Below are 144179 nucleotides of genomic sequence, written 5' to 3'. Positions count from 1 at the left end.
TAGAGAGCCTGAGCATTTGTGACACTAATGCCAGAGGGCCAGATTGAATCTGAGCTGAGCTAGATTGAAGCCGAGCTAAAATATTTTCTAGGCTGAGGAAGTTTCAAGGTCTGTCATAGCCAAAGAGCAGTAGTCAGTAGTAGCAGTACTGGTGGTGGTAGCAGTAGTAGTAGTAGTGGTGGTGGTGGTGGTGGTAGTAGTAGTAGCAGTAGCAGCAGCAGTAGTAGTAATAATAGAATTAGTACTAGTCAAATGGCATTTAGGGATCCCAAACTACTAATGTAAGTACAGTTGGGGGAATGACCTCAGAGAGATTATTACAGTATGATATACAAAATATAATATGTACTTTGTAGGAAATTCTGACAAATGATTTTGTATATTTGCATATGACTTCTGTATTTTCTCTATTATATAAAACATGGATAGGTAATTCTATATGTTATATATCTGCATGTGACTTATGCTGTATGCTTTGTGATGCCATTTATGATATCATCTATATATTTTGCCTGTGCTTTTTTTTATATGCAAACTAGCAGTAGGCCTTGAGAGAGATTGAATCAAAGACAGCAGTGGTGGTTTCCAGACCTCTCAGCCCACAGATGGTGAGGGGGCTGGACAGCTGATCAGAAGCAGATTACAGAAGTCTCTTTGCTGGCATCAGGGGCAGGACTCTGTTGCACTGCCCATACTTGGATCTGTGTTACAGTCCTGAGTCTCAGTCCCATAGTGAGAAGGAGCACTAGCACACTACAGCTTGTGGCAGCAGTGGAGAGGGGACCCTCCTCACAGTTCCAGGATAGAAAAGAGTGCTTGTGGTCACTCACAGACCAGAGCACAGGTCGGAAGAGTAGTAAACACACTTCTCCATAGATCATACTACCTTGAAAGAACCAAAAATTTATAGGTCCCCAGAATTCTCTATGAAAACAGATAGCTGCACACACAAAAAAATGAGGCTTGAAACAGTGCCCCCTCTATTCCAGAAGCAGAGCTCTACTTTAGCATAAAGTTAAAAGTCAAGAAATAGACTGGAAAATGAGCAAACAGCAGAAAAAGATCTTGACTATAGAAAGTTAATATGATGACAAGGAAGATCCAAACTCAGAAGTAGGCCACAAAGGCAAAACTGCTACATCCAAAATCTCAAAGAAAAACACAACTTCCAACTGGAAATAGATCCAAAAGAGATAATTTAAGAATTATTGAGCTACCTGAAAGCCATGATAAAAAAAAGAGTCTAGGCATGATCTTTTAACAAATTATCCAGGGAAACTGACCTGATATTCAAGAGCCAGAGGGTAAAATAGAAATTGAAAGAATCCATTGATTACCTCCTCAAAGAGATCCCAAAATGAAAACCTCAGCCAAATTCCAGAGCTCCCAGGTTAAGGAGGAAATATTGCAAGCAGCCAGAAAGGAACCATTATTCTATAAAGTCACAGTTAGGATGACACAAGATTTATCAGCTTCTATTTGAAAGGAATGGGAGGCTTGGAACATGATATATCAAAAGACAAAAGAGGTAGGATTACAACCGAGAATCACCTACCTAGTAAAGCTAAGTATAATCCTTCAGGGGAAAAAAACAGATATTCAATGAAATTGAGGACTTTCAAGCATTCCTGATGAAAAGACCAGAGCTGAATAGGAAATTTGATTTTCAAATAAAAGACTCAAGAGAAGCATAAAAAGGTAAACAGGAAAGAAAAATCATAAGGGATTCAATATGGTAAAACTGTTTACTTTCCTAAGTGGGAAAATGACACTTGTGACTCCTAAAAACTTTCTCATTATTAGAGCAGTAAGAAGGAATATACATAGACAGAGGGCATGGGTATGACTTGACTATGATGGCATTATCTAAAAAAAATGACATTAAGGGATGAAAACAGGAATGCACTGGAAGAACAGGAAAGGGAGAGGTAAAATGGATAAATTATCTAACATAAAAGAGGTGTGAAAGAGCTTTTACAATGTAGGGGAAGATGAGGGAGCATGTGAACCTTTCTCTCACTGGGATTGAATCAAAGAGAGAATAATATACATACTCAGTTGGGGTATAGAGGTTCACCTTACCCTACAGGAAAGTAGGAAAAGAAGGGGATAAGAGAAGGAGAGAGAGACTGAGAGAAGGGAGGTTGGATTGGGGGGAGGAAAAAAATGTCATAAGGAAAACACTTTTGAGAATGGGCAGGGTGAAAGGAGAGAGAAAGAGAATAGGATAAATGGGGAAAATAGGATGGAGGGAAATACATAGTAATCATAACTGTGGAAAAAATTCACAGCAAGTTTTTCTGAGAAAGACCTCATTTCTCCATATATTTGAGAAATGAGTCAAATTTATAGAAATGAGCCATTCCTCAATTGACAAATGGTCAAAGGATATGAACAGCAGTTTTCAAATGAAGTAATCAAAGCTATCTATGGTCATATAAAAATTCTGTAAATCACCACTGACGAGAGAAATGCAAATTCTAACAGCTCTGAGGTACTACTTCATACCTATCAGATTGGCTAATATCACAGAAAAGGAAAATGACAAATGTGGAGGGGATGTGTGAAAATTGAGACACTAATGCATTGTTGGTGAAGTTATAAACCCATTCAACCATTTATAGAGCAATTTGGAGATATGCCCAAAGGGTAATAAAACTATGCATACCCTTTGACCACACAATACTGCTACTAGGTCTGTATCCCAAAGAGATTTAAAAAACAGAAAAAGGACCTATAAGCACAAACATATTTATAGCAGCTCTTCTAGTGGTGGCAAAGAATTGGAAATTGGGAAATGGTTGAACAAGTTGTTGTATATGATTGTGATGGAATACTATTGTGCTATAAGAAATGACAAGCAGGGTGCTCTCAGAAAAACCTGGCAAGGCTTACATGACCTGATGCAAAGTGAAATAAGCAGAACCATGAGAACATTGTGTACAGTAAAAGCAATATTGTATGATGATCAACTGTGAATAACTTAGCTATTCTTAGCAATACAGTGATCCAAAACAATTGTGAAGGACTTTTATGAAAAATACTATCCATGTCGAGAGAAAGAATTGGTGGAGTCTGACTGCAGATTGAAGCATAGTTTTTCTTACTTTCTTTTTCTTGTTTTTTTTGTCTATGTTTTCTTTCACAACATGACTAATGTGGAAATATGTTTCACATGAACGCATACACATAACCCATATTAGATTGCTTTCCTTTTCAATAAGGGAGGGAGGGGAATGAGGGAGAGAGAGAATTTGGAACTCAAAAATTTTTAATAATGAATGTTAAAAATTGTTTTTACATGTAATTGGTGAAAAATAAAATATTAAATAAAAAAGGATGAACCTGATAGTTCTCAGAACTGAATTTCCTATGATTCTATGTGATCACAGGGCAGGACAACTGGATCATGACAGAAGGACACTAATTGGTGTGGGGAGACTTCTTTTTTTAAAATTTAGTATTTTTAGTTTTCAGCATTGATTTTCACAAGAGTTTGAATTACAGATTTTCTCCCCAGTTCTACCCTCCCCCCACTCCAAGATGGCATATATTCTGGTTGGCCCATTCCCCAGTCAGCCCTCCCTTCTATTACCCTATTCCCTTCCCTCCCCACCCCATCCCCTTTTCCCTTACTTTCTTGTAAGGCAAGATAAATTTCTATGCCCCATTGCCCATGTATCGTATTTCCTAGTTGCATGCAAAATATATATTTTTTGAACATCTGCTTTTAAAACTTTGAGTTCCAAATTCTCTCCCCACTTCCCTCCCCACCTACCCTCCTTAAGAAGGCAAGCAATTCAACATAGGCCACATGTGTATCATTATGTAAAACCCTTCCACAATACTCATGTTGTGAAAGACTAACTATATTTTGCTCCTTTCTATCCTATCCCCCTTTACCCAATTTTTTTCCTTTGACCCTGTCCCTTTTTGAAAGTGTTTGCTTTTGATTACCTCCTCCCTTTATCTCCCTTCCCTTCTATCATCCCCCTTTTTTTATCTCCTTCCTCCTTCTTTCGTGTGGGGTAAGATACCCAATTGAGTGTGTATGTTATTCCCTCCTCAGACTGAATCTGATGAGACCAAGATTCATTCATTTCCCCTTCACCTGCCCCCTCTTCCCTTCCTACAGAACTGCTTTTTCTTGCCACTTTTATGTGAGATAATTTACCCCATTCTATCTCTCCCTTTCTCCCTCTCTCAGTATATTCCTCTCATCCCTTAATTTGATTTTCTTTTTTTTAGATATCATCCCTTCATATTCAACTCACCCTGTGCCCTCTGTCTATATATATATATATATATATATATATATATATATGTATATATATATGTGTGTGTGTGTGTGTGTGTGTTCCCTTCAGCTACCCTAATACTGAGGTCTCATGAATTATACACATCATCTTTCCATGTAGGAATGTAAACAAAACAGTTCCACTTTAGTAAGTCCCTTATGATTTCTTTTTTTTGTTTACCTTTTCATGCTTCTCTTGATTCTTGTGTTTGAAAGTCTAGTTTTCTATTCGGCTCTGGTCTTTTCACTGAGATAGCTTGAAAGTCCTCTATTTTGTTGAAAGTCTATATTTTGCCTTGGAGCATGATACTCAGTTTTGCTGGGTAGGTGATTCTTGGTTTTAATGCTAGCTCATTGACCTCCAGAATATCATATCCAAGCCCTTTGATCCCTTAATGTGGAAGCTGCTAGATCTTGTATTATCCTGACTGTGTTTCCACAATACTCAAATTGTTTCTTTCTGGCTGCTTGCAGTATTTTCTCCTTGACCTGGAAACTCTGGAATTTGGCAACAATATTCCTAGGAGTTTTCTTTTTGGGATCTTTTTGAGGAGGCGTTCAGTGGATTCTTTCAATTTCTATTTTACCTCTCTGGCTCTAGAATATCAGGGCAATTCATCTTGATAATTTCTTGAAAGGTGATATCCAGGCTCTCTTTTTGATCATGGCTTTCATGTAGTCCAACAATTTTTAAATTATCTCTCCTGGATCTATTTTTCAGGTCAGTGGTTTTTCCAATGAGACATTTCACATCGTCTTCCATTTTTTCATTCTTTAGTTCCGTTTTATAATATCTTGATTTCTTATCAAGTCACTAGCTTCCACTTGCTCCAATCTAATTCTCAAGGTGGTATTTTCTTCAGTGATCTTTTGGACCTCCTCTTCCACTCGGCCAATTCTGCCTTTCAAGGCATTCTTCTCCTCATTGGCTCATGGGGGCTCTTTTGCCATTTGAGTTAGTCTATTTTTCAAGGTGTTATTTTCTTCAGTTTTTTTTGGGTCTCCTTTAGCCAGTCATTGACTTGTTTTTCATGGTTTTCTTGCATCACTCTCATTTCTCTTACCAATTTTTCTTCTACTTCTCTAACTTGCTTTTCCAAATCCTTTTTGAGCTCTTCCATAGCCTGAGACCAGTTCATGTTTTTCTTGGAGCCTTTTGATGTAGGCTCTTGTACTTTGTTGACTTCTTCTGGCTGTATTTTTTGGTCTTCTTTGTCACCAAAGAAAGATTCCAAAGTCTGAGTCTGAATCTGAGTCTGTTTCTGCTGCCTGGCCATGTTCCTAGCCAACTTACTTGACCCTTGAGTTTTTCTTCAGGGTATGACTGCTTGTAGAGTATGGAGTACTTTGTCCCAAGCTTGAGAGGCTGCGCTGTTGTTTTCAGAGTTATTTCTACACAGCAAGCTCTGCCACACCAGCACTCCTCCTCCCCCAAGAACTGCCAACCCAGACCATGACTCAGATCTAAGCTGGCTCTGCACTCCCGCTCTGATCCGCCACTTAATTCCTGGCCTGAGGCCAGAAGCAACTACAGCTGTAGTTCAGTAAGCAACCTCAGAGCTGCATCACCTCTGCTGGCCCCGGGGCAATGGCCGAAAAGAGAACTCCTTTCACTCTGTCCCAGCAGCTTTTCCCACTAACCTTCTCTATTGTCTTTGGTGTTTGTGGGTTGAGAAGTCTGGTAACTGCCACAGCTCACTGATTCAGGGCCTGTTCCACCTGGCTCCTGGTCTGGTTGGTCGTGGCGCGGCTCACGCTGGGCTCTGTTCCGCTCTGCTCCCAGTTCTGTGAGATAGACTTTACCCCGTGACCTTCTAGGCTGTCCTGGGCTGGAGCCCTGCTTCCCTCTGCTATTTTGTGGGTTCTGCAGTTCTAGAATTTGTTCAGAGCCATTTTTATAGGTTTTTGGAGGGACCTGGGGTGGAGCTCACACAAGTCCCTGCTTTCCAGCCACCATCTTGGCTCCACCTTGGGGAGACTTCTGAGAAGAAAAATGGGAGCCAGGTGGAGATGCAATCATGGAGGTACTGGGATATAGCAAAAGTGATAGCAGCAGTGCATCTGGCTTGTCAGTTGCTGAGAATAATAAGGTGAACTAAAGGAGTGTGGGGGAGGGGAGGGAAAGAGGGGAGTGTGGGTATGGGTGTATGTGTGTGTCAGAATCTTCCACTGTGACTGAGGTTGTGGAAAATAGCAGATGCTGTAAGCTTTTTGGGGAGGTGGGGTATGGGGATGGGAGAAGCATATATTTAGATGACGTGGGAGTGAGGCTTTCCTTTGATATGATCACCCGAGAGACATTTATTATTCCCTTACCCACAACTGGACAGGAGCCTCAAAGCAATTTTTTAACCACACTAATAATTTAGGAATGCAATCCTAATTTTGTGAATGTGCATGTATATATTGTTTTGCTGATGTTTTAGACTCAATTAGGTATTTTATTTTTAATGTAAACTCCTTGTCTGGCCAGTTATTTTGTTTCTAAATTGAGCTTATGCAATTTTTGGAGAGTTTTAGCTGAGTTGGGATGGGATTTATGGGGTTTAGACTGTGGGAATCACCTTGGACCCCAAAAGAATTTGGGTCCTATTTGTTTGAGAGGGGAATGATGAGGGCGCAGTCTCTGGGAACCCTCTTGAACCTGGAGTACAGTCTCTGGGAACCCCCTTGAACTCTCCTTGAATCTTCCCACTTGATCCTACCTTGGCCTAAGGCTACAACCTTACATTATCATTAGGCCCAAATCTCTACCTAGCCTTGCCCTTTATTGTCCAGCTACTTCCCACCTTTGATACTATCAATATCCATGCCTTCAGCTACTTCCCACCCTTAATCCCATTCTCTTGGTTCCTGGAGTCTGACCTCATCCTGGTCCCATCAAGCTCCTCCTTAGATTCCTCCTCAAGACCCTCCCTAAACCCCTCCTCTAGTCACCCCAGACCACCCCTCAATCCCTCCCACAATCTTTGTGTATATAAGTCTCACCTTGCCTTCATGAAGGTGCTCAGATTCAATGTAGCTCAGTAGATTGAATCTGGCCTGCTTATGAAAACAAGTGTCACAAAGGTTAAGATTTCTTAAGATAACCCATTATGACAACCCCTTAATAAACTTTATCTTTTTCCTTGACTGAGAAGGCTTGAGTCAAATTCTTTCAGCAGGACCTGGCATGTAGGTATTTTGGGGTCTCAAGCACCCCTAGAAACCTATGGTTCCCTACCATCATCATTTTTCTTTAACCTCTTCAGGATCACAAACCAAATGAAGTATTCTTATTATACAAATGTCTGATATTGAACCCATTAATCCATGTGAATTCAAAGTTGAATAATATGCAAGAGTATGTTATAAAAGAGACTCGACTCATAGATTTTTAAGCCTATGAATATATATGTATATACATATATTCTATATATATATATGTGGTAATTTGTCTATCCCACAAATGATTTTATGATGTAATGGGGAGGGAGAGTTACAAAAAATGATGGATGATTTATGATATATGGAAGAGATACATTCCTAAAATTTAGCTGTGGAGGGAATTTCAATATTAACACATCTTATTTGTCTCTTGATTTTCATTATAAAATTGGAATAAATGGAACTTTCCTTAAAATGATAAGTAGATAATGCTTGCTGATGGTTTTAGATAGATATTACTTATTATTTTAAGGAAAGCTCCATTTAGTTCCTATGCTTTCTAGTGTTTTTAATGGGAATGGGTGCTGTATTTTTTTCAAGTATTTTTGAGGCCACATGTAGGCTTCTAGGTCTTTTAGTACATCCCTTTGACTGAATCTGAATGTCATAGGACAAATCCCCTTAATAAAAGAATTTATTCTGTAAAACTTGGACTCAGTCAAAAGGCCACACTCAAGGACCTAGAAGGCCGTCTGTAGCCTCCAGGCTGCAGGTTCCCCACCTCTGGTAGATAATGGTGTCTTTCTCCCAAGAAGTTAGGAAGTCCAAGGATCACACAGGACTATGAGTCACAGTTGCCTTAGAGGATCTCGGGGAGACAATGGTTTCTTGGGCATGGACATCATGGCACACTAGTTACCTAATTCCTACCCTTAATTACATTACATTGCATTACATTTCCTTCTCCATTTTGAGGCCCACATCCTTGAGATGGCTGTCTATAATAGGTGCCTCCACTTCTTTTTTCTCACTCTGTTCTTAACTTTTGCAATCTTGATTCCAAACTTCAACTGAAACAGCTCTCTCTAAAGTTACTTATGATCTTTAAACTGTCAAATCTAATGGGCTTTTATAAAATTTCAGTCTTCTTGACCTCAGTACAACATTTAATAACCCTTCTCTCCTTGTTACTCTCTTCTCTCTTGGTTTTCGTGACATTGGTTTTTCCTGGTTCACCTCCTACCTGTCTGACCACTTCCTCTCTACCTCCTTTGCTCGACCTGCATCCATGCCTATTAAGTATGGAAAAATCGCCTTTTATACTATTTCAGTTGGTGATCTCATCAGTTTCCATGGTTTGAACAATCATCTCTATGTAGAGGATTCTCAGATTTATTTAACTAACTATAACCTCTCGGCTGACCTCCAGTCTTGCATCTCCAATTGATTTTAGATTGAATTGGATATCTTACAGAAATCTTAAGCTTGCCATGTCCAAAACTGAACTTGTTACTTTTCTCTTCAAACCTTCCCCTCTTCCTAATTTTCCTATAACTGTCAAAGACCATTATCCTCCCAGTCTTCTGGGCTAGCAATCTAAGTATAATCCTTGATTTCTCACTCTTATATATCTTCTCACCTTCTACATCCATTCTCTTGCTAAGGTCTCTTGTTTTTACCCTTTTAACATCTCTCGTATACAACCACTCCTCTCCTTGGACACTGCAACCACCTTGGTGCACCCTTATCACCTCGTACCTAGAATATTGTAATGTCCTACTGCTTGGTCTCCCTACCTCAATTCTTTCCCTGCTCCATTCCATTCTCCACTCAACTATCAACTTGATCTTCCTAAAACATGTAGGAGCACATCACCTCTTCATTCAATAAACTCCAATAATTCCCCTTTACCTACAGGATGAAATGTAAAATCCTCTGTTTGGCTTTGAAAGCCCTTTATTACCTGGCTTCTTCCTATATTTCTAGTCTTAAACTTTACACCATTCCCTGAACTCTGTAATCCACTGACACTGGCATCTTGTTCTTTTTCACACACAGTCTATCTCCTGAAAGCATTTTTATTGGCTGTCCTTCATGCCTAGAGCTCTCTCCCTCTTCATTTTTTGCTTCCTAGTTTTCCTGGGTTCCTTCAAGTCTCAGTCAAAGTGAAGTCTTTTGTAAGAAGCCTTTGCCAGGTCTTTTTCATCTTAGAAACTTCCCTCTAATATTACCCCCAGTTTATCACACACGTGTGCGCGTACACACACACACACACACACCCCCCCCCTTAATTTTTTTGTATGTCATTTTCCCCCTTTGTCTGTGAGTTCCTCTAGAGTGGGGAATTTTTTGTTTTTAAAAAAAAGTTTTTTTTCTGCTTTTCTTGGTATACCCAGCAGTGAGCACAGTGCCTGGCACTGAGCAGAAGTTTAATAAATGCTTATTCACTTAGTTTCACTCTATACAGAAGAAGAGGCAAGTGAGATTTTGTTTTACCATTTTAGGTTTTTATTGTTGTTTCTGAGAATTTTAATTCTCTTTATTTCTTCTTGCTTTGATGTGTTACAAAAAATATTTTGTGTTTGTCTCCTTTTCATCTATAAAATGAGCCATCAAAATCCTCTGGCCCAAAAATGTTGTTGTAATACGTTAACAATTCCCAGACCTTTTAAAGTTGCCCAACCCTTTTTACAATTGTTCATTTTCAGTGATCTCTCCCCACCTAGTAAAAGTTCTACTTAGTATGTATTTAGTGTTTAATATAAGGTGAATTTAAATTGTATTTTAGAATTCCAAGGTGGGGTAGGATGGATTTCATGGAGTCTTTTAATAATAGGAGACACCCTGGGGTGTCAGAAAACAGGGCCTGAGAAGTACTGCAATATTCTATTTTAAGCCTTCTGTATCTTAGGCTGTTCTTTCGGAAAGTGAATGCTAGGGCCCCAAAGAGACAGACCAATAGATCTGTTTCTTTCAGATATTGTCTGGAGCTTTAGAGGCGGAGAACTTCATATCATTTTATAATTAACTGTGAACCTCTTGCCCATCTGGTTTCTGTCAGAATCTAAGCAAGGAGAGAGGCTACAGAGATAAGGCAAATGTGTTACCCTCTCCTCCACATCATACCACATAGGACCTCTTGATTTTATTTATCCCTGGGGGTGTATCTTAGTCCCAACCAGAATTATGGCAAGTTACAGACCTTGACCTGCCTGTTGCCTTGTTCTTTGGCTGCCATCCATCCTTCCACCTGGATTCGTCTTCTCTGTCCTGTCACCCGTCTATTCTCTGCCTCTGTTTTGGTGGCTCTCATCAATAGCCTGTTGCTTGGTCTCCCTGTCTCATCATCTACTCCCTCCTCCACTCAGTTATCAAAGCGACTTTCTTAAATTGCAAGATTTCCATGTCACACTCCTACCCCCATTCAATCAACTCCAAGATTGACTATTGCCTCCAAGATCAAATATAAACCCCTCTGGTTGGCTTTTAAAGCCCTTCATAACACGGCCCCTTCCTACCTTTCCAGCCTTCTTACTAACACTACAGCCCTCCCCACCACAGACTCTGATCCAGTGGCACTGGCCTCCTGACTTTGCACGTATGACACTCTTGAAGAGGTCAGGGAACTATATGAAGAGGTCAGGGAACTACATGTTCTTAGAGGTGCTCGAGACTCCAAAATACCAACATGCTGGGTCCTGCTCAAAAGAATTCAACTCAAGCCTTCTCATAGCCTAAGAGAGACAAGTTTATTACAGATTCGCCACATTCAGTTGTCTTAAGAAATCTCACCCTTTGTGACGCTCGTTTTCACAAGCAGGCCAGATCCCATCTAAGGTAGATGGAATCTGAGCACCTTCATGGAGGCAAGATGAAACTTATATACATAAAGATTGTGGGAGGGATCTAGGGTGGTCCCAGGATGATGGGAGGAGGGGTTTAGGGAAGGTCTTGAGGAGGAGTCTAAGGAGGAACTTGATGGGACTGGGATGAGGTCAGATTCCAGGAACCAAGAGAATGAGATTAAGGGTGGGAAGTAGCTGGTGGCTACCTGGAGAGAACAGACAATATAGGGCTAGGTTAGTTTAAGGGTAACAGATTTAGGCATAGACACTTTGATAGGCTCAAGGGTGGAAACTAGCCAGACGATGGAAGGCTAGGCTAGGTTAAGAGTAACCCAACCTAGAGATTTGGTCCTAGCAATAATGAAAGGCTTATGGCCTCAGGCAAACACCTCATCTAGTGGGAAGATTCAAGGGGAGTTCAAGAGGATTCCCACAGTCTAAACCTCATCACTCTGGGCATATTCATGTGAGGCTGCCCCTCATGTCTAGAACTCTCTACCTCCTTGTCTTTATCTCCAGGCTTCCTGCAAGTCTCTGCCAAAGTCCCACCTTATGCAAGAAGCCTTTGCCAGTTTTTCTTAATCTTGTGCCTCTCCTCTGATATTATTCCCAATTTGCCCCGAAAACATGCTGTTTGTACAGGATGTACATCCATGTTTGAATGTTGTCTCTCCCCTTAGACTACAAGCTCCTTGAGAATAGGGACCGGGTTTTTGGTCTTTCTTTGTTTCCCTAGCACTTACCTTCAGTACAGTGTCTGGCACAGAGTAGGAACCTAATAAATCCTAGCTGACTGACTGACTCTTCACTTAGATCTGTTTAGAAAGAGATATAAGTTTAAGTTTCTACCCCTTTATTGCTATCTTGGACTCTATAGGGACTCTTCCCATCCTTATGGCTTAATTTTTTCATCTGTAAAATAAAGGAGTTGTAAATAAGGGGGATGATAGCTAAGGTCCTATTTCTATTCTATGATCCTAAGGTTTAAAAGCCATTTTTTAAAGGGACTGGCAGGAACAATTTAACAATTTTTGACCGATATTTATTAAGTGTATACTAAGGTAGCTAGCTGGCTCAGTGGATAGAGTGAAGTTCCTATAATTAAGAAAAGCTGAGTTCAAATCTGGCCTCAGACACTTACTATGACTGTGAGTAAGTCGCTTAACCTCCTGTCTGCCTCACTTTCATCAGCTATAAGACGGAGATAATAGTACCACACATCCCCCAGGGTAGTTGTAAGCTTAAGATGAGACAGTATTTGTAAAGTGCTTAGCACAGAGCCTGGCACATAGTGATGGTGTACAGTCTCTGGGAACCCCCTTGAACCCACCTTGAATCTTCCCACTTGATGAGGCATTTGCCTGAGGCCATAAGCCTTCCATTATCACTAGGCCCAAATCTCTAGGTTACTCTTAAGCTAGCCTAGAGCTCCAAAGTCTGGCTACTTTCCACCCTTGATCCTATCAAAATGTCTATGCCCAAATCTGTTACCCTTAAACTAGCCTAACCTTCTGTTGTCTGTTATCTCCAGGTAGCCTTCAGCTACTTCCCACCCTTAATTCCATTCGCTTGGTTCTTGGATTCTGATCTCACTCCAGTCCCATGGAGGTCCTCCTTAGACTCCTCCTCAAGACCCTCCTTAAACCCCTCCTCCCATCACCCTGGGACCACCCTAGATCCCTCCCACAGTCTTTCTGTATATAAGATCCATCTTGCCTCCATGAAAGTGCTCAGATTCAATCTAGCTCAACAGATTGAATCTCACCTGCTTGTGAAAACCAGTGTTACAAATGGTGAGATTTCTCAAGACTACCCAATATGGTGAATCTTTAATAAACTTTGTTTTTCTCTTTGGCTGTGAGAAGGCTTGAGTCGAATTCATGTGAGCAGGACCTGGTGTGTCAGTATTTTGGGGTCCTGAGCACCCCTAACCTCATCATATGGTTCCATGACCTCAAAATAGTAGGTGCTTAATAAATGCTTATTTTCTTACCATGTGCTTACCATGTGCCAGGTACTGTGCTGGGTGCTGATAGTGCAAATAGAAAAGAGGAAGCCTACATTCTAACTGGGGGAGACATCACACAGGGGACCTCAGCTGCAGGGTAGATGGGAATGCCCCATGGTCCCTAGATACACTGTTGGGAAGGGGAAATCGTGGTGGGATCTAGGCAGACAGGGTTTGGGGCCAGGTGCTGGGGGAATCAGGGAGTCCCAGGGTGGTCTGGTGGGGTCCATGTTCTGCTACTCTTTAGTGGTCTCTGGGCCCAGGGATGGGGATGGGGAAGTTTCTAATGGTTTCTGAGCTAGTGGTGTTTTGGGGCGGGGCAGTTGGAGGACTTCTGTAGGGTCCCTCAGTGGCCCAGTAGGCTCTGACCTCGTGCTACATATTATTATCGTCTCTGGGCAGAGTTGGAGTGGGATGTTTGTCAGACACACAGATATCTAAGGTACATAATACATGATAAATGCACTAAAGAGGTACAAAACAAGGCTCTATATGATGTCTGGGAGCTGAGAGGAAATTCTCTTATCAGCCTCCGAGAAACACCATTAGAAAAAGTCTCCAAATCCTAAAAGGAAGAGAAGATTTGGGTTGTCAGTGATGAGTAAGTGCTATCAGAGCTGCTGGTTGTAGCCCTTTTCATTAATCTATGTCTTGGTTTCATTCTAATATCCAAAGTGAGGCCACAATTTCCTTGGTGGCCCTCCGAAGCCCTTTGGATCATCTGCCTTACCAATTTTAAATTCACAGTGCTTTTTTAAAAAAAAGTACTTACGCAAGAGACTTTTCTCTCAGGTTTCAGGCTTTTCCTCCCAAGCTTCCAAATATCATTCACCTGTCACTGTCTCCCACTCTTGGTTCTAATAACAGCCCTCTTGGCCTGTAAATTCTGATGGAAGAGAAGTTGAGCAAATCTGGCCAATCTTATTCAGTATATGGTTGGGTAAAGACTTAAGGGGAGGGGAGAAATCAGAGGTTTTAGGACTGGAGAGGACCTTAAAGACCATCTAGTTCAGTCCTCTCATTTTACAGCCTGATGATCTAGCCCATCCCCCGCCTCTGTTCCCAGTGTCACAGAGGTAGTCAGAAACAATAATAGTCAGTCAACATTTATTATGTACCTACTGTGTGCCAGGTACTCTGCTAAGCCTGGAGACACAAAAAGCAGTAAAAGCCAGACTCTGCCCTCAAGGTGCTTACAATCTAATAGTGGAGACAACATACAAACAAATATATACAAAGCAAGTTGTCATTTGTCCTTTGTTCTTTGAGAAGTCCATTATACCAGGAAGATATCATAACTTGCAAGTGAATTGGATTTAAGTGAGGGAGGGCTGTGCAAGGTACTAACCTCACTTTCTCCTCTGCAGCCATCTGGGTCCAGTGGCAAGATATAGATCAGGACCACAGGACTGCCTGGATGCAGTGGGAGACCTTGGACTTTTTAAGCTAAGGTATTTCAAATTCTCACTTTGACTGAGGCAACCCCCACTCAGTGATTAAGTCTAGTTAAGAAATGAGTCCAGGAATGGTCCCTTTTACCTAATAAAAAAAAATCAATCTGGAAGGGGAAAACCCTCTGGGTTTCTGGCCAAAACCGGAAACAATTAATATTTACATTCACTCTGAGCCATCAGGGCCCAAACAATGACCACTAAGTGATGCTTGGGCTGGACAAAGCAAGTATAAGGGATAAATAGGAAATAATTAACAGGGGAAACACTAGAATTAAGAGGGGCTGGGGAAGGCTTCCTGTAAAAGGAGATACTTAAAGGAAGCCAAGGAGGTCAGTAGGTGGGGAAGGAGAGCCTTATAGGTGGGGGACAGTCAGAGAAAATGTCCAGAGTCAAGAGATGAAGTGTCTTATTCATGGAACAACCACTGGATTGAAGAATATGAGTGAGGAAGGAAGGTAGAAGACTGGAAAGGTAGGAGGGGGGTATGTTGTGAAAGGCTTTGAAAGCGGAGCAGAGCATTATGTATTTGATATTGGAGGCAATATGAAGCCACTGGAATTTGCTGATGGGGTAAGAGGGTGACATCATAAGACCGGTGCTTCAGGAAAATTACATCAGTATCTGAATGGAGGATGGTTGGAGTGGGGAGAGACTTGAGGCAGGCAGACCTACCAGCAGGCTGTTGCAATAATATAGGCATGAGGTTATGAGGGCCTGTTCTGGAGATGTGGCAGTGTCAGAGAAGAGAAGGTTGAGAGATGGAGAAATCATCAGATCTTGGTAATAAATAGACTGGATGTGGCAGGTGAGAGAGAGTGAGAAGACCAGGAAGACTCCTAGATTGCCAACCCAAGGGACTGTTGAGGATGGTATTGCCCTCTACAGTGATAGCCAGGCCAGGATTTAAACCCATGGTCTTCTGATTTGAAATCTACTGTTTCATCCCACTATAACAAAATGTATAGATATCCTAAATCACTGAAAGATGTGAGCATTAAAACTAAAAGTTTCAGCAGCCAGTTAGAAGAACATGTAGGTCAAACCACAGCTCCCCTCAATTCCAAACCTACTCTTGGCTCCACCATCAACCTTCCCCCTGACCTGAAAGGAACATTTATTTGGGGAAAATAACATTTATAGGCACTGTGTAAATAATAAATGAGATGACAGCATTTGATAAAGTGGGTATGTCCATTCCTGATTATCTTTTGTAAGCTTTTATAAGTATCATAAAATCTTACTATTCTGGCTTATGGTCTGTAATAAGGGAACATAAAAGCAAGACAAATATTTGTCTTCCTTCCTTGGCATTCATAGGTCTCTCTTTTATTCTTTCCTGTCTCCCCTGTATAGATATGAAAGGAAACCAGCCAGGGATGTGCTGGAGCCGGCTGGTTAAATTTTCAGCATAAGCATTTACATCTCAGAAATGAGCGAACTAAAAATCAAGGCTTGACATATTGTTTGGCTGATTTTCTAGACTTTAGAAAGTGATGGGAAAAATGTTAATAATGCAGATTAAAATTAAAAGTGTATAAGGTGTTCATCTCCACTGCCCCACCCCCCACCAGCCTCTGTTAAACATTTACCAGCATACTCTTGAAACTAGCTCTGTACATCTGTGTGAAAAGTACCTAATTTAATTCAATTCAATAAACATTTATTGGTAAGGAACTATGCTAAGACTAAAGATACATAGACCAAAACAGCCCCTGCCTCGATCAGTTTATATTACTGGAAAGATAACATGTGGCACAGTGGATAGAGCGCTGGGCCTTGAGGTAGGAAGACTCATCTTCCTGAGTTCAAATCTGGCCTCAGACACTTACTAACTGGGTGACCCTGGGGAAGCCACTTAACTCCGTTTGCCTCAGTTTCCTCATCTGTAAAATGAGCTGGAGAAGGAAATGGCAAATCATTCCAGTATCTTTGCCAAGAAAATCCCAAATGGTGTCACAGAGAATCGGACAGGACTGAAAAATGGCCGAACAACAACAAAGTATGCACAAGGCAAATGCAGGTTATTTCAGAATAGACAGAAAACTAAAAATGGGGAGTTAAGGAAAGGCCCAATGTAGAAGGTGACCCTTGCTTTAAAAGCCTGGAAAGAAGCTGGGGATTCTAGGAGACAGAAGAGAAGGAGTGCATTCCAGGTGTGGGAGACCATCCCCACAAGGGAAGAGGTGAAAGTATGTCCTATAGACTGGAAAGCCAATTTGCCTACACTATAGATTTCCTAAAAAATAGTTACATGAAATAAGATTGGAAAGGTAGGTGGGAACCAGTTTGTGGCTGGCTTTAAATGTCAGGCTGAAGAGGATGTATTTCATCCAATAGGTGGTTGGGAGCCACTGAAGATTATTGAAGAGGGGAGTGACGTGACTAGATCTGTGTTTTTGAAATATTACTTTGATGACTGCATGGAGAATATATTGGAACCAATGAAATCTAGTTTCCACTGGAGCATTTATATTCCTTTCTATAAACATTCTGTTTAACTAGCTGTCCATTCTGGAAATTGTTTTAGCCATGTATGATGACATCATGGCAGATGTTTCAAATCCTACTATTGTTCGAAGCTGAATGAAAAGTGAATGAGAGAAAAGAAGGAAATTTCTGAATGACTCATTTAGAAAACATCTTATTTTAGTCTCAAATCTAAGATTCTCACATACAGTTAATGTCTTACCCTATTTAGCTCCTCAGAAACTTCTTCAAAAGTTGAATCTACGTGTAATTTTTCACTGAAGGATTCATGTTACTTGGTTTTGCTTTGCTCTCCAGCTCAGAAGTCTGTATCTCTGTATTAATTTTTCCCCCATGATGGTTTAAAATGTTTAGCACTGTATTGCATATGAGATAGGGCATGGAACTTGGAGTCAGGAAACCCTGGGTTTAAATCCCACCTCAGATACCTTCTTGCTATGTGATCCTGGTGAAAATAATGATGACGATGATGATGATGATGAGAAGCAGCAGTTAAATAGCACCTTAAGGTTTACGAAGCACTTTATAAACATTATCTAATTTGATTACAATTGATTAAAGTATGAGCTAATTTGATCACAATCTCTAATTTGATCACAGTAGCCCCAGGATGTAGGTGCTGTTATAATTTCCATTTTACACATAAGGAAACTGAGGCAGGAAGAGATTTAAGTGACTTGCCCAGAATAACACAGCTAGTAAGTATTTTAGGTTGAATTTGAACTTAGTGTTCCTGACTTTCCATCCAGGGCTTTGTCCACTGTTGTTGTTTAGTCTTTTCAGTCATGTCTGACTCTCTGTGATGCCACCTGGGGTTTTCTCGGCAAAGATAATGGAGTGATTTGCCATTTCCTTCTCCAACGCATTTTACAGAAGCAGAACTGAGGCAAACAGGGTTAAGTGACTTGCCCAGGGTCACACAGCTAGTAAGTGTCTGAGGCCAGATTTGAACTCAGGAAGATGTCTTCCTGATTCCAAGCCCAGTGCTCTATCCACTGCACCACCTAGCTGCCTAATGTACAATTAGAGTTGGACCTGATGACATCTAAAGTACTTTCCAGTTCTAAATCTGAGATCCTATGAGCAAAGAGACCTCCCTTCAGATCCCTGGTTTTATGATAATTCACATTTTGCTAACTTACTGATCAGTTAAGAATCACAATAGATTGAGTATTGGACCTGAAGTTAGGAAGACCTGAGTCTGAATGATATAATTTTATATTGTCCCAGGACCTTTTTCTGGACATAACCCTGGGTTTTCAAAGGTTATGCCGGTGGAGTACAAGCCCTGACATGTCCTTCCCAGCTGGAAAGATGTTTGAGTATGGGGTTGGTCCAAAGATCAGCCCAGTCAAGTTCACTATTTCATCACCAGGGCTGTTGAAGGGTGATGGATATTTCGGTCACAGCAACTCTTTACCAGGACAATTCCAGTTGGTTGTAACAGGATTGTGATTTTGAACCAATGGAAGTACACATTAAAAGCTACATGCATGACATAACACTTGGAATTATTGAAGGAAATATGTAGAATGTAGATAAAAGTTGGCTACTTCTATTGATAGCACCGCTATTTTTTATTTTAAAAATGTCAATATGAATAAAACAAAATGAATGATCTAGTCTTTACCATGTTTTAGGAAAATTTGTTAATTGCTTAACTGCTTCCTTTTTAACAAAATCAGATATTTTAGATGGTCCCTCATTTTTGAGTAAACTTTTCTGTAACCATTCTGGGACATATAAATGATCCTTTGCTAATTAAATGTGTGGCTGTGTAATGAAGGAGATAGGGGAGTTTCCATTCTGAAGGGTCATTTAAATATTCAAAAACTTGTGTGGTTAATGATAAAAAGTTGACTTAAAATAGAACATTACTTCCCTTGGTATCCAAATGTATAGAGTGTTAATTGAAAAAAGAAAGGAACATGAAGAGGCTGTTTCATGTCCACCTTGATTCTCCATTCTAGGCAGCCAGCAACACTTCCTGTCTCTGGATCTCAGTTTTTCATCTGTAAAATGAGGGTGTTGAACTAAATATTCTCAAAGTTCCCTTGTAGATCCAAATATGCAATTATGTATCACAAATGGCATTATTATGGTATTATTATTACATATAGTATTATTATTATATATTAATATTATAATATTGTAAAGAGTTAGTGAGGACTTATTTTTTAGAAGGCACAGTGCTGCATGTGGTAGAAGAGTATAAGTGTTAGGAAGCAAGTGCAGTACTGATCCTCTCCCACTGTTTGCTTTTATCACAGAAAACAGAAAATAAGAGATAAGCCTCTCTGCCTCTCTCCTCCCTCCCCACCTCCAGGGCCTTACAAAACACCCAGCAGCCCTATAGAGAAGCTCAATCTTAATCTAACACCATTAATAATAGCTCATATTTATACAGCACTTTAAGATTTACCTCAGGTTCTATCCCAAAATCATAAGAATATTTTTTTCCCTTCAGAAGAACTCTTAGAAAACATTTAGAAAAAAAATTATTTTCCCCTCAGAGAAATATTTAAGGCTTCTTAAAATGTAAAATTCTAAAGGGAAAGAAAAAAAGTCATTTTGTTACAATAAAAGCATTGTTATTATTTTATTTATTGGTGACTTTTCAATCCATATACCTTTTTATTTCTATTACAAAAATATTTCTTTACTGTGATTGAGAAGTAAATAGTATATTTATTTTCATTTTAAAGATGAGGGGATTGAGGCTCAGAAAATGAAGGGGCCTGTCCATCCAAGGTCTTACTGATAGGGAATACCAGAGGGAAGATTTAAACCCGTGCTCTTCTGAAACAAGTCTAATGCTCTCTCTACTATATCAAGCTACATCAGCCTACTCTGCTTCTTTTAATTAGGGTCATAGGATTTAGAGGTAGAAGGACATTGGATTAGATGATTTCTTATTTTTTCCCAGTAAGGCAAATGGAGGCCAAGAAGGTTGTGAGACTTGCCCAGGGTCACACAACTTGTAGTAGTAGTAGTAGTAGTAGTAGTAGTAGTAGTAGTAGTAGTAGCAGTAGCAGTAGCAGTAGTAGTAGTAGTAGTAGTAGTAGTAGAAGAAGAAGAAGAAGAAGAAGAAGAAGAAGAAGAAGAAGAAGAAGAAGAAGAAGAAGCAACAGCAGCAGCAGCAGCAGCAGCAGGAGAAGAAGAAGAAGAAGAAGAAGAAGAAGAAGAAGAAGAAGAAGAAGAAGAAGAAGAAGAAGAAGAAGAAGAAGAAGAAGAAGAAGAAGAAGAAGAAGAAGAAAGTGGAGCAGGGGGAGGAAAGGAAAAGGAGGAGAGAGAGAGGAGGGGGAGAATCAGGATTCAAACTCAGGATGTCTGGTTCCAAATTCAATATTTTTCTATTCCTACCAGTTCCAAATCTTTTCTAATACAGATAGACCTTAGACTTTAATGGTATCACAAAATTGGTAACTCATTTGGTATTTGTGGTTTGATCCCTGTGGGATAAAAATATTCTTACCTTATTTTTTTCCCTTCTTGCTACCCTCACCCCACATTAATAATGGTTTTCAGAATGGTGCTCAAGTTGGTATCACCTGGTTGTAGTCTCTAATACAGTTAGTGATAAACTATCTAAAAACAGCAGCTGGGAAAGAAGCTAAAACTTCGTTGCCAGTTGCAGAGGCTGTTGGGTTTGGTTTATTTTTTTAAAGAGATAGTATAGTGTAAAGATATCCCAGTTTTCTGATGGGCACTTCAATTCTCAAATAGGCATAACACTGTCTGTCACTTCACCAGAATTACCACAATGTCTAGCTTGCTAGAGGTGTGACATTCTCTTTATCTTTTCCTCACTAAAAGCTTTTGACTCAGTCCATCATTTTTTTTTGTAGGAACACATCTCCAATTTTATAACATGAGGTAATGGAAAATTGGCATATTATACACAAACAACTTTTTAGACAGAATTAACAAAATAAAGGGGGCAGCTAGGTGGGCCTGGAGTCAGGAAGACTCATCTTCTTGAGTTCAAATGTGATCTCAGACACTTACTAGCTGTGTGACCCTGAGCAAGTCACTTAATCTGTTTGCCTCAGTTTCCTCATCTGTAAAATCAGCAGGGGAAGGAAATGGCAAAGCATTCTAGTATCTTTGCTAAGAAAACCCAAAATGGGATCACAAAGAGTTGGACGTGACTGAAATGACTCAACAACTAAAACAAAATAAAACTATTTTGTGCACTGGTACTGAATCTACAGATGGGTTATTCTTAGGAAAGGTACATTAAAATTCCCTTATGAGTGCTTGGAAAATTCCCTTTGCCTTGGAAGAAAGGAACAAACATTTATTAAGTGCCTATTATATCCCAGGCACTGTACTAAGTGCTTTATAAATACGATCTTGTTTGATTTTCAAAATAATTCTGTGAGATAAGTGATGTTATTTCTATTTTACAGTTGAGGAAATGGAGGGGGGTAGGTGTTAAGTGACTTGCCTAGGGTCACACAGATAGTATCTGAGGCTGGATTTGAACTCACTTTTTCCTGACTCTAGGCCTTAGACTTTATCTACTGGGCCACTGATCTCAATTTTCTTTCTACAAAAGATTTAACTTAGGTAGGGGAATGCTTTGGATATAGCTAATTTGGTCATGGAGGACCATTCAGAACATTCTCAGCAAATGGTCAACCAGCTTCCGGGGATAAGGAATTCACTGCTTGCTTGAGGCAGAAGATTTTCCTTATGCTAAGCCAAATCATCTTGTTTTAGTTTACAGATAAGGAAGAAGAGTCCCAAGAGAGGATTGCTCCAAGTCACACAGTTAATAAGTAGATAGGATTCAAACTCAGGTACTCTGATCAAAATGCTCCTTCTATCACATCATAGTGCTGAGTTAGGACACTTTTCTGGAGGTCAACATCTACTTGTCACAAAGAATGTGTCTTTTTCAATTTGCTGTCTAGGAAGTCCCCCAAATGAAAAGCCTCAAATCTCTTAAAACTTTATTAATATATAATGAATTCTGCCTTCACTTGGATAGCATAATAAGACCTTGCTAATTCAGACCAATTTCATGGAAAGACTTGTCTCAAAGAAAAATTTTTCTTACAGAAAAACTTGAGTTCTAGGAATTAAATAGTTGTATTTCTTTAAAATTCGTTCTATAGCCAGAAGTAATTCCCTCGAATAGATTTTTAGGGGAAATGCTTTAACAAGCATGTAACAAGTGTAATTAGATCCTTCTAACATAGTGAGGGTTTTAGAAAACAGTACAAGTTATTCCAAAATTGCCAATGAATGAAATGTTATACAAATGAATTTTCTATGTAATTGAAGTTTGTCCCTTTAAGCACTGAAATGTATTTTATTCTGGTAATTTCTGATTGAGAGGAATTGATTTAACAGTTGTTAATCACTTAAGTGCAAATCGCAGGCATGGATGGAACTTTCAAATAGGGTGTGTGACCTCAGATTTATTTGAATATCTGAATATGCACTGAAGCACTGGGCTATACACTAGGGGAGATGCAAAAGTAGCTAAAAAACCGGTTTTTTGGGATGTAATTCATGTTAACTTGGCTTAAAGAAGAGCTACTATGAATTAATTTATCCATCTCTGGATACCATTATTATGAACTTCATTTTTATAGCCGTGATATCTTTTGAGATGTGTAGACCTGTTTGCCATAATACTAAATGACCCAGGACTACAGATTTAAAAAAAAAACCCATTACTTTCCAGCAAAGCTCTCTCCCCTTCATCCCGCCCCCCCCCCAATAAATCTTCCATTGTAACAAAGAAAAACAATTAATATCAACAAATGACTGTGTCAAAGGCATTCTGCAGCCATTGTCTTCCATCTCTCTAGCAAGAGGAGGGAAGTATCTTTCATCATCTCTCCTCTGGGACTAAGATTGGTCATTTAATCTGAACTAGGCTACTTCTTAGAGTTGCTTTTGTTTGCATCATTGTTATTTTCTATAATGGTTCTTGTTCTGCTTACTTCACCCTGAATCAATTCATTCAGCTCTTCCCATGTTTCTCTGAATTCCTCATATCCATCACTTCACATAATATTCCATTAGATTCCTATACCACAATGTATTCAGCCATTCTTCAACTCATGGACGCCCACTTGGTTCCCAATTTTTTGCTATCACAAAAGGGCTACTATTAATATTATATATATATTAATACATACACACATTTGTGTATAAATGACCCACTTTTTTGTCTTTGACTTCCTTGGAATATATGTTAAATAATAGAAAGACTGGAAAAGATGAAACATTTAGTGACTTTTCCTGCATAATTCCAGATCATTTTCCAGACTGGCTGGATCGATTCACAGCTCTATTAAGGCTGAGCTTTTTCAGTAATATTGGTGTTCATATTTTATCTGTCTCCTTCACATTGGCTTTCTCTTTAGATATTGTACGTTGTGCACCTCATCAACTTTGCTCATCTTTATTCTTTTTATTCTGCTATCAGTAATAACTTAGGAAAAACAAGGAAGTTGCCACAGGACACCATGTAACTAAAGTTGTTTAATTCATCCAACGTGTATTGAATTCCTCAGAGCTTCAAAATTGGTGTGGAAATCATAGGGAAGCTCAAATGGCCTATTTCCCCAAGGACCTCGTAGGAATGGATCAGAACCACCTTGGAGATAAAGGTGGGGATAAGGAGCTCAAAACTGCTTCCTTTATCCAATGTTTTTCAGAATTATGATTCTGAAGACCCCATCTACCCATGAAATACTGTTGAGTGACATCACCACTAGGTGGTTACCTTAAAAATGTATTTAGGGCCAGTTCTTACACTTATACAACGCTTTATACTTTTCAACTTCTAGTACAGTCTTTCTCTAATGCCTCAGTCCCTATGGGTTTGAGACAGTGATTCTCAGTTCTTGATGGCCATGTCAGGGGACTGAAATGTCCCATTGAACTGGAAAGGTTTCAAATACACAGAAACAGACTGATGATTATTATCTGAGGACTACCCCTAGCTAAATTGAGAAATTTGTCACACCAACAAAACTCATTGTTTACAGCTTAGAACATAAGTCAATAAAGGTTTATTTCATATGTTGTTACATGCCAAAGCAGGGAGAAAGCACAAGTTGGCACCTAGACAAAGTGTGTCTCTATGGGACAAGTGGGCTTCAGAATATGTCACTTCACACAGATATTTATAGGAAACAGAAAACATTCAGTCATACTGGTTAACAATTGATCTGTCATTAGCTTGGGGAAAGCTGGTAGTGTTTCAGAGGAGACAGAGACTTTCTAATCTGCTAGTCTGTCATTGGCCTCCAGTAGTGAGAGGGTATCATTTTGTTGGACTTGCACAAAAACAGAGTGAGGGAGAGAGGGGTAAAAGGAGGCAAAACTAGGGGTAAGATGTAACTGTTTATTTATGGAGGCTTTTTACAAGATGACACTGCTCATGTCAAGAAAGGGACAATACTGTATCTCCCTTCTCTGCCACCACAGACTCATCACTAAGTTGACTTTAAGGGGGTGGATTTCTCAGTCACAATTTCCAAAGAACATTTAGGGCAGTGGTGTTCCCAAACTTTTTCTCTTTGGTATTATTCTTGGCAGTGAGGAAGTGGGAACACTATGGAAGTGTCAGGAGACTGGTACATGTCTATGTGATTGCAAGTGTAAGTGCCACACAATTCATGGCATGCTTAGTCATAGCTTAAAGCACATTAGCATACTGTAGCATAGCTTTTAAGATCCATTGATCTAGGGGCCGGTAATAGCACTGGTACGGGGAATACCTGTGCCAATGAAATCATAGAATCTTTAAACTCTGGACGGGTGTAACAATATTATGTACTGAAATAATAAACTTTAAAAAGAATTTTCATGTTCATATATGGAGCAAGCAGTTTGAGTGGAATGATAAAATTGGAAGTCAGATTGTAAGGCATTAAGAAGAGAACAAGAGAAAAGATAGTGGAGGCACCTATTTGTAGACTACCTTTTTGAGGAAGTTAGATAGGAAGGGCAGAAGAGATATAGGATAACTAGCAGGGATGGAAGGGTCAAGAGAGGATCTTTTCTAGAGAGGGGAGATGTAGACATGTTCGTAGGCAGTAGGAAATGAACCAGTAGAGCGAGAGGGATTGAAAGTAAATGATGAGTGGGGATGACAGAGAAGACCAGTCTGTTGGAGGAGATGGGAAAGAATGAGATTACTTGAACAAGTAGAGGGGTTAGCCTTGGTAAGGAGTAAGGCCACCTCATCATGTGAGACGGGGTGAAGAAGGAGATAGTGGCAGAAGGCATATGACTGATATGAGATGAGGATGAAGAAAGGAGAGGGAGCTCACAATGAATAGCCTCATTTTTTTTTCTGTAAAATATGAGGCAAGGTTCTCAACTGAGGATATGAAGAGAGTGAACCATGAGACATTTGAAGAGGGGTGAAAATTCTTGGAAGAGCTGCTGAGGAGAGTGAGAAAATGATTTGAAAAGGCAAGATCAGAAGGACTGCCTAGCAGCAGTGAGGGCCCAGTTGAGGTTCTGTATCATAAATTTGTAATGGACCCGATCAGAATGGTCACATGATTTTTTCCACCTTTGTTCTATAGCACATGAATAAGAACAAAGGTGGTGAATGGTGGGAATGGTCCAAGGCTAAAGCTTGGCAGGACAGAGTTGGTAATATGATAAGAGGCTGGGAACTCAAGAGAAGAAGACAGTATAGAGTTGAACTGTACACAAAGGGCCAAGATAGGAAAAAAAGAGACACTAGCTAGTATAGAAGTGATGGCCTAGAAGAGAACTGAAGGGTTGAAGGATTGAAGGTCATGGTGTGAATGAAGAGCAGGATTTGCTAAGAAAAGGCAGTGGGAGAGTTGTAAAGCCAATAGATTGTCAGATTAGGGGATTTTAGAATTCTTGAGCAGGGAGGTGGTACACTTGTGGGTGTTGGCAAGATCAAGGGTATCTTCATATGTGGCTGAGGTGAGATGGAGGAGTAGGTCGTGGGAAGTGAATAGGTTGAGGAACTGAGTGGTTAGGATGTTAAAGGGAGAGTCAATACATATGCTGAAGATCCCAAGCATGAGGGCAGGAGTTGAGGAGGGAAAAATTGTGAGCCAGGTATCAAACTCATTAAGGAAGGAAGGAGAGTGGCCTGGATAGCCGTAGATAACAGCTACCAGGATTTTGATTGGGTAATAGATATGCACTGCACGAAACTGGAAAGGAGAAGTTACTGAGTGATGGAGGCAGGGATAGAACCTGGAAGTGGTGATGAGGAGCAAATATTCCAATTCCCCCATCTAAACCTGTGAGCTGAGGGGAATGTGTGAAGGTGTAGCTAGTACTAGAAAGGGTGGCTAGGGAGGCTGTGTCATCAGAGTTGAGCCAGGTTTCAACAACTGGTAGAAGATAGAAGGACTCAGAGAGTTTGGATGGAGGGAAGTTACCTATGCAGCAGGCAATCTAGAGGGCACAGTGGATGGGGCAGGTGGCATTTGGTTGGAACTTTGGAGTGGGAAGTTTGGAGGAGATGGGAACAAGGATTTGGGCAGTAGAGGACGGGGAAAGGGATTTGGTTGATGACCTACAGGGGTTCAGGATCACTGGGATATGTAGGGTATGATTAGAATCATGATTAAGTGGAAGGCACCTCTCCTCTTAGGGGATGCTGGAGCTCATGCTGGAGACTATCTATCTATCTATGTATGCATATATATGTATGAGTATAGAGATGTCTATACAATACATTCATATGGATATATACACATATACCTATTAGAATACAGCAATCTTGCCCCTCTTTTCCAGGCTAAACACCCCCAGTAATTTCAGTGGCCTTAGGATATAACATAAATTCTTCTGCTTAATTTCTGAAGTTCTTCACAATCTGGCTCCAGCCTATCTTTCCAGGGTTATTACACATTATTCCTTTTTATACACTCTACATTCCAGGTAAACTGGTATAACTTATACATCTTGTACAAAACATTCCATTTCCTCCCTGCCTGTGCCTGGCTTCTTCCCCATGCCTTGAATGCATGCCCCTCTTCAATCTGCCTCTAAGAATCCCTGGCTTCCCTCAAAACTCATTTCAGTGCCACCTCCTATATTTGGCCTTTCCTGATCTTTCTAGCTGATAGTATCTCTGCTGAAATTACTGTATTTACTGTGTGTATATGTATGTATATAGATAGACAGATAAATAGATATTAACTCTATATTTATTTATTTGTGTGCATGATTTTTTTCTTTTGATATGAAGTAAGCTCCTTGAGGGAAAAGATTATTTCATATTTGTCCCTGTATCCTCAGTGCTCAGAACTATCTGATTAATAAATTCTTGTTGAGTTCTAATTATAACTCATCGAACTCAAAGTCCTACTTTGTTGCTTCATGGTGTAGGGGAGGGATTCTTGAAAGCTATGTCAACCAATTGCCAATAGGGGAAAGTTCTAGCTTACAGCATTTTCCCAGTGAGTCTGAATCTGTTGTCTAATGATTAGACCAACTAAGTCAAGTACAGAGTGGCTGATTACCAGTAAGTTGGCCATTAAATGAGAAATTCTTTGCCCAGGGAAATTTACAAAACAAAGGAAAATAAAAAATGAAAAGGGAGATTGAGGGTGCCAAAAATGACACAGTTTTCGAGTGTCTATAAATGTTTACTGTTGACACTCTAAATATGAGACTTGTTCAATGGCAAACTTTTTGGAAGTATTAAAAGTCATAATGCATTCTAATATAAATCAAACTAGAAGACAAGAAATTTTCAGCTAAATGGAAAGATAGCTTCAGGTTTTCCTTGGAAAGGCAAAAAAGAGGTGGCGATTTCATCAAGTGCCAAGAGGCAATAAAAAACAGTATTTCATGAGATGATTGGTCTTTTCATATTGTAGTACTAATGATGATCACAACCAAAAGGAGTACAGTGAAGATAACTGCAGCTTATGCATCAATATCTGTTACAGAGGAGGAAGGGAGAAATACTACCATGAATCTAACAAGATTCTCTAAACCATGTTATTTGAGACTTAGTGAATTCAATGCAAAGATGGATAATAAGATGATAAAATGTTAGAAAATGTACATTAGGATTGAGAAATGAAAGATGTCAAAGTCTTATAGACTACCCAGAAACCTCATGCCTATATATTAGTATCTCTTTCAACAAGAAGAGTTAGAAGGCACTGGGCATGGCAAGCAGCAAACAACATTACAAAAAAGGAAAACATTCTATCCTGATAAATAATGACTCACTATTCACTACTCACGTGGAAGTCTTAGCAGTCAAACTGTGTGCAGTCAAACCAAGGATTAGTTAAAGACCAAAATCAACATCAAATTAGCAGTAATGATGAGAAGACATTGCCCACAAAGTGCAACAACTTCAACCTAGTCTATTCGAATAAGGTATTAATGCTGAAAAATGAATAGTGGAAAGAAAGGCAAAGACCTCAATTGTTACCAATTACTGAAAAAGTTTAACAAATGTAAATGATGCCAAGAGAAGGAGACCAAAAGAGCTCAGAAACCATTTTAACCAGCAAACTCCAAACTTTTTATCAATTGCACAGAGATGGTAGCCAAGGGCAATGCCAACTTAGAATACAAACTTACTTAGTACACAAATACTTCATCACTGAAGAGGATGAAGGCAGAATCATATCATAGAAACAGTGAAAGCAAAAACAAGGTGACAGAGATCTTGGCATGAGACCTAAGCCACATCCTTTAAAGAATTCATGGATGGTATTGGCAGGAAGACAATAGATGAAAAAAATGGAACAGATTTATGTTTCCATAATGAACTATTTTCATTATCAATGTCAGCAGAGCCACTCTATTTGAACCTTAAAATTCAGTTGAAGATGTGGTTTACAAGGAAGTTGAAATGGTACTTATGAAAAAAAGTTAGGAAGAATGGCTGGAGCAGGTCAAATACAGACCCAGGAAATATGTATTGAAGACAATATAAATCTTGAAGGCATTAAGGCAGGGGTTCTTCACTTTTGTATGCATCATAGATACCTTTGGCTGTATTAGGAAGTCTATTTTTGGCTCACAATAATATTTTTAAGTAACTGAAATGCTAAATTTCAGTTAGAGGTTAGTAAAAATAAAGATGTAATTATTTCACCATCCAAGTACCTGGAGCCTCTGAAACCTGTCCATGGACTCCTTGCTGGGGTGGTAGTCTGTGAAGTCTAGAGTTAAGAACCTCTGCATTAAGTGAACATTTTTAAGAGCTATCTCCATGGAAATAGAGTAGAGGAAGAGACTAATAGAATAGAAAAATAACAGAAAATATCACTACCCCTCCAAAAAAATACTTGAGAGGTTATCGATAATTATCAAGGCATATATCTGCCTTCTTATTTTTATAAAATCTTTGGGAATGATCTGTACATGTAGTGAGGGTGCCCACAATGAAAATATGAAAACAAGTACTTTATCAAACAATTTCATATAGCCAATCACATATTTTTAATTGTACAACTGACTGGAAGTTTCAGATATGATACAAGATCCTGCTTTATTTCACTGAAAAATTTTAAAAAACATTTGACTTGTTAAAGCAAAACAGCCTCAAACACTCTTTTCCAACAAGACTGCTTGATAAATGCAACCACAGAGATAATTATTGAGCCACCCCCTGATCATTAATATCAAGTAAGGCTGATAGGGAGATGTATCAGAGATGTGCACTACTCTTGTGGAAGATGTCTTGCTCGGAATACAAATAGAAGGAATCCCTAGAGGCAGTTGGGTCCTCCACATACTCCTGTGTTGCTTATATAAGTTCATTAAGCCCCAGAACATTAGAGGGCATCTACAATGAGTTCTAAGATTTAAAAGATAGAACTCTGATAATTAACATAAGAAAAATCTAAATGGTTGAAAAAAGCCCATTTTCCAAATGTTGTAGTTAGAAGGCGAGAAATATATTTAGTAGTAGTACTGTAGACAGTAAGTTGGGTCCATAGTTGGAAGGGTATAGGTTAGATTACATAGGGGAAATTTCCAATTCTTTTAATAATCCCAAGCCCTAACCAGCATAACTGTTCTCCTGGGGTTGCGTTATGGTTGTGAATTGTGGAATACTACAATCTTCAGTAGCATCAAAGTTATAAGCGACTCAAAGACCAATGGACTGGAGTATGGTGGACACCAAGAGACTGCAACATATTTGCAATGATAGTCTGTGAGAAGTGGTATAAAGGATATAATTCAAGAATATATGATTTGGGGAGGGCTGCCACATAGCAAGAGTAGGAGATCACAGAGGAATGTTGGACTGGTACCCATGAAGTGGTACAAGACCTAGAGTAAGGCCTATAGAATGTTGGAAAATCCTCCTTGGAAGCTCTCAGGTGGAATATGAGAATCTCATAGGATAAAGTATACAAGATCCCACGTTTTGAAGTTTGTATGGAGGGAATACTTCTGAAGTACCATAACTCATTTCTGTAGTGCTTTTAGGGTATACAAAGTACTTTTCTCCCTCAATGTGGTGTTTATTCAAAATAATATTCAGTCATGGCCAACTCTTCATTGACCCCACCTGGGGTTTTCTTGGCAAAGATACTGGAGTGATTTGCTATTTCCTTCTCCAGCTCATTTTACAGATGAGGAACTGAGACAAACAGGGTTAAGCGACTTTCCTAAAGTCGTATAGCTAGTAAATATTTGAGGCCGTATTTGGACTCATGAAGATGCATCTTCGTGACTCCAGACCTAATGCTCTATCCACTGAGCCACCCACCTGCCCCATTCAAAATACTAGCTGATATTTTAGTGCTTCGATTGCAAAGTGCTTTACCTTCTCTCATTTGAATCCTGTGAGGTGAGTGTTCTTACTATTCTTATTTGGAGCAGAGAGCTCGGCATTATCTGAAGGAGGATTCAAAATTATGTCTTCCTGACTCTAAATCTAGCTCTCTAGTAAATATATTGTGACATCTTTCCAAGTGAATTTAGATTGGATTATAATTTGAGTGTATGTTTTTTACCCACTGGATATTTAACAGATTGTGATAACTTGTGTGAATAGCTAAAATTAAAATGCTTTAGGTGATGACCACAGACATCTTTGAACCAGAATTCTAGACACTGAATTTTGCACTAAAATTTATGTTTTGATATGAAATACTTTCTCTTAACTGGAGATGTAAGCAAAGCTCAAAAGGCAAAGAAACTGGCAGTGAGATAGTGTAGTGGAGAGAGTGCTAGGCCTGAAGTCAGAAAGACTTAAGTTCAAACATGGTCTGACGAATTCTGCCTCAGACACTAACTAGCTCTATGACCCTGGGCAAGTCACTTAACCCATTTGCTTCAGTCCTCATCTGCTAAAGGGGGATAATAACAGCACCTGCCTCCCAGGGTTGTTGTGAGGATCCAATGAGATAATAATTGTACAGCGCCTGGCACAGTGTCTGGCACATATCAAGTGCTATATAAACGTTAGTTGTTATTAGTTAAAAATTTGCACATCTGCTGAATGACCCTTAAGGCTTTGTCTGCTCATGAAATGAGGTGTGAAAATGAGACATTTGAAAAAAACTCAGCCCAAATAGGACTCCATTGAAATACTCAAGTGTAGCTATTTCAGGAGCATTGTGACCTGCGATCTCTCTCCCTTCAAATGTGCTGCTTTGAGAACCCAAAGATACGTTCTCCATAAAACCAATGGATTTGTGCAAACTCACTTTATCAAGAGCCAATGACATAACTTAAAAAATAATTCACCTTTATGTAGCACTTTTAAAGCTTACAAAATGCTTTCCTCAAGACAATCCTGGGAGGTAGAGAGAACAAATATTATCACATTTTGCAGATGAAGTTGGTTAAGTGATTTGTCCAAGGTCACACATCTAGTATAAGTCAGTTTTACAGTTTGTTATTCCTTGAGAAGCTTTTATGGATATGATGTATTAAAGAAAAAGTCCATAAAGAGAACCTCTTAATCTGAACTGCTTGAATTTCTGTCATTTCTGCTCTCTAATTTCTGTCTGCCTCGATTTCTGCTCTCCAATTAGTGTTCTTCTAGCTTATACTTTTAGAGTTTACACTGATGCTTGTTGTCCAGCCACCACTCAGAGCTGTTTCAGTCCTTCATTTGCCAGCTTGCTTGTGGGGACAGTTGAGTTCACTCTCCAAAGAAGGCATATGGCCTGAATTTTGTTAAGCCTCTAATGGTGCACACAGAAAAGAGCTTTTTCTTTTTCTTTTCTGACTTTAAGTGGCAAAAAGATAGCATCTGTCCACCTATTCAGTCTTGTGTCTTGCTTTACAGAGACGGGGTTGTGAATGGAGGATCCTTGTGTGTTTCACTCTCTGTCCTCTTTGCTCTTCCTCCCAGTTCTGGGTTTGGATTAAGGATAGTTCAACTTAAGATACCATAAAAGAAAACTGATCGCTGACCCTTGCTTCCTGCTGACACAGCAAGACCAAGTTTACTCACTGGAAAACAACTTTCTTATAGAAACTACTTCTGTCTCTCAGGACTACAGCATAAACATTCAATTAATTTTCAACAAAGAATAATTTGTTTTTACTCGGTGGAGACACACTTTTAATCACAGGGTGGTTTTTCTTTAGTGTTCACTAAAACCCCCTATTCTTGCCCTGCTATGAGGATTGTTTCAGGAAATTAACTATACTGTTAACCTGAGGAAAAACAATAGGAAGACAGATTTTTCCTCAAAGTCTATAAATGCTTTTTGGATAGCCATACTAGCATTATGCTGTAAGAATGCAGAGAGTTGGGTTTTGACTTAATTTCTGTTGCATAAGTACAAACCAGGCTATTATTGCAATTTTAAAACCTAAACAAATGGCTAAATTAAAAAAAAAACCAACCTTGTCTACTGATAGTGGGGGATGATCACCTAGAAGAACTCTAGCTGTAACATCCTTCCTAAAATCCAGATACTACTTCATAGTTCACTGCCATTTTGGAACACTTCATCATGGGAACTGTGTTTTTAGATTCTTTCCTTAATTTTTATTTTATCATGTCTAAATCATGCATATGTTTTTTAAGAAAATCACCCAATTATGGCATATAAAACCTCTTTTTATTGTAACTAGATTATTCAGCCTTAAAAAATGAATTTGTTTTGATACCAACAGTTACATAAGTGCTTTAAAAGGGTCAATTCCTCTTCAGCAGACAGGTAAAGTATGCATGACCAAGTTATGGAAGGTAGAAATCATGTAGTGAGTTTTCCAGGGTCTCAGAGCATTATATAATTGTGAAGTTCTACAACAAATAGGTACCAAAGTCCTTTTGATGGCTGCTGAGGATTGCTCAGACCTGAAGGTCTTTTACTTTCCCCCATGGAACAATTAAAAGGCTTCTTAATAACTGGCCCATCTGCTCCTGTCTTACCTACCACTGCAGGATCTTGATTAACCTTTGTCATTAGTGTAATCAGAATCCCTTGTAGATGGAGAAATTAAACACTCTAAGCCATGGGTTCTTAACCCAGGGTCTGTGAACTTTATGTATTTTGATAGCTATTTCAACATCTTAGTTTCCTTTGTAATCCTATGTATTTTCTTTTGTGTATTGAAATATATTATTCTCAGGAGTCCATAGGCTTCATTAGACTGCCAAAGAGGTATATGGCCCACAAAAATGTTAAGAACCCCTGCTCTAATCAAAAGTGAGTGACCCACTGGACTTCATGTTGTTTCCTGAAGGAGTAAGGCTATGACACTGAGCTATTATTTCTTTAGAACAAAAATTTAATTACTGAAGGACAGTTTTTCAACATAGAGCCTAGGTCACATAAGCGGCTGGGTGCTATAGTGAATGGAATATTGAACTTTAAGTTAGGGAAACTGGGTTTGAATCCTCCAAGCTCAGACACTTACTAATTATGTAACCCATGGCAGTCAATTAACCTTTTCAGCCTCAGTTTCCTCATCTGTAAAATGGAAATAATAATAGACCTACCTCCCAGAGTTATTGCTATCTATCTATCTAATCATTTTGCAAACACTGAAGTGCTTTATCAGTGTGTTAGTTGTTATTATTATTGGCATTATCGATGATATAAAGTGAGATTCTGTAAGAGGATTTCTAGTTTAGCAAAGGCTGGCTAGGAGTGGGGCCGCTTGGGATACAAAACATATCTGTACTTGTCATTGGACTATTACTATACAAGCACTTAGGATTGAACTCTTTCTCCACATACTGTATCTTTACTTCCCTACATTTCTATTGTTCCTTCTTCAAATTTTTCCTTAAAAATTCACTCACTCTCTCTCTCTCTCTCTCTCTCTCTCTCTCTCTCTCTCTCACACACACACACACACAAACACTACACTGCCTTGTTCACCCACCCTGGCACCTCACATGATGTGTATGACACATATCAATCACCCAGAGTTTTCTTTCTGAACTATGTATAATGTACGTACCCTATGTTCCTTGCTCCATTTATTTGGCTCCCAAAATTTCCTGCCCCTGCCCTCCTTTACTCCAGAGGTTACTGGATATTCCCAGACCAACATTTATTGATTATGACAATATAGTATTATCAAGGACAAAATTGTTCTGTGTAGAAACTAGTTGGGGAAATTGCTACTTGAGGGAGGAAATGGTTGGATGCTCTAAGAAGCATATACTTCAGCTGCAACTCTCCATAAATGAAACCAAAACATAAATATGTCATTTTGTTCAGCAGTGAACACCCAAGGGTGCAGAGGGATCCTGTAGAAAAGAGATCAAAGAAGACAATATTTTATTAAGTGTAAATGAATCTGAGACATTTAGATAAGAGTTCCTTGAAATTACATAAACAAAGTACAAGGAAAACTGTTCTGGCTCAAATATGTTTCGTGCTAGGGAAACTATGCCAGGCATGGAAGAACAGCCTGAGACCCTGAGCCTTAAATACGACTAGCTTCATGTATCCCTACTACAGAGCTTGGGGGTGGGGAGGGAAAGCTGAAAGGGGAAACTGTCAAGAATGAGATTTCTTACTAGCAATAGCCCTCAGCTAATTTGACTGTATGTCTATATTCCCAATGTGAACAGGATAATCATTACAAATAGAGACAGCTGGAAGAAATGATAAACCAGGGAATAGATTCACTTTTACTGTACACTTTTGGTTGCCCCTGTGTTCCCCTCCCAACATTGTGACTGCACTGTTTCTATAGCAACCACAAAATAAAAAGAAAGGCAGAATGACCTCATGCAACCTGGCAAACATATGCCCAAGACATCACACTTAAGGGTGCGAAGTGGCATGAAGTATTGACAGTGTTCTGAAAATGTACAGGTCTGCTCCTGAGGGACCTAATGCAGAGCTACGAATGTGAATGGTTTGGACAAATGGAGAGTAAATCATAGTGTGACATCATTACACAAAGATTTATGTGAATCCTTTTTATTATCAATCCCCAAATACATAACAAGTAATTGTTTGAAGCAATGAATACTGGGGGGACCTTAAGGGGATATAATCCATATCTTCTCAGATACAAGATATGACTAAAAGAAAAAAATACATTTTAATCTTAGATGGCTAGATGTCATAAGCCAAAAGTACTATGAGCTTTCTGGTCTGATATCTAATATGCTGTTTGTTCTCATGTTCCATGTTCCTCTTCACCTATCATGCCCAGGAAAGTATACCCCACGTCTTTCTGCACATATAATCCCTTCTTAAACATTCTAGATCATGGCTTTATAAAGGCAGTTATCCAAATGGATAGAGATATAAGGTCTTCTCCTTAGGCTAAGAAGACCAATGCCCTTATGCAAGCCACCTAGACATTAGCAATAGGCATATATACCCTTTATTTTTAATCTCTGAACTTCTGAAAGGAGCCAAAGGTTAGCAGGTGAGACAGCATAGTTTCAATCAGACTGCACAATTTAGAAAATAATTATCTTATCTGGACTTGTCACTCATGAGATCTACTCAATTTTGCAAGTCTTAGGGATGAGAATAATTTGAGTGATGATGAACTGTCAGTTGGTTAAAAAAATCCCAACTAAATGCCTTCATATATCACCTACAGATACTGGAAAGGCAGAGTAACTAAAGCAATGCTGAGTGTCCACTTTCAAGAGAATGTGTCCTGAAGTAGACAGCCTGTCTGGATTACAGACTCATGATTTCCTTTCACAATGTGCTTTTGGAAAAATGCGTCTGCATAAACAGTAGGAATTGCAGATCTACCACCTTGTGGGGCAAAAACAATGGAAATAAGTGGTTTTCAGGCACTCTGTGCCAAAATAAAGACTAGACTGGCTTTGCTTTTGACAATTGCTTTTCCTCTTGGCTGCTTGGTTAATAAACTTTAGCCTGACCAACACCCCTCTCTCCTGCTTTGAGAAGTTGATATACCAAAGTCATAAGAAATTATTCTTCTTGAAAAAGAACCACCTTCTTGCTAGTTGCTGACTTCGTCTCCTATGTGATGAAGGCTGGGCATGGCTCACTGGGGTATCCTATTGTTCACTAGATTTGAATTTCCTCCTCCTGGATAAAAATAAAATTGTTAATGCATGGTGAAATATAACTTGGAGAGCATGGTGAAATCACTAGCAGGGAAATCAAAAGTTCTCTTCTAAACCTTAATTGCTATCACAGTATGGGGATGGTAGATAGTGGGCTGTTCTTAGAATTAGGAAAACCTGTATTCAAGTCCTGCTGCTCCCATATACTAGCCAGGTGACTCTGGGAAAGTCACATGCTCTCCGTGACCAATGCAACTCTAAAACAATAGGTCACAGAAGACCTGCTGATTTGTGTGGGTGAAAGCAATTCCACACTGTGAGTTCCTCACGTCAGTGCTATGACAGGTTTGGAAATGTTAAGTGAAACCAGGATTTTTGTAAAACACATAACTGTCAGTCCTAGGAATGTGGGTTTTTGAATATGATCATGGGAAAGGGTTATGAAGCTTGATTCTTGTGCCTCAACTTTGCCTAGAGGAAATGAGAGAAAGAGGGCTCTTCACTTTTCATTATGAATTTCATTTTACGGGAGTCTGTTTTCTAGGGAGGGACAGAATCTCTGTCTAGCTATTTTTAAATAACAAGCAATAGATGTTGTGTGATATATGTGATATATGATATGGATGTGTGATATTTGATTTTGGATATATATGGCAGGGAATGATTTGGCAGCCAAAAGACTTTCGGGCCATTTCTAAATAACCATGCCATCTAATTCTTTATTGACTACTGCATAGGTTTTCTTTTTTAAGCAGATATTTATCATTTTCCTTAGATATCTGACCTATGCCAATAATCAAAAAGAAAGTGGGAACTGCATTTACAAACCCAAGTAGGGACAGACCTTTCAGTGTACGATGATGATTCTGTGGAAATTTCTATTAATGGGAAGACTGTTTGTCAACATATGCTTGTGCTCTTGGATTTCTACTATGGAGAATTCAAAGAAGGGGCACAGAATAATACTGAATTGACTAGTGTAAGAGGAACTGGTGAAAATTTTGCAAGCATGCGTTTTTCTGATGCTATTACATTTGTAAATTGACGCATGCAGGGCATTTAAGCTATTACTGTCCTCCATGCCATCACCACTCCCTTCTTTCCCCATCCAAGGAAAGACGGGTATATTCAGAGGCAGTGAGGGGACACATGAAGAGGCCTGCATTGAAAGCCTTCTCCTAACTTACCTCCTTTCTACTCATCTGTGATACAGCAACGTGAGGAGCATGGAGATAAAGGAATAGGGTATTAGCTGAAATTGGAAGGAAGGACAGTTTAGGAGTACAAAGCATGCATAGAAATCAACAGGATAGTTTTATGAACAACAGATATGAAAGCTGAGGAGAAGAAGAGAAAGGGGGAAGAGGAAATGGAAAGACTAAGTAATGAGGCAATGAAAACTGGTACAGAATTTGAGACTGGAGACTAAACCAAATAAAGTCTCCCTTTTAGTACTTAGTTTATGCTTTGATTTGCACAAATAACCCTTTAACAAAAATCCAAATGGAAAGATTTTTTTAAAAAGAGTTCTTATAGAATTGAGAAGCTGTTTTTTTCTTGGCTAAGGAACTCTCAAAGGAAAAAAAAAAGAGAGAGATAGACATAAATAGGTACTTGTCTGTAAAGAACAGAACTAGAGTTGTGTCTGACTCTATGTGACCCCATTGACTTCTGTCCATGAGATTTTCTTGGCAATGATACTTTGCCATTTCCTTCTCCAGTGTGCCCCCATTTTACAGATGAGGAACTAAGGCAAATGGGGATTAAGTAACTTTCCCAGGGTCACATGGCTAGTAAATGCTTGAGGCCCGATTTGTACTCAGATCTTTCTGACTTAAAGCTTGGTGCTCTATCCACTGCACCACCTAGCTGCCCCACAATAAGTTATAGGCTCTGTTATATTTAAAATCTATAAATGATCTGCCGAAGCAATTGTACTTTGAAATCCAAGTTTGCACATGGTACTCTCAGGGTCCCATAATATCTGACTGCAGAGGTCCTATAACTTTTGCTACAAGTAAGCCCAAGAGAATATGGGTATACAAGATGTTTTTAGTTTTCAAACAGAGTTTTTGACACTGCGACCCAAAGTCATCACTATCCAGCACTATTGATAGCATTTAACAATGTAGTCTAAGTATATAGCATACACCTTGATTCGGGTCCTTGTACTCCTCACGTGGATAATTTAAATAGCCTCCTTATTGGTCTCTTTACCTTTAATCTATCCTAAACACTGTTGCTAGAGTAATCTTTCTAAAGCACAAAACTATTCTTATTATGCTTCTGATCAAAAACCTTCAACTGCTCCCTGATGCATATGGGATAAAATAAAAATTCCTTTCAAGGCCCTCCAAAATTGGACTCCAGCCTCTTTTCATCCTTATTAACACCAATTAATACCTTATACATGTACATATTGTAACCAATGTAGAATACTTAAAAAAACAAAAATCTGAACTCACCTTGCATTTTCCTACCTCTATGATCTTCCCTGTGTGTGTAAGGTAGCTTGCCCTGTTTGGGGCCAGATTGTCTAATAGGTAGCAGGGTACCCTACTTCCCTGTGTTCCCTTACCATGTGTATGGGGGGAGTAGTCTCCACTTAGTAGCTGTGTATCCAGGACAGGCTACATCTTTAAAAACTGCCAGACTGGGGCAGTCTGTCTTCTTCAAGTTCTTCCCTGCTGAGCCCAGAAGGTAAAGATCACACAATCCACCCACAGTTTGATGTGTGAACTGCAACAGAAGTGGGGAATACCTTCCCCTTCTTTTGTCTCAGCTCCAAGAAATGGACCCAGGGGTGTTTTTGTTCTGTGTCATTTGTCTCCAGTTTCAGGCACTGACAGCAATTCCCACGAGGCCTAGGAGTTTGAGTCATTGCAACCCTTGGCAGCTGGATTCCAGGTTGGACCTTGTAATCAGCTAGCTTAGCATGGAAGCCCTGAGAAGCCAGGGTACCTGGGACTCAAACCCAAGGGGGACTTTGGACTTGGAACTTGAGACTGAACTCTATGGGAACCAAGCTAAGCTATAAACCTAGTCCCCATTCTCTTTTTCAATAATTGAGGTCATTGGAGGGAAGGCAGGAAGGAGATTAAGGCCTATATTTAGGAAGTAAGTTTGTACATTATTTTTGTTGTTCAGTTGTTTAGTTGTGTATTACTCTTCGTGGTCCCATGGATCATAGCACTCCAGGCCCTTCTATCCTCCACTGTCTCTCAAAGTCTGCCCAGGTTCATGTTCATTGTTTCTGCGATACTGTCTATCCATCTCATCCTCTGCTGTCCCTTTTTACTTTTCCCTTCAATTTTTCCCACATCAGGATCTTTTCCAAGGAGTCCCATTTTCTCATTATGTGGCCAAAGTATTTCAACTTCTGCTTTAGTATTTGATCTTCCAGTGAATAGCCTGAATTAATTTCTTTTAAGTATTGACTGATTTGATCTCCCTGCTGTCCAAGGGACGCTCGAAAATCTTCTGCAGCACCACAATTCAAAAGCATTGATTCTGTGGTACTCAGCTTTACTTATAGTCCAGATCTGACAGCCATGCATTGCTACTGGAAAAACCGTGGCTTTGACTATTACAGACCTTTGTCAGCAGGGTGATGTCTCTGTTTTTTAGTATGCTGTGCAATTTCTCCATAGCTTTCCTTCCAAGAAGAAAGCATCTTTTAATTTCATGGTTGGAGTCACAGCTAATTGAATTGTAAATGGGTAAATGAACACAGGATACAGGGGACCCATCCCCTGTAATTGGGGAAACATCATCAGTGGGGGCTGGAGCCATTGGCAGAGTGTGTAAACATGGTCAATCCCCTTATGGGTACCAGAGAGCCCTAAGGAAGAGGCAAGATCTAACACACCTATTCTTCAGGCAGAAGGGGTCATGATAGTTAACGTTACACTTAGAATGCCCTGACCCTGTATATGTCTGTTAACATCCTATTCATCCTTTAGCTTCATCTGAAACCCCTCCCCCCCCATTGATGAGTCCTTCCCTAATCAACCTAACCATAAGGAATTTCACCCTTCTCCATGCTGCCATAACATTTGACAATTTACTTCTTCTATTATAATGATCACATTCTGCCTTGTGTTACAGTTATTGTCTTCTTATCTTCCTCATTACTAGACTGGAACATAATGCAGTATGTGGAGGGGAGTATTATGAAAAATATCTGGAAATGTAGATAAGCACCAAATGATGGATGACCCTGAATGATAGGCAAAGGCATGTGGATTTTATTTACTAGGCAAGAAGGAACCACTCAAGGTTTCTGAGCAAAGGAGTAAGTCCAGAGCTATGCACAAGAAATATTTTTCTGGCAGAAGTATGAAGGACAAATCAGAAGGTGAGAGGAGAGGTGAGAAAACCTGTTAAGAGACTACTCCAATAGTCATCTGTACAGATAAAGAGGAGGTCTCATATATTGGAAAAAGCACTAGACTTGGAGTCAGGAGAGACTCGGATTTGAAGCCTGTCTCTGATGCTTAAATAATTTAAACTTACTGAGCTACAGTTTCTTCATATGTCGGACTGGGATACTAATATTCAATGTAGCCACTTCACAGGGTTGTTCTGAGAATCAAATGAGATAATGTATATAAAAGTCTTTGAAAACCTTCAAGTGCTATATAAATGTCAGCAGGCACATAGTAAGTGCTTAATAAATGCTTGCTGATTTATTTACTGATTATTAAAGGTGGCAGTTGAAGTTGTAGGAGTGGAAAAGATTGCCAAAGGATAAGAGTATAATACAGATATAATAGGGCCAAGAATAGATCCTTGAGGAACACACATATATAGAGGGTCAGGTAATGGATGAGGTTTGTAATAGTACCAGGGCTTCCTTTCTCCTTCAACAGGGATTAATTTTCCCCCAAAAGCATCAAAGCTGGTCCCCAGGATCTGATTAGCTCTGGCTTCCTGGTCATCTAAGGGCATAAAGAATCCCATCTACATGGAGCTGAGGCCGCCCCACTTGATGAATGTCTGATGACCACTTGAGCTGCCATTCCCTATTGATTAGACACTTTCATGAAAAAGGGGTTGTGGACTGAAGGGGATCTTTTTTGCATACCCTTGCCTCCCACTCACATGGAGAGATGAGCTCATTGAGTTCTGGAGAAGGTGCCTGGGAGGCTAAAGAAAGTGCCACGTTCAACATTCATTCCTTTTGCTGCTGACCATCTTGCAGAATTTGGACTGCCAGCATAATAAAGCTGGAAGTGAACTAGTTCCATATATTCAGCAACTAGAGACTGAGATTTTGGCTTCTAAGAACTGTGCAATGAAACTGAGGGGCTAGTGACACGGAAGTGAAGTAATCTTTTCTGATGGAGATGGAGACTAATAGGTTGAAACCAAGAACCTACTGCATTGTCTCTGACCCAGAAGTTCTAGTTCCAGAGGTTCCAGTTGCATTGTATCCTGCTGAGATTGGAACCATGACACAGGAAAATGAGAGCAGAAGTAGGGAAGAGACTTGGAAATTCATACCATTGGTAAAAAAAAGTCCCAGAATTATTTTTGCTCTAGGGAGGACAATGATTCCCACCTGTGTGGGAGCAGGGAGTGAATTGAGCAGGTTGCAGAAGTTCAAACAGAAGCATGATGAATCACTGAAGCGATGGCTGCTGAGGTTATGGTCTAAAGTGGCCAATGCTGAGGTGCCCTTTGCAGTTGAGTTCCACAATCTCGGGAGCTCTCTGAGGATTTGTCATCACAGCCAGCTAAATTGATTTGAGCCTCCATAAGGGGAGATTTTGTCCTTTTTTTAGGTCACTGAGATGGAAGCTTGTTAGCAGTTGGCTAACAAGATGAATTCCTATTGTACTTGTAGCAGGCTGCCCAACTAGGATCTGCAAGGGGATGTGAAGTTCCCAAAGGAAATGAGCTTGAGTGATTGCATCATTTTGCCATTCCACAGCCTACCACACTCTAACCCCGCTACCTTAGACAGAGTTAGAGCCTGCCTTCTGGATGGAGCCCAATCAGAGTGGCTTCATTTAGCTCTGGGATAGTTGTGGCTTGGGCAAATACTGCTATCAGTGTGAAGAGATGCTCTGGGAATGGGGGAGGAGTTACAAAAGCTGATGCCCTGCTAGATGGGCAGAGGAATAGACACATCCTGAAGGGAACCTTTGGTGTGGTTCTTAAAACATGAAGTTGATAAGAAGTAATTGATGGCCAGCCCATGAGGATGCTAGTAAAACTGCTCAGGGAAATTCAGCACCAGCTATTCCTCAACACAGAGAATCTTCTAAGGCCTCTCCCCCATTGGATCATTCAGGGGAGGCTACAAAGGGCAGTGGTATTATGAATTCTGACTAGCCAGTACCTTCGAGGGCCCTGCACCACTTTTAAGAAGCAACGGATCACCTGTTATGAGACCTTACTATTGAACAGATGACTCAGGGTCATACAATCACCCTTTGTCTGGTGCTACTTATACCTTGGGTGATTCAAGATGGCTCCTTTAACATGATGGATAGAGCACAGGAGGCTACTATTGTTAAATGGAAATGGCACATTAAAAATCACACTTAGCCGGGTCCCTCTGGTGTTAATTTCTATCACAAATATATAGCAACTATACCAGAGATTGGGATTTCCAGGGCAATTCCTGGAACCTTACCTCCTCTGCTAACCCAATGGTCCTCTACCTCTAAGGGCCTAGCTCCTGAGGAATGCCATTTTTCTAGTTTTCTGATGGTGCCATCAGCTATGAGAGGCATGTATATAATTGGACTTAAGCAGCCACTAATTAGGTAACAGAGATATTTGTTACCATAACACTAGTAACTTCCTTCCATTGTGTTCCTGGTACCCTCTCCAGCCACCTACAATTCCAGAGCAGTTGCCTTGTGCCTGCCATTGTGAGCAGCCATTCCAATTAACCTGCTCATTTCCTATGCCCTATTGCTTCACCCCACCACAACTACAGACAAAGATAGTCATACTTTGCTGTCACATGCAAGTGTTCCATTTCCATATTCATGAAATCTGAAAACACTTTATCTGATCATCATCTGTGGTCATCTCACCTCTCCCTCTGCCTTGGAACTCCAGACTCTGGTTTTGGTCTTCACCACATCATCTAATCCTTCCACCCATCAGTTCTTTCCCAGGCCATCAACCCTATATTGGCTATGCTTGCTTCCCTTCCTCTTCTTTTTTCCTTAGTAGACCAGTTCCAGATACATTATAACTCTTCGGCTTATAAACTGGCGATTAAGGTGGAACAGTCATCTGTAAAATTATGATGGTGAAGATAAAGTGAACAAATATTTGATCTCCAAATGTTAAAATGATCAGACCAGAATTCCAAACCATCTGGATAGAGGTATGAATGGTAGCTATAAAGCTACTAAGTGATGTTGGAATAATCTGAACCTTGGGGCTGCTTTTGGCAACTAACCACTATGCTGTTTGGACATAGGTCTGATATAGCATGACGCTTTCTATGTTTTTACCTTGTAAGAGCAGATATGGCCAAAGAGGCAACAAGAGATGAAAAAGTGGGAAATAGATCTAAAGTCTGAAGATGATGCCAACATATATCTGTATGACATCTTAGCTTCTCAAAACAGGCTCACGACTATTATAATATTTACACATGATGAAATTAGGATCTATAAAGTTTTTTTAAGAAGCTTTAGGATATGTGACTAGTTTGTGGTAGAGCTGAGATGAGAACCTAGCTCTGTTGACTTTTAGAATGATGTTCTTTTCCAGAATGCTCAACTACCTCCTCATTATTAGAAACACTACCTTGAGAAGGAGCCATCATGGGAAGTTGCACCCATGATGGGAAGTTCCAGATTTGGTTGCTTTAGGGTCCAGAGGAAGAGTCCTTGAGGAGTACAGGGGCCTGAACAAGCCTAAGTTGTATACCCTCGTCCACTGAGTAACAAATAGGTGTGGATCCAGGACATGCTCAAAAGATTAAAATACTTATTAAGCACTTCCTGTATGTAAGGCAGGGTAGCTAGGTGACATGGTAGCTAGAATGCTGGGCCTGGAGTCAGGAAGACTCCTCTTTCTGAGTTCAAATCTGGCCTCAGAGAGTTACTAACTTTGTGACCCTGGACAAGTCACTGTTTCCCTTAGTTTCCTCATCTGTAAAATGAGCTGGAGAAGGAAATGGCAAAACACTCCAGTATCTTTGCCAAGAAAACCCCAGATGGGGTCGTGAAGAGTTGGACAGGACTGAAATGACTGAACAACAAAAGTATGTAAGTCTCTTCTTGGAAACCCTCCTCTGATGTTTCATTATCATTATATGGGGATGTGCGAGTGATTAAATTCCTGATTGCTATGCCAAGTTGTTGCAACAATCTGCTAGCAGCTGCTGAAGGGTGTAAGACCCACCAACAACCAGCACACAGAAAGCTGCCAGCACAGGTTCTTTTGATCTGCTTTACTAAGGAAAGCAATGTTAAGGGGTTAACAATCTTATTTCAATCCAACATATAGATATCATTCGCTTAGTTCAGGGGAAAAAGCCAACACGCTGAGATGCAGAGCAAACACAGATTACAAACATCAACAGACAGATCTTGTCTGATTCAAATCTCAATTTATAGTCACCAGAGTTTAATAAAGTCCCAACATCCGGGTTTACAAGCTGGAGGGCTCTTAAGTACAGCCGCCCAGAATCTCCACATCAGTACACCACTAAGAGTGACAGCCCTAAGCAAATAGCTCTGTTCTCTCTTTTTATACACTCTTTAGCCATCATTAAACCATCATCTGAGTGATCAGAACTTAAGCTCTTACTTTTGGCTCTGGTCCTAGCAGCTCCCCTTAGGACCCTGAGGGCTTCACGCCCACACAGGCTTAGTACCTAATAGATAGGGGTTTGGGCCTGGGGTTTAGCACCTAGTAAGACTCAATCAAAGACACCCAACTTAATTGATATTATACAAGTCCTACCATGTTAGGAAAGTATTGGAGTGCTAGCTCTGTGTATATCTGCTGTACAAGAACCAAATGAGCCTCTCCGTATTTTGATAGGCTGGTGTCTCTCTCTCTCTCTCTGTGTCTCTCTCTTCCTCTGTGTGTGTGTATGTGTGTATATGTATGTGTATATATATATATATATGTATATATTTATACATACACACATACTCACACATATATATACACACATACATACATACACACACATACACATATATATATATATATACATACACACACTCACACACATATATACATGTACATACATACACACTTGGTATGCAACACCTCCCCCTACATATACTTATAGGTATATAAATTTGTATTTGTTTGTATATATATATATATATACACGTATAATGTAAATATGTATCTAAATACACATATAAACAATCCTTCTGGCAAGGCTTGTACTGGCTGCTTTGTAGAGGGGTTTAAGTCATCAAAGACCCTGGGAGTTCTGTTTCTTCCCAACTGGATCAGGCCTGTCTTGTGCAAAGGGTGTTTAAAAAGTCTCTTTGGAGAGAGAGAGACAGGGGAGAAGGCTTGGCATTAGCAGATGCTGCCTTTTCCTTTTCCTGACTAGCTGGGTTTAAGAGAATCTAACAGAGAATGACAGAATTCTGGCTTCTCTGAGAAACTGCTAGAACAACAAATAGTGAGTGTACTCCACTCTCCTACTGCCTCATGCAATGGGAGATAAGGTTCGTTACTAAGGTTTTTTTTTTCTATTTGAAAGTTTTACTTAACTGATAATTTATATTTTAAACAATGGTTTGCTAGAGAAAAAAGATAATTTTAAAATTATTTTTCAGTTTTTGTTTTTGCTTTTGATAGTGAGAGGGAAGGGTAATTTGTGGATAACTGATTATGCTCAATTCAGCTGGCTGGGAGATCACCCTGTTCATCTGGCAAGCAACCAACTGCCTGGGGGCTCAGAACATTTTACCAGTTATTTGCAGTTTGTTATTTAAAGTTCTTTTTTTAGTTTTTAAATCATCACAAGCTAATCTCATTATCTATAAGCAAACAGGTCTTAGCTCCACTCACTGAAGGAAATGAGAAGAGAGTGGCAGAGACCTAGCAGAGACCTCTAGAGAAGGTCCCACTTTGAGCCAGTCAAGGTGACCTTTCCTGGTATGTGTGTGTGTGTGTGTGTGTGTGTGTGTGTGTGTGTGTGTGTGTGAGTGAATGTGGTAGCAAATATATGGACATTTTTTTCTTTCTTTAAATCCTTAACCAGGAAGACCTGGGTTCAAGGATGGATATATATGAGAGGTCAGGAAGATTTGGCTCAAGTCCCATCCCTGACTCATATATTAGTTTTGTGTGATTTAAGAAAAGTCATTTAATCTCTCAGTGCCTGAGGAAATTTTCTCAGACTATAACTTGTAAAGCAGGTACTGATATGTATTAGTAGAGAGAATATAGTAAGAGCCAACATTTCCTCATCAGGAGTTTCCTATGTCAACGAAATTATAGGTTTGGTCCAAATATACGTGTATATGTATATCTATCTCTATTTGCTACTGCAACTTATTAAACATCTGCTAAGGTGTGAAAAGACTGTTATTCATATTGGTAAAAGGAGACCTATATGGATGAAATCACAAATTCTTGAAGTATTTGTATGTGTCAAGGCTTAGACTCTTCCTCTGGGAAGAAGAGTAGAATCTTCCATTCAATTAAAAACTTACTTATATCTGGCTATGCATACCCTACACATCTCAATGATTCAGAAGCCCTATAGGGCATCATCTAAATCCCGTTCCTAACTCCCTCCACTTGATTCCTTATTCTCATCACCCTCAAACCTTCTACTCCAACGTCCCAACCAAATGCTATCCGGATCTTCCACTATGCCCTCTGGAATGCCTGTTGCATAAGTAACAAGCCTGCCTTCAAAACATCTTTTATCATTCTATTCCATCCGTCTTCTAGCAGCCACCAAGAACTGGCTCCCTGCTGATGGCACAGCCTCTGTGGCCACCCTTTCCAGTACTGGCTGTACCTTCACTCATTCTCTCAGCTCACTGGTCAAGACAAGTTAGTCTACATTGCCACTTCTAGGTTCTTCCCCTACTCTTATCACACAGTAACCTCTTCTCCTTAGAGGTCCACCCACCATCTTCCACCCAATCAAAATATCCTTGATCTTGCAGCATTCCACAAATTCATCATCTTCATGTTCCAGAATTCTGGAATCTCTTTATCCGACCATAGTCTAATAGCTTCTCTCTTCTTGCTCTGCTTTCCCTTACTAAACCTTGCTCTTCCTCTGTATCATGACCTTTGATCCCTTGGCGCTCAGTTTTCTTTCAGGCCGTCACCCCTGCACTATCTATTCTCTTCTCTTTTCCCCTTCTTGACCCCTTGGTGAACCAGTTCAACTCTACACTGTTCTCTCCTCTAGAATCTCTGGCCTCCTTTTCACATCACTTATTTCGCCATTTCCAAGGCTCAACCTTGGATCATTCCTTTCACTCCTATGTAAGTACTGCTGAATAAAGATAAAGAAAATCATGCAACTATACTGTTTGAGTCTACTACAATTTTATGTTATACAACCTGAACTGGGCCTTCACTGTTGCTAGACAGTCTTCTATTATTAACTCACTCTCCCATTTTCCACAGCAGTTCTTCTAAACCTTTTTACCCTGCCTCAAACTCCCCCCGCCCCACCAACTCAGAGGAGAAAAAATTAAGGCCCTTTACCATGAGTCCCTCTTCTCTCTTCTTCCTCATCTCATATTATTCATATGTTTTTTGCCACTATCTCCTCCTTCATTCTTGTCTCACACAAAGAGGCAGCCCTACTCCATACTAAGGCTAACCCCTCTACCTTTATAAGCAATATTGTATTTCATTCCATCTCCACCAACAGATTACCTCCTCTGTCATTCCTACTCTATTACTTGTCTTCAATCTCTTGTCTATTGGCTCCTTTCCTCTTGCCTACAAAAATGCCCATGTCTTCTCCATCCCCCCAAAAAAACCTTCACTTGATCCTTCTATCCCTGCTATCATATTATATCTCTTCTGCTCTTTGTGGCTAAAATCCTTGAGAAGAACATCTACAATAGGTGCCTTACACTTCCTCTCCTCATACTTTCTTCTTAACCCCCTAAATCCATCTTCCAATCTCATCATTCTACTGAAACTATTCTATCCAATATCAGTAATGATTTCCTTAATTGTCAAATCCAATTACCTTTTCTTAATCCTCATTCTTCTTGAATTTGCTTCAGTATTTGACATTGTTGGATCACCCTCTTTTCTTAAAATGTTCAAGACTCCACTCTCCCCTGGTTCTCCTGCCTATCAAACTGCTCCTTCTCTGTCTCCTTTGCTGAATCATCATCTGGGTCATACCCCGCTACCACTGGTATCTCACAGGGTTCTTACCTGAACCTTCTTTTCTTCCCCCTATATACTACTCCACTTGGCCATCTCATCAGTTCTCACAGATTTAATTATCATCTATGTGCTGATGATTCTGATCTACCTAGCTTGCCTTAACTTTTTTGCTGATTTCCAATATCGTATTTCTATTTGCCATTCAGACATCTCAAATTGGATGTCCCATAGACATCTTAAACTCAGAAAGTTCAAAATTAAACTCATTATCTTTCCCTCTAATCCCTCTCCTCTACCTAGTACTGATAAGAACAACATAATCTTCCAGTCCCTCAGGCTCACAACTGAGGTGTCCTCCTTAACCCTTCAGTATCTCTCACTTGCCATATCCAAACCGTTGCCAAGGCCTATCGATTTCACCTTTGCAACATCTCTTTAACGTGCCCCATTCTTTCCTATGATACTGCTATCACCCTGGTGCAAGCCCTCATCATTTCATGCTTGGGTGAATGCAATGGCCTACTGGTTGGTCTGCCTGCCATAAGTCTCTCCTCACTTAATTCAGTCACCAAAGTGATTTTTCCTAAAGTGAAGGTCTGATACCTACTCAATAAACTCTAGTGGCTCCCTATCACCTCCAAGATCAAATACAAAATCTTATGTTTGGTGTTCAAAGTCCTTCATAAGCCCCCTCACCTACCTTTCTAGTCTTCTTACACCTCTCTCTCTCCATATACTCTTCTTTCCACTGGCATCCTGGCTCTTCTATGAATGAGACATTTGGCTCTCGGCATTTTCTCTGGCTGTTCCTCATGACTGGAACATTCTCCCTCCTCATCTTCACTGCCTGGTTTCCCACTAGTCCCAAATAAAATCTCATCTTCTAAAGGCAATCTTTCCCAACCCCTCATAATTCTAATGCCTTCCCTCTTTTAATTATTTCCTATTTATCCTGTATGTAGCTTGTTTGTGCCTATTTGTTTGTTGTCTTCTCCAGTTGATTGTAAACTCCTTGACGGCAAGGACTGTCTCTTGTCTCTTTTTGTATTCCCAGTACTTAGCACAGTGTCTGACACACAGTAGGTACTTCATAAATGCTTATTAACTGACTGAAGCTCTAAATATATGGTTGAAATTTTGGAAGAAGTATTCTAGCCCAGCTCTTTTGCCTACATAGACTACTGATGATTCATAAAATCAGTTCTGAAGATGTTACATATTATAGCTTCTCATTTCATTTTTCTTTGTCCATGTCCTTCCAGTCTTTTCTAGGATATTTGCTACCACATGTTGTGTGAGTTTGCCAAGTGGAAAAATAACCTATCCCCCTCCAAAATTCCTTAATTATCCTCTGCTGCTCTTACTGTTATGTGAACTTTTGAGAAAGTTGTATGTGCAGCTGTTTTCATTTTTGCTGCATCATCACACGTATGCTATCCATTAGTCTCCCAACAAACTCCCCCATACCCATTGAAAGGCAAGGGGATCTGGAAGTTGTTGTACTGGGAGTAGAGCACATTTTTAACTACTGCACAGGAATGTGACTCATAGTCAAAGGACCTTGAATGCTGCACATTGCTTTCATTTTGTTTGTTCCAAACTATTATTGTTAAATTTGTGATTTTGGAAATAGGCCCTCAGTTTACTTTGCAGAAAATATCAGCATTAAGATTTTTAGACTTTTTAATCTTCCATTAGTGAAAGCAAAACATCCTTCACTGTCTATTAAAAAGATCAAGCCATTAAGTGGAGCTTGGGCAGGGACCTATGGTAGGAAGGAAGGAAGGAAAGAAGGAAGGAAGGAAGGAAGGAAGGAAGGAAGGAAGGAAGGAAGGAAGGAAGAAATTTAGCAAGGAAACCCCAAGTTAAGTGGGCAGCTTCTGGCCATCAAAATTTAGCTTCCTTTGGAGAGGGAGAGGGAAAGGTAGAGGAAGAGGTAGGAGAGGGAGACAACGAGCTGAGTGACACAACTAGCTGGGTCCCCTTTCAGGCAGCTCAATCTACTCACAGGTTGTCTTTGTCCTTCATTGGCCCTCCTGGCTTAGAGCGAATGTTAATGGTAACTGCTTTTCTTTGGAACTGCAATCCTGAGGGTCTTCTCCCCCCACCTTGATTTTTTTTTTCTAATTAAAGGGGCCATCCCTTGACTCACTTCTTAAAGAGGCCTGTTCACTGAATGGGCATTACGTCATTCCAAGTAAGTACATGAAAAGGCCTGAGCCTAAAAGGGCCAGGGTCTCCCATTGCATGCTGGGTCATCTCCAGTCATCCTGATCAATATCTGGTCACTGGATCCAGATGGCTCTGGAGGAGAAAGTGAGGCTGGTGACCTTGCACAGCACTTCCTCACTCAAATCCAAGTCAACTGCAAGTCATGTCATCATTTCTCTGAGGTCATGGTCCTCTTCAAAAATGAAGGACAAACACAAAAAGATCAAGCAGAGCTAGTGATTATGAATGTTATCATTAGGACAAAAGGGAAAACCAAAAATCCAAACACTTCCTTACTTGTATTGCCTTCAGTCCCTAACTTATCACTAAGGAATGTTTATGAATCTAGTGTGTATTAATGAGAGCTGAAAGATGCCTTCGTTTCAGAGAAGCACTATAACATAATTACTGAAATGCTAAACTGTTAGGACATGTACACTTCAGACTAATATTCTTAGGAAAGAAATTGTTATTTAGCTAACAGGAACTTCTTCATTCTCCACCCCCCCCCCCAAAAAAAAATCCCAAATAGCTCTTGTTTCAAGAAAATATCCTAGGATACAAAAATGGCCAGACCTAAGGACACCACCAGATGGTGGTGGAGGCTGTGAAAGATGGAGCTAAGATATCTTCAGGGGATTAGAACTTTGCAGAGTAGGATACTTGGGGCCTGCTTGGGGGAAAGAGGATTTAAATTTACCAATGTTACCAAAGTGAAGAGGATCAACTCAAAAAAATTATGGCCATTTTCCTAGTGAGTTCTATTAATAACAATGGAGATCATAAGAAATAGAGGGTTTTGGTGCTTAATGACCAAGGAGAATACTTGACAATCATTTTTTTTTTCCTTTTCTTTTCTTTTATTTTGTGCTAATCTCATGTCACTTCCTTGCCTTGGCATGTAGTAAACCATACCAAAACCTCTTATTCCTAAAATTAATGTCATTTAAGAATATTTCCAGTCGTATTGAACCAGGAAACAGAAGTACAGTTGAACTATGGATATGAAAATGTTTTCTCTGATGATACGATACTCCAGGGGGATAGGGACTGGGAAAGTCACTAACTTCCCAAGGCTGGTTGTGGATACCTATTATGGGATGTTGAAGGTGCTGGATGGTAAGTGGTGATTAGTGGCAGTTGTTGTTAAGTCATTTCAGTTGTTTCCAACTCTTCGTGACCCAATTTGGCATTTTCTTGGTAAAGATACTGTAGTGGTTTGCTATTTCCTTCTACAATTCATTTTACAGATGAGGAAACTGAGGCAAATACGACTTGCCCAGGGTCACACAGATAATGTGTCTGAGGCTAGATCTACACTCAGGAAGAAGAGTTTTCCTGACTTCAGGCTTGGCACTCTATCCACTGACTCACCCAGTTGCCCTGGTGGTAGGTAAAGTATAAAAGACTTGGAGGCTACGCTAGAAAAAGAAAGAAGAGAGCTACTGAAAAACCCAGGAGTAGGCTATTAAGATTGATAATCAATCTAGAATAATGAGCCCACTAGAAAGGCATCAGAATCAAGAATATGTGAAGATGATCAAAGGACACAGCTAAGAAAAGTTATAAAAAGTAGTCTGCAGTTCTTAAACAAAGAGGATCTAGTTCAGGAAATTTCTATAGTTAAAGTCTTAGACATACTGTGAAGCTGGGGATTAGGTGGTTTTGTTTTTGACCTGAAGTCAAGGGATGGATCTGAATTCCAATCAGAAAAAGACCTTGATGATTCAGAGATCAAGGGAACTGAGAAAAATACCTCAGACTAAGGATAACTTAAAAAAGCATAGTGACCAAAAATTAACTAGATCAGCTGGGGAAATGCTGAGAAGAGACTGTATAACTACTTTAAACTGCCTCAAAATACTAATATATGGTCCTTGAACTTGTAACCTACCTATAGACATTTGTTTCTCCAGCTTTCCTAGTACTGTAAGATACTCACTTAAAAACAGCTGCCAATTTGTGGCATAATGGAGTGAGCACTCTGGGGAAGAGATAATAAAGATTAATCCATGAATTCCAGGGATATTGTCCTTAGAAGAAAAAAAAACAGTTTTGATCTTCTGAATAGGGCAGAAGAAAATTATTCAAATAAATAATGATGCAAATTGGCCAGGTAACCTGATGTTCGTAAGCATTAGGTCTTGTGCCATAGTGAAAGAATAATGTACTGAGAACCAGAAGGCTGGGGTTCTTGACCTGCCCATATCACTAACTAGCTATGGGATATTAGGCAAATTGCACATTAGATGCTAGTCCTAATGTTCAATGAAATGGCAATGTTTAACATCCAAGTTTTCATTTTCTAAATGCCAAACATGTTGGCATATTAACATTTTATGTAACAACAGAGCAATCAAAGATACCTTCATGGTTTTAAGTATTTCCTAATGAATATGCAGATATAGATAGATAGTGCTTCATGTGAGGTAGGCAGGTCTCTTCATAGGCTGAAGCACAAAATATCTTTTTCAGTGTCAACTGTAATAAATTTGTAATCCTGGAGCACATACTGGTGTTATTACCAAATATAGTGTAATTTACAAAGGCCTTAGATACACATTCCAGGAAGACCATGGTCAACCTCCCTCTTTCTCTCCAAATAATAAATGCCTAAGAAGGATCCTTAGAGCCAAATCTCATTTTCAAAATATCTTTAGTCTTTCTCCACCCCACAGGCCTCTAGTTTAATTTTAAGAAACAATAATACATTTGATCCTCAAGGCAACTTTGGTGGTGTAAATATTATTCTCCATTTTACAGATAAAGACACTGAGTCTTGTCCTTGCAGCTAGAAAGTAGCAAAGCAAAGACCCGAACCTAGGTCTTCTGACATCATATCTAGTAATCTTTCCATTGTCCTCAGACGTGCCTACAATCCCATCTGATCCAACATAACATTTTCATAACAAATTATTCCAATCCCATGCCTACTGTAAACTTATAGTACTGAATGGACACCATCAGTAGGTAAGCAATTTGATGGAAAGGGCTCAACATAGAACTTTAGGGATAGGTGAAGGCCATTTGTGATTACCTCTTCTCATTGTAGTTAGGTATTGGGATTTCTGAGTAGGTAAAACAAAACAAAACAAAAGGAATAAAACAAACCCCAACCCTACCTCCAAAAACAACAACAACAACAAACAAACCAAATCACTGAAGTAATTCATCATGATACAAGCTTAAAAAACCATTTCATGGTTGAAGCAAGAGTTTCTAATGGAAAGATACCACAAAAAAGAAACATTTTGTATAAAAATGGACCTACCATCTCTTTCACCTAAATAATTTCAGCTAATATTATGTTAATCATAAGGGTTCAAAAAACACTGCTAGTGGAACTGCAATGTACTTTAAAACTATTTTTCCAGGTTCTTCTAGAGAAGTTTTATGGTTTATGCAGTACTAGGCACTGCGGGATATAGTGTAAAAGTGAAGCTTGTTTCCTACCTTCTTAGACCTTGTCAGCTAAGAAGGAAAACAAAATAAATGTAGATAGATCATCCAATTTTTATGGGAAACTAATAACCTGAGGCTATTACAGAATGTCCAGTTCCACAATAGGTTTTTTTTTTTATAGTACATATATTAGAACATTTATTTACTCTTTTTCAGGGTAGGAGGAACTATACAATGTTAGAGTTTGAAGGCATATTTGATATAATCTAGCTCAGTGGTATCAAACTCCAATAGAAACAGTGGCCTCTAAACCACACATAAGGCTCCCTGCTGGCCACACGGTGACTTAGAAAATCACATATTAACATTATCTATTAGTTCTATTGTATTTTGACTTATTTTGTTAAATATTTCCTAATTACATTTTAACTTGATTCCTGTAGAACTTGGGAGTGTGGCTGGTGGGGGAGGGGCAAAGACACTTCTGATCTCATTTATTTTATAGATGAGGTCCAAAGATTTGGTGGGTGACTTGCTCAGGGTCACATGACTAGTGTAGAGCTAAAGGGGTAAGGGTGGGGTCTCCTAGGGTTGTTGTGAGGATCAAATGAGACAATGCTTGTAAAGCACTTAGCACAGTGCCTGGCACTTGGTAGCTAATATCATTTGGGGCAGTTAGGTGGCACAATGGACAGGGCACCAGGCCTCAGGTCAGGAAGACCCGAGTTCAAACGCAGCCTCAGACACCTAGTAGCTAAGTGACCCTGGGTAAGCATTAACAGCAAGCACTCTGGCGTACCCAGGATGGCCTGCTAGCACAGGTCCTTTGGTCTGCTTTTAAAGGGGTTAACAATCTTCTTTAATTACATTCACTGGTCCAGGGGAAAAGTCAGCACCCTTTGTCACATTTATATTCTAGGGGAGGCAGTGCGATACAGTAATGAGAGAGCTAGACTGAGTCACGAAGACCTGGGTTTGAATCTTGCCTCAGATACTTCCCAGCTGTTACTTCGGGCATACCATTTAACATTTCTGCTCCTCAGTTTCTTCATCTTGGTCCCACTTGCATCCTAGGAGAGGGGCTGTGCTATATAGTCATTCCTGAAAAGTGTGGTATAAGGAACAGAGCGCTTGGAACAGCAAAGACTGAGGTTCAAGTCCCATTTCTCGCAGCACAGGGACCTGGGCAAGTCACTTTCTCTCTCCCAGCCTCAGACTCTGGTTAAGTTTTGCAGATAAGGCCCGCATCGGGGGAGAGTTTCCTACCCAATTAAATCATCGGGTTTAATCTCCTCGTATCCCTGCACCATGAAAAGGCCGCGGGAAGGCCTCAGGGGCAGCTTTCAAGGCCCCACGGGAAATAGAGGGACAGGTGGCATTGCTTCGGACGACGTCTCAAGCTCAGGACGACAGGGGGCTGCCCTGGGTGACCAGGGCCTAACTCCTGCGGGGCCTGGCATTAGGGATTCTCGTCAGAGCCATGGGCCGGACGAGGAACAGGCCGCTCCCATCCCTATGGCTACCTAGAAGCGACCTGGGAAAAGAAGGGCCAGCCGGTGACCAGTAGAAGGAGGCCGTTCTCCACAATAGGTTTTAAAGAGGCTTCTAATGATAAGATTTTTTCCCCCTAAGATTAAAAAAAAATACACGCAGGGTTTACAACACTCTTACTCACCCCTGAAGATGGAGCTGATTTCCGACTGCTTTTGCGATTCAGGTGGCTTGTATTCATAGCTTTGTTTCTTCGGGTTCCAGCAGACAAAGAATAGGGGGCTAGGAAGGGAATATGGAATGTAGGAATCAAGTTGATGTTTCAAGATGAGATTTTTGTACTAAAACAAATTCTGTAATAAACTAAAACAACAATAAAGGATTTCCTTTTCATTTGCAAACCAAAGCTTTCAGAACAGCATTACATAGTGATTTGAGTAAGCTCTTAAATGCATTTTAAGTGACATGAAAGGAAATTTTTAATTATTATTAAGTTAAAGTTTTTAATAGACTGATTTTAAAAAGGAAGCAAATACAATATTTTAAGCCACAAATGATCACAGCTTGGGTAGGGGAGAGGCATGAATGATATCAGTCCTGAACGTGTATCCTTTATTATTATACAAACATTTTAGTTTGCAAATTAATTTTACCAGCCAGAAAATTTCCTCATAAATTTCATGCATTCATACATTTACTAAAGCCATAATGATTAATTATCTGGTAGGGTGGGTGCCAGGAGTCTACTGAAATATACTGCATCACAATTTCCTATTTTCCAAATTTTAAAAATATTATTTCGGGTTCTGCATTCATTTTCATTTCTTATCCTTAACTTTTGGTGCTTGGTCAAACTATGTTATTAATCTTAGAAACAAAATGAATATTATGAGTTTCGTATCATTTGAGCTTCTTCCACACATATAACAAGTACATTCAAAGTTGGTTGTTTGGTGATGGTTGTTGTCCTCTGTTCTCAAAGAGGATCAAAATAGCATCACTATGTTAAGAGTAAAGTTACAGTGTGTCTGACTATGGCTGCTCAGATCTCTATGAGCTCGGAATGTTCTACCACAGGTTGGGCACAAATAGTTCGTGTGAACATTCAGGGTGGACTCTCCAAATGTGTGCATCTCATGTTTATTTTGAGCTACTTCAATTCTGCTTTGCTCACATAGGACAATGCTTTGTTTGATGTGGGTACACCATGCTGAGCAGTCCTGTGCCAGTGTCTCCCATGTCACAGAATCAATTCCAAAGTTCTTCAGACAGAACTTCAGATGTCTTCTTATGACTGCCACGTGAGCGCTTGGTTTGAGTTCTCCATAGAACACTCTTTATGCAAGTGTACATCTGGCATTTGAACAATGTGGCCAGTCCATTGGAATTGTGCTTTCTACAGTAGAGTTTGAACACTTGGCAGTTTAGTTCAAGAAAGGACCTCAGTGTCCAGTACCTTATCCTGCCAGGTGATCTCCAGAATCTTAAGACAATTCAAAAGGAAGCAACTCAGTTTCCTGCCATGACGCTAGTATACTGTCCAGGTTTCACAGGTATACAGCAATGAGGTCAGCATAATGGCTCTGTAGATCTTCAGTCTGGTGGCCAGTCTGATACCTCTTCTCTCCGAGACCTTTGGAGCCTCCCAAACACTGAGCTAGATCTGGCAATGCATGTGTCAACCTCATTATCAATGTGTGTATCCCTGGAAAGTATACTGCCAAGGTAAGTGAACTTATCCACAGTATTCAAAACTTCTCCATTTGCTGTAACTGATGGTTCTACACATGGATGGTGTGGTGCTGGCTGGTGGAGCACCTGTGTCTTCTTGGTGTTGTTAGGCCAAAATTGGCACAAATGCAAAGTAATTTTCAAAGAAATGATGAGTTTCAAAGGAGTCAGAGTGATTATATGGGTGATATTTTTTATGAACATTCAAAGGCATCTCACACAGATAATCATTGTCCACTGTTTGCTTCAATTTGGAAAGTTGAAGAATCTTAAAAGTACACTGAGGATTTCCTTGGAGGAGATGAGAGGAAGAGAGAGAAGAGGAGTGGAGAAGTTAGATTAAATAGTAATTGATAAGAACTAAAGTTTAATATAAAACCTGTAATTATTGTGTTATTTAAAGTTTTAATTTTGTTCTGTAGTGTTTCACTTGCTTTTTTTTTTTAGCAATAGAGGTTGATTAACTATTGATGCTATCATTTTAATACTTTAAGGGTCCCATTTTGATTGCTACAAGTTTTCCTCTACTAAATGCTCAGTAGATAGTTGCCAACCTTTTGGTGATTACCTCCTCTGTGCTTAGTCTGGTCCTCATGTGACAGATATTTAAGTCTGTGTCTGTTTCTTCACTTGAAAACATGCAGGTATTAGGGAAGTCCAGTGGCAAAGTTGCAGATACAGTGTCACAGAATTACAAAGTTGGAAGTGGCCTCATTAACCATATAATACAATCCATATCTGAAAAGGACTCCTCACTACTACTTATTGATAAGTAGTTATCCAGCCTCTGCTCTGAGACCTCCAATGATGGTAAACCCACTATCTCATGAATATTCTGCTTTTATAAAAGTCTAATTCTTAGGAAGTTTTTCTAGACATCAAATCTTAATTTACCTTTTGGTAACTTTTCCCTTTTTCTCCTGGTTCTGATTTTGCTGCCAAAAAGGAACAAATATAAGTCCTCTTCCACATGGCAGCCCCTCAAATGCTTAAACACAGCTATCACATATTATCTGAGTTCTCTCTTATCTAGGCTAAACATTTCAAATACCTTCTACTGATGGTGACATGCACTCACCATATTGGTTGCTCCCTAATTTATCAGTGTCCTGTCCAAATGTTGTCTGAGCATGGCAGAGTACAGAGAGATTGTCATCTACTTATTCCTAAAAGTTATGCTTCTCTTAATGTAGCTCAAGGCTGAATTAGCTTTTTGTTGTTGTTGTTGTCACATTACATTGCTGAAAACAACAGCATGAAAAACCCAAACTTTGGTATCGTGCTCCCTCCACCTTGGGAGCAGATCCAACTTAAAATTAAAAATCAAGAAATAGGCTGGAAAATGGGCAAACAGCAGAAAAGGAACTTGACCACAGAAAGTTATTATCGTGACAGAGATCAAAAGAGAAACTCAGAAGAAAACAACAAATTCAAAACAGTGACATACAAAGACTTAAAGAAAAATGTGAGGGGGCGGAGCCAAGATGGCCGCATGAAGGCAGCATCTTACCAGAGCTCTCTCACAAGGTTTGTCAGATTCCCATAAAAAAGTGAATTTGAGCAGATTTGAGAGAATCAGAAATCGCGAGCAGTCTGTGTGGGGCAAATTTCTGAGCTGGGAGAGTCTGAAAGGCCGAAGGCATGAATCTGTAGGCTCGGAGAGGGCTCAGCATGGGGCGTGTGGAACTGCTCCAGACCAAAGCGGAGGCGGCTGGCCGGGAAATTCACGTGGGAGACAGGCTGGGAGAAAGCTGGGTGCCCGAAACCAGTGGAGATCCCCAGGCCACCCAACCCAGGATGGCAGTCTGTGGAAGTGAGGAGAGGCAGCGCAATGCCACCGGCTGTGAAATACCAACTCCTGACTCTTGCAGCCCAGAAACTCGGCTTCTCGAACTTCCGGGAGACATAATGGCCAGGTAAACAACTATAATCCCTCCCCCCCTCACCCAGAGAATTCCTCGGGAAAAATTAAAAAAAAAAAGAATGCTGGAACAGAGGAGAAAGAAGTGGGGCTTCTGTGGTCACATAGTACAAGTTCATTAGTCCCAGAGGGGCAGAGTCAGCAGGGGTCAACACCAGGAGACCAGATGTAATCTTGCTGCCCCAGGGGAAGAGTCAGAGATCAGCTCAAACAACAAAGAGCTGAGACCATTGCTGAAAAGCTAGTGCTGGAGAGCACCCATAGGGAGTGAGATGCCAGGGAGCCAGACCCCTCCCCCACACCTCAGGAAACTGAAGGCTATAATTCTAGACTCACAATCCCCAGAATAAGAAAGCTGGAACAGAGAGCTCTGAGTCCCATAGACAGACACTTGTTGTAAAGCCAGGAAAAGGCAAAACAACAAACATGAAGAAGAACACAAAAAAACCGAGGCCAATAGATTCTTTTTATGGAGACAGGCAGGATCAAAATACCAATATGGAAGGGGACAGTAATGACACTATAGACGTGTCTGATACCTCAAAAGGTAATGTAAACTGGTCTCCAGCCCAAAAAGCATTGCTGGAAGAGCTAAAGGAGGATTTTAAAAACCAAATTAGGGAGCTAAAAGAAAATATGGAAAAAAATCCACTGATGAAATCAAGTCTCTAAAGAATAAGATTGGCAAAATGGCTATGGAGATTCAGACTCTAAAGAGAGAAAATGACACCCTGACAGGTAAAATCAACCAATTGGGAAAGGAGACTCAAAAGCAAAATGAAAACACTAACTCATTAAAAATTAGAGTTGAGCAAGTGGAAGCTAATGAATCTATGAGGCACCAAGAAGTAGTAAAGCAAAACGTTAAGAATGAAAAAATAGAAAAAAATGTGAAATACCTGATTGGGAAAACAACTGACCTGGAAAATAGATCCAGGAGAGACAATTTAAGAGTTATTGGTCTACCAGAAATCCATGATGAACAAAGGAGCCTTGACAGCATAAACAGGTAAAACAGAAAAGAGAAATCTTAAGGGATTCAATATGGTTAAACAGTTTATATTCCTTCATGGAAATATGACATTTTCAACTCCCAAGAATTTCATCATTATTAAAGCAGTTAGAAGAAGTATACATAGATAGAGGGCATAGGTACAAGTGGACTATAATAGCATAATATTTAAAAAAAAATTAAGGGTTGAGAAAGGGGGATGCACTGGGGGAAGGGGGAAGGGAAAGGTAAAATGGGGCAAATTATCTCACATAAAAGAAGTGTTAAAGAGCTTTTACAGTAGAGGGGAAATGGGGGGGTGGGGTAGCAGAAAATGATTGAACCTGACTCTCACTGGAATTGGCTCAAAGAAGGAATAACATATACTCAGTTGGATACAGAAATCTGTCTTGCTATACAGGGAAGTAGGAGGGGAAAGGGATAAGAGAAGGGGGGACTGATACAAGGAATATTGCATTGGGGGAGGTGATGGTCAGAAGGAAAACACTTTTGAGGAGGGACAGGGTAAAAGGAGAGAGAGAGAAAGAGAGAGATGAGAAAAATAGGATGGAGGGAAATACATAATTAGAAATAATTGTGAAAAATTTTACAGCAAGTTTCTCTGACAAAGGTCTCATTTCTCAAAATATATAGAGAACTGATTCAAATCTATAAGGATACAAATCATTCCCTAACTGATAATGGTCAAAGGATATGAACAGACAGTTTTCAGATGAGGAAATCAAAGCTCTATATAACCATACAAAAATGCTCTAAATCACTATTGATTAGAGAAATGCAAATTAAACTAACTCTGAGGTACCATCTCACAACTCTCAGATTGGCTAATGTGACAGAAAAGAAAAATGACAAATGTTGGAGGGGATGTGGGAAAATTGGGACACTAAAGTACTTTTGGTGGATTTGTGGACACATCCAATCATTCTGGAGAACAATTTGGAACTATGCTCAAAAGACTATAAAACCCTGCAGACCCTTTGACCCAGAAATACTACTACTAGGTCTGTATCCCAAAGAGATAAAAGGAAAAGGACCTATATGTACAAAATATAGTAGCACTTTTAGTGGTGGAAAAGAAATGGAAACTGAGTGTATGCCCATCAATTGGGGAATGACTGAACAAGTTGTGGTATATGATTGTGATGGAATACTATTGTGCTGTAAGAAATGATGAGCAGGATACTTTCAGAAAAACCTGGAAAGACTTACATGAACTGATGCAAAGTGAAGTGAGCAAAACCAGGAGAACATTGTACAATAGCAACAGTAATATTATACAATGAATAACTGTGAATGATTTAGCTATTCTCAGCAATACAATGATCTAAGACAATTCTGAAGGGCTTATGATAAAAAATGCTATCCATCTCCAGAGAAAGAACCGATGGGGTCTGAATGCAGATAGAAGCATACCTTTTTTTAAACTTTATTTTTCCTTCTTTTTTTTTTCTTTGTTTTCTTTCACAACCTGACTAGCATGGAAATATGTTTTGCATGACCACACATGTATAATCTATGTTAAATTATGTGTCTTCTCAAGGAGGAGGTTAAGAAGGAAGGGAGAGAAAGCATGTGGAACTCAAAATTTAAAAAAATGTTAAAAATTGTTTTTACATGTAATTGGACAAAAATATAATATTTAGAGGAGAAAAATGTTAAGCATCACAGGGTCAAGTACCAATCTCTGGAACATTTCACTACTGTGGCCCAGATAACATTGGACAACTAACAACTACACTTCAAGTCTAGCCATTTAATTTCTTTTGACTCAAGATAATAAGATTTGACTTATCTAGTCCATATCTTTCCATGTTTTCTACAAAATTGCTATGAAAGATTTAATCAAATGCATTGCTAAAATATAGGTAAGCTATATCTACAACTGTTCTCTGATTAATTAGTTTAGTAACTTGTCAAAAAAGGAAAGGTTGATCTGGCACGACCTATTCTTTCAGAGGTATCTCTTTGTAATCATTGCTTCTTATTCTGTAAGTTCAATGAGTTTAATCATATATTCTAAAAACTGGTCTACAATTTGTAGACTTTGCTCTTGTTCCTTCTTTGAAAATTAGGACTACATTTTCCCCTCTCCTGGTGCTGTGGTTAGAGCACTGGGCCTGGAATCTGGAAGACTCTTCTTCATGAGTTCAAATCCAGCCTCAGATACTTACTGTGTGACCCTGGACTTGTCATTTCACCCTGGTTGCCTCAGTTTTCTCATCTGTAAAATGAGCTGGAGAAGGAAATGGCAAGCCACTCCAGTATCTTGGTCAACAAAACTCCAAATGGAGTCCCAAAGATTTGGACACTCTTGAAAAATGACTCAAAGTCAAAGTGAAAGTTTCCCCTCTCCAGTCCTATGGGATTTCTCCCATTCTCCATGATCTTTCAAATGTTAATGACAGTAACCTAGCAATCATCTAGTCTTTCAGCATATGTGGATTTAGATCATCTGTGTCTAGTGACTAGAATTCATCAAGGCTCACTAGGTACTCTCCTGGGGTGGAATGCCCATGAGATGCTATCTATCCTTGTAACAACAATGTTGCTAGCAGATGCTGTGGAGGTGAAAGACCAACAAGACCAACAACAAGAGCACACAGGAGGGTTGCTAGCACAGGTTCTTTGATCTGCTTTTCTAAGGAAAGCAACTTTAATGGGTTAATAATCTCAGTTTAATTAAATATACACACATCATTCACTTTGGTCAGGGGAAAAAAGTCACCACCCTGAACTCCAGAGCAAATACAAACAGAAACTACAAACAGATCAACAGACAGGCTTTTTTCTGATCAAGACATCACATACATAGTTACCAAAAAGAGAAGCGTCAACGTCTGGATTTTCAAAGCTGGGGGGGTCTTAACAATGGCTACCCAGAGTCTCATCTGGTCAAATCACAAGACACTCTTCCAGTGAGTGAGAGCCCCAAAACAAAATGCCAATCTCAGATCTTATATACCCTTCTCAGGGTCAGAGAACATCACAACCATGGGACTCAAACTTATGTGAACTAGGCTTTCTTGTTTCTTAAGCAGGTCAAAGACTCTTGATTCAACCAAAGAAACAAAAGACAACAAAAAGTCCACTTTGCTTGCCCTTACATTTGAAAGGCAAGACTCATCAAAGGTACTTGATTAGCTTAGCATTCTAAAAAAGAAAACAAAAAAGTCCCACCCTAGTTACCATAACAATCCTTCTTCTGATCTCTATGAAATTCTAGGAACAAGCTGTTACTTTAACCCAATGTTCTCATAATTCCCACCTCAGCAACTTCAATTCCTCCCTTTTAAGTGATACGAATATCCAGCGCAGAATTATCACATTGTTTCCCCCAGCTTTTGAAGGATGAAATTGTCATTAGGGCATTTCAATCAGTTATTAGCTGGTCTGTTTTTGGAAGAAAGGGAGCTCTAGCAAATATATGGAAAATGAGCCTCTTATCACTACGTAGCATGTATTTGTGTCAGATCTGTGAGCTTTTTCTGGAATTATTCTTTCTGTCTAGGTGCTCTCTGTCATGCTTTCCCCTTCTCCCCCAGTGGTTCCTGTATTTCTTCATATGAACATACTTTCTCAGTATACAATGCTACTTTCCATTCCTTTTTTCCTATTCTGTTCCTTTTTTGAATGAGGGGCTTCTAGAAGGGGCCATATTTCAGTCATATTTCAAACCACCATGTCTTAGTGAGAACCATGAGGTTAAATTTGTCTCCTTGCATTAAGATTTCTAATTCCTCTTACTGACTAAACTTTGGGCCTCTGTGCATAGTTTGGAGGCCATAGGATTTCCTGCTGGTAGCTTTTAAAAACTTTGTTTCCTGTGAACTTCCGTGTTTTTACAACTGCTTTTTTTTTCTTTCAACTTTTTCAGTATCTACAGTTTATGTTGGAGAAATAATTTTTTTAAGCTTAGAGCCCTCTTGATTATATTTGTAAAACTCCAGGTAAATACATTCTTCCCTGCCTTTGTTAGTAGCATTCTCAAGAATTTAGTATTATTACATTTGAAGCCATGATCCAGAAATCTTAATCCAGGTCTCAAACACCATCAAGTTAGCCAGATGTTCACTTCACAAATAAATTTTTCATTTTATTTTGGTATTACTTACTTTTGATAGGATGCATTGAGGAAAATCAATTGTGTTCTTGTGGTTTTTAATTTAGATTCTGTGATTTTTGGCAAAATTTTTTAGATTTCTCCCGGTAGTATCATTTTTGCCCATGTGAATCACCAGAAATTGGTAAGTTACCTTTTATAAGTATTGGGAGATATTCTGTTATATCTTAGATTCACACCCACAGGAAGACAATAGTCATGACTACTGTAATTGCTTTCATATCTTCAAATAGGAAGTTTTTCTTCTTTTCTTTATCTGACCCTTTCATTTGATGTTCTTTTGTAACGTTCTTTCATGTGACTGATTCTGTGGCTTAACTTTATCATTCCTTGAAGGACAAGAAGTTATTCCTCTTTAAGAATAGTTTCAAAATTTTTTTTTAACTCTAGGTTTATGGCTGCCCTGGTGGTAATCTTCCACTTTTCAACCTCCTGACAATGATCAGGTTTCTCCCCGTCTATTTTGGGTCCTCTCTGCCACCTCACTGTATACTTTATTGTCTCTAATAAACTGGAGAGACATCCCACTTGGAATGAGGTCAGTAGGCTATGTGTGATGCCTATCAGTGATTAAAGATCTTTCCCCACACATCCAGTAGGCCTCAGGTGGGGCTACTTGTGGGAAGTTTGATTAGAGGTTTGTTTGTGGGCAGGCCTACATCCTTTACTTACTAAGTGCTAAGCCCTGGGTCTGTTTTTTGCTGATTGGGTGTGAAGCCCTTGGGCCCTAAGGAGAGTACATATATTGAGAAGGTAGCCACAGAACTCAGAATCTGCGGAGAGCTGAGACAGGTGAGCTACAGAACTTAGAGATAACAGAACTCAGGAGCTACAGAATCCACAGATCTACAGAACTCAGAGAGCTGTGAAGGGACAAGAGAGAGCTGCAGAGAGAGTGCAGAGCAAGTGCAGGGCAGAGTGGAGATCAGAGAGCTGCGGAGACCAGAGAACTGAGAGAGGAGAGGACACAGGCAAGCAGACAGTTAGGATTCCTGAATGGAATGAAAGGCCCTAGCAGGGGGGAAGGTTACAGGATGACTTGGCTCTTTGCTGTAATACTGTGTTTTAATTTCCTTATTGTTATATTGAAATGGACTTACTTGTTTTGGGATACAATTGTTGCTATGTCGAATTGGAATTATTGGTTTTGGGGTTTAATCCTCTGGTGTCCAAATAAATGTTTACTTCTGTTTTCTACCTAGAGAATCTCTTATACTTTGCGATTCCGAACCATACAGGCATATACAGGATTACCTTTGGTATCATGAATTTTGCCTTACTGATACACTATGGTAAAATATAATCACACAATCCAAGCAAGTCACAGCAAACTCTTCTCCCTGATCTCCATACTGATTGAGCATCTCCATCTTAAAAAGAAAACAAAATAAAAATACCCACCAAACTACTTATTAGTGTTTACACCTCACCTCTTATATACCTTCCTTGAGACTTTTTATTATTTCTCAATACCTTGACTGCAACGACCAACTTCCTTTCCTTTGTCACAACAACTTGAATAAACACAGTCTATATTTCCTTTCTCCTTTGGGACTAGCCCTAAAAGATATTCCACCAATTTCTATGTCTTATTTACCAATTTAGTTGTTTTACTTACTTTTTCTAACTTACCTTGCCTGATCTTTTCTCCTCTTCCTTCTGAGAGTTTTTTCTTGATTCCTTTTCTTCAGCTCCTTATTCCTTAATCCTCTTTAATTCTGCTCCTGTTTCAACCTTCTTCCCAGGAGCCAAAAATAAGGAATATAATCTAAACCTGAACATTGTTCTCCTTGAAATTTCTTCATTTCTCCTAAATTTCCCTTCAACAAACCCAATCTTTGGCCTTCTTAACAAATCAAAAGCTTCTTGAGTTCTCTTTAGGTTTCTACTTTGTCCTTACTTCATCCTTGATATTATATTACTTGCCTTCTCAAGATGTGGGAGAAGGGCAGGAAGGAGAGAGAAAATTTGGAGCTCAAAATTTAAAAAAAATGAATGTTAAATATTTTTTATATGTAATTGGGAAGTATTTAATGAAATTTAAAAAATTTTAAAGAAAAGACATATTCTGGACCATGGATTATATTCTTCTTCTCTCTCTCCATATCTGAGAAAAGCTTATATAGTTAGGATTCTAGATTTAGAACTTGAAAGGACCTCAAAGGTCATCTAATCTAACCTCCTCATTTTACAAATGGGGAATCTGAAGCTTAGAGAGGTTAAGTGACTTGGCCGAGGTCACACAGCTAGTAAGAGTCTTCCTAACTCCAGATTCAGAACTCTTTTCACTATATATTATGCTAATCTATCTTCATAGACACTCATAGTTCAAAGAGAATTCAGGTAAACCCGTAACATTTCCAAGAAGTGGTCATTCAATCTCTGCTTGAAGACCTCTAATGAGAGAACACCTCCTACTTCCTGTAGCAGACCACTCTATTTTTGGACAGCTCTAATTTACTTTGTAACAATCACTCAATTAACATGTATTAAGGACCTACTACATGCCCATGATTATGCTGGGTGGGAATAAAAATAATATAAATTAAATAATCCCTACTACTTGCAAGGAGACTACATACCAATTGTTACCCAAATAATAATTACAGCTGACATTTGAGTACCACTTGAAAGTTTTCAAAGCATTTTACACACTTTATCACATTTAATTTTCACGACAATCCTCTGTACTACATTCTACAAATACTTTTATCCCAATTTTGTGGATTAGGAAACAGTTTCAGAGATATTAAATAACTTGCACATGAAGACGTAGCTAGTAGATATCAGAGACAGAATTCTAAGCCATATCTTTATCAAGTTCAAGTATAATATCTTCCCATCTATTCTATGACATTGCTTGTAAGTCTCGTGAATGGGAGAAATAATCGCTTTCTATGTGATTGGTTTTAAAACCCCAAACCTATAAAGTGACAAGGTATCATAAAGGATATAGTTTCTTGTAAAAGCTGAATATACTACACATCTCCTTATAAATAAATGGGGTTAATTAGGTGAAATCTTCAGACATCCCTCAACAATGTCCACTTTTCTCTTGCCAAATAGTAGCTCATATTCATATAGTGCTTTAAGGCTTACAAAATGTCTTAAAACAACCCAATGAAATGCATCTTTATAGATGAGGTTCGGAAAGATTAAATAGTAGCTAATAAACAGCACAACTTTCAAAGATTGATTTCACTGTTCAACAAAGTCTTCCTGCCATGGGGAAGTGATTTCTGATAAGTCACAAAAACTTCAGTGTGAATTTGTTTAATATGTTACCTTCTCAGAAGTGTTTGCATTTTATGAAAGGAGTAAAGGGAGCAAAATACAAAGGAATGGTACAAATTCTAATGGCATAATTTTAGATTCTATGACATCTAGGAGGGAAAAAAAAACCTTTTTTGGGCAGAGAGCACTTACTGTAAGTTTTCAAATAACAACATATAGGTAACTTCTTACTCTGTGGGGTCTACAAACAAGATTCTCAATGGTCACTCTACCAAAAAAAATTAGTTTTCTTAGAAACCAGAACAGGAACACAGATTTTAGCACGTTCCAATATCTCAGAAGGCAATATAGAACACTATTTTGTAGTGATTGTGTTATTCAGTGCCTATGTGCTATTACTTTCACCCATGTCTGCCCACATAGCTGGTTGAGATAAAACTTCTTTTCCCCCTACCGTGCTTTGGAATGCAATGAGTCAATCATTGTACTGTTTGGTATATCAAAATATTAACTTTCTAAATAGTTATTGATCTGAAAGAGTTAAATTGGTTTCCAAAGATGCATTATTTTATGATAAGGAGTACCTTGGCCATAGAGAGGATCTAGCTTGTTATCTCTCATCTTCAAAATAATCCAAAAAGGACAAAGGTTGTATGTTTGCATAAAATATATGTTGAAAACATCAGAAATGATATATATCACCAGAGATCAGCAAACTACTGGACTATAGGTTACCAAACCCTGGACTGACCCTTAAAAGGTCTATTTTAAATTACACATTGAAAGCAGATAAATGGGGGAAGCTGGGTGGTACAGTGGATAAAGCATTGGCCCTGGAATCAGGAAGACTTGAGTTCAAATCTAGCCATGGACACTGTGTGACCCTGGGCAAGTCACTTAATCCTGACTACCCCCTCTTTTCCCCCAAAAGCAGATAAACTAAAGCTATTCAAGAGACAAAGTACATCCTGGAGCTAAGTAACATTTATAGAAAATGCACACCTACAGTTTCTTGAAATTTAGTAGTAGGATAATCAGTAGTAGTTGTGAAGTTTGCCTTAATTTTTGTGAGAAAGAAGAAGGACTTTCTCTGGTAATCTAAGTCTAAAACATTTAGGACCTAGGTAACTTGGTCTGAACCTCATGATTTCCTGAAATAACATCTTTACCTAGTGAATTAAGTGGAAGACCAATGGTTATATTTCTAAAAGTGAGGTTTGAACAGTATAATTCACTGTAATGAAGTGATCACTCTTTCATTTACATTATCACTTTACTCTTAAAACTAATACCCTGAAATTAGACATAAATATTTTAAAATGTTCTGTTACTTCAGTTGTACGAAAAGACATAAAAATGATTTTCACTTGTCTGTCCATTGCTGAAAATAATCCTTAGGAATATGAGTTATTTTAACCTAAATTCCTGATAAACATGAGAGGGAAAACCCCACAGTTGTTATTCAGGAACATGTGATCTCAGCCAAGTGTTCCAACAATCCAGCTAGCAGCTTCTGTGGGGGTGTAAGATCCACCAACAACCAGCACTCAGAAAGCTGCCAACACAGGTCCTTTTGATCTGCTTTACTTAAGGAAAGCAATGTTAAGGGGTTAACAATCTGACTTTAATCCAGTATACAAATGACATCCACTTAGTTCAGGGGAAAAAGCCAGCACTCTGAATTACAGACCAAATATAATTCGTAGTTATCAACACCTGAGTCTTCAGCCGGGGAGCTCATTACAATGGCTGGCCCAGAGTCACGTGCCACCCTTGCTGTGGCTAAGAGCTCCAAAAAAGAACGCCAACCTCTGCACTTATATATCCTGTTCAGGGCCCCGAGGGCCCTGACCTCACCTAGGCTGGGCATGGAAAAGTTCCCCACCCCCAATATCACATCAGATACAAATCAATGACTCCCAATTGTCTCAGTGCTGAGAAATACAAAAACATTCCACTTTATCTGCCCCATTAAAACAAAGGCCAGAATCATTAAAGGTCAACAGCAAAAAGCCCCACCTTAATTACTACTATAACAAGGAACAGATGAGAAATTTTATGTTTCATTTGTGCTGAAATTTTTTGTTAATTTTTTTTTAGTGTAGTTAATGTAAACATGGAAAATAGAGCATTTTGTTTAGTGTATCAGTGTCAGGATATTATATTTTGTTCATTCTGGCTGTAAATGATCCAAGTAATTGGCCTTTTCTAGCTGATCATACTGTGTTGTTTAAAATCTTGACCTTGAGACTGACCTGTATAATGTAAGCTATATTGCTATCCCGTTTAATAATCCTTTTTCCTCCTTTCCGCCTTCGGGGGCAAATTTCTGGTGCCCAATTCAGTGAATACTATAGGAGATACGCTCCCTGCAGTAGTAAGATCCTAATAATGTCATGATAAATTTATAGAACTCTTGGTACATGTATTCATCAGTCTATAAAATAGGTGCATTTCTGAAAAGATGTCCACAAAGCAAAATTCCACATTCAAAATCTTTATTTCTCATTAACTATCAATATAGAACTAGACACTGTAGAGACAGAAGGGACCTCAAAGATCATTTAGTCCAGTCCTTGACTCTGTGAAGAAATGTATTCTTCTTCTTGTACATCTCTGACAAGTTGTCATCCAGATTCTGAATGAACACTTTCATTGATAAGAAAATTGCTGTCCCACAGGTTAGTTCATTTTCATTCTTGACTAATATAATTTTTTTTAAAAAAGTTTTTTCTTAATTGAGCCATATTCCATTAGTCTCTAAAGTGTACCTATTGGGTCTAGTTCTATTCTGAGATATTAGGAAAAGTCTAAATCTTCTAAATACCAGGCCTTTAAACATTTGAAGACAGCATATTTCTTCTATTTAGGTTACATCTTCAGTCCCTTCTACCATTCCCTATGTAGAGGTTGTGTTTGTGTTCTCTTTGTGGACAAGAGAGCCTTACTCAATGGCAGAAATTCTCTGAATTGTATTTCCTAGAAGGCTGTATGAGAGCCTGCAGCATGGTGCAGACAATGATGGAGTAAGTGAGAAGGCTCCTAAGCTAGACCATAGGTTAGCCCTTGATGTTTTTTTTTAATGAGAAGACTTAAATTAATATCTTTCTGTTAAGCAGCTGGGATTGATAGCTTTTCATCACAGTAAAACCTAAAACGATAGTTTTTCTACCCTAGTGACCAAGAAAAATACACTTTTGGTTCAGGCTCAAAATCTATCTTACAAAATAATAATTTGTAAGACAACTCAACCATATATTTGCTAGATGTTGTCTTTCTTTTCATTCATTTATTCAAATATCTCTTGAGTTCTTAATATGTGCAACAAATGAACAAGCAAATGTTAATCACTTTCTGTATACTAGGTGCTGTGGCTATGGATAAAAAAACAAGTTAGTCCTTGCTCTCAAGGAGCTAACATTCTGTGGGAATAAAACAATATCTTCCCAGAGAAGGAAATACAGGACAAATATAAAAATGCCACAAAGTGACAGAGGTAGGTAGAATGGAATAGCGATTGCGAGAATTAGGAATAATGGCTTGTTGAAGGAGGTGGCACTTGAACTAAATCTAGAAGAGAGCAAGGAGTCCCAAGGCACAGAGGCGAGGAGAGAGAGCATCCCAGGCATCAGGAGCAGCCTGAACAAAGGCACAAAAGTGGGTGATATCATATCAAGTATAGGGAACAACAAGTAGGACTGTTTGGCTGAAGCATAGAATACATGATGAGAGTAAAGTGTAATAAACCTGGAAAAGTGGGGTGGAGACAGATTGTGAAGGGCTGTCAATACCAAACAGAGTTTGGATTCTTTTCTAAAGGCAATAGGGATCCAATAAAGCTTCTTTAAAAGGGAATGATATGGTTAGTCAGTCAATAAAAATCTATTAAGTACTTCTGTCAGGTACTGTGCTAAGTACTGGGGATACAAGTATGAAGCAGAAGTACAGCCCCTGTTATCAAGTAGCTTACAATCACAATTAAGACGACTTACCAAAGAGAGCTAAAAATGAGGACAGGGGAGAGATGGTACCCAGCACAGGGGCATGATGGAGAAATCCAAGGAACTGGAGGTAGGTAGGAAATGGGAAACAGCTCTCCATTCTGCCCTCCAATCAGAGAGTCCCCATGGTCGGAAGGTACTTATGACATTTACAACCAGGGCAGATGTGATCTTGTAGGATGAAGAAGTTTCTGGGGCATGGGGAAATCCAGAGGAGTGCAGCTGGGTGGGAAACAAAAAGAGGGCTGACCTGGGTGTCCTCCTTAATTAATCGAACCAGATCTGTGCTTTAGAAATACCACTTTGATAGTGGTGTAGAGGATCAAATAGAGGTGAGAGCCTAGATGCACTGAGACCAGTTAAGAAGCAAAGGACTGTACTAAAGTAAATTAATATCAGTATGACCTTATTATGGCATATTTGAGGGCCACAAAGTGAGGATGGATGGTTATTCAATTCTTCCTCTTGGAGATTATATATTTTAGTAGAAACTTATTTGTGTTGTCCCTCCTTTTCCCTTTTGATAACTGGTTCTTGACTCACCTGGTATTGGGTCACCTCTAGCTGATTGTAACCTTGACTGTCTGCACAACGTGCTCCCATCATTGCCTATAGTAAGTGTTGTGAACAATGAATAGTTGGGATGTACAGGACAATTGCTACTAAGGCCCCATGGGCTACGATTGGGGAAAAGACTTGGTGGGATTTCTTTTTCTCTGTGAAATAAAAATGAAAAGCAAAATTATGTTTCTATAACAGACAAAAAACTAAAACATAGGTAGATAGAAACAATGCAAATTGGTTAATATTGTGATAACTAAAATTGCATTTCAGGTCCAAAGAAAATGGTCCTATGTCTAAGATCCATTTATCAGTAGGAATTAAAGAGGTATATCTGATGTGAATGTTATATATAGATATAAAACAAGATCCGTGTTAAAATATGAATCTCTTAGCAAACTCATTTCAGCAGTGTGTTTCCTCTATCTACCCAATTATAGTATGAATTAAAGTACTCAATGTTAGGCATGAAATGGGTACTCAAGAGATGCTGGTTAAATGCTTCACCTCTTTACAACTTCTGTACCTTATCTTTTCGTGGTTCTTCAGTCATTCAATCATGTCTGACTCTTCATGACTCCATGGCCTATAGCATGCCAATACTGTCCATGGTTTTTGTTTTTTAGCAATGATATTGGAGTGGTTTGCTAGCTCCTTCCCCAGTAGATTAAGGTGAACACAGGTTAAGTGACTGCCCAAGGTCACACAGCTACTGAGTGTCTGAGGCCAAATTTGAACTCAGATCTTCCTGACTTGAGGTCCAGTGCTCTATCCACCAAGTCATCTAGTTGCCTCTGTGGAGGTACTAAAAAGCAATGAAGGGACCAAAAAATTTGAGTATGTTGTATAACATAAACCATTTGATATCACCTCTCCCTACATTTGTGCCTGTTGTTGGAAACTCTGTCATATTTTTATGCTTGCAACATGTAACAATGTAAACAACTGTTAACATAATAAAAGCTATTACATGGATTAATAATAGTAACTCACATTTATATAGCACTTTACAACATGGACGCTTTTCAAATTTGGAGCAATAGTTCATGTTATTTTTTATCTTACCTCCACTGGTCTATTTCTCCATCTGATACCATCTTGTCACCAGATCCTTGGGTAGTACTCAGTTAACTACCATACTGAACAAGACAAGTATGAGTATGTACCTTTTAAGAAAAACTCGAACTTGCTCCTCCAGTATTGTTGTGGTTTGTTTTGCTTTCATTACTGTAGACAGTGTTTCCCGATTCATTTGTACTTTAGGTGATGAAATTGCCAGGGGGCTTCTGGAGTATTTTTTGTCAGTGTCAAATCCCTCCCATGCTTGTTTCCAATGGATAGGAGTATACCAAGCAATAGCCTAAAGAGAGCAGTCCATTACTGTAATATATTATTCAAGAGCATTATTCTTTTAATTTCTTAGACCTATTACAATAAAATGTGCTAAAGAGATGATCAAAATTGTATTATCTATCATTAAATCTAATTTTAAAGTTTGAAAGAGGGTATAGATTGCTCATCAATGTAAATGTAGGGTGGAAATGGTAAGAGAGAACCAGTAAAGCTTTGTATCAATGACTGTTAGGTCAGAGTAGGAGCAGATAACAGAGGAAGTTGCTAGGAGTATAAGAGTATAACATGAAGGGGAAGTGAAAGGAGAAATATTTTTAATATTGTTTTTCATAAGTATACATTTTTAATTCCAGAAAATTCTGCCTCCATGGCACCTAGGTATTTTGTGATGCCAAGTTAAATGTGTTATAGTGAAGGACAAAGCCACTAGAGACAGTTTCATAGAGGACACAATCTTCAAATTCAGGCTTATGAAATTTTCAAATATTTTGTGGGACTCACAAATGCCTTGTATTTCTGCAATCTTTTGGATTATCTCCATTTGCTTCCTGTTTATGAGTGAAGAGGAGGGGGCGGAGGGAGACACTAAAGTGTTAATAAAGCAGTGGTGGTTTTTGGGAGGCTAAGAGGGAGTGAAAGTTATAAAGCTCATATACTCAACTACAGAAAGGGTAGGGAGTTTCAGTTTCCTAAACATTCTACATGTTTATTAGAATGATGAATTAAGGTAAAGACTGACTAGACACTAACAATTATATCTCTCTTCATAGAAAGCATTCACACCAACTTGTATACTTAAAATAGAAAGATAAAATAACTTCTCATTTAATTTTATAAAACTATAGACTTGGACTTAAGCTGTAACAATGTAAAAACTGTTACATGGATTAATAACAGTAATTCACATTTACATAGCCCTTTGAGGTTTCCAAAATGCTTTCCTCACAATGACCCTGTGAAGTAGGCATTGGTTGTATTATTATCCCATTCTGGGGAGTACAAAGTGTTAAGGGAAGACTAGTACCTCTGGTGTGAGGGCAGACCTTTCGTGTCCACTCACCTGTGGTTCCAAGAAGCTATAGCATGTGCAATGGCACACCCTGGTAAAACCATTTTGGCAGACAGGCTAAACAAGGTTGAGGGTAATTGATGGGCTTCAAACCTGTTGGTGAGTTAGGGGGATGTCTACCACAAGCATGTGAAGACTTTATTGGAATGGGAGGATGAGAACAATCTGTTCCAATGGGCCATGAAGGTAGAAGCAGGTGCTGCAGAGTGTTTAGAGCTTCACGAGCCATCACCAGTCATCTTGACTTTGTCTTGCCGCTGGACTCCAATGATTCTGGGAGAAAGTGAGGCTGATGACATTGTACAACTCTGCCTTACTTAAATCCAGCTTATGTGTGTGAGTCAAAAGACATCACCCATACAATTTTACCATTTTTACCTACCATGAAGTCCTACGGGGTGGACAAGTAATGAAGCAACAGGTGTGGATATACTAGGAGCTGTAATCACAATTCTGCACACAGGCAGCCCAGAACATAGGGTTGTCTTCTCACTAGACTGAAGCGGCAGTGGGATCTGGCAGCCCCCTAGGTGTCTGAGTAACCTTTTTAAAAGCCTGAACTGCTCACCTCTTCATATAAGGAAGAGGCTAGAAAAGACTGTCCTAAAAATTGTCTGCTTCACCTAACCTAACCCTGGTTTGCTTATTGCAGCAGACAAGGATCCTGCCCTGTGGCTGAAACACAAAAAAGTACAAATTTTTTTTGCAAAGATGATTCCACTCACCATTGAGACACAGAATATGTGCACACTTATGGACAACATGAAATGCAGTGGACCTGAAAGATGAACAGCTTTTGTTGTGAGAGGACTCAGCAGGTATCACATTCAAATAGCAGACCTGAGTAAAACAAGGCTGGCAAATGAAGAGGTGTTTACCAAAGTCAAAGTTGGATACATGCTGTTCTGGAGTGGTGGTCGTGATGAGGAGTGCTGTGAAGCTGGCATAGGTTCTGCAATCAAATCTCATCTAGTCAACAAGCTTGTAGACCTCCCAAAGGAGTAAATGACAGGTTCATGATAATGTAATTCCACTTGTAGGAAAGAGCAATCCTCCCATCATCAGTGCTTATGCTCCTACCATGATGAACCCTGATGAGGTCAAAGAAAAATTTTATGAAGTGCTGGAGACCCTCATCAGCAATGTGCTGAAAGAGGACAAGCTTGTAATTCTGGGTGACTTTAATGCCAGAGTAGGCACAGACTATCAGTTGTGGCAGGAAGTCCTTGGGAAGAATGGAGTCAGAAAAAGCAACAGCAATGGTCACTTATGCTGAAGACTTCTGTGTCTCCTGACCTTTTCATCACCAACACTGTCTTCTGTTCACCTAAATGCAGTAAAACTTCAAGGATGCACCCTTGTAGCAAACACTGGCATTTAATAGACTATGTCATTGTAAGGAGAAGAGACAGATGGATGCGAGGGTGATAAAGGTGATGTGTTGTGCAGAAGGCTGGACAGATCATAGACTTATCATCTCCAAGCTAAACATCAGCATTCAACAAAAGTGGTGGCCCCAAGGCAAGATGACTACCAGAAAACTTAATGTCAACAGATTTGAGTGCATCTCCATATGTGAACACACTGCTAACTTGGAGAGAAAGCTGAGTCAACATATAGTTAGCAACAGTGGAGCATTAAAGGAGTGGGCAGCTTTCATCCGGGTCAGATTAGTAGTGGACATCAGGATTGGCTTGATGAAAATGATGGGGAAATTCAGAAGTTATTAATGAAAAATAAGAACTCTACAGGGTCTAATAGAAGGATAGTTCTTCTGTCTTTAAAGAAGGCAGCATTTATTTAACTCCAAAAAGAGTAAAGTGCAAGCAAAGCTTAGAGAGATGGAAGATTCTTGGCTCAGTAAGAGGGCAGATGAAATTCAGTTTTACACTGATAGTAACCATCCAAAGCACTTTTATGATACCCTGAAGGCTCACAGGTTGTTGTTATTGTTTGTCCTTCATTCTTGAAGAGGACCATAACATCAGGAAGATGATGCCATGACTTGCAAGTGAATTGGATTTTAGTGAGGGAGGGTAGTGCAAGGTCACCAGCCTAACTTTCTCCTTGTGAGTCATCTGAGTCCAGTGGCAAGATATAGATCAGGACCACTGGAGAAGGCCCCTGCCCCGAAGGCTATTTATGGGCCAAAGACCTATGGTGATCTCAACTATTTAGCACTGATGGAGGCACACTGATTAGTGATAAGGACATGTACTGGAGAGATGGGATCGACACTTCCATAGTGTTCTCAACAGACCATCATTGACCAATATTGAAGCCATTGACTGTTTACCTTAGGTTGAAGTCAATCCTTCTTTGGCTAAACTTCCAACTGAAGAAACGTTTTGAATGCTACTAGGTTTCTTTAGTGTGTCAAAAAGCTCGGCACTGATTTTATTTCAGCAGCAATTTATAAGGCTGGGGGTCCACTGTTCATACAAAAGCTGACTGAAATCTTCTGGGTTATAGGGTGAGAGGAGGTTATCCCCCAAGAGTTCAAGGATGCCATCCATTTCTATGAAGGAAAAAGAAATAGATTGTCCTGCAATAATCACAGTGAAGGGAGTCTCTCTCTTAGTCGTTCTTGCCAGAATCCTTCTTAACTGGCTGATCCTGCACCTGGAAGATGGCCATCTACCAGACAACCAGTGTGGCTTCAGAAAGGGCTGAGGAATGGTTGATGTGGTGTTTGCTGCCCAACAACTCCAGGAGAAATGCCAGGAGCAGAATAGAGGTATAAATACAGCATTCATCAATATGACCAAAGCCTTTGATCCTGTCAGTCATGAAAGCATGTGGAAGATCATGGCAAAATTTGGTTGCCCAGAAAAGTTCATTAGAACTGTATGCCAGTTCCATATCATGCTTGCACTGGTTCTGAATAATGGGTGATGCTGTTGTGCTTTTCCTAGTCATCAGTGGAGTGAAGCAGGGCTGTGTACCTGCTCCCATGCTTCTCTGCTACTAGTGCTCATTTTGGCCCAACAATCAACACCAAGAAAACAGAGGTTCTTTACCAGCCAGCAATGCACATTCTATAGTTGGAACCATCAGTTACAGCAAATGGAGAAATATTGAATGCTGTGGATAAGTTCACTTTCATTGGTAGTATACTTTCCAAGGATGAACACATGGATGATGAGGTTGATGCACATGTTGCCAGAGTTAGCTCAGTGTTTTGGAGGACCGGAATAAAAGTGTGAGACAGAAGAAGTATTAGGCTGCCTACCAAACCAAAGTTCTAAAGAGCCATTGTGCTGACCTCATTGTTGCATGCCTGTGACAACTGGACAGTATACCAGTGCCATGCTAGGAAACTGAATTTGCTTCCCCTTGAATTGTCTTAGGAAGATTCTGAAGATCACCTGGCAGGATAAGGTACTGGACACTGAGGTCCTTTCTCAAGCTGAACTGCCAAGCATTCAAATCCTATTGCAAAGAGCACAACTCTGATGGACTGGCCACATTGTTCAAATGCCAAATGTATATTTGCTTAAAAGACCATTTTACAGAGGACTCATACAAGGCAAGAGCTCACGTGGAGGTCAGAAGTGATACAAGAACATTCTCAAGATCAATATGAAGAACTTCGGAATTGATAGGGAGATTGGCAAAGGAGTATCCAGAAAGGTGTGCCCACATCAAAGAATATGCTATGCTCTACAAACAAAGTAGGACTGCAGTAGCTCAAAAGAAACATGAGTTGCACAAATTTAGAGACATCTCCATTCCACATATTCATACAGATTATTTGTGCCTGACCTGTGGTAGAGCCAGCCTTCTGGGCTCATATTGGTCTGATCAGCCACAGTCAGACACACTATACATTGACTCTGACATAGTGATGTCATTTTATTCCTCTTCAAATTTGAAGGACAACAGCCATTCCCATTTTATATATGAAGAAACTAAGCATGATGGTAGGGAAAGTAAGGTGCAAGTGATTTGCATAATGTCACACAATTAAGAAATATTGGAGCTATGATTTGAACCCATGCCTCTCATTTAAAATACAACTCTCTTGACTTTAAATGAACAAATTAAATAAAGAAAATACTATAATTGATGTTCAACTAAACTAAACAAAGACAAGGAAAAAGTAGAATATCAAATGTAAATTTAAATTTAATGGATTTGAGTGGGAAAACTCCATTTTTGCTTCATGTATGACTACATTTCTTAGGGGAACAAGTATCTATTTCTTGGTCATAAATGCCAATCTAGTCAGTTCTATCAAGAAGCAGAATATCTCTCTCTAGGATGGCATGTGGAGAAGCGCTAGATTTGGAGTCACAGGAATGGCTTTAAATCCTAGATGATCAAATTACAAGCTATGCCACTTTTGTGCAGGTTGTGTTTCCTCTTGGGGCCCCTTTTTCCTCATCTGTAAAAGGAGGTGGTTGTGCTAGATGACTTCTACATCTAAGATTATAACTGTAGACCCCTCCAACTAAGAGAATGTATATCATGTTTCTTTTTCTCACCAAGGCCTAAGCCAGTGTTCTAAAAATAGATTTCCTGTAGACCAACCATTTTGTTGTTGTTCGGTTATTTTTCAGCCATGTCTGACTCCTCGTGACCCCATTTGAATATTGGAGTAGTTTGTCATTTCCTTTTCCAGCTCATTTTACAGATAAGGAAACTGAGGCAAACAGGGTTAAGTGACTTGTCCAGGGTCACACAGCTAGTAAGTGTCTGATGCCAGATTTGAACTCAGTAAGATGAGTCTTCCTGACTCCAGGCCAGACACTCTATCTACTGTGCCCAGACCAACCAAACTCCTCTTTAGAGTCTGTGGAAGAAGTTAACCCTTACAAGGTAGTAATGGCGACAGTGGGAGTAGGGTAGGTTATGGCTAATGCCTATTTGAAGGTTCATAAAATTTCTGAATCTTAGCAATCATTTAACACAACCTCTCATTTTACAGATGAGTAAAAAAAAGGCCCTTAGAGATACATGACTAGTTACTAGGAGAAAGGGGCTAGAAGTGAGATCCCTTGATTCCCTTTCCAGTGTTCTGTTGAAACTATTAGTGAATATTCTTCAATGTCAATGAAAAGGTATTTTAGGGCTTTGAGCCATATTTTCTACTTTTTAAAAAGTGTGTCTGACTTCTCTTTGCCCAGGCCAAAGAGGGCACTTTTTAGGCCCCTAAAATGTGCGTCATGGTAATTCATGTCTAACTATTTGAAGATTTTGGCTTTTGTACTATGAGGTCTTCAAATTTTCTATTAGATATTTGAATAACTTACTTCTTCAAAAGAGCTTTAATTTGATCAGTGGAAGCATACATAACCCATACCAATGCACATCATAACTTCTCTCTACATGGAAAATTTCATAGATCACTGTGACCAAAATATAAGAGTGTATCAGTGGGGCAACTAGGTGGCACAGTGGATAGAGTACCGGCCCTGGAGTCAGGAGGACTGAGTTCAAATTTGGCTTCAGACACCTGACACTTAGTAGCTATGTGATCCTAAGTCGTTTAACCCTGATTGCCTCACCAAAAAAGAAAAAAAGGGCAAAAAAGGGCATATCAGCAGTAGTCCTTCATTTGATTATAGAACTGAATAACTTAGATACTAGAAAGGGTTTTTAACAGGTCATAATGCAGCAACTGAATGACATTTTAGTTAGCCTTTGGGATTATTCAGGGATGGTTCAGTAACTTGTACTTTTAAAAGGAAAAGTTCTTGATCATAAATTCAGAAACTCATTGTCACTGGGGTAGAGCTGGAAATGTTCCCTTGCTTGCCAGGTAGAATGTAAGCTCCTTGAGAACAGCGGCTATTTCGTTTTGTCTTTGTATCTCTAGCACCCAGAACAATGGCTGGCATGTGGTACCAAGAAGGCGCTTAATAAATGCTTGCAGAATTGAATTATTCTTTACTACTGAATTTCTGGGAAATCAAAACCTGGTTCAAATATAGTTCTCTAAGTTTATTTCTAAATATCACATTTCAATGTATTTAATATTTGTAAGATGGAATTTTAGGATGCTATTTCAGTCAATTAACACAATTCCCATCACTATAGCACCTAGAGGCTTTACCCTTTTCCTATGTTTGCTAATGTTATTATGTTTTCCTACATGATTCCTAATGTTGTGAACCCTACTAAGTCACTTTTCTATAGCACTTTAAGGCTTAGTTTCTACTTTCTAAATCACATTTACATTTCCTACAGCATTTTAAACAATGCTGTCACAAGACCCTCTGTTATGAAGGGTTTTCTGTTTCTTTGAAACAGAGAAAGAAACTGAGGTGCTAGAAAACAAAGAATTTGATAAAGACTCATGGTATTTTCATGGATAAAAAAAGATATGGATTAAATAGAGGTAGAGTTATGTGGATTTGGAACTGGGTAAATAGCCAGATCACAAAAAGTAATCACTTATGGTTTGATGCTTGGCCCTGTGCTGCTTTAATATTTTTACCTATGACTTGGATAAAAGCATAGCTAGCATGCTAATCAAGTTTAAAGAATCACAGAATTTTAGAGTTGGAAAGGATCTCAGCAGTCATCTAGTCCACCCCATAGCTGAAAAGAAATTTCCTACTATAACATCTGATCTGACAAGAGGTCATTTTGCTTCTTTTGAAGACCTCTATATCTCACTTAGGAATAATTATAGTTTTCCTAATGTCAAGCCTAAATTTTCCTCTTTACAACTTCTTCCCATTGCTTCTGTTTCTGACCTGAGATCTCAAACAGAACAAATGGAATAACTGAATCTATTTTCCACTTGATAGCCCTGTAAATACTTGACTGCAGCATTTGCTGCTACTACCACCAAAATCTTCACATTTCCAAGTCACACATATCCAGATTTTTCAAATGATCCTCATATGACTTGTAAACTCAAGGCCCTTTATTATTCCAATTACCCTCCAGCTTATCAATGTTCTGCTTAAACTGCTGTGCCCAGAAATGAACACAACAGTCCACATGTGATCTGACTGGGGCAGAATCCTATGGGACAATCACTTCCTTATTCCCAGAAGGTCTACTTCTCTTAGTGCAGCTCATGATCACATTAGCTTTCTTTTTTTTCTTTCATTTCACAGTGTACTTATATTCAACCAGCTATCCACAAAAAAAAACAGATGTTTTTTCAGACAATTGCTATCTAATTATGCCTCTTCCATTACATACTTGTGAAGTCAATTCATTAAAAACAAATGTAAAACTTTTGTCCTTATTATATTTTACCTAATTTACTTGCTCCAGTCTAATGTTCTAGCCTGTCAGCATATTTTAAATACCGATTTCATTATCCAGTTTATGAGCTATCCATCCTAGCCCGGTGTCATCTCAAAATGCGATGAGCAAGCCTTCTATGTCTTTAATGAAGTCACTGATAAAAATGTTAAAGAGCACAAGGCCAAATGCAGATCCCTAGGGCAATGTAGTGGAGGCCAGCTACCAAGCTGACAATGGCTACCCTTCCAATCTAGTCATTCAACCAGTTTGGAATTTGTGTAATTTATACTATCATCTTTGTAAATGACACAATGTTAGGAAGGTTAGCTAACACGATGGATGATAAAATTGGGATTCGACAAAATTTTGACAGGCTAGAATGCTGGCCCAAATCTGGTAAGATGAAATTCAATATTTTGAACCCAAACACCTGGGTTCAAATAATCAATTTTGTAAGTAGGACATCAGGGGTATGTAAGCCAGCCAGAAGTCTATCTGAAAAAGGTCAGGTTTTAGTAATGGCCAATTCAAAATGAGTCAACAGTATAATATCGTAACCAAAAAGCTAATTCAATCTTAAGCCTCAAAAAAGGGATGAGGTATAATTTCTAGGAATAAGGAAATGGGCCTATAGTCTGTCTTAGTCAAACCACAACTAGAGTTCTAGGTCTGGACCTAGGTGCTACATTTTAGAAATGCTATTGATCAATTGTGATGCAACCAAAGGAGGGTGACTGGGATGGTGAAGGCCCTTAACATGCTGTATCAAACTGGCTGAAGGACCTAGGGAAGTTTAGCCTGGAGAAGAGAACATTAGGGTATTGTCCTCATAGCTGTCCTTGAAGGACAATTTGGAAGGAATATTTGAAGGACTGTCTCATGGAAGAGGCATTATCCTTCTTCAGATTAGCCTTAGGAGCAGAAACAGGAGCCACAGGTGGAGGTTGCAGTCATATTTAGGCTTCTATAAGGAAGCGTCCTAACAATTAAAGCTATCTAAAAGCAGAATGAGCTGCCTCAGGACAGAGTGTATTTCCCTTGTCTGGAAGTCTTCAAGCGAAGAGTGAATGACCCCTTGGTAGATATACTGTAAAAGGAATTGTTACTCAGATAGAGGTTATACTAGATGGTCTTTGATGGCCCTTTAAATTCCGGGATTTTATGGATCTATGACTTATCCAAGAGATCTTTATCACAGATAGAGCCAGAGTTTGCAAACTTTCTATTTGAATCTCCCTACCCTGCCAGTGAGTGTAGTGACCTTATCTTAAACTAATATTAATTGCTAGTTTTAAAGGAATACTTTATAAGTTATTAAAACACAAATAATTATTTTTAAAGTAGGACTTCCATGAAGTATCATGAATATTTCATGAATGAAGTAAAAGTCCTGCTTGATTTTATTGGCTTTTATAGACTAGAAGTAAAGAAACCTTCGTTCTAATCGGATTCATACTATGGATTTGGATAAGTTGCTTAACCTCTCTTGTCCTCAGTTTCCTCATCTGTAAAAGTATGGGTTGAACTAGCTCTCTGCTAGTCCCTTTTAGCTCTAAATTCTATGGTTGTGATTGAGATGATTTCTAGGCTCCCTCCCCTTCCCCTCCCCCCCCTCCAACTGAATTTTACATTTGTTTTTAATAAATTGACTTCACAAGTACAAAATGGAGGAGGCATAATTCATGAGACAGTTCTTCAAATATTCCTTCCAAATAGTCCTCCAAAGACAGCTATGAGGACAATACCCTCATGTTCCCTACTCCAGGCTAAACTTCTCCAGTTCCTTCAGCCAGTTTGATATAGCATGTTAAGGGCCTTCACCATCCCAATCCACAAGATTCCCTTGTAGATGTAAAAGGGCCATAACAATTTTTGCACTTTGCTCCCTGTTCTTCCCTCTTCTGAGCTCACTTTATCACTTCTTATACAACTTTCCACCCAAATTTGGGTAAATAAGAATGCACAGGAAATAGTTGACTCCCTTTGAGCATAGGTAATAAAATACGGCTCAAGACTATATATAAAGCATCTATGTACAGAACATATAGTTTGTATAAGAAGCTTCAGTGCTAGTAACTGAGACCTCTTCCAAGAGGAGCTCTGATCTGGGCCTCTCCATCTCTGAAAAAGTAATCTAAAGTCTCTGTGCCTGCATCTGTAAATGAAAAGTTTAGAATATTTACAAAGTACTTGGAATCTTGAAATGAAAGGAGATATTTAAGTATAATATATAATTAAGATGCAGTAAACAGTGAAGGAGAGGAAGAGAGTTCTATTGGCCTGCTTGGAAACAATGTCCTCTTGGGTTGTATTCCAGACTCAGCAAAGGATTTCTGGGTTGTTGCCTTAGGCAAATAACTTAAGCTCTCTCCATGCCTCCTTTTCTCTACCTTGGGGATTCAAATCATAGCTTACAGAAATACAAGGAAATTTAGTGTAACCTTATAAAGAGCCTTAAGGAGAAGTACATGAAAGCTGATAAAAGGCTACCAAGGGTCACTGATTATAGGAACAGGCAAGTTCCCTGGCAAATACTTGGGACCCTGATTCCTTGCACTGGCCATTTCTGCAGCCCTCTATAGAGGAGCCTAGTAAGAGCCCCCATTTTTACTTTTCACGGGGTACATAGAGAGTCTAGTGAAGCAACTAGGTCCTTTAAGGAGACTCAGAACAGACTGTCAAGATGGTAGGGAAACTTAGATTCCCTATGATGCTGAGAGGAAACTGCTTCTTTTTTTCTCTGATTTGTACTACAAGCCTTTCAAAATTTTTATACTGTAATGCAGACTGGCTACAGTCTATCTTGTTCAATAGCAGTCCTCATAGCCAATTCTCTCTTAAATATTCCCACCCTCATTACCTTGAACAAGTATCAGTTTCAATGCATATTTGATAACTTATTTTGTTAGATCTTCTGTTTGGCATGACAGATGAAAGTCCTGGAATTGCAGGGAAGAGGATCTTAGTTCAAATCCAGTCTCCAATTATGATTAGCTAATGTGACAATGGGCAAGCCACTTAACTGCCCTGAGCTTCTGATATCTCTCTATGATTTATTCACTAAGTTATGGGAGGGTTGAAGTCTGTGTGTGTAGAAAGTTCCTATACCACTGAGAGACAAAGAGACTTAACATATTAAAAATTAAAAACCACTGTTTTCTAAATTCAGATTTTTCTGGAAAAATATAATAAAGGTGCTCTACATTCATTAGGTAGTGAGTTCCCTGTCAATAAAGGAGTTTAAGAGAGACTGAAAGAACCCCCATCAGAGATATTGTAGAGGGCATTCCCACATGTTATAGAGGGTTGGCCTAAATCAGGTGTGGGGAACGAGGCCACATGTGACCCTCTAGGTTCTCAAGTGCCCTTGGCCCTTTGACTGAATCCAAACTTCACAGAATAAATCCCCTTAATAAAAGGATTTTTTTTCTGTAAAACTTGGACTGAGTCAAAAGGCCGAACCTAAGGACCTAGAAGGCCACATGTGGCCTCGAGGTTGTAAGTTCCCCACCCCTGGCCTAGATGAACTCTACAAATCTATGAATCTTGAAGGAAATTCTTACTCACCTACTATATTAGTAGCAATATGGTCAAGTAAATCAGACTGTAGGTGAGACAGAAAGACAGGATTTTTACAGTAGCCACAAAACCCCCAAACCATTTATTGTTCCTGATACCCTTTAGGTATTACTTTTTTTTTTACTAGCTACGAGGGACAATGATAGCACAAAAAGCCCTGAAATAATAAATTCCATCTCCCATTCTCATTTTTTCCTCCTGTATTTCTCTATCCTAGACTTAAATGTCATTGATAATATAGCAGGTAGATGTCCAGGCATTGTTCACAGTCCTCATTGCCACCCACTGCACACTCCACATCATAAAATTCCTATTTTATACTGTTAATGGACCTGCCCAAGATTATACAGGGATTTGAACTCAGCTCTTCTGATTTCAAGTTCAGGACTTTTTATGTTCTATGTGCTCTTTTTCCAATTTTGGCACATTTGGTGTCAGAGAGCAGATGCTGCTGATTTGTCTCAATCTGTGATTGTATTTAGTTGTGTTTCTTGCTAAATTTTTAAATATTCCAAAATAACCTGGTGCACCAAAGGGATTGGGAGACATACGTATCTATATATCAAGTTATAATCAACTGTTAAGAATTCAACACTGACTTCACCATTAGGTTTACACAGGATGGTTGTACAGTTGGGACTTGTTATAAATTTGTCTTGTTCCTTCCAAAGAAAATCTGATGGTGGCTGATGCTTTACCTCAGATGATGCTGCCCAAACCTACAGGAAATAGGAAAAAAAAACAATAGACACCAACTGAGTAATCAAACTCCAGGTAAATGAACTCCTTGATCCTTTTGTTAGGTCTAAGTTAACTCAAACAAGAAGAATCAGAGTACTTTCTGCATTAAGGATTGAGGGCAGGGGGAGATCTACATATTATTGTTCATAAAATTTCTAATAAATCATTAATGTAACATAAAATTATTAATAAAACATTATATCTAAAGACATTACAGAGATGAGGGATGAAAACTGTGGCAATCTACTACAAATATTAACATTTATCCAGAGAATAGAGCAGTGAAACTGAAATGGCAATATCAGGCTTTTAGCAGGATGAGGGGATTTTCTTGGTTATTGAGTTGAATCTAGACCTTCTCAGGAGATGAGATATCGATGGATGACATCAAGATTATAAGCAGCTACCAGCAGTCCAGGAAGAAGATGTGTGTTGTGGTAGGAGGTAACTTTCTGCTAAAGGTGAGGAAGTGACAGTTGACTTATTATATCCAATCAGGAGATAAACTATCTTTCACAGACAGAGACATCTGAAATGTGCCGCAAAACATTGAGCAAAGTATCAGGTCTGAGGACTGCCATGTACTCTTCAAGTGGGCATGAAAAGTGTCATGAGGAAGAACTCTGAAATAATCCTTAGAATTTATGAAGACCTCACCAAGAAACTAGAGAATTTTGGCATGAGGGCATTATTTTCATTACTGTTACCAAGTGAAGCCAAGGATTTTGGACTAAAAGGAAGGATATAGGAAGTGAACAGCTGGCTTAGAAAATTGCTTCAGAGAATGGGATTCAGCTTTCTGGACCTTGAATTAAGACATAGTGAGGCAGGGCTGTGTCTTACCTAAATTCTGTATGTGATTACATGCATGCAATAGATATTCTGAAAATGTTTGTTAAATGAACAGTCTCGTATTCAGGAATGTTACCTGGAAATTACTTGCCTGGGTACTGATCTAATTAAGAGTTAAAAACTGAAAAGTAAAGGGGAAAAAGAAAAGAGTTCAGACAAAGCTGCTGAACCAGATATCAGAGAGGTCAGCAAGTATGACATTGGAAGAAGAATAGGAAAAGAGATGCCAAGAGGTGGAGGTAGAACGGGATTCCAGCCACAGAAAATAGCCTGTTCAAGGTCACAGACACACTTAAAAAGGAACAATTTAGATAAAAGGTAGGACTGTGTTTAGGAAGTTAATTCACCTTTGTAAAAAGTCATGAACTTAAGTGGAAGAAATACTATGGAAAACATTTGGATAAGAAGCAATGGAGAGATAAAGAAGTGATAATATGTTCATAGTTTCATGTTTCATGCTGCCAGGACAGCTAGAGGAAATGGATGATGAGATTAAGCCCTTTCAGCCAAAGTGGGAGAGGAAACAGCTAGAATTGCTGATGAATATTCATGAGTTAGAGTTTTTACTGCAGAGGAATTATACCAATCCATGTATTTAGCCTTACTTAATTCATGATTGGCGTATTTAAAGGTTGGCCTTGGGGCCTCAGTTTCCTCATTTGTAAAAGGGGATAATAGTACTTGCACTAATGCACAGTTATTATGAGGAAAATGATTTTCATATCATAAAGCACTATGTGACTGTGAGTTATGATATGAGGAATCAGAGAGAATGGGAAAGATGTGAAACTGTTTGTAGGCTAATGTCCCAATTTTCAAAAATGAAAAGAAGAGGGATACTTCAAATTACAGGGCAGTAAGTTTAACATCAATTCTAGAATAGATTATTGAAAGGATGGTTTGTGAATACTCAGAAGGAGAAGTAGTTATGATGAAACACTGCTATGAGTTTGTTAAGAATATATTATGCTAATATAATAATAATATATATAATATATAATATATATAATAATATATTATTACTAACTTTATTTCCTTTACTGACAGGTTTAGTATCATGGTAGATCAGGAAAATGCTACAGCATTTAATAAAATCTTTCATCCTTGCAGACAAAATGGATAGATATGGATTGGAGGATTTGTTTTTCAGTTATTTCAGTCTTGTCTGACTCTTTGTGATCCTGTTGGGGTTTTCTTGACAAAGGTATTGGAGTGGTTTGCCACTTCCTTCTCCAGCTCATTTTACAGATAAGGAAACTGAGGGAAACAGAATCAGTGACTTGCCCAGGATCACATAGCAAACAAAAACCTGAAGCCGGATTTGAATTCAGGAAGATGAATCTTCCTGATTCCAGGCCTGGCATTCTATCCACTGTGTCACTAGAGGTGAATAGACTGGAGAATAATACAATTATATGGATTCAGAACTAGTTGAATGACAAAATCCAAAGTGTTGGTTAATTTCAACTTTAAGTGGAATAATGAATGGTTGTTTATCCTTCAACTCAAAGAAGAGCAATGACATCACAGTGCGATATCTTGACTAGTTCACAAATTGGATTTAAGTGAGGCAGAATTACATAAAGTTTGTCAGTCTCATTCTCTCTTCCAGAGTTATTGAAGTCCCATGGAAAGACAAAAGTCAAGACAACTGGCGATGGCCAAGGGACGCAGTGGATGACCTTGGCATCTTTGATGTTTGACCAAGTTATAAGTGCTTCACTGTACCTACTTTCACCTGCCTTCATGGCCACTGGAACAAATTGTTCTCATCTGCCCATTCTGCTGGGAGGAGTCTTTACATGCTTAGGGTAGACATCTCCCTAACTCGTTTAAGGCCCGCTGGTTACCCTCAACCTGGTTTAGCTTGTCTGCTAAGATAATTTACTAGGCTGTGGCTGCTGTGCATGCTACAGCTTCTTGGAACCACAAGTCAGAGTTCAGTGCCAGGCAGACACCAAAGGTAGATGAGCGGACCTGAAAAGGGCTCAGTAAGCCTCCCACCAGAGGTGCTAGTCCTGTTGTCTGTGTTCATTTCAACATTTCCGTCAATGACTTGAATGAGGCATAAATCATATCCTTATCAAATCTGTGAGTGACACAATGTTGGAAACTAACATATCAGATAAAAGAATCAGAATCTCATGTAACCTAAATATTAAAGGCAATATCATAAAAAAATTTAAACAGAACCAGATCAAGTACCTTTCATAGCTATGCCTAGGAGAGAATTCTTAACGAAACAAGGGGTATAGGTAATCATAAAGGATTAAATAGATAATTTCAATTGTATAAAACTGAAAAAGTTAAATGAGCAAAATCAAAGCAGTTAGAATAAGAAGGGAAGTGGTCAATTGGGAGAAAAAACCCTCTGCATCCAATATGTCTGATAAAGGTCTGAAATCCAAGTTATAAACTGAATGTAAGAACAAGAGCCCTTGTCTAAAGGATAGGTGGTCAATGTATGTGGGCAAATAGACCTGCAAATGATTAACAGCCATATGAAATATTGCTTCAAATTAGTAATAATCAGAAAGGAAAATGTTAAAAAAAACTGTTTCAGCTCACATCCAGAAAATGAGCAAAAATGACAAACTATGGAACTAATCAATGCTGGGGGCAAGATTGTGGAAGGATTAATACATTGTTGGGGAGCTATGAACTAGTCTAACCATTCTGACAAGCAGTTTAGAATTATGTTAAGAAAGTGACCCCAAGGAACTGATCCAACTATTCTGGAGAACAATTTGGAACTATGCCCAAAAGACAATCAAACTGTGCATATGCCCTTTGATGCAGCAATGCTACTATTAGGTCTGTATCCCAAAGAGATCATAAAAAAGGGAAAAGGAGCTACATGTACAAAAATATCCATAGCAGCTCTTTTTGTGGTGGCAAAGAATTGGAAATTGAAGGGATGCCCATCAAGTGGGGAATGGCTGAACAAGTTATGGTATATGAATAGAATGGAATACTATTGTGCTATAAGAAATGATAAGCTGGCAGATTTCAGAAAAACCTGCTAAGACTTAAATGAACTGAAGTTGAATGAAGAGAGCAGAACCAGGAGGATATTACACATAGTAAGAGTGACATTGTTGAATGATCAGCTAAGACCGACTTAGCTCTTCTCATCAATACAATGATCCAAGGCAATTCCAAAAAGACTCATGATGGAAATATCCACACCCAGGGAAAGAAGTGATGGAGTCTGAATGCAGACTGAAGCATACTATCTTTGCTTTTTTTGTTTTTGTTTTTTCCTTTTGTGGTTTCTTCCTTCACAACATGACTAATGTAGAAATATGTTTAAATGATTGCACATGTATAACCTACATCAGATTGCTTGCTGTCTTGGGGAGGGGGGAGGGAATAAAGGGAGGAGAAAAATTTAGAATTCAAAATCTTTCAAAAAATGAATGTTAAAAAATGTCTTTATATGTAATAGGAAAAAATAAAATACTGTTAAAAAAAGTGACCCAAAGATCTCACTGCTAGTAATATACCACAAAGGTCAAAGACAGGTCTCATACATCAAAATACTTATAATTGTACTTTTTATAGTAGCAAACTAGAAACAAAGTAAATGCCCTTCAATTAGAATACAACTATACAAATTCTGGTACATGAATGTAATGTAATATTACTGTACCTTAAGAAACAATGAATATGAAAAATTCAGGGAAGCATGGGAAGACATAAGCAGGTATAATATGAATAAAGCAAAACTAGGAAAATAATATGCACAATAACTATAACAATGCAAACAAAACTGGAACAGTTTGTAATTATAAGGGCTGAGCTTGGCCCAGAAGCAAAGATATGAGGATGTACCTCTTGCTCTTTTTTTATTTTAAATAGAGGTAGGCGACCATGGATGAGGACCATTTATATGTACTATTGGACTTAGTTGATGTGTTGTGAACTATATCTTTCACTGTCTTTTTTTGTTTTTCATCATAAAAGATCCCTCTCAGGGAGTGGGAGGTGCGGAAGGACATATAAGGAAAGAGGGTGATATAAAAAAATAAAAACTACAATCATGTAAAAAAAATCAGGAGCCCAAAAGATCTTTACAGCTTAGAACTTTAGGTCGATTCTAACTTGATGAAATTTAATGGGAAGGTACAACTGCAAAGTTCTATACTTAAGCTAACAAAATCAATTATACAAAGGCATGATTGAGGAGAAATGGCTAAAAGAAGTTCATGTGATAAAAAAGAATTTTTAGTAGACTATCAAGATCAGTCATCAGGGTAATGAGACAGCCTAAAAAAACTCTATAGGTATGCGTGCATACACACATACACACACACACACATAAAATCTTAGGCTACATTACGAGATATATAGAATTGACAGAGAGAGAAGTGATGGCTTCACTCTGCTCTCGCCTGAGCAGCCCGCGTTTATAGTACTTTGACCAGTACTGGCATCACATGTTAGAGGATATGTTGACACCTGGTGTGAATAGAAAGGAGGGTGACTAAGATAGTGAAGGGCCTCACAAAATGTTACAGGAAATTTGGGTACTAGAAATATTTAGCCGGAGGAAGACAAGACTTAGTGGGAACATGATAGATGTCTTCATCCCTGGAATAGATTATATGATGCTTTAGATAGGTTACATAAAAAAAGTTACATGGGTTTCATATGAATGGCTATTTTAACTTATTATCATCAAATGTAAGAGACAGTTGACATTGGAGAGCAGAGTTAGAACCAAGGAGCAGTAAATATAGAGAAACATATTTCATCTTAACATAAGGAGATGTTTCCTAACAATTAGATATGTTCAAAAGTTGAAAGGGATGATTGAGGAAGTCAAGAGTTCCCTGTCACTGAAGGCCTTCAGGAAAGAGACTGAGGGATAACTTGCTGTGGATGCTGAAGACAGGTTTCACGCTTTGGGTAAGGTATCTCCTAAGTGACTTTTGAGACTTTCAATGGTAACTCTATGCTTCTATAATATTAACTATAGAATTATTAATATGAAATTTTTGGTTCTTCACAATATTATTCAGTATATTTATATCTTGTACTCACGGTTACTGCAGCATTGGCTGGCATTCTAATATTTGGGTGGAATTTATAGTAAGAGACTGTATGACCATTCATATTTTGTTGGAGAATATGATCTCCAATTGCCAGTTCTTTGTCAGGAGAAGAGTTAATTATCTTCACGAACAAACCATTGCCACTTACTTCAGCTATTTTAATGTCTCCAAGAGCACTATAAAATAATATAACATGGTTTTAAAAGGTTGTGCCTTTTGTGACCAAAGCAATTTAATAGCAGAATAATAAAAGACCCTGCTACATTATTTAAAAATCCAAGAAAAATGAGTTATTATAGGGATGCAGCATGTGGCAATAGAAACAGCATTTATATCCTGGGTTCAAATCCTGACTCTATTACTTGCCACCCAAGTGACCTTGGACAAGCCATGTGACCTCTCTGGGCCTCAGTTTCCTCATCAGCAAAATGAGGGGATTGGATTAAATGGCCTGAGGCTTCTTTGGATCTATGATCTTATGACTCCTTTTCCAGATCTAAATCTACAATTCTTTTATCTTAGTGGATAAAACATAATATTAAGGAAACCTCGGGTCTAGTTATAGGTCAGATGCTGATGTTAGGTAACCATAGGCAAATATCTTAATTTCTTTATGACTCCTTCCTATCCAAAATTGTTATCTCCATTATGTATTTTGGGAACATGAGATTGTATTTATTTTAATTTGTTATCCCTTTTCATTTCTTGTTATATAATTCCTTATGCATAAAAGCCTCAGAATGGAAGCATTGTACCCTACTGGAAAGAGCCTGGGGTAGGAAGTCAGGAAACTGCCTAAACTCTGCCATTAAAACATTTCATCCATGTCTATTTTCTCATCTGAAAAAATGGGGATGGGGAAGCTAGGTGGGGCAGTGGATAGAGCACTGGCCCTGGAGTTAGGATGACCTGAGTTCAAATCCAGCTTCAGTAATTTACTAGCTGTGTGACCCTGGGCAAGTCATTTAACCCCAACTGCTTCTCAAAACAAAACAAAAAGAAAAATGGGGATAATAATGCCTATCCTAACAATTTCAGAGCTGCTATGATGATAAAATGAGAAAATATATTATGAAAAAATGTTAAAGTTGAAAGGACCATACAAATAACAAGATATTTTTATGCTATAGGTGGAAAATAATGTCTCTCTTTTTAAATGAAGAAATAAACGATTTTTTTGGTTGTTCAGTTGTATCTCATTTTATGTGACCCCATTTGCGGTTTTTTGGAGTGGTTTGGCATTTCCTTCTCCAGCTCATTTGACAGATAAGGAAAGTGAGGCAAGCAGGATTAAGTGATTTGCCATGGGGCACAGAGCCAACACTTATCTGAAGCTACTTTTGAACTCTGGTCTTCCTGACTCAAGGCCAGGCATTCTATACACTGAATCACCTAGTTGCCTTTAAATTAAGTTATAGAGCAGTATAAACATTTGACAGATTTTTGTGAGACAGTGGCAAATTATTTAGGTGTATATTATCAATCCTCAAAATATTAGGTTTATTATCACTACAAAGTTTCCCAGACTGATTTTCTCATAAGAATTTTAATGGGAGAAAGCCAAGTTGTCTTTTTCTGAACACTCCATAGATTACATGATCTTAGCCAAGATATTTATATTTTAACATATTTATCTGTGACATGGTTATGACACTTATCTTTAAGATTATGAATAAAATCAATGTTTTAAAAATTTCTCCTTATTTTCTCTTGCTCCATGTAGTTCCTATAGGGTAAAAAGAGGGTCAGGACAACGACCTTTAAAAAAACCTTTTCTAGGCTGCCATCTCTCTTATTGAATTAGTCTTTTAAAAACTAAAAATAACAAAATGAGATAGCATTTCTTTTTACCCTGACAGGTAGTATTGAGCAGGCTGTGATGAACTGAGTCACTTGCTGAAATTACTCTGTCAAGTTGAGGCCATTTTCCCTGGTCTAAACTGTTCAGCTGGGTTGTTCAAAGGGTGGTGCTAATAAGATCAAGGTTGTGACTTCATAGGCCATTTGCTTCATAGGATGGAGAGTTTTCTACTGAAAGAAAATCTCTTCCACCGCCACAGATTCTACCTCCAAGGTGGCCCAGGTGGAAGCATGGATAACATAGAAAAAAAACTCCACTCTACTGATAGAAAAACAACTCAAAGTACATACCTTACTATTTGGTGGGATTCACAGTATAATATCTAGAAACAAAGTATCACAGATTGATGGAATCAGGATTTAAGATACTTAAGGTATCTGAATAATTACCTAATCTAAGGGTTCTTAACCTTGGGGTCTGGGTCTGTGGGAGATTTTATGGGATCCATGAAGTTAGACTGAAAAATATTTTAATAACTGTATTTCAATATAGCTATTTTCCTTAGTAATCCTACATACTTTCTTTCATAAATTTAAAAATATTATTCTGGATGGAGAAGGGTTTCATAGGCAGTATCAAAGACTGCCAAAGGGGTCCATGACTTAAAAAAAGTTAAGAATTCCTGATCTAGTCCAACCTCTTTATTTTATGGTTGAGGAAAAGAGGCTCAGAAGTTGTGACTTGCTCTAAATCCTTCACTGTGTTGGTGGCTGTGCCAGTTCTAGAAACTGAATCTCTGGATTTTTATTTTAGCTCAGTGTTCTTTCCTACCATCTCATCGTGCATCTCCTTGGCAATCTGATGCAGACTCAACAAAAGAAAAGCTTAAGTTCATTTTCACCAGCACTAGGAAGAAGTGGGTCTGTATTCTTGATCTGTGGTACATATAAGGTTTTTTGGTTTATTTTTTGTGAATGTATATACATATGTATGTACATATACCATATATAACATGTGTATACACATCTATCTATCTATCAAATTTGGGGTATTTGGGGATAGTTAATTTCTTTTTTGGAGGGGGGAAGGCAAGGCAATTGGGGTTAAGTGACTTGCCCAAGGTCGCATAGCTAGTAAATGTGTCAAGTGTGTGAGGCTGGATTTGAACTCAGGTCCTCCTCACTCCAGGGCTGGTGCTCTACTCACTGCACCACCAAGTTGCCCCATAGTTAATTTCTTACAAAACTAAATGCCTACTTCTTTCCTTGAAAGAGAATACTCATTATCATTACATGCCTCTCTAGACATGTTGAGAATGAAACATTATATTCTTATACTTTATAAATGTTATCATCTTTGTGAAGTTTTTTTTTTATAGGAGATTCTTTTGTCCCTTTTCCAATACAAGCTTTCATCATTTCTCTACAGGATAAGCACTAATTTATAAATTACGTACTTAAACAGATAAGCAAGCCATTATAATGTCTTGGCTATTTTTTAATTACTTATACAAGCAGTGAATTGATATTCATGCTTTTTTAAACTTCTGATTACTCAAAAGTGCTATTAATTTATTGAACTTAAAGATGCATTTTATTCTTAAGTTTAAATATAATTTGCCTTATCAAGAGACTTCTCTATTAAGTATCAGAATTAATCATTTCAATTGCCTTCCTTTTGAAAAAAGACCCAAATCTATGGGGAAATACTTCTCAGATTGACAAATACTTCAATACATGAAGATAAGGCCAATCTTTTGTCAGACAGACTTCTAAGTTACCTTTTTTTTTGAATCCACACATTCATGCTAGGTAAGAAAATGGACTAGATAACCTGTTCCTCCTCCTATGCCCTCTTCTTAACTTCCCAACCCTACTCGTAGTATGCACCAGTGAGAGTTTTATATAACTCGTTAACCATGACGGCATTATCTTACCAATGTCCTTTCCTTTCTCCCTATAAATATGCCATCTTTTACTTATTATAAGAGACCTCTGACTAAATTAACATTCTTCCTCTGAATGAAAAAACAAACCATCAAGTACCTAAAATGTTTCAGCTAATAGTCAACCTTGCATTATTTGCTCTGACTTCAGGTCAGTTCTCCAAGACAGATCCATGCTAGTAATCTTATTTTAATTTACTTTTAGATGCTTCCCATTACTCTGTAGGTAATGGCAAACCAGTTATCTTGTTACCTGGAATTTGCCTTCAAGCTATTGGCTTCCACTAGTTCATATCTGCCTAAAACCTGTAATCAGTCGACTGGTGGGAGAAACTATCAAGATTTCCTCTTGAGTTCAAGTTGGACTTGGTAAAGGACCTATTCAGTTTGACTAATGATAAGATTGGGAGCATTTTATCTGCCCTAAGAGATCCATACAAGGTCTCAGCTTGTCTCAAGTGTCTAAAGAATTAGAACAGGCAGGTAAATTCTGTATTCTACTTCCCTAGTATTTTTAGTCATAGTCTTGCTTCACTTCCCTATTTGAACATACCTAGTACCCATTGGGGTACTGGTGGGAATGGAAAGATGTCCTCTATCATGATGAACTGGAATCCATCTGGTATCGGGTAAGAGCCTTGGAGGGGGGGGCTTTTCTCCTGAGCTTCATGCCAATTCCCTCTTTCTTCTTTCCTGACTGCCTCGCTCCATCCTCACTCCTCCAAGAGGGAACTTAGAATCTTCACTCCAGGGAACATTCTATCCTGTACTCTCAATCTTGCACTAAAACAGATCCAGCATCCTGAGCCAATTCCCAAAATTGACTTGGGGTTCGCTAAGTCAAGAATGATGTAGCCAGGCCTCATGGAGTCAATTTGGATAAGAGTAAGTCTTCTCTAGATACTGAGATAGTAGGGTGAGTAACTGCCCACAGAAATACTGCTTTTAGGGTCTCACTTGAATTAAGCTTCTATCAGACCTGTTACTTCCATTCTTTGGATGTTTACACAGGCTGGAGTTTGTGAAAACATCTGCAACACTGTCCCAAAGATTCATAAATCTTTGACAATGTAACCTTTCATCATCCTTGGCCCTCTGTTCTTCTTTCTCTATTCCTTCCTTCCCTCAGAGAATTTATCCATAGTCATGGTTTAAACTATATACTGATAACTTCCAAATTTTTATCTTCACTCCCATGTTCTCACTTGAAATTTCCAACTACTTTAAAGCTAAGATGTCCTAAAAGGGAATTAACTAGTATTTCCTCTTCTGAACTCACAATTTCTATCAGATGGTGCCAGCATTCACCCAGTTACTCAGATTTGAAATGGTAAAGTTATCTTTGACTTATTCCTCTTACATCAGTAAACACTGTTCATTTTTCCTCTGAAACACCTCTAACAATTTTCACTGTCTATTCTCATCACCACCACCCTAGTCCATGTTCTTACCTCCTTGAGACCAGATTAACAGAGTAGCCTCCCTGACTCATCTCTCTTCTCCTCTAATCCATTCTGCACAACACTGACAGAATAAATCATCCTTTAACATCAGTTTAATCATGTCATTTCATGCTTTGAAACTGTCAATGGCAAACTATTTTTTACCATATCAAATCTGAATCAATATAAATCTAAATTTAAGGTTCTTCATAATCTGGCCTTATTTGATGTAGCTGATGTTATTTTTTTTTAACCATTTCAATCTCCCTTCTGATCAAACCTTTTATAAAAGTTCTAATAATCATCACGCTAGATTGGTTTGAGAAAAGGCCACTTTTCTCTCTTCCTGCTTTAGGTCATTTTTACAAGCATTGAGAAGCTTGGGAAAGGCCAAAGAGCAAGGAGCAGCAAAATAAGGGAAGGAATGGGCCTGAATAATCGACCAACTAGATAACTGGACTTTGAACAACTGAACTGCCTGTAATTTTGTTTTTTGTTTTTTAGCTTTGGCTTGTTGGGCGTATTTTATTGAGTTAAAATACACTATTTACTTGCAGTTTGCTGCTTTTTAAAAGGGGGTAAAGAATACAACTTAGGGCTGTGGAATAAATCAGTGACAATGAAAAATGAGAACTTCTGCTTCAAGTCAAGTTCCTGCCAGTCTCTGCTCTCTAACTGCAGTCAAATGAATGAACCTTTAAATTAAATGGTAACAGTTTCAAACAAGAACAAGTACCTGGATTTAGATATGTTGGCCTCATCTGGAGACAATGTTTTATTTCTATCTGGTAATCCAGAATGCATGAGGCGTCTCTTTGAGTCCAAGAACAAAGAGTGAAAGTAGTCTTCTCCGTCTCCTAACATACTGGGCTGAGGTGTAAGGACTGCAAAATGGGGCTTCTGGAGGACAGGGACAGAGGGACTGTCACTACCTTTCCAAAGGAAGTAGAGACCAAGAGTCCGACAAATAAAAAGAAGAAAACAAAGAAGCAGTAATTTATATCTTTTCCCAACTATAATGCAACATTATATAATTCACATTTCTTATGATCACTATAAAACTATCTCCTCAATGAGAATTTAAAGCCTTAAGCCTGAAGCTATGAAGTGATATCTGGTAACTGAGTATTTTTAGTGACATGTCAATGTATCTCCTGGGGAGAACTGGTTCAGATAAATGATGTCACTAGTAGAACAATCATCCTGAAATTTTGTTGCTACTAGCAAAAACATTATTGATTAGGAGCAGTAGTACATCTGAATTCTTCTCTTCCAAATTAAAATACATCCGAATCTTTACAAATATATCTTTGTTTGGTATGGGAAGTAAGGGAGGGCAACCAGTCTGCCCTAACTTGCCATCCCAAACATAAGTCTTAAATAAGTTCTGCTCCCTTTCTTTTCTTAAAGAAGTTTTCTGGAACTTCTGGTGCCAAGACGGTGGAGTAAGGCAGGGACTCCCCAGAACCCTCCTGAATTCCCCTCCAAACAACACCTCAGAACCAATTCAGGAGTGAGAAAGCAGTTTACCAGCACAATAGGAAAGGTCTGTCTCATTGGGGTTGGAGGGGAGCCCTATAAACAAGTAGGGCAGCAAGCCACACCTCAGGGGCCCAGCAGCAAGGCTCTGAGCCCCACAGGTCCCTGTATAGGCCAGTAGCCCTGAGGTAAGTCCTAGATCAGCAGCATAGCAAGGCCCCACCCCCAATGCAAACAACCAGCTAGGGTTCACCCCCAGTGCAGGCCACCAGCAAGGCCCCACCCACACTGCTGACCAGTAGTGAGGCTCCGCCCCCGGCCAGCCAACAGCAAGAGAGCCTGCCCCAGGGCAGGCCAAGAGTGAGACCTCACCTCTGGGGTAGGCCAGCAGCAGGATCCTACCCCTGGGGTCAGCTGGCAGAGAAGCCCTGCCTATATAGCAAGCCAGCAGTGAGACCTCACCCCTGGGGTCAGTTAGAAGAGAGGCTCCATCTCTGGTGCAGGCCAACACAGAGGCCTCACCCTCAGTACAAGCCAGCAGGCAGGCTGCCCCATTCCAGTGCAAGCCAGCAGCTCAAACCTGAGGCCCAGTACAGGCCAGCACCAAGGCCTTGAGCAGGGCAGAAGAAGCTTGGGACAGTGCAGGAGCAGAGTCCAACTCTCACATAAAAGTACAAAGTGAGAAAATAGGCAAAAAAGAGCAAAAAACAATAAAAAAGGGCTGACTATAGAAAATTACTCTGGTAACAGAGAAGATAAAGTCACAAACTTAATAGAGGCCAATAGGGTCAAAATGGTTATATGTGAAATTTCAAAGAAAAATGTAAATTGGTCTCTGGCCCAAAAATAACTCCTGGAAGAGCTTAAAAAGGATTTAAAAAAACAAATTAGAGAAGTAAAAGAAAATTAGAAAAAGAAACAAGAGTAATGTTAATCATGAAAAAGTCAACAGCTTGGTAAAAGAAACTCAAAAATGGAAAAAGATATACAAAAGTTCACTGAAGAAAATAATTCCTTAAAAATTAGAATTGGGCAAATGGAAGCTAGTGACTCCATGAGACATCAAGAAATGATAAAACAAAATTAAAATAAAAAAATAGAAAATGTAAAATTTTTTACTGGAAAAACAACTGACCTAGAAAACATATCCAGGAGAGATAACTTAAGAATTATTGGATTATCTGGAAGCCATGATCAAAAAAAAGTCTGGACATCATATTTCATGAAATTATCAAAGAAAACTGCCCTGATATCCTAGAACCAGAAAGCAAAATAGAAATTGAAAGAATCCACTGATCATCACCTGAAAGAGATCCCAAAATGAAAACTCATAGCCAAATTTCAGAGCACCTGGGTCAAGGAGAAAATGTTACATGCATCCAGAAAGAAACAGTTCGAATATCGTGGAGCCACAGTCAGGATTACACAGGATTTAGCAGAAGAACCAGAAAGCTTGGAATATGATATTCCAGAAAGCAAAGGAGATAGGATTACAATCAAGAATCACCTACCCAGCAAAACTGAGTATAATCCTTCAGGGGGAAAAATTAACATTTATAGAAATAAAGGACTTTCAAGTATTCCTGATGAAAAGACCAAAGCTGAATAGAAAATTTGATCTTCAAATACAAGACTCAAGAGAAACATAAAAAAGGTAAAAAAGAAACAGGAGAAAATAGAAGACATTTAATAAGGCTAAACTCTTTATATTCCTACATAGCAAGATGATATTTGTAACCTTAAGAATTTTATCACTATGAGGGCAATTAGAAGGGGTATATATAGAAAGATAGTGTGGGTGTGAGATGATTATGATAGGATGATATCCAAAAAAAATTAAGGGGTGAGAAAAATGACTGCATTAGGAGAAGAAGGAAGGGGGAGTTAGAATAGGGTAAATTATCTCACATAAAAATGGTGTGAAAGAGCTATCAGAGTGGAGGGGAAGATGGGGGAGCGGTGGCAAGCAAAGCTTGAACTTTACTTTCATCAGAATTGGCTCAAAGAGTGAATAACATACACACTCAGTTGGATGCAGAACTCTTATCTTACCCTACAGGAACATAAAAATGAAGAGGGAAAAGGAAAGGGATGTGGGGAACCAATAAAAAGGGCAGATTGGGGGAAGTGGTAATCAGAAGTAAAATCTTGTGGGGAGGGACAGGGTAAATGGTAAGAGAGAGAAGGATAAACAAGGGGAAAATTGAGTAGAGGAAAAAACAGGAAATACACAATTATCATAGGTATAAATCTGAATGGTATGAACTCATCCATAAAATAGAAGCTGATAGAAGAATGGATTAAAAATCAGAATCCTACAATATATTGTTTACAAAAAAATACATTGGAAGCACAGAAACACATAGGTAAGGGGCTGGGCAGAATCTATTATGCTTCCACTGAAGTAAAAAAAAAGCAAGGGAAGTAATCATGATCTCAGAAAAAACAAAAGTAAAAATAGATCTAATTAAAAGAGATAAGGAAAGAAATTGTATCTTGCTGAAAGGCATGATAAAGAAGTAATATCAATACTAAACACATATGAACCAAATGTTATAGCTTCTAAATTTTTAAAGAAGTTAAATGAGTTACAGAAAAGCTATACTAATGGGGGACCCTCAACTTTCCCCTCAGAACTAAATAAATTTAACCAAAAATTAAATAAGAAAAAAGTTAAGGAGGTAAATAGAATTCTAGAAAAGTTAGATATGCTAGATCTCTGGAGAAAACTGAATGGGAATAGAAAGAAATATACATTTTTCTCAGCCATATGTGTCACCTACACAAAAACTGACTATGTAGACATGTATTAGGGCATAAAAGCCTCACAATCAAATGCAAAAAAAGCAGAGACATTAAATTCATCCTTTTTAGATTATAATATAAAAAATAATATTCAATAAGGGGCACTGGAAAGATAAATTAAAATTTAATTGGAAAATTAAATAATCCAATCTTAAAAAATGACTGGGTCAAAGAACAAATCATAAAAACAATAATTTCATTAAAGAGCATGACAACAGTGAGACAACATACCAAAACTTATGGCATGTAGCCAATGCAGTACTTAGGGGAAAATTTATATCTCTAAATGCTTACATCAATAAAACAGAGAAAGAACAGACTGATGAATTGGGCATGCAACTAAAAAAACTAGAAAAAGAACAAATTAAAAATCCCCAATTAAACAGCAAATGCTGAAATACTGAAAATCAAAGGGGTGATTAATAAAAAGAAAACCACTGAACTAATAAATAAAACTAGAAGCTGCCTTTATGAGGAAAAAAAACAGTAAAATAAACTGTCGGCTAATTTGATTTAAGAAAGGAAAGAAGAAAACCAAATTACCAGTACCAAAAATGAAAGGAGTGAATTCACCATTAATGAACAGGAAATTAAAACAATTATTAGGACCTATTTTGTCCAATTATATGCCAATAAATCTGGTTATCTAAGTGAAATGGATGAATCTACACATATGGGTAAATTATTGCTTTAGCAATAAGAGAAGAAAAAGAAATTGAAGGCCATTTCTGGCTGCCATCCACACGTAGAATTTCTTTGATACTTATGTTTCCATTTTTTTTAATGTTATGCTTACTCGTGTTGTCAGTTCTGTAAAAATTTGTCGAAGATGATCTAGAAGATTTTTGTGCAACTGAAGATGGAGTCAATCCTGTATTTAGAGAACTGGACACATAGCTTTTGAGAGCTGTGTCATGGTTTGATGGCTCTGATGAATATGGTGATGAAAAGCGGACCGAGGATTGTTGTCGCAGGTCTGCACTATGTAAAAGTTTTTCTTTACTTCTGTGTTTAAAAACAGTGTAAAACCATAATATAGTCATCAAGGTAGGAAATTAATATAAAATAGACTAGGAAGATAAGAGAAAAGATTTCAGTAATATTTAACCTTCTTTTCAAAGCACAGACTTCATATTCTATGATATCTTGTATTACTAATCTTGGAAATCTGAATCAAACTCTTTGTTATTGTTTTATTACATGCTCTTATAACTTAATCCTTGTAATTTAGCTAATATTTATATATTAATAAGGATTCCATAGTTTATTTCTACTCTCAGAAATTACTTTTGTCTTATACATTCTACATGCAAGTAAGCACTTTCAAATAATACCTTTTATGTCCAGGAGTGAGAAAAGGGTGGAGAGATAATAATTATAATCACGATAATAATTATCACTTCTATGGTACTTTAAGGTTTGCAAAGCACTTTATATATGTTATCTCAATTGATAATAGATGTAGAAGGGACAAATACATTTTAAATACTATTATTATTTTAGCGAATTTTACAATGAACATAGCTGAAAGGGTCTATGGTTTTTAAAAAGACTGTACAAACTTTACTAATGCATGATCATCTATAAAATGAGAGAAGCAGAATTAGATGATTTTCCAAGGTCCTTTCCAGCTTTAAATCCATGCACTCTTTTGAGGATTTCAAAGTACTTTTATCAGTGGAAAACATCACATTCATTTATGCAGTGTCTCTTGAAAACTCTATTTTTAAGAACAGTCATGGAGACCCAAAGCTTTTTCCTTAGGCCCTCAGTACAACTGCCCCCTAACAAGACTCCTTAAATACATCCTTATATTAATTTGCATTATTTTATTGAACTTAAAGCTTGTAAAAAATTCCAGGGATGCAAAGGCCTCCATCCCTCCACTGAGACAACTAGATTCTCGCCTTATTGCCCTCTGCTCAGTTGCTCTCCTTAAGCTACAAGCCAAAGTATTTTTATTTCCTGTAATCATGCAGTCACTGGAACCCTTATGGTACGGTATTTGTTGTTTTAAGTTAAATGTAACTTGAGTAGAAGTCCTATTGTCATGGCTAAAATTTATACACTGTTTTAACCACATGATGTCACTTCATGCTCACAATAATTCTGTAGGGGAGGTGGCACAGGTGTTAGTTTCTCCATTTTAAGTAGGGGGAAACTGAGGCTTGGGAAGGTTAAATAATTTGTTCTTGGTCACAAAGTTCTAAGAGGCAAAATTCAAACCCAGGTCCCTTTTGGGTCAAGTACAGCACTTTTCTAGTACGCCATTTTGCGGGATTCATATCCAACTTAAGACACTCGGTGCAAGTCACTTATATGAGCCTCAGTTTTCTTGTGAGTAAAATGGAGATGATAATAGCCCCTGCGTTTCACGGTTGTTGTGAGGATCCAATGAAATAAAGCCGACAAAGCCCTTTGGAAAACTTAAAGCACTATGCTGTGCTATAGTTATTATTACTATTCTTATTATAAGAATCCCTATACCATTACCTACTCTATAGGATTGATGTGATGTAAGTATGAAAGTGCTTTGTAAACTTTTAGCTTATTATCTCTCTCTTTCTCTCTGCGTGTGTATATACATATAGAGAGTGACGCAAAGCATATATACATATATAGACACACAGACACATATGTATATGTGCATGTTAAGCATAGGGATCAGGATTGGACCTGTGATTTTAGTGGAATATAGAACTACAGGTGAAGAAATTTCCTCTACCAATATAGGTTAGCACGTTCTTTGCAACTTACAGTTTTAGCGAATTACCTGGAGCAATAAGACCTGAAGCGAGTGGCTTGGAGGTACCCAGGCAATATGCATTAGAGGCAGGGCTTGGACCTAAGTCTGAGTAGTTGTAAGACCAGCTCTCTATTCGCTATGTATCTACATGTTTGTATGTGTAGGTATATATAGTCACATGCACGTCTACAATACACACAGATGCGCATGTGTGCGCATATATGAGTGTATGTATATTACATATATATTATCAAGGACATTATCATTATTATTATTCAGTATAACTGTTGGCTTTAAGCTGGCTTGCCCTCAGCTTCTCTCTTAGATGCCACACCCAGTGAGTACGAAGTCTTAAAGACTCTGGGTCTGTGAATCACTCACACTAGCTCCACGCAATGTTTACCTTGAATTGTTAAGTCCCATTCTCAAACTTCTTTGAAACCCCTAAATGAAAAACACTCAATTCTCACTCTAACATTTAATACTTGACAGTCTAGGAAACCAAATCTGTAAGCAGGGCTTTAACTTTCAAAAGAACATGATGGCAAAAATTTCTGAAAATTAAGGGGGGTGGGGGGCAGGGTGTGAGACTATTTCAGCTACAGTTAAATGGAATGACCCAGGATGATGTAAAGATGTTTTTTAAAATCAGAGAAAGCAGGAAACAGGTTTTCCTTCTTCCAAACTCCTCATATCTGGGTTTCATTTCAGGCCAGCTGGTTGTCTCTTTTTCACAGGCTTCGTTTTATAAGCCTCACCTTTTTTTCTTCCTCCCTCAGTAAAACAAAACATTTTCAAAGGAAACTGAGTTATTGTAAAACGGCAACTCCTTCTACAAGTCTCCATGAATGCTGTACTTAGGGAAAGCTGGCATGAAGCTGCTGAGCTTTCTCACTCCTTAAGTAGTTTAAGACATTTCTAATGGACACAAATAGTATTTAAAGGGCTTAACTGCTTCAGCAATGGACTTGTACAATACAGTCCATTGTTCAAACCTTACACTGATCTCAGCACTGAATTCCTAGGGCAGAGATGAAAATATTACTCATATTTCAAAAACATTTTCCTTTACAAAAATTTATCTTCTGTTGTTAGTTTTGACTTTGTCAAAGTAATTACTTAAATGTTAAGACAGAGAAATTTTTTTTAAAAAATTACTAACCCAGCATTTCAATGTTGTTGTAATTGGGAAAGTACTGAATTAGTAATATTAACAGCTATGGTCTTTTAGGGGACCTTGAGGTCTTCAAATGTCAGAAGATACAATTGAATTAAACATTAATTAGAAGACATCCAGGTCTGAAAATAATAGTAGCTCATTTGTTTATTGCTTAAGCGACTGAGTATATATGTTGGAAGCTATATTTTTGTTGTAGAAACTTGTTGAAATCAATGTCAACAGTAAGAATCCAGGGTAATTGTTATGTTTTTAGTAATAGTAATGCTGACTTAGTAGTTATCTTTTACAGACTTGTATTTTTGATAATATATATTTGACAAACTTAAAGTAGTTTCTAAAAGGCAAAATAAGTCCTCAGAAGGCCCCTGGAAATTTCTGGACTACCTCTAGATTTGGATAAGTTGTTGCAAAGAGATATATAAATTCCCTTCATTGTCAAGTTGTATTTGCTCATTATATGAAGGCCTTCATTTTTTTCATTTCTTCACTCATTCAACAACTGAGTGGAGAGTCTAGTATGACCCTTCTCATTTCTGTTTAAACCAGGGACTCTAACTTTATAGAAGTGTTATTTTGTTCTGGTTGGGAACAGAGTTTGAAGTTCTGTTCTTGTTCTAATCTAGTGTGTTCCAAACAAACACAGCCACGGAACACTTTTGGCCTTTCAATGTAATGATGGAATCCATAAATGCCAGCCCAGGATACTCTCTAACAATAAAAAGAGATTGGAAAAATTTAGGAATATTGTAAGTCAGTTCTTAGAATATGAAGTTTTTATACCTGAATCATTTCACCTTTCTTATCATAGAGGAGAAGATATCACCAGCATTGAAACTGTCTCAAGTACAACATATTCACATTGCAGGGAATACTAGGGTTCTACAAAACACAATTTGCTATTTTAGAGAATTCATGAGTTCAAGAACATTTCAAATTGATTTACTTGGTTCTTTAATATATATATATATGTGTGTGTATACATATATATGTATATACACACATATGTAGTTCAGTTCAAGTGCTTGGTCCTAACTTCTCAAAACTTAGTTAATATTTCTCATGTGACTTTTCTAGTTGTGATGCCCTTACCTATTCTCTTCCTTTGGCTGGCCTCCAAGATCATGGACTTCACTTTGTAAGTGTACTTCATTTTGTAGAACTGTAGGATTCTCCTGAGGTGGTTTCTCCTCTTTCATCTTGACTGGAGGATCTTATGTTTCCTAACAAATCAAATCACGATGTCAGTCAATGAATCCAGTTGTAGTTCAGGTTTTTAAAGTGGCCTAAATTAGATCAACTGAGCCAATTAACTGAAAGTAAACCAAAGGCACCTGTCAGGTTTAATGTCAGGATCAATGATTAATGAGAAATGTCAGAAATATCTGATGCCAGAATCAAGATATTATATGAATATCTAAGTGTTCCTTATACTATACAGTGAATCCACTTTGTGAATAACTAAGTTCTATGGACATTGTACACTTGGTAACTGATTTTCTCTATCTGTATATGATGCTCACCCATCCCTACCTAATAAAAATGCTGTGAGGATTAAATTCAAATCTTAGATATGAAAGCCCTTAGGCAGACCTGCATAATAACAATCTACTACTATTATTGAAGATGATTCTTTTTGACTGAGATGTATGAATTATTGCCTGCTAAAATGGCTCTTGCCAGTGGCCAAAGAAACTGCTGAAAACAACAACAACAAAGTGGAAGTGAGTAGCATTCTATAGCTGAGGAACTAGGATTCAGGCTGTGAGATCCAGATAAGGGGTTGGCAAGCCATGGGTCGCAGGCCAAATCCAGCCAACTGCCTGTTTTTGTACAGCCAATGAACTGTGAATGGTTTTTATGTTTTAAAATAAAATATTTTGTGGTTTTAGATACTTAAAAATGTAAAAGCCAGTCTTAGCTAGCAGGCCATACAAAAAGAGCTGGGCTAAATTTGCCTCACGGATCATAGTTTGCCAAACCCTGATTTTTAAACAATACTGCCTCTTTTAAAACCATGAGATAATGTCTAAGTACATACAAGACTTCAATTTAGGGACAATTTAGTTTATTAATATTTCACTTGCTCTAGAGAATATTGAAGCAAAGTAATGAAATCTATGTACAAGAGCATCATTTCCATTTAAGTATTTTGCTGTCAGCCAAAATGTTCAAAGAAAGTCAAAGTGCCACACTTATTATTTTGGATTCCTTACTGAGAGCATAAGAATGGTGCCCAAAGAGTGGTGGTACAAATCTCAATCAGGAAATCTTATTAAGAATACCTTTTCTTGAACAAATGGAAAGACTGACAATGAGGATAAGGAATCTACCTTATGTAAAGGGAAACAATACAGTCTAGTAAGTCTAAATACCAAACTAGAAGCCAGGGAGCTAAATAATGACCCTAGCTCTGCCTATAATAAACACACTGACTTAGAACAATTTGAATAATCTTTTTGTACACCATTTTCTCTCTGTGTAGATCATGCCTACTCCTTCCTATCTTTTATGAGAATAACACGAGAATAACAGATGTGTAAAGCTGGGGACAGATTAGCATAATAACAATACAGATTATTATTGAAAATTGTTATTGGATGAGATTTAAATTTAATTTAATTAAAATACACTGCTTTGCATAGTTAGCACTTAAACATTTCATTCATTCATTTACAAATGAGTATCTTAGATGCAATCTAAATACAAAAAATCAGAATATAGCAACTGCTTATATTTTAATATCTCAAACTTAAAAGATAATAAGCATTTTACACAATTGGCAACTTAGCTTTGTAAGATAAAATATGTGACTATCTTCATCCATCACACTGATGAAATGAAATCTCTTGATGGTGTCATTATGGGCCAATCATGGAAATTTAGTATAAAAAGATTTGTAGGCTTATAATTAATTTGAAGAAATTAAAATGGATTTATCATTGTATATCATTCCAGATTCCCAAATTCTCTCTAGTGAAGTTTCCTACTTTCAGAAAGTTTTATTCTTGGGTTATATAGAGAAAGAAGGTAATTATGACCTCACATAAAAATGCGACATTGCATAGCTGATTGTTCATTATTTATCAAATCAGTTTCAATAAATAAAACGTCAAGTGAGAGGAGTTTTGGGAAGTGTTGGATCTGAGAGTGTTTCTATTTTCTATTTCCCTGATGAGTTTGTTTTCCCCTTCTTTTCCTTCCCCATGGGATGATGACATGTCTGCAACTAAACACATTTCTATTCTTATGCTTCTCCAACCAGAGTTGTCTTTCTCTCCAGAGACAGAGGAAGAAGCATTTTTAAACAACCTTGGAGCTCAAGGTTTAGCGAAGCTTTTATAATAGGTCAAGTGCCACATTTATCATATTTGTGTGCTGAGAAGAATTCTAAGACAACTGTTCAACAAACATTTGTGGTACTGTATACAGCATAGATATACAGGGCTAAACAGATAGTCTCAAGAAGAATGGGAGTCAGGGTTGGTAAAACATAGGGTTTAGCCAGGGAAGAGATGAGTAGAAAATGGCACCTGTGTTCTGAGCTCTAACATCTTCTCTGGTTCTTGTGCTGAGAAGCCAGAGAGCTCAGAACCTGCCTGGGATTCTAGTGAACATCTTGTTTCCACAAAGAGAAGCTCAGCATCCCTATACCCTCACAGCTTCCTATGAGTGACTGATGTAATCTCCTTCCTATTATGTTGGTGATGAGACAGAGCACTTACTTGGGAAATGAAATGAGTATTCCTCAGCGGACATGTGTGAAGGTGGAAGTCATTTGGGAATGGGGGCAAACAAGAATGTTTTAATACCTAATTAAATTCTGGTTTTGTTATTCTATTTGATTAAATATCTTTGATTAGAAGTCATGGTAAATTGGTTTGAATTGGTACAAGAAACATTAATGGGGGATGTTGAGCTATGGATTTGAGTAGTTACTTATACTACCCTGGGAAAAAAACTTAGAAGAAGGCTACACAGGAGACACCAAAAAGCTAGATCTGTGGGAGCTCATCTAGGATCTCTGTGTTTATATGTTCTAGCACTGTAGGGATCCACTGAAGATTTTTCTTTTTGAAATTTTCCCTCCTGGGCCATGATTGGATTGCAAAGTTTTGTGATGCTACTTTTCTAAGCCAGAACAATTGATTTTAAAATAACTTATATACTACTATTTCAAAGTGCTGTTGAAATTATTGTCATATTCTCTAATGTAACATTATTGAACTATTATTATATTTGTGTATTAAAGCTATTGGACTTAATTGTCACTATGGCTAGTTAGTGAGAGTATTATTACATAATGGTTGGAGCAGATCTTTATTGAGGACCATTGGTCTGGAAGGTAGTCTGAGGACAAAGATATTGCAAAGACTTACACAAAGCTATTGACATCTTGGCGTAATATACTGTCATACTGTGTCTCAGGTATACAAGGATGGAGAAGTGATAGCTGTATTATGTGAGCTGTCTGAAACAATCGTATATATTCCAGTATTGTGAAAGAAAAACAGCTTGGATCAGTTTGGAAATGAGTAATTCATTTCTTTACTGCTTCCCAGAAATTACTGAGAAAGTTTAAATCCCTTTTTTATGAGAGAAAGGAGGCAGTGTGGTACCGTGGAAAGAGCGCTGAACTTGGGGCTTTAAGTTCATAGCTTGGCTCTGTCATTAACTCTGTGTGACCTTTGGCAAGTCACTTAAGATGTTAAGTCCTAGTTCCTCAACTGTGAAATGAAGGGATTGGATTAGATGATCCCTAAGTTCTCTTCTAGCTCTAGAGAGATAATCCTCTGACTATTCACGTGATGAGAGGCAAGGGGAAGTTCTGCCAGCAGCTCATGATTCACAGGCTTTTCCTTCCTCAGTGATGACTTGGTACTCATACCTTCCTCAGTAACTGGTGATTTTATGGTAATAAACGCTCCCAAAGGTCAGACTATCATCTTAACATCACTACATTCAATTCAATTAGATATTAAATGATTTCTGTGTGCAGAAGTCTGACTCTATATGAGAAGCTGAATTCTTTTCAAACAGGCACTATCATCCACCAGATGGTAAATGATACTGAGACGGAGGAACCATAGTGGAAGGTGTGATGTCTGTGATGTTCATGGACTATATTAGGCTGCAATCAAGTGTTCATAGGGACTGACACAAGTCTGAGGGAGAAAAAGGAAATGTAATACATTGTTTCTTCCCTTGCAGTTTATATATCCTTTCTTTTAGATTGCCCCACAAAAGAAAAAATAACCTCACTTATTATAGAAGGGTAGTAGCTGAGCCAGGTAAAATAAGAGAAGCATAATGTCAAGCTGACATTGAAGTCACCCTGTTACAACTCCAACCCCTAAACTGACTTAGTGAAATAACTGTTAGATCATTCATTAGCTCCTGTGTCAACCTAGTCCTGAACTTTGTCTCTTTTCTCATTCCAAGCTTAACTTCTCCCTGACTTTTATAGAATCGCAGAATTTTAGAATTACAAAGGACCTCTGTAGCCACCCTGTCCAACTCCTGACCAAAAGAAATCCCCCACTCTAGTATCTCTGATGGTTCAACATCTGTTTGAAGAGCTCTAGTCAGAGGGTACCTCCAGAGCCTATTCCACTTTCAGAGTTCTAATTGTTAGGAAGTTTTTTCTAACTTCAAGCCTAAATTTAACCTCTTGAAATTCTACCAATTGTTCATGGTTTTGCCCTCTGGAATCAAACAGAATAAGTTTAATCCATATGATAGTTCTTCAAACACATCAATACAGTTATCATGTTCCCAATGAATCTTCTCTTCTCCAGGCTAAACATTCCCAGTTCTTTCCACCAATCTTCAATATGACATAGATTCAAGGCCCTCCATCATCTAGGCTGCTCTCTGAACACTCTTCAGCTTATTAGTGTCCTTCTTAAGCTTAGGCATTGAAAAGTGAACACAATATTCCAATTGTTGTCTCACTAGGGTAGAATACAGGGAGACTCTCACCTTCTTATTCCTAGAACCTAATCTTCTCCTAATATAGCCCAAGATTACACTAACATTTTTGTCTGTCATGTCACTACTGACTAATAATGAGTTTACAGCCTATTTTCTGGCTTCCAATTATAAATTTAGAACTGGAAGGGACCTTAAAATCATATTTTTTTTAATTCTCTCATTTGCAGATAAGGAAACTGAGACCTGGGGAGGGGGGTTTAAGTGATTTTCTTGAGGTCACACAGGTAGCAGCTTAATTTTAACCCAGGTTTTATAAACCAGGGACCTTTCTTTTACATCATTCTGTCTCTAATCTCGCTCTCCTTTTTTTTTTAAAAAAAATACCAACATAGGAAAATAAAAGTATGATATGATATAGAGACAGTAGTCACCAACAGCCAAGATGAATTTTTAAAAAAATGCAGTGTTTAGAAAATAGAATTTCATCTTTTGATATAGAATTTAAAAAGTCAAGATATACAGCTTATCTGTAATGAAATATTCTGGCAGTTTTTGAACAGACAATATATAGTATACAAATAAGCAAGCAAGAAAGAGCTGACTGTACATTTTGTGATTCTGGATACATACATGGAGATAATTTGCAGGGTAGAAATCTTATTACTCATACAAAATGTCTACAGTGAATGGATAGTTGTCTAGAAGGACATTCCCTCCCTCTCCCTGTTCTTGCCAAATCACACCATAAGAATTTTCAAAGTGACATAGAACTTGTTATGTGTTCTATTTTCTAAGGTTTGAAGGATCTGTATAGGAGCTGAATTGTAATTTTTTACTCATGTAAAGTAGTAACTCACTCAAATTACATCCTCTTTGTACATCTCTCATGATACAGTTTATAGAAGGTGTTACCCTTGTCCTCCACTAACAGATCACAATGGAATCCTACTCTATTACAACATGATATTAATGTTCTCACATCTTTATAGAAATATTGTCAAATTCTAGTTTGAAACATTCATATGTATCACAACAGTAGTTTAATTCAACACACATTTAGTTACTATATGCAAGACATAACTTTAAACTATAATACTGTCCCTTTAACTGCAAACACAGCTTATGTGCTCTACTGGGCCCAACATCATAGCCCTTTCTGGTTTTTTACAATGTGAATGGAGGCAGGGAACATGTGCCATGTCTTTTTATGAAGGGTGGAGGAAAAACTGTTAATAACAGAACAAAAATCCATCAATGACTTAATATTCAAGCATAACACTTTATTAGTCTTACACGAATACAACGTGGAAGAAATGTAAGGGGAAGAGGGCATGCTAATTATCTTTCCCAACCCAGTTTTCAACCTCTTTTTCCTTGACTGCTTAACTTGACCTTATCTTTGGAGTTACAGGATAGCTGTCAGCACTCTATCCAGCCATTCTGGAACATCATTCCTTCCTTTTTTCTCTAACTAGCAGAACTAACTTGTTTCACAAAGTCACCCCTTTCAAGTCCTAATTCAGCTCTACCTAGTCCTCCAATTGTGCTCCATTCAACCTCTATTCTACAGTTAATACACTTCTCTTTGTCTTAGACCACTTCCTCTTGTACTACTTCTATCTTCTAGAATCCACCAAAACATGGTTTCTTTCAGAAGATTCTGAATCCCCAGTTGTTCTCTACAGTGATGCTCCTTCTCCCATGGCCCATGACACATTGGTCTAGGAGTGTAAGGTTAAGCAGGGTGGGACTTTTTTACTGTTTTCTCTTTTGGAGCACTTATGTAATCAAGTGTCTTTGATGAGTCTGGCCTTTGTTTCTTCTATTAAATTGGGAGTCTTTGATGACCTACTTACCTCAAGGGAAGCCTAATTTACATGGGTTTGAGTTGCGTGGTTGTGGCACCCTTTGACCATGAAAAGGGTATATAAACTCAGAGGTTACTATTTTGTTTGGGCTCTTACTCACTGAAAGAGTTTTGATGTGGAGACTCTGGGTAGCCGCTGGAGCCCCCTGGCTTTGAAGAAAACCCAGATGTTGGTGCTTCTTGTTTTGGTAACTATATATGTGATGTCTTGATCAGACAAAGCCTGTCTGTTGAATTGTGTTATTTGATCTGTTGATATTTTCTGTTTGTAATTTCTATTTGTATTTGCTCTGAAGTTCAGGGTGCTGCCTTTTCCCCCTGAACTAAGTGAATGATATATGTGTGTCTGATTAAAGTGAAATTGGTAACTCCTTTAAGTTGCTTTCCTTAGAAAAGCAGATCAAAGAACCTCTGCTGGCAGCTCTTGTTGCTGGTCTTGTTGGGTCTTACACCTCAGCAGTAGCTGCAAGCCACATTGTTGTTATAAGGAGGAGTAGACATATTCCTTACTCCTCACTGTCATTTCTGGAATTCTTCCCTAACTTTAACTCCTACTGTCAAAACACTGGACATCGTCCCTTATTTTCTTCTGTTCTCTAATGAAGAGATAAGTTTTTCTCCTTATCTAGGCCAAACTCCTTTACCACGGGTCTCATCTCCCCCAGGAACTTGATCCCTTCCCCTCCCACTTCTCTTTCTAATTTGAAATTTCTCCCTATTTCACCTCTTTTCTTGCTGCCTATGAGCGTACCTAACTCTCTCCTATTCTTTTTTTAGAAATCATTAATTATTTATTTAATATTTTTAGTTTTGAGCATTAATTTTCACAAGAGTTTGAATTAGAAATTTTCTCCCCATTTCTACCCCCCCACTCCAAGATGGCATATATTCTGATTGTCCCTTTCCCTAGTTAACCCTCCCTTCTGTCACCCCACCCCCCCCATCCCCTTTTGACTTACTTTCTTGTAGGGCAAGATATATTTTTATGCCCCATTGCCTGTATACCTTATTTCCTAGTTGCATGAAAAAACTTTTTTTTGAGCATCTGCTTTTAAAACTTTGAGTTCCAAATTCTCTCCCCTCTTCCCTCCCTAAGAAGGCAAGCAATTCAACATAGGCCGCATGTGTATCATTATACAAAACCCTTCCACAATACTCATATTGTGAAAGACTAACTATATTTTGCTCCTTCCTATCCTATCCCCTTTTATCCAATTTTCTCCCTTGACACTGTCCCTTTTTGAAAATATTTGCTTTTGATTACCTTCTCCCCCATCTGCTCTCCCTTCTATTGTCCCCCCTTTTTTATCTCCTTCCTCTTTCTTTCCTGTGGGATAAGATACCCAATTGAGTGCGTATGTTATTCCCTCCTCAAGTCAAATCCGATGAGAGCAAGATTCACTCATTCTCTCTCACTTGCCCCCTCTTCCCTCCCAACAGAACTGCTTTTTTGCCACTTTTATGTGAGATAATTTACCCCATTCTATCTCTCCCTTTCTCCCTCTCTCAATATATTCCTCTCTCATCCCTTAATTTAATTTTATTTTTTTAGATATCATCCCCTCATATTCAACTTGCCCTGTGCCCTCTGTCTATGTATCTATATCTATATCTATATGTATCTATATCTATCTATCTATCTATCTATCTATCTATCTATTCCCTTCAGCTACCCTAATACTGAGGTCTCATGAATTATACACATCATCTTTCCATGTAGGAATGTAAACAAAACAGTTCAACTTTAGTAAGTCCCTTGTGATTTCTCTTTCTTGATTACCTTTTCATGGTTCTCTTGATTCTTGTGTTTGAAAGTCAAATTTTCTATTTAGCCCTGGTCTTTTCACTGAGAAAGCTTGAAAGTCCTCTATTTTATTGAAAGTCTATATTTTGCCTTGGAGCATGATACTCAGTTTTGCTGGGTAGATGATTCTTGGTTTTAATCCCAGCTCCATTGACCTCTGGAATATCATTTTCCAAGCCCTTCGATGCCTTAATGTAGAAGCTGCTAGATCTTGTGTTATTCTGATTGTGTTTCCACAATAGTCTCCCCTATTCTTAAAACCCTTTTTCTCGACTACAAAATGTGGTCCCTTAAGATGTGGTCCTATATTTTCCCTTCCTTTTCACAGTCAAACTATTAGAAAATGCTGTCTATACTTGTTGCCTCTACTTCTTTTGTACTCATTGCCTCTACTTCCTTCCTCTTGCTTGCCTTTTGCAATCTTCCCCCAACTCACCCTCCTCTTACTCTACTAATACCTTTTCTCTGAGAATACCCTCTATATACTCTGTATGTATTGTGTATACAGTTATTTACATTAAAATGTAAGCTCCTTCAGAGCATGAACAGTGTTTTTGCCTTTTTCACTTTTTTTCTTTTAATTTTTTTTTGGCGGGGCAATTGGGGTCACACAGCTAGTACATGTGTCAAGTGTATGAGGTCAGATTTGAACTCAGGTCCTCCTGACTCCAGGGCTGGTGCTCTACTCACTGTGCCACTTAGCTGCCCCTCTTTTAATTTTTTTTAAATCTCTAGTGCCTAAAAACTAGTCTTGGTGTGCTGCTTGAACCATACTAAGCACTTAGTTAAATTCTACCTAATTGACTTTTTGACCTTAACTAAGCAACTTTCTCCAAAGTTATGGATGATGCCTCAACTGCCAACTATTCCTTGATGATCTATTTGAAGCATCTGACATTGTTGACCACCTTCTCTTTCTGAATACTCTCTCATTTCTGGATTTTCATGACCTTGATCTCTACTGATTCCCCAGTACCTATCTGGCGAATTTTTTTTCTTTCTATTTTGCTGGATAAGGCCCTATATACCTCCTTCTAAATTTGAGTCTTCTCAAAAGCTCTATTCTGGACCCTCTTTTTTCTCTCTGTGTATGCCATCTTTCAGAGACCACATCAGCTCCCATAATCATTTCTATGAAAATGACTTCTAGATCCATATTTTCAGCCCCAGCCTCTCTCCTAAATTCCAGCCCCACTTCACCAACTGGCTATATACATCTCTTAATATATTTCTGTTGTATTTTTCCTAAAGGATTTCAAACTCAACATGTCTCAAGCAGAACTCATTATCTTTCCTCCTACTTCTTAACTTTCCTATTTTTATTGAGACCACCAGTATCCTTCCAGATACTCAGGTTCACGACTTTAGAGTCATCCTCAATTTTCCTTTCCTTCATCCCTTATACACAATCAACTGCTAAATCTTATGATTTTATTTCCATAATATCTTACAAATCCTCTCCCTTCTCTCCATCTACAAAGCTATGCCTCTAGTTCATGCCCTCATTACCACTTGCCTAATTAGACTTCCTGATTCAAATCTTTTCTATCCAATCTATCTTTTATATAGCTGCTGATGTGATATGCCTAAAGTACAGGTCTGACTATGCCACTCAAAAAGCTTCAGTGGTTTCCAATTGCCTTTAAGATAAGATACAAATGCCTCCATTTGACTTTTAAGGCCTTTCACAAGCTGGCTCATCTATTGTTCCAGGCTTACTACACATCCCTCTTCTTCAGGTACTCCAGGTTTCAGCCATATGAGCTTATCTGCCATCTCTAATACATAATATTCTGTTTTCTATCTCTGTGCCTTTGCAGAGGTTATCCCCCATGCCAGGAATGCTTTCTCTCCTCAATTTAGAATCCTTAGCTTCCTCCAAAGTTCAGCTCAAATACCAGCTCCTATATGAGGACTTTCCCTATTCTCTTACTTGCTAAAAGGTCCCTGCTCCCCAAATTATGATACATGTTGTTTTCCCTAATAGAATGCAAACTCCTTGAGGGTAAGGGATGTTTTGGTTTTGTATCCCCAGCACCCAAATCTGCCATATTTGTTGTTTAATAAATACCTGACAATTGATTGAATGAGTTTACTAGGAAATCTAAGTAGAAACAAAGACAAAGGTACAAAAGGAAACTTCTATAGCATCTGAGTTCTTAGTTTGCCTTGGTTCCTAATTATTGCTTAATCTAATTCTGGATGGTTCAGTTACGCTGGGGGTAAATTTTCTCAGTCCATTCTAGTGGCCCAGTTTTTTTCCCCTTGTCTATCTTGTCAGGGGACCTAAATCCTCAAATGCCCTTTTTAATCGTATATTACTCAGATCCTCTTTTCATCCTATTGTCAGAGTAGGCTGGGTATTCTAGTCACACAAAACCTCTGCAGATAAACAGACAATTATTATTGGCCATTTAATTTGCTATTCTAAGTTTGTGAAAGAGCTCATTATGCCTCAAAGTTTATGGAATCATATCCCAATTGCAACTGCAGACACAATGGTGCTTATTCCAATAATTTTTTCCCTTATTCTTGTCATATGTTTATCTCCCATCCTCTGGAGAGATACTCTGCCATAGTAGAACCTTCCTGGACTAATCAATTACTTGTTTGTTCTTAATAAGTATCAATCTGTCTCTTTCAGTTTGACATCTAAGAGCCTTTGAAAATAAAATATGGGTACTGGCAGTGGATTATACTGATACTTAATGACGACAATAATATCTCATCAATAGTGAATTCTTTCTGATTACTTAAGTGAAGCTCTCCTAATGCTGACATTTCATTGCATCATTATCAACAAATATTTTAATATTTATTATATGCAAAGCACTTTGAAGAATATGAAGAAATGCAAATGCAAAACTGAATAAAGTCTAAAGGTTAGGTATTTTCCTGATTTTTTGTGGCCCTTTGCAGTTTAGCTACAACCTTACCTCCAACCTTACCTCCCTTGCCAGTACAGTAATGCATAACCTCATACGCTTGGCATATGTTTTAACATAGCCGAACTAGATTACATATCAACTCCTGAACATGTCATGTACTTTCCTGTTTCCATCAGGATGCCATGCCTATAGTAACTTCCTTCACCCCACCCACATCTCTGTCTACTGAAAATTTTAAGGCTTAGCTTATAGTCCACTTTTTCCATGAAGATTTCCTTGTCTCTCCTAGCCAAAAGCAACGTCATTCTTCTTAGAATTATCATACCATTTTGTTTGTATTTATATTTTATTTTATGTTCTATTTAATGTTGTATGTCTTATCTTTTCTATGGTATTGTAAGTTTTTTGAGGACACAGGCTGTGTATTTTTTATCTTTACATTCACCTTAAGGGAAGTGGGCTGTTGTAATAGACAAGGGTTTCAGGAAGTCTTGGATTCAAAAACTACCTCTGATACTGGTAGCCATGTGAACATCACTGAACGCTTATATGCCTCAGAAAACTCTTTAAGACTCTAAGTTATAGACTGAGCTGTGATCTATATTAACAGAGAGTTCCCACATTGTAAAAATCTCAGGTACTTGGCATTTTGATGTACTCAAAGGACTAGCACAATACTTTGGACACAGTAAGTACTTAATGCATTTCTATTCAACTCAATGGTCTCTAGAACCTTAGGAACCTGAAATCCAGGTGAGTGAGATAAGTAGAAGTGAACATACACACACACACACACACATACATATATGTATATACATATATATCTGTATATTCACAATGTATAGTACAAGTACAAAGATCTTTAGAAACTCAGATGAAGGATTACTTTATATGTGTCTTGAGAAGGGAAGATTTCATAGGACATCTGTGATTTGACATGGGCCTAGATGAACTAGTGTGATTTTAATAAGAATAACACAGAGGGAGGATGATCCAGGGGGAATAACATTCATATAGACAAAAATGTTGTTACAACAATTTGGCTAGCAGCTGCTGTGGGGGTGAAAGACCAACACAAGCCCAACAACAAGGACGCTGACAGCACAGATTCTTTTGATCTGCTTTACTAAGGAAAGTAGCATTAGGGGGTTAACATTTTTTCAAAATTATTTCAAATCAGTATACAAATATCATTCACTTAGTTCAGGGGGAAAATCTAGCACCCTGAACTTCAGAGCAAATACAAACAAATCACAAACATACATTATAAAGAGGCCAAATACAATTCATAGTTACCAACAAACCATCAACATCTGATTTCAGGAGCCAGGGAGCTCTTAACAACAGCTGGCCCAGAGTCATGCCACTCCTCCCATGGCTCAAAGCCCCAAGCAAATCGCTCTGTTCTCTCTTTTTATACATTCTTTAGCCATCATCGAACATCATCTGAGCGACCAGAACTTAGGCTCCTATTATTGGCTCTGGTCTTAGCAACTCCCCTTAGGACCATGAGGGCTTCACACCCACATAGGCTTAGCACCTAGTAATTAGGAGTTTGGGCCTGGGTCTTTGCACCTACTAAGGATCAATCAAAAAGACTTCATTAATTTATCATTCTAAAACAGTAACAAAGTTCCACCTTAGTTACCAATGCAAATGCACAAGTCATGTTCAGAAGAATGAGGAAACAAAGTTAGCTAGAGCAGAATCTGATTAAGGCAGTAGTGAGTGAGAAGGCTGAACCAAGGTAGAGACCAGACTGTAAAGGCCCTAGACCAGATGTATCAAACACATGGACACAATATAGACCACAATACTCCAGAATGAAGCTAGAACCAGATTAAAATGTAACTGGGAAATATTTAACAAAATAAATAATAAAAATACAGTAGAACATAGATATTGTTAATATGTGGTTTTCTAAGTCAATATGGGGCCCACAGGAATCCTTACATAGCTTAGTGGCCCCTATTTTTGAGTTTGATACTACTAGCCTAGACCAATGGATTATGTATATAAATATAATATTCCTGTGTATTATATACCATTGGGTTCATGAATATCAGTAGATTATTTACTCATTATGGCATCAGTCAGTAAAAGAAAAACATCCTTTGACAATTCAGTTAGATGGGAGGTGAACTTGTACAAATGAAACAACTAAAGGTATTGATCCAAACTGGTTTTGCAGACTGACTTTTTTTTTGTTTCACTACTTTTTACAATTAAATATCTTTATAGAGTAGTCAAAGCTATTTTTCTTATAAAACCATAGGGAAATGGCTCTGTAACTTTAATATAGGGTAATTCATTATACTTAATAAAATGGGACAATTCAAATGTGTTAATGTTGTTCAAACAACACTAATTATTTATACTTTTTTTTTAAAAAAAATAGAGTATGGATAATAGGAAGGTTCAAGAAGCATTGTATATCAAGGAGACATAGTCATGTGAAGAAATCCAGAAATCAGAAGGGGGATGCATAGTGGATAATATTTAGATAACGATTAAGAAAGAATTTGAAGGAGATGTTGAAGCAATATTGTCATTGGAATATGCTAAAGATCAAGAGGAGAAGAAAGAAAAAAATAGAGTACAAGAAATTGAAAATAAGCCTGTCACAGGTACATAACAGAATATGGAGGACTTCAATTATCTACACATCTGCTAGAGTTCTCACTCTGAGAAAAGAAGAGCAATTGATAATGAACTGATCTGCCTTGAGGATAATCTCAACATTCGAATAGTGGATAAGGCAACAAGAGGGAATTTTGTACTAGATTTGATTCTCCTCAACAAGGAAGAATTGACTTCTGGAGTGGAAATGAAAGAAATCTTGGAGGGAATTGATTGTACCATCTTAGAATCTGTAATGGATTAGAGGTAAGCTGAACATATTCTCAGATACATCCTTGATTTTGGAAAAGCAGATTTCAAACTCTTCAGACAAAGGATAGGTAGGATGCTGTGATCTAATATTCTACAGAAGAAGTCAGCCTAGCAGTAATCAAGAATGAAATTCTACAGGCACAAAGAGTGTTAAGTATGATAGGGAAGGAAAAGGAGGAGCTCTGAAAAGAGCATGATGTGGATGTACATGGAATTAATTCGTCCATCAGCATGTATTTTAAAAAAAGACATGCAGAAACTGGAAGTGATGACAGCTAATGAAGGATGGACATAAAAGCATGGCATGATTTCTATAAAAACTTTATCAGTAGTGCCAAAATTTAGAATAAGACAAGGCTGTCAAGGACAAGGAAAAGGTTGCATGTGTATAATCTGTTTTGTTTTGTTTTAAGCTACTTTGGGGAAAAGAGGAGGACCTGTTAAGTAGAGGACCACACCTTAGGATGAGACAATGACAGTAAGCAGAGAAAGAGCAGAACTGCCCAACTCTAATTCTTCTTCTGCTTTTTCTCTGTCAAGGAAAATGACCTGTGTCCTGGAAAGGATAAAAATTATAAAATAAAATGGCTAACAGAGAATCAAAAGTCAAGAAAAGTAAGATCGCTAGCTTCTCTTGGTAAATTCAAATTAGGTGAACCAGGTGAGCTACATTCTGAGATACTGAAAGAATTCGTAAATGTTGTTGCTGAACTAATCACTGTCAGTCAGTGATCTTTCAAAGATCGTAAAGACCTTCAGAGAGGCCTCAGGATTACAGAAGGGGAAATCTATCTATTTTCAAAAAAGGGAAGAGAATGGAGTCTACATAAAAGTCCAATAAGCTTGACTTTAACTACTGGCAAATTTCTAGGATATATTATTAAGAGAATGATTGTGAAAATCTAGAAAAGGAAATAGTGATCAGAGGTATAATGGCTGCATCAAGAACAAGCCATGCCAGACAAACCTTTTTATTTTAATAGGGTTACTAGAATTGGTAGATCGGGGAATTCAGTAGATAGAGTTTGACAAGATTTTAGCAAAGAATTTACAAAGTCTCCCATACTAGTCTTGCAGAAAAAATGGAGAGATGTAGGCGTGGCAAGAAGTAATTTAATGATTTGAGGTCAACTCACAAGTAGAACTCCAGACTGGAGTGTGTGGCATCACATTTTTATAGCTCCAATTCTTACAATGCTTTCCCACGCAGTTAAATTCAAATCTGTATTTCTGTAACTTCTACTTTGTTCTGCTTCTGGAGCTACATGGAATAACTCTAATCTTTCCATATGACAGCACTCCAAATACCTAAAGACACCATGTTTCTTTTAAGTTTTCTCTACTCTAAGGTAAATAAACATACAAATAAAACCATGCATAGCATGGCTTTAAATCCCCTAACTATTCCAGAAATCTTCCTCTGAACACGCCAGTTTGCCATCTGCCCCTTTAAAAAATATGGTCTCAGGAACTGAACATAAAATTTTATAGAATCATAGATTATTTAAGCTGGAAAGGACCACTGAAGTAATTTTTTTTTATCATTGGTAACTTTATTTTTTTGTTTTTTTTTAAATTTATTTTTAGTCTTCAACATTCACTTTTATAAGATTTTGAGTTCCAAATTTTAGTCCAACCATCTCATTTCACATATAGGGAAACAGGAGAAGACAAATGAAATGACTCGGACAATATCACTCTGAAAACTAATGGCAGTGCCAAGACTAGAACCAGAACCCGGGTCTCTTGAGATCCTTTCCACCACAGCATAGCAGCCATTGAAGAACATCTGAGCAGTGCAAACTCTCTGCCTGATTGTATTAACTTTGCAGGCAGCTAGGTCACACTGTTGACTTGTTTTAATTTTTCAGAGAGCTAAAATGCAAAAAAGTCATGTGAACTGTTATGCTCAGTCCCCACCATTCTGTACTTGAACAGTTGACTATTTTAAGTGCATTTACATTTATCCTTAATTAACTTCATCTTGTATCAACAAATCCGTCCTTTTGGGATACTTTTTCTGTCAATGACCCCATTTCCCTTAACTTTATGTTGTTTGTAAATTTGATAAGCACCCTTCTATGTCTTCATGCAAGTCATTAAAATATGCTTAAGCACAAAAATACTTAACATTTCTGTTTGCACCTTGAGTTACATAGGTGCAATCCTAAAAACAGTTAGTTGAAATCATGTAACTAGAGACAATAACTATGAAAAACTGAAGGTTAGGGACCACCAAAAAATTAAGCTTATTTCATACAAGATGATACTTAAACATAAAATATAGTAACATTACTATCATTAGATGTAATTAAAATCATTAGCCATAAATCAAACTTGATGAAATGGCAAACAAATCATTTTCTGCCTACAAATGGCATAATAACTCATTTATTTGATGATGAGCTAGCACCGCTAAATTCTGTGCCTCTTCCCAAACAGGGGTGGAAGTCTTTGAAAAGGCAAGCACATCATGTATAACCTGTATCAAATTGCTTGTCATTTCAGGAATGGAGGGACAGAATTTGGAACCTAAAATTAAAAAAAAAGAATATTAAAAATTATTTTTATGTAATTGGGAAAATTGTTATTAAAAAGAAAAGAAAAAAGCAGGCATGATCTTGAATGAGATGATCCCCAGCAGACTCCTGGATGCCCAAAATTTGGGGGAATTGGAGCAGTTGGAGGGATTTGAGGGAGAGCTTAAGTGAGTCCCTGTTTTCAAGCCACCATCTTGACTCTGCCCCCAATCTTCCTACTTTTTGGCAGGAGGACAAGAATACTGCTGGCAAAGTGGAAAAAGTAGTAAATTTAGAATTAGAAGACTTAGTATAAAGTCTGACTTTTACTACCTACAAGCTATTTGGCCTATCATTTCATCTCTCTTGGCCTCAGTTTCCACATCTGTCAAATAAAGTTAGACTACATGATCTCTAAGGTCCTTTTCTGCTCTAATAATTTGTGATTCTAGGGTGTCCATGCTCCAGAATTATCTCCTCTGCCTTCATGGGAGTTGGGGAATGGTGAACAAAGGGAAATAAGAAGGGTACCTAATTTTGCCTAGGACCAACTTCACACACAGCCAGAAAGAGGAAGGATTTGCACTAAGGTCCTAAAATTCCAAATCAGTATTCTGTTCATTGCACTATACTGCCTCTCCAGTGCTGGGAAAGCTGGTGACCAGTGTTAGGTAACTTTACCATCGTGACAACAAAAGAAGTAAATGGCATAGTCAAGATTAAAACTCAAGTCCTTTGACTCCCAATCCAAAGTATAACTTGAACCTCCGTACCTGGTGGTCCAATTATGTAATAATGTGCTATTCTTTGAACAAAAAATTGATGTTGATTCATTCTCATGGGGTATGGCTATACTTTGAGTGGCCTTATTGTTATGATAGAGGTGGATTTGTGATGATCTGTCCACAAACTTGAATCAGGCCCCTCTCATGATCAGTGCATGAATTTGTCAGGCAGCTGGCCAGGGAAAAGTGCTCAGTCTGTGGTCATAGAACAGTGTCCCCCTAGTAATCGATTCATACAGTATACAACGGCTACATTTTGAAGATGTGACTCAGGAGGCAGGATCTGACAAAAGTTAATCAGAAAGAGAATGAACTGGTGAAGTGCAATAAAACATGCACAAACACAAGAAACAGCAATGCTTCTTTATTCAGAATCAGTAAAATCACACAGCAAGTCCATATTGTTCCCCAAGGATTGGCTCTTAATACCAGAGCAGCCCCCAAATAGCCTACTTGGAATAGCAACCTTGGACATACCATATCCTTCCTTGAGCTACTGAGCAATCTTTCCCATGATTTAAACATGTACTACTAAGCAACAGGAAATGACATAGATGATTTATAACAACTGCAACAATTCATCTTTTTTATAAAATACTTTGCAATTAATGCTTGATATAACTGACCTCATTCGATCCTCAAATTCTACAAATCATATTAAAGTACATGAAAATATTTCATAATAGCTATAAAAAGTAAGCTATTTTTAACAAAGAGGTGGTATTTCACAAATACCGAAGATTACTTGTAATCATCCTTTGAACCAACAAATTCCCAGTTTTTTAGGGGTTAGGATCATATGATTTTGAGCCAGAGGAGACTTTATAGATCATTTAGTCTATTCTTCCAATTTCAGAGCTGATAATAGTAGAGAGGATTATACAATTTGCTCAAAGTCTCACAGGTTATAAATACCAAAGCCAGTATTTGAACTCACGTACTCTGTCAATAAGCCTAACGTATTTCCACTTTGCCACACTGCTGTTGCAGTTGGTTACATGAAGGTTTTTGTGAGTTTAATGCTGAAGTGGAGGCACTGGGGAGAAGGGCAGGACACAGATGAATGAATTTAGTGTGGATTTGAAGCTAACAGCTAGCCAATAATGAGGTAAAAGCATGAGAAGATAATGAACTCAAGGGACAAACTCAAGTTGAACAACTAGGCCAGAGAAAGCTGACGATTGTTCAGGGTTCCCAAGCTGTACCTGTTATCACAGCTCTGTCTCTGACCCAGAGGAGGTCCAAAGTGTGATATACAATCTTGAATAGGTTTCCTTAGGGTAGAATCCTGTTCAACCTGCATAGTGGTATAGACTATATGAAAGAAAAAACAACTCAGAAACCCTGGACAGAAGGCAGAGAAATTAATGTTTTTCCCTCTTAAGCTTGGGGGCAGGGTGCATATCAATAGCAAGATGTTACTAGTTTGTGGAATGAGAGGGTGAGCTTACTTAAGAAGGTAGGGCAAATTTGGGGAGAGGCTAAAAAGACAACCTGGCCACTGGAAATGAGAGTTGGCTTCTGGTTCTGCAGCTCCTTTCCCATGGTAAGAGCATATCCTACATCCAAAGGAGAGAGGCAGCTCATGAACACACTGGTGAATGAAGCAGTGAAAGGCTGTAGGTGGGGACATTAAAAAAGCCAAAATTACATCTACAGGACAATCATTGTTACATCTGTCTGGTGCATATATTTATATTATACTTTAGGCAAATTATCCAGGGCAGAGAAGAGCAACTGAAAACTTCCAAGGCTAGAGTTATGAAGTTTCACAGGTAAAGGAATGTATGTTGTAAGTTGCATATAAGCATGTGAGAAATGACTATTTCTTTCTGGTATTAACAACTAATTACTGTATTAGAACCAAGTTTTCCCCCCTTTTCTAATTCCTCATCCAGAAATCAACTGGTGTAGGAAATCTTTCTAAAAGACTAACCCAACCAGGATGACTGAGATCTAATCAAAGACAGTAAGAGAAACTCTAGGTTTAGGCTAATGGGTGCATTCCTGTTCATTGTGTTTGCTCAGACAGGTCTGGGAAAATGTGGATCCTCTCTTTTGTCAGATGAGTGATATGGAAATTTGTAAGTCTCTTTGACCAAGACATGGATGATCCAAGTGGGTGACCCTCATTTTAATATAGTCCACCTCCTATTTTAGAATTCATTTTTTCTTACTACTTGTTGACCTATCAGAGTTGATTTTCATCCTCAGGTGCACCTCTTTTTCAAAAGACTTTATAAACATCAAAAGTTCAACAAGTTCGTTCTCTTTGGCTACCAAAGGGACGATGAGTCTGTTTTTGTTGACTGCTTTCTAGATGTAGTCAATAAAACTGATTTTAATTTACCCAGAAACTTGGTGTCTTAGAACTTTTTTAATCATCCCAAGCATGGAAGTCATAGGAGGACAACCATGGAAAAGTTCTTTCTTATCTAAGGAGCCAGGGTCTAGAATGGGGCTCCTTTTTATTGGTCTATCTATAGTCAACAAACCTGGGGTGAAGGAGCTAATAGCTCTTTCTATACTTGATGCCCAAGTGAACAACAGAGTGACAGGGATCAGAAAAGGGGGTACCTGCTAAAGGCTCTGTATGGTAGAGGCTTCTACATCCAGAGTTAGGTTAGGAAAGCAGATTCATAGAAAGGTGAAGATGTGCAGAAGGCTTGCCAAAATTAAAGTTAGATAGTCTTTGCCTACCATTCAACCAGGATTAGGCCATCTGGATTCCAAGGCAACATCTGGAAGAGGGGGTTCAGTCAGGTAAGAGAGGAAATGAGATACAAGTAAGGCCCACATGTATCTAAGACCAGGATAAATTGTTAAGACTTCAAAAATCTTATGTATACTGCTCCCATTCATTATTTTAGCCCATTGTAATTGTCCCTGTAGTAGTGTTCAGTACTAAGTTTCTTAAAGTAATAAAATACTTGAAGAAAGGTTCTATTTAGCTTCAGAAAACAGATCATGGAAGAAGGGAAGAGTCTTCATCTGAGAGTGGCTCAATCTGAGAGAGGCTGTGACAGTCAGCCACCAACAGGGAGGCACTAGCAAGCCAACTTGGGTGCTGCTTCTAGAAACAGAATGGCATGTTATGAAAGTGTAGTTGGTTCATGGTGAAATACTCATCCATTGTATGAAGAAAGGATATATACCTGCCAAAACAGCATTATTATATAATAGATGATGCAATGGACTTTCTCCTTGATATATGTCTGTGTGTATGTGTGTGTCTGTATACATGCATATGTACATATATTCATAATAATATTCTCATTCTTTCTTCTTCTCCCTCTCTTTCTCCTTCTCTTCATCCTGTCCTTCTTCTTCTCCCCCTTCCACTTTCTCTTCCCCTCTTTCCTTCAAATTAAGAAGTAGAATTTGTTTTGCTTTTTAAAGACATTTTCCCCCCAAGACAACGGTGTTGGAAAGAAAGAGGGCCAATCTTGGAATCAACAAGGGCCTGGGTTAAAATCCTGTCTCTGATATATAAAAAGAAAAAAAACCTTCTTATTGTCCTTGGCATTTATTGTCAACCTCAGCTAGATTTTAGCATCTTTAAAGCTCATCATACATGTGTATATGTCAATTTTTCTATTTATTCATCCACTGTTATCTACTTTTATGTGTCTGAGGGAAAACTATGGGAAAAACACAATCTCTCAGTTCCCCAAGCTATTCTCTAATACTGAAGTTACAGATAAGTTGAATTGATGGAAAGAATTTACCTACAGGAAGCTCTCCAATACTAAGGAAATCAGAAATCTTGACCTTCTTCCCCTTCCACCTCTTCAAAAGACAAGAAAAACCAATATATTCTTCCAAGACATGTGGCTCTTTATACACCGTTTCCCAGGATTTTCTGTAAAATTGCCTTGACATTAAGGATGAGCACTTTCACCAAGCAGGATTCTTAATCTTTGATTGAATTTATTTAGATGCTTTACATATTTATAAAGTATTTTGCTCACAATAATCCTGTGAAGTAAGTGCTGCAAATAGCATTATTATCATTCCTATTTGTAATGGAAGAAACTTGGGCAAAAATTAAAAGTGGCTGTAGTACAAGTAGTATTATTACCATTTGACAGAAGAAGAAACCTAAGCAAAAAATAAAGTCACCTGCCTAAGTTCACGTAATAGTGAGTAAGAAAGCCAGGGACTGAACCCAAGTCTTCCGATTCTAAATTCGAAGGTCCTTTGTCTATGAGGCACAGCCTTTTTCAGTAAAGTCATTTGTAGGCAATCTGTGGCGTTCTCTGATTATGATATGTTTAAGTATCTGCATCATAAGTTAGAGAAATTATTAACCAGGTAAGAAGTTGGCTTTGTCTTTTGAAGCAACAGAAAGATTTCAAAGGCTTTTCATAAACATATTAGTGATAAAAAAGAGATGCCTTCTGGTATGTAAGTTCGGTCCTATTTCTAGTCTCACCCATTTACATTTAAGGAGGAACAATCAAAAGTGTGCAAGGATTCAAACATTACCACTGCAAACTTGTTCACCTAGTTTAGAACACTTGCTAGGGATAAATGGAGTGAATTCATATTTCCAGTTCCTGAAACCTTTAAAGAAGTGGATGTAGGAATAAAACCATGGTTTCATTATTTTTATAAAAAATGAACAAATTATGAAAAATATAAAATGGAATAATATGTTTCTTTCAACTATGGAGAGGAGAGATATTTTTATCAAACGAACAGTTGTTATTGGGGAAAAAATCAATGGGTTTGATTATACAATGATAAAGCTTTCTAAATATCAAAAAGCAATATCTAAATTAAAAGAAAAGAAACACATTTGACAAATATTTATATTTTAATTAGCATATCCGCTAAAAATTTGACATCCTGAATCTATAAGGAACTGATACATATTTCAAAGACTAATAATACATGCTCCCCAATAGAACAATCCTCAAAGTACATGAACAGAAAATATCTTAAGAAAAAAATACAAACTATTAATCACCACATGTGCCATTTAGGTAATAATGTCAACAAAGAACATTGATGTAGATACAACCTTACAGTCACTAGAATGGCCGAAAGTAGTGAAACAAACACAAACAAAAATTAATTATTTATAGGACTAAGGCAAATAGGAACTCTTAATATACTGGTAAGTTAACAAAGTACTGCAAGCATTTTGGTGATCAATAAGGTAAGGGTCATAAACTTTTTCCCCAAATATATCATTAAAAGAACAAAAACATTCAAATGCACAAAATATCGATAGTTAATATATTTGTAATGGTTAAAAAGGAAACAATCTAGCAATCAATCCATTGACGAATATTTATTACACACTGATGTGCCAATTCTTGTGCTAAGCGATGGGCACACAAAGAATAAACAAAACCAGACCTTGCCTTCAAGAACCTTATATTCTAATTAGAGGAGAAAATGTACATAAATGGGTATATACATACATATACATATAATATACATATAATGTGCACATATATATTTATTGGATGGAAGCTAGCTTTAGAGGGGAAGACAGCAGCAGGTGAGGGGATAAAGAAAGATCTCCTGCAGAAGGTAGAATTTGAACTAAATTCTGAAGAAGCCAGGAATTCTAAGAAGTGGAGATGAGGAGGGGCACCCTTTCAGGTATGGGGGACATGTTCAACAACTGGAGAATGGTTGAATAAAAAATTGAAAATGTAAAGCATACCAGATATTATAGAAAGAACTTCACAAAGAGATGAACTTTGGGATCAAAAGAACTAGAATTCAGGATACACAGTCTTCACCTTCAAAAAAAAAACTATCCACTTTTTAGGAATGAAAATAAATCTGAGCTAACAGAATTTTAGACAGACTTAGAGGCAGGCACAGAAGAAAAGCATTGTTAATTTTCTGCTATTAGTTCATTTACTTAATTCTGCCTTGTTAGAAACGACAGGTTTAAAGATTTAACTCCTTGTTTTGTGTGTGTATTTGATTATTTGTTGTCTGATGATGATCAAATTGATAATTATAATATTAAAAATGTACATATGGATATCACCAAGACTTGGTGAGATTGGGATTCATGACTACAATGTTACTCTGGAAGAGTATACTTTATTCAAAAGGAACAGACTAAATAAAGCAGGCAGTGGAGCTATATTCATGTGAGGAAACTATTAGGATACTAGGTAGAATGCTAAAAATGCTAGAGCAATTAGATGAAGAGTAATAGGGAAATATAAAGCCCTACACTTTGGTACAAAGGAGTGAAAAAGCACAGCATGGGAAGAGATATATTTAGATAAAAGTTTGTGGGAAAAATATCTGGGCAGTTTAGAAGACTACAAACTCACTGAGATAACAGTTAGTGGGTCAAAAATGGTGGCTCAAAAAGCTAATACAACATTGGGCTGTATTAATAGAAGCATAGTGTTCAGAACAAAGGAGTTTACAATACCATTGTAGTCTGCTCTAGCTAAACCATATCCAGATTATTGCATTCTGTCATGGGTGTCATATATTAAAAGAGTATATTGATAAGCTAGGGTATGATCAAAGGAGAATGTCAAGAAGGTGAGGGGATTAGAAAATATGCTGTTTGATGATCAGCTGAAGGAACTGTGAATGCCAGCTCAGAGAGAGATTTAGGGGAAAGATGGTCTTCAAGCATTTATAGAGCTATCATGTAGAAGAATTAAGATATATCTTATTTGGATCAGAGAAAAGAGGAATTCAGCAAAGTTGTAGAAGTAATTTCTGGTTCAATATAAAGATACAACTTATGAATCAGAGCTGTCTGAAATTGGAATTGGCTATCCCAGGAGCTCCATAATGAGAGGTCCTTAAGTACATGCTGGATGACCACCTGGAGATGTTGTAGACAACTTATGACATTTTAACCTCATTAGTATACAAATAAATTGACTACAACATAATCATAGTTTGAGTAAATAATTACTAATGCCACAATGTCTCGAAAGGAACCTCTGTGAAAAGGTCCATGAGAAGGCTAATACTAAATAAAATTGTTGGAAAAGAATGAGTGGAATGTATCATTTGAGAACTAAAGGAAAGTAAAGTTTTTGGACTGAGGACATTGAAAACTGATGGTCTGATAACCCAAGAAAGGAAATATTAAGTTGCAGCATGAAAATTATTATTGAAAAATAGACTAGAAATGACAATGACTGACAAAGCACTTTGTTTTACAATTTTAATGGACCTATTTTCCATTGTTATTATTATGTACACATTACCCTCTACTAAATTCTAAACTCATGAAAGCAGAGGCTGTCTCTTATCTAAACTTTATGTCTCTTCTAACTCTCAGCACAGTACTCTGCAGAGTAAGCACTCAATAAATGTTTGTTAAATTGAATCGGCAGGTTCATATGGAAAGAGCAATGGACTTTTAGAAGGAGGCAGTGTTGTGTAGTGGAAGGCACACTGGTGTTGGAGTCTGGGTATGCCTAGTATACAGTCCCAGCTCTGTTACTAACTTGTATAACCTTGGGTAATTCCCTGTAAGATGGAAATAATTGTATTTGCCCTTGTCAAATAAGCAACAAAATGGTAGACTAGACATTTTTTCTGATCACCACAACCTCTCAAACCTCTCCAAAACAGAAATTATGTACCAGAGATAAAGCAACTTCAGCTGTTTCTATGGACCATAGGACAACAAGAATCCAAAAGAAGATATCAGGAAGAAGAAATCTCAGAGATCTTGAACATGAACAGATAAACCAAACAGTAACAACAGCAGAAAATATGGTCTCCAGATCTAGTAAATGAGTTCAGGTAGCTATGAATAAATACTGAAAAATGAAGGAAAATTATTCAACATCTGATGAAATAGAGGATGCTGTGGAATTTGAGGAGAACATGGAATCATAACACTATGCTTAAGTAGCTTAAAAGAGAAATAAGAATTATGAGAGCTGAATTTATGTCTTGCACAGCAAAAATAATGAGCAGGATAGAAAAACTTGAATCTGCAATGGCAAGCTTCACCAAAGAAACAAAAGAGAGAATAATATAGTGGGAATGCAAATATAGAAAGGACAATCTAGAAGAAGAGGAGCAGAAAACAATAACATTAAAAGACAATATGCTCACTATGTAAGCAAAACATATCGATCCCGAAGACAGAATGCAGAGAGACAACCTAAGAATCATAGATCTTCCAGAAGAATATAACAAAACAAAAAACCACAACATAGTTATGGAAATAATAGTAAAGGAAATAATAGAAGAGAACTGCCCAGAACTTTTGAACATAGAGAATGAAATTCAAATTTAAATTATTCACATATTGCCTCCAAGAAAAAAAATTTAAAAATCCAAAACATCCAAGGCTACAAACTCCGAGACACAGTGGCTAAATTTAACAATTCGACTTAGAAGCAACTCAGTCTGTAAACCATCAGGAGAAAGACCTTCAATATTATAAAGAGCAATGGAGCTCAGGATACAGCCCAGGGTGACCTATCCTACAAATCTGAGCCTAACCACATGGAAAAAAATGCATACATTCAATCATGAAGAAGAATTTGAAACATTTTTAGAAAGAAAAGCAGAACTGAAAAGATCATTTGCTTCTTGAACAACTCAAACAACAGAAATGCAGAAGGAGTGAAGAAATACAATAGGCAAGGACAGCAAGGGCAATAGAGTGACAAAAGAAAGACCAATAAGGGATTTCTTTCTAAAGGTACACAAGGAAGCAGAGCGGAAGGTGGAACTCTGCTAGAGGTAACAGTGAAGAGCTCTACAGGGAATATTATGGACACAACCTGCCTACACAGGTGAACGCTTCTTTTTGTAGACTATATTTTGTAGCTTTTGTGCAGTATAATATAGGAAGACACATGAAAGGAATGGGGCAACAAGGGGATAGATAGGAGTGAGTGATATGTTAGGGCCAAATAAAAGGCTAACAATGAGGGAAAGGTGACTCCTGTGCTCTCAGAAAGAAGAGAGCTTAAAGGGAAGATTTTAAAGGGGTGGGGAGGAAGGAGGTGGAAGAAGGTACCACTAAAGGAAGCTCCTGTGGGTGAAGGCAGATGAAGACTTTGCTATATTGGATGACGCCTAGGGGATTTGGTGCTTGGAAAATCTACTTGTCCTAGGAGAGAGGGGGATGGAACCCCTGGGACCAACTAGTAGGAAAACATGGACACAGTGAGGAGATTTCCAGGAATGTGTAGGAAAAAAGTCAACAAGAAAGGGCAAAGATCAGCAGTGGGGGAGGGACCCACATGGGGCTATGTTCTCTTTGACACCTAAAATAGCTGGCATTGTTCTGAGAGGAGACACAATGGAAAAGAGTTTACATGGAGTAAGCCCTACAAGGCTATGGCAGAAAGTGCCTAGAAGGGAGAGACTAACATGGGTACCTTGGAAGCTCTGATTGTATAAAGAATACAGAGAAAAGAAAGGAAGACCAGATAATTATTGGGGTTATGAATCAGAGAATGAGGGTCTAGAGTAAACAGAAAGAGAAGATGGATAATGAAGAGAGTAAGAGAAATCCTTTAGAAAGTAGAACAAAAAATGAAATAAAAACCCAATGATCAGCTTGTAGGGATGCAAAGGAAGGGGGAATTTATGTGATTAATTGTAAGGAAAAAAAAGAGGGGAAGAAATACATAATCAGATTAAAATCAAAGAGGAGCCAATAAGCAAAATTGTAAGGGGAAAAAAAGTTAAGAAAGAAAAAAAAGGGGGCCAGGGTGAGGAAAAGAGAGCCAGTGGCAATGGGATCACTAAAAAAAGATTAAGGTAACTGAAGAAACATCATGCTGTGTTTACAGCAGAAAAGGGAGAAATCATAACTTGAAAAAAATCCATATAAGATAAAACCTAACTCTTATAACTTTAAATGTGAATGGATTAAACAATCCAATGAAATGAAAAAGAATGACAGAGTGGATGACATTTTAAAAAACCATAATATCACATTAAGGACAACTTCAAATGACAGAACGTTTTAGATGAGGGACAAGAGTTACACCAAGAGAAATTTGATTCTACCCATACTGTTCTGTGGTCTTTTTCATGCCTTTGCAGGAAGTGTGTACATTTGTGTATTTCATCCAAAGAAGCTCCCTGCAAGCCTGGGTTCCTCTGTATTTATAGAAAAACTAGCATTTTTCTTGTATTGTTTATTAATCCTTGCAAAGCACCATGGTTTTAGTCAGCAACCTTGAGCTATATTTTGATTCAGGAAATTAGCAATTACAAGGGATTCTCTCTGTCAAAAGCCACAAACCACTACAATTACTTTGTTCTGTGAAAAAATTGGTCGTTTAAAATCCTTTGCAGTAGGTGGAACAGTGTATGCCCTACCCACAGAAAAGTAGAATGGAGCTTACTTGGATGTATTTTCAAGTATAACGTGTTGTTCTTATGTCTAATAAAATTTAAAAATATTTATTTTTTACTTGATTTGTACTCATTATTAAACTATATTAAAATGCAATTGGTCAATTGTCCCATTCCGCAAAAAGTTCCAAACTAGATCTAACAAACTTAATATCATTTGTTCACCTTAAACTAGGTCTTCAAAAGCCAAGTAAAACAGAGAAGTGAGTTATATTTTAATCGATTTATCAGCACAGTTGATGCCTTTAGCTATTAGTATTAGCATAATCCCTAGTATTCCTCTAGTGATATTTTTACCTGTGGCTATTTTATGTGTAACAGTAAGCAGAGAAGAATAAAAGGTATTTTTCAGATATGATCTAGTATAAATTTTAGTTACAGGAACTGAAGGGCAGAGAATAGAAGTAGTTGGCCATTCCTCAGGAGTAGTGGAAGGTAGATTGTGAGGGTACCATAAGTGAATGACATTTGATGATTACACCAAAGAAAACATGTGAAATAAGTATTAGGGCAGAATTTGAAAGGAGGTAAGTCTACATTCCACTGACAGAAAAAGAAAGGAACTGAGAGCCAAATTAAATTGCCTTGATTCCTTTGGGATTACTACAGAGGAATCCCTGGATTGGTTCAAATATGAATGCATTTAGGTTAACTTTACTTCCAGTTTCATTTAAATCTCAATCTAGAGAAAGAGAGATGACAAAATTCACATGAGAAAGTCAAGAAAAGCCAAACTTCTTTAGCTTTAGAATGGTATGTTTGTATAGGCCCTAAAATATGTAAGAATGACCATATTATTTAGACCTCAAAGTATAATTTGCTATTAAATCTTGATCCCACAATAAGAACAGGACAGCCAAAGGACAGCCAAGAATAAGGAAAGCCAAAGAACAAGATACTCAGGTTAAAAAGTAGTACTCTATGACTGAAAGTAACAAGAACTCCCACATCACATATAAAATTAGACAATCCCACAAAACATGATGTACAATTTTTTGCATGAAAAAATGCATATAGAATTTATTAATTGGCATGAGAAAAGCACTTTGTAAAGTCTCATAAAGCACTATTATAAATTTGAGTTACTTATAGTCATTAAGATTTTCCATTCATTCACTGACCATTTATTAATTACTTATTAGTGATTAAGGAGATAATAATAAGTGATTAGGGAGATAAAAATGAAATTAAGGCATAGTTATTATTCTCATAGAGCTTACAATCCTGAAAGGGAAATACAAAATATAAAAATTGACAATATGATGATAAATACATGATATACAATTTTAAGAAACAATAATACAATTTGGAGATAATTTACTGGTATTAAAAAAGGTGATGTAAGGATACATACAGATAAAGTAGTTTAAAGAAAGGACAACTGAAGACAAATCTGTCAGGGCATGTCTATGACTATCCAAGGAAGAGGATTCTCCAGTCAGCAAACATGAAACTTCTTGGTCTGGATGGCAAGGCAATCCCCATCAGGGTCTATACTTTGACTCTTCTGGGACAAACATAAAGGGATTCAAAATTTGGGGATAAAAGTTAAAACATAAATCAATTTGTATTAACATTGCTTTGTTTCTGAGTTAGAATTTAAATGAATTTGCAAAAAGAGACTAAGAACTCACATAAAGGATAATCCAGGATAATCCACACTTTAAGGGAAATATTCTTTAAGAACTTCAAACTCTCCTTTTTTTTTCTTTTAGAAATCCATGCTTATCAAGTCACTTCCCAGTTATGGATTAACCTTCCCAGGTAGCTTAATGCTAGGAAAGCAGTTTTCTGAATAGAGGACATATGTATTTGAGTCTTCTTGGCTGGCAGAATTATTGTGTCATAGGATCATCATCATAAAGTAATAGAACCTTGGAGCTGCAATGGACTTTACAGCTTAGAGCGTTCAACTTCATAATTTTATAAATGAGAAAACTGGAGAGAAAAGAGGTGACCTGACGTGATCAAGGTCTATCTCTCACTGTTGTTGTTCAGTTGTTTCAGTTGTGTCTGACTCTTCATGACCCCATTTGGGGTTTTCTTGGCAAAGATGTTGGGAGTGGTTTGATATTTTCTTCTTCAGCTCATTTTACTGATGAAGAACTGAGGAAAATAGGGTTAAGTGACTTGCCCAGGGTCACACAGCTACGAAGTGTCTGAGGACAGATTTGAACTCAGGAAGATGAATCTTCCTGACTCCAGGCCTGACATCCTATCCACTGTACCACCTAGCTGCCCTATCCCTCAGTGCAAATTAATAAATTAGAATTTTTCTATTCAATTCAGCAAACATTTATTAAGCACTTATTTATTAAGCACCCATGTGTAGAACAATGAATGAGGAAATGTGGGAGATAAAGAGTTTAGATAAGATGCAGTAACTGATCTAATGAAGCCTATAGTACAGGTCAATCTAGGACACAAACTGATAACTATGATGCATGATATCATATTCTACATTATAGTTATAGAACCAGAATTCTGTATTATTTGGTGTATCATTACACCAAAGAAAACAGGTAAAGTAAGTAGTAAGGCAGAATTTGAAAGGAAGTATATTTACATTCCACTGACAGAAAAAGAAAGGAATTGAGATCCATATTAAATTGTCTTCATTCCTTTGGGATCGGTGCTTTGGGCAATCCAACCAATCCTTGTAAAAGCCTGTGAACACGAACTTGACTTAAGGACCCTTGTAGCTATTCATCCAGATGACTATGTGTGGTCTGTGGCCACCACCAGTTAGAATTACTATTAGCAATCTGGAAAGAGGAATAGGACAATTGAGAACTGTGAACTGCATTAATACCTCAAAGGGATAGTGAAAGTCATTTGCAGTGTGGGAATGTGGGGAGGGGATGCATAAAGCAGTAGTCTGAAGCTAACTGCTATTATTAGCATTTCACTGGCCATTGGAAGATGACCCAGACTTAGGTGAATCTTCAGAGTTAAGCAAAATCATAACTGCATTACTGCGATCCCTGGGAGACATCCTTGATGTAGGAATGTTAGTTTCTGTCTCCCTTGGATTACTAACCCCTGGGAAGGAAGTCAGGCAAGACATATTTGTGAATGTGTATTTCTTAGACATCTCGTATATTTGGTATCCTGTCCTGTTGGCTGAGGGTCAGCTTTCTGGTATCAGGTGAGTTTGTAATAACAAAACTTTCCTGAGATAGCCTAGGGCAGGGATGGAGCCTTATCCTATTATGGAACTTATATAATACTCTGTCCGTTAATCTTGAGAATGGCTTGAGCTCAGATGGAAAAGTTCTAAAACCAAGTGCAATATGAAGTCTGTGGATTACTATTGTACTTAGAGATTTGCAAATGAGTCTTTATATGAATGTGGATTTTAGATCCAATATACATAGGGCCTGATCACCTCTTAAGTGAGGTGCATGATTACTCAAAGAAATTAGACCTAACAATCCACACAGGAAATTCAAATGGAAAATGTCTGCTGTCTAAAACTATGATATAAAGTTGGAGAGCCACTGAATTAGTACAATTGATCCTATATCTGATCCAGGCAATACAGATAGACAGTGAATTGGGTACAGGATTGAACAGGAAGAGGAGAGTACATTAGACTGTATTTTGGACATTGTGTGGTACTTTTAATAACGTCAAGCTACTGATATTTTAAAAAACCCAATTTTTAAAAAGTCACAAATGTTCTCCAAGTGATATTTCATGGTTGTGTGTCAATACCACAATCCCTACAACATCAAAGTTATGGGTGACCCAAAAGATAATGGAAGTATGGATAGTGATAATGTACAAGCAGGCCACAGAATATTTACGAGGATGAGCCACAGTTAAGCAGCGGCTAAAGTAATATTATTCTGTAATTTTATAAATGAAAAAGAAGTTGGGTTAGTCATACAGCAAGGGTGAGGGATGAATAGTGAGAGTGCTACAATCTTCCCCATAAAATGTGAAAAAATAATAAAAACAACTACAATAAAAACCCAGAGTAAAGTTTCTGGATTGAATTGGACTGATCCTCCATTGAATCCTTTATGGGAGACGCACACAAGATAAGATGGTCATCATACTCAATAATGTAGGGAATAAGCACATCATTAAGACCACAGAGTCACTGAATTATAGAAGTATAGCACTTCCTTAAAAAAAAGGACGAGCTCTGCTACCCAAAAGAGATGTGAGACAACAGTAAATCTTGACTTCATTGGGACTTTTCTTAAATCTCCCAGAAATTAATGAAATTAGTTTAGTACTTGCAACTATTTTATCTTTAATAGTCCATTCTTTAGAGCACATAGAGTCATAGGGCCTCAAGAGTAAGAAGGGAATTCAGAGACTATCTGATCTAATCTATACTCGAATATTTAAAAATCCCCTCTATGACATAAAAAATAACTAGTCGTCAAGTTTTCAATTCAAAATCTCCTTGGAAAAGGAAGCAATTACTTACTAAAGCAGCCCAATTCTTCTTCGGGATAGCTCTACTTGCTAAGAATTTTCTCCTGATTGTAAACCTAAATTGACTTTTCTGTACCCATCACTCTTAATTTCGCCCTCTGAAACCAATTGAAATAAATCTAATCTCTTTTCCAAGTGAGTCTTTCAAGTACTTGAAGAAAGTCATTATGCCTCCTCACTCCTGAACTCCTCTCTTGTCTAAACTTTTTCATTTCTATTGATCCTTAGATGGAGCAGTATCAGGTTCTTCACCAACCTGGTTGCCCTCATCTGGACATTGTCCACATTATCAATGTCTTTCTTAAAATATAGCACCCAGAACTGGACCCCGTACTCCAGATGTGGTCAAATAAAGGCACAATACAAAAGCATTATCACCCCCCACACCTTGGACATTATGTCTCTGTTTACATGGCCTAAGATTGAATTAGGTTTTTTGGTTGCCATATTACAACCCCAATGGTGAACAAAGATCTATTAAGTTTTTTTGTTGTACTTAAAAGGTTTCAGGTATGATACCAGCAACTTTATGTCTTCTTTTCAAGGACAAACCTACCTGATTATACAGATTCATCACCATTAGGCTGGCCACTTGTAATTCTTTGTCCATGGCAATCCATGAAGCAAAGAAAAATACAAAATGGTCCTTAGTTTTTTTTCATTCCTGCCACGATGGTAGCATATTGGCAGAAAGGGGAATAGAGGGTGCTAGAGATCATAGAATCTTACACTGTCTGTAAATATTACTTTTTTGATACATTAAATGTGAGATCTTGGTCCTGTGACTGAGGGGGAATACTAATACTACTGCAAGAACAGCATCATATCAATCTAAGGTTTTCACTATAATTGAAATAAGAAAACGAAAGGAAATGCTGCAAAATGGAAAGATGTCCAACAAGTTCTTCTTGGCAAACCCAGCAAGGGAGTTGTCAGAAGTGGCTTTTATCATTTATCCAAAGGCACCAAGAAATGTCATTTCATGGGACATTTGGTCATATCTTATTGGAATGCTAATGGCAAGTATATGCAAAATGACCATCATTAAGTTAGTTGGATGTTTTATATGCCACAAAATACAAGGATGTAGTGAAAAGCTACAAAGAATTTGATAAACCTTCCAAATTCAATCAATGTTTTAAATGCTTGATGACTTCAATGAAAAGGTGAGATTAAGATATAATATGAGATCTATATTAAAAAGAATAGTTTAGGAATGAAACACAAGAGGGGCTAAAGAATATTTAAAAGCTTTACACCTACATATCAGGGCTATGTCCTTTTAAAAAGTTTTATTGATGCTTTTGGTTTCTCCATCATGATAATTTCTGGATGTACTCTCCGCCTCCCCCAATCATCATGGGCTGGCAGGACCGTAATTTCTACTTCCTTTTCTATGTCTACTAACCATCCTTTTAATAATGTGTTCTGGAATTTTGCCGGGAATTGAAGTTAAGCTCACTGGCTTATAATTTTAAGATTCTATTACTTTCCATCTTTTTGAAACTTGGGATATTAGCCCTTCTATAATACTACAGTATCTCTCCCATTCGCCACAATCTTGAAGAAAAACACTGGCGATGACTCAGCAATTACACTTGCTTGTTTCTTCAGTACTCTGAGATCCAGCTCATTTGAGTCTCATGGCTTGAATTCAAGGACAGCTAGGTGCTCTTTCGCCACCTCCCTACTTTATCTTAGGTGTTAACTCCCTATGAGCCATCAGAGTGCCAACGAAAGAGCCTTGACCCCCAAAGCTATTTCTCATCTCTGGTCCTCCTTAGGCTGGAAGTAAAGTGTATCTCTGAACAAATCTCACTTGGATTTGTAAGTTTTGTGCTATCAGAGAGGCTGTCTTCTCGCTTTCCTAGTATAGACACTGACTTATAACAAAAAATATTCATGTAGATAGAGCATTTAATTTGCCATTAAATGCAGGAAATGAAGTGGATAAGACAATTTGACTAAGACATATTTTCATTTTAAGAAAAAATCCCATGTACCTCAAACAATATTAATTCAAGAGGCTACCAGTCTTGTTTTATAGGCTGCTGACAGGTGATATTCAAAGTCATTCTTAAAGATTTTTTACTAGATTGTAAAGTCCTTGAGGAAAGTAATTATATATTCTTATATCTTCTTCATTGTTTAAGTAGAGAACCTTGCATATCCCAAGTATTCAATAAATATCTACTGAATTGAAATAAAGTGTACTGGAGTAGTACTGAGTTCAAAGCTTTGCTACTTACCTCCAACATGACTTTAGGCAAATTATTTTATAATCTCTTTGATTCAGTTTCGCCTGAAAATAAAATTATTTCTGAGGTGTATTCTACCTCTGAATCTTACATGTAACATGATTAAACTTATTAGATTTCAGCACATTGCAGTTTCACTGGAATAAGCCTTACTTTTCAACTAGAAGTATGCTGTCTGACTGCCTAGTTTCAACAGCAGTGAAGTGAATAAGGGTAGAAAGAAGGAAAAAAAAAGTTGATCTTTTTTCGAGTTCAGATATTTTTCCATGTGAGCTGGTCTGGATTGATTCTGGTTTTATCTAACCCTGTCTACCCATCCCTTCTCTGATTTAGAACAATAGAAATTTCTATAAATTCATGGTGAGAACATCTGGATTCTTGGCACTTACTTGCCAGACAGAAATCTACACCAACAGAAATACTCTATCATTATTAAAAAAACAGGAAGAAATGTTAGATTTTTACCATAAGTAATAAAAAATTCAGATAAAAATTCAGATAAAAAATTCAGTAAAAGAATTCAGATAAACATGGAAGGTCATGTATAAAGTAAGTGATAATGAGTGAAGACACCAAAGCCCCAAATCCACAATATTCACAGATTTCAACCCTGTAAATAAAGACAACACTAAAAGGCTAAGGTCAAATACAATGCACGAACTACTAAAGTTAAAGTACACATACTTTCTGTAAACTACAAAAGTGAAATGTGACATGTGCTAAGAATCACAATCAATATATCAGGTGGTTTTGCATAAAGTTTCTGGTGAATATCAGTTTTGGAAAGGCGAGGCATTAGAATGTGACTCATGTGAAATAAAATATATTAATAAAATACATTTTTAACAGTTTGAGGGAGAGAGGGAACATAACTGTTTTAGAGAATAGCAAGGTTAAAGAAATATTTGCGGAGATTTTTAAGAGTGTGAGATGATCAGGATGCAGGCAGAGGAAAAGAAACTAAAGTAAAGTAAAAGACTGAGTTTTCAAGAAAGCAAAGTTATTCAATTCTAACAATAAATATCTGTGTACAAAGTACTATGTCAGGGATACTACTGGTAAGGAAAAAAAAACAAACAAAAATCCATATATTTATGCTCTTAAAACATTACGGTCTAAGAGGAAGAATATATTTGTACATAAAATGCATGAAGTAGAATGTGATAATGACAAAGGGTAAGTAAAGATTAAGTGCTGTAAGAAAATGTAAAGACTGAGAACTCCTTTTTGGCTTGGGGGAATTAAGGAGGGCTTCATGGAGGAGTTAGCACCTGAGCTAGGCCTTAAAAGAAGAGAATATTTCAACATATTCATATTGATTTGCACCAGAGCATCTAAATAACAGATTGTGTTTAGGAATTTCCTAATCCCCTTGCATGGATTTCATAAAACCATCCTTTTCCACGTAAAATAATTATTTTTCTTTCCATTTGAGTATACTTTTTCTAAAAGAATTTTAGAACACTTGAAATACAATAATATGAGAAAAGGAAGCCAAATGAAGCAGTAATGAAAAGAGTACTGTATTTTAAGTCAGAAGACTTGGATTCAGATTTAAATTCTATCACTACCTGTGTGACCTTGGCAAAGTTATTTCACCTCTCTCCCTCTCATATATAAATACCCACTCCTTCTCTACCTCTGTCTTCCTCAAACTTTCATATATACACATATCTAAAACCAGATACTGTCTTCCATGATTACCCTATATCTCTAAATATTTTTCTGACTTCATTCTTTCATTCCAGAGAGATAAATTATTTACATATTAAACTAAAATTAATTCCACTCAGGCAAGTAAAATAAATAAAATAAAATATGTATTTTTTCCTGTTTATTATGATCCTAGAAAGAATGGAAATGTGAATGAATGAAAAAATGGAAAGTACTGGAAAAGAAATGCAGAGTCAGGTTTATGTTAGAAGATTAGAATGGAAGAAGATTTGATTGGATGTTAATATTATTTTCTAATGAAACTATTCAACTGAATTGGAATTTATTAATTTCATTCTACTTAATTTCTAGATACTTCAGGTGGAAAAAGATTGTTCATTGTATTGTGAGACAAAGGATGAATTTTTATTCAATATAGGTTCCTTGAAATAGCACCAGTTCAATCTAGGGATATAGATCAACATTAACTGTATAAAATATTTCAAAGCTTTCTGTATGTGCAGGATTTCTATTTTCTATAGGTCATTACTGGAATCATTAATGACATTAGTGATGAATTGAATTAAGGAAACATAACAGTATGATATCTTCACAATAACAGGAATACTTTTCCATCAAAGACCTCTGAAAAAGGCAAGATGGTACTACCTATGAGCAAACTCTTGTGAAGGTTTCAGACTACAGGTCTAAGTAATAGTCTTGAAAATGAGAACTACGCAACCTAACTTACATTTAAGTTGTTACGCTGAGCCCAGAGATCCCTCCAATCACTCCATGAACTTGGGAACAGTTATGTTTATTACTAAAGTGATTTGAC

General features: G+C 38.0%; 1 protein-coding gene across 1 annotated transcript; it reads right to left on the bottom strand.

The window, feature by feature from the left end:
• Positions 1 to 34706: 34706 nt before the first annotated feature.
• LMNTD1 (lamin tail domain containing 1) lies at positions 34707 to 136775 on the bottom strand. Its single transcript, XM_036758443.1, has 12 exons — positions 136613 to 136775; positions 136333 to 136485; positions 107038 to 107168; positions 102819 to 103027; positions 98475 to 98670; positions 92540 to 92726; positions 86500 to 86619; positions 73857 to 74050; positions 72673 to 72845; positions 56295 to 56392; positions 36606 to 36701; positions 34707 to 34918 (listed from the first exon to the last, which is right to left on the bottom strand). Exons 3-11 carry the CDS (start codon positions 107142 to 107144, stop codon positions 36681 to 36683), a joined length of 1305 nt encoding a protein of 434 aa, XP_036614338.1. The 5' UTR covers positions 107145 to 107168; positions 136333 to 136485; positions 136613 to 136775; the 3' UTR covers positions 34707 to 34918; positions 36606 to 36680.
• Positions 136776 to 144179: the final 7404 nt, after the last annotated feature.

This window comes from Trichosurus vulpecula, chromosome 5, assembly GCF_011100635.1.
Source record: "Trichosurus vulpecula isolate mTriVul1 chromosome 5, mTriVul1.pri, whole genome shotgun sequence".
NCBI classification, from domain to species: domain Eukaryota; kingdom Metazoa; phylum Chordata; class Mammalia; order Diprotodontia; family Phalangeridae; genus Trichosurus; species Trichosurus vulpecula.
The sequence above is the reverse complement of the archived record's forward strand: the minus strand, read 5'-3'. Positions and strand labels throughout refer to the sequence as shown.

Excerpts from the sequence above, each read along its gene's own strand:
- LMNTD1 (XM_036758443.1), bottom strand. The coding sequence starts at position 107,144 with ATGAAAGAGGAGAAACCACCTCAGGAGAATCCTACAGTTCTACAAAAT. Across the intron at positions 103,028-107,037 it reads CAGCCAAAGGAAGAGAATAG|AAGTAAAGAAAAACTTTTAC; the intron begins GTAAGGGCATCA and ends TTTTAAACACAG. Across the intron at positions 72,846-73,856 it reads GTTCGAGTTTTTCTTAAAAG|AGAAAAAGAAATCCCACCAA; the intron begins GTACATACTCAT and ends TTTATTTCACAG.